The 126934-nt window shown below is 34.6% G+C and overlaps 3 protein-coding genes and 1 non-coding gene across 6 annotated transcripts; 3 read left to right on the forward strand and 1 right to left on the reverse strand.

The window, feature by feature from the left end:
- Positions 1 to 16140: 16140 nt before the first annotated feature.
- Positions 16141 to 69660, forward strand: LOC138305466 (aminopeptidase N-like). The gene is made up of 22 exons (XM_069245701.1): positions 16141 to 16962; positions 22851 to 25335; positions 49838 to 49947; positions 50237 to 50406; positions 54581 to 54701; positions 56487 to 56641; positions 57860 to 57973; positions 58354 to 58491; positions 58975 to 59040; positions 59762 to 59827; positions 60343 to 60506; positions 60906 to 60994; positions 61313 to 61437; positions 61899 to 61954; positions 62580 to 62727; positions 63274 to 63347; positions 63826 to 63930; positions 64198 to 64365; positions 64837 to 64977; positions 66248 to 66329; positions 67005 to 67078; positions 67661 to 69660. The coding sequence occupies exons 2-22, from the start codon at positions 24500 to 24502 to the stop codon at positions 67737 to 67739; spliced, it is 3081 nt and encodes a 1026-aa protein (XP_069101802.1). The 5' UTR covers positions 16141 to 16962; positions 22851 to 24499; the 3' UTR covers positions 67740 to 69660.
- A 4594-nt stretch (positions 69661 to 74254) lies between these two features.
- LOC138305582 (golgin subfamily A member 6-like protein 22) lies at positions 74255 to 76423 on the forward strand (the record flags this gene model as incomplete). Its single annotated transcript, XM_069245887.1, is given in 12 exon segments — positions 74255 to 74302; positions 74361 to 74483; positions 74516 to 74793; positions 74864 to 74883; positions 74930 to 75060; positions 75093 to 75402; positions 75457 to 75524; positions 75585 to 75645; positions 75726 to 75884; positions 75937 to 76102; positions 76134 to 76245; positions 76295 to 76423. Coding segments are annotated over 12 exon segments (1605 nt in total), but the record flags the coding sequence as incomplete, so codon positions are not given.
- Positions 76424 to 108842: 32419 nt separating this feature from the next.
- Positions 108843 to 108915, reverse strand: Trnav-aac (transfer RNA valine (anticodon AAC)). The gene has a single exon. It is a non-coding gene; the product is annotated as a tRNA-Val (tRNA).
- Positions 108916 to 109429: 514 nt separating this feature from the next.
- On the forward strand, positions 109430 to 121952 carry LOC138305543 (uncharacterized). 3 transcript variants are annotated; one of them, XM_069245816.1, is made up of 11 exons: positions 109430 to 109921; positions 110658 to 110764; positions 111568 to 111636; positions 112279 to 112351; positions 113090 to 113196; positions 114003 to 114071; positions 114742 to 114783; positions 118847 to 118905; positions 119213 to 119308; positions 119552 to 119819; positions 120293 to 121952. In XM_069245816.1, the coding sequence occupies exons 1-11, from the start codon at positions 109686 to 109688 to the stop codon at positions 120934 to 120936; spliced, it is 1770 nt and encodes a 589-aa protein (XP_069101917.1). In that variant the 5' UTR covers positions 109430 to 109685; the 3' UTR covers positions 120937 to 121952. The 3 variants fall into 3 exon arrangements, with proteins under 3 accessions (XP_069101917.1, XP_069101918.1, XP_069101916.1); XM_069245817.1 differs by lacking the exons at positions 110658 to 110764; positions 111568 to 111636; positions 112279 to 112351; XM_069245815.1 differs by lacking the exons at positions 109430 to 109921; positions 110658 to 110764; positions 111568 to 111636; ... (3 more) ...; positions 114742 to 114783; positions 118847 to 118905 and adding exons at positions 114817 to 116378; positions 117014 to 118779.
- The last annotated feature ends 4982 nt before the right edge of the window (positions 121953 to 126934 follow it).

Genomic DNA, 126934 nt, shown 5'->3' on the forward strand with positions numbered 1-126934 from the left:
GAAATAAAGTCGTAAGGCATGAGAACGCGAAATTATGTCATCCGGAAATAAAGTCGTAAGGCATGAGAACGCGAAATTATGTCGTCCGGATATAAAGTCGTAAGGCATGAGAACGCGAAATTATGTAGTCCGGAAATGAAGTCGTAAGGAATGAGAACGCGTGAGAACGCGAAATTATGTCGTCTGGAAATAAAGTCGTAAGGCATGAGAACGCGAAATTATGTCATCCGGAAATAAAGTCGTAAGGCACGAGAACGCGAAATTATGTCGCTTTGAAATAAAGTCGTGAAGCATGAGGACGCGGAATTTAGTCGCCACGAAATAAGTCTGTTTACAGTAACCTAACAAAGTATGATATTAGGCAGTCTGGATTCCACGGTATACAACACTATACATTGTCCACTTAAATTGATGTATCGACCCTCAGGGACCATCCATTCCTCACATCGTGACGGATTAGTGGACATATCAATGATTATTTATGATATATAAAATATTTATATATCACTAATCACTATTTGTCTACATCTCCATGCATCACCGTCTATGAAGAAAAAAATAACTGGTTAATGTTCGTTATAGTCCACCATCAGATAAATCATCGTTTGCTATAAACTTGTTTGTAAACATACTTATTTCGTCGCATATTTTCTAAATATTAGTGCAATGACGATTCTATTATTTTGCAAAATCGTCTACGCTACACTGAATAGCATGATTTCTGTTCCGACACAAGTTTGAGGAGTTCCACTCTCATGGACCGAAGCAAATTTTTGCTGAAAGTTGAATAAAATTACCAAACAATAACAGTTTCGTTATTATCTATTCAGGAATATTTCAAATTGAAAAACGAGGTCTTTAACTCTCAAATTGCTTAAAAACATCCGTATTATATTGTGGTATGCTAACGGTGTATTTACAGTTAACCTGGAATCAACATTACTTTATATATCTGATTGTAGTTCACCTTTATCAAAGTTCAATCTCATCCTATCCTATAACATCTACAGACATTGTAATTACTCAATATGCCAGACGTAATAAGGTTCTTTTGTACATATATTTGTTTTCTCACAAGCAAATATAACGCTGAAAGAAGGTACATGTATGACTACGTATACATACGTTTTTCAATACCATGAAAAAAAAACCTTCAATTTCCTATTTTGAACTACAATGTATATTACATATTCTGCATGCAAACTGTAAGATATACTTTTGTTGCTTCTAAGAAAGTTTCCTGGAGATTACAGAATCAATATACAAACAAATATAAGGAAATACACTCATCGATATGTGCATTTTTTTTTATCCAGAACAATTTGCAACAAACCTATTTCATCATTTCGCGAAGATGTCGGGACGATTGCGTGACAAAGAAGACATTTTATTTTTCTCTATATTATATAAATCAGCGTTGCGTGTGCGTCACTTAAACAATATTGATTTTCACAAGTCACAGATTGAGGGGCGTGTATTGTTCACATTCATCAGCTTTAACCCTGACGAATATTTATTGTTCTGTAATTTTCTGGGGAAATTTGGAATGCATGAGGTTTTTCCCAGCAGGCCATGCGGTTTACTGTGCCTTGGACGCACGACACCTGTTGTTGTCGGACTAAATGACAAACGGTCCGACACGTGGCGTCAAGCAGGGAGTCACGTAATTCAACTTTCTGGACAATAGACCGTATGCGATTGATTTTGAGTTATTGGTGCATCTTTACAACCAGCGGAAGTACGATGATGTCACCTGGCATTCAAAAAATCGTCTCACTGTACCATACAGATAAAGTCACGGATCAGCACATCTCACTGTACCATACAGATAAAGTCACGGATCAGCACATCTCACTGTACCATACAGATAAAGTCACGGATCAGCACATCTCACTGTATCATACAGATGAAGTCATGGATCAGCACAAAAAGGAAACATAACTTCTAACTTTATAAATCCTAGATCGTGAACGGCGAATAAATCTGGGGTCTAACTTGTTTTTATTTTTTCTTCTAATTGACCTCCTTCTTTCCTTTTATTTTTCGTCATGTCAATTAATACCGCCTCACGTTTGGCCTTGGGTTGAACGCTCAACCCTGTGCAGAAGGTTCTGGGTTCTGGCCCCTAGCCGAGACACGCTATTTTCTATCAATTGGTAGTTTCTGCTCCTGCTTTGCTCTAAGCATAAATGAAGTGTGACGACTGGTTTGCACTTTGTCATCGTCGTATCGGGTGGCGTGTGATTGTTTAGTATCTTTGGGATACAGGGATAAGTTCCAAGGAGACACAACATGATCATACTGCAGCCTCGAAAAACGTATGTACATCCACAAACGCAACATTGTGTACAGGGGAGACCGTCTTTAATTGGCCATAGCTGTTAATTGGACGATAAAAATAATAAACTAAAGTCACAAAAACCAAACCAAATTCTATTCATTTTTTCAGCACTTTCTTTTGTTGATTTCCTACTTGATATTTTACATATAGTTAATTCCCTATATGGTTCAACCATTTTCGAGACAATTGCTGTTTTCATCAATGTCAAGACAAGAAGTTGCTGACTAATTTAAAACTAAAAATCACCAACCTCAATGATCGATGAAGAAGGTAGGAAATGATTTTTTGTCAAAATATTTATTCTTACTGGCAAATATGATCACCGAAGTATGATGTCATCCGACTACTTTAAGATAACAACCAATGAATATGACTTCCGGCTCCGTCCTGTGCATATGATATGCTTATATCGTGCATAGAAAATTGGTGAAGAGGAGAGGAATTCAAAATTGTTTCCGAGACGGAATGTCCTCACTTAGTCGGCCTCTGTCACGCTACACTTTTTCCATCACACACGAGAATTCTCGGAGAGTTATGTTTCGTGATTCGAAGCAAGTAAACTGAATTTGACGAATATTGCATGTGGCATACCCATTATTGGGGATATAATTATGGCGGAGTCAGCGAAATATGCCCTGCACAATCTCGATATGTCTTCACCTGAAAATGGACTACAATTCTTCATGTGGCTTCCATTATCTATCCCATCAGCCTTTGCGAGCACTGCCAGGCCACTGTGTAGAACTATGTCATGGTGACATGGTAACATATACCAATACTTCATCACCTTCGTTATACATTCCATCGGCTTAGCCACCTTGATTTTCCATACGGAATAGATGCCTACAAAAATTCATAATCAGTAAAATAAAAGTACATAATCATACAGCGTTATTATTTACATTAGAAAAGGCAAATGAAAACGATTTGAAATTATTATACTAACTTGACGTTTGCTAATTTCATGTTTCAGTAAATAACAGAAATAATCACACACACTAAAATATAGCGGAATATGTTCATATTTAAGGTATTCAGTGAGCCATACGGCACTTAAACATTTTCAAAAATGTATAATTTGTTTATTCTCGCTTTTAACCGTTGTATATTGTCTCTTATTTTAATTCTTTTGGCCATATTTTGTTATTAAAATACGCTGCTATGCTTAAATACCGTTATGTATGTTGCTGTACTGATGATTGATTCCGGCTTTGATGTATGTATACATTGTAAAGTACATATATAAGATATAAGACTGAGTTGGGCCACCTCTTGACTGACCGCGTCGCCAGGCGTGATCATACCTCGTTTATAACATAGATATCAAAACAATAATGTAACAAATAGACGGACAATGCACAGACGGAGGGTCAACAACCTCTCGCATCATTTTAAAAAATACAGTACTGGTTTTACTCAATCAACAGCCTCTCCCTTTCTTTTCTAGGAAATACAGTACAGAGTTACTATCAACAGCCTCTCTCTTTCTTCTAAGAAATACAGTACAGGGTTACTATCAACAACCTCTTCCTTTATCATAAGAAATATAGTACAGGGTTACTGTCAAAAACCTCTCCTTTTATTCTAGGAAATACAGTACAGAGTTACTATCAACAACCTCTCCCTTTCTTCTAGGAAATACAGTACAGGGTTACTATCAACAACCTCTCCCTTTCTTCTAAGAAATACAGTACATGGTTACTATCAACAACCTCTCTCTTTCTTCTAGGAAATACAGTACAGGGTTACTATCAACAACCTCTCCATTTCTTCTTAGAAATACAGTACAGGGTTACTATCAACAACTTCCTCTTTCTTCTAGGAAATACAGTACAGGTTACTTCAACAACTCTTTCTTCTAGGAAATACAGTACAGGGTTACTATCAACAACTCTCTCTTTCTTCTAGGAAATACAGTACAGGGTTACTATCAACAACCTCTCTCTTTCTTCTAGGAAATACAGTACAGGGTTACTATCAACAACCTCTCTCTTTCTTCTAGGAAATACAGTACAGGGTTACTATCAACAACTTCTCTCTTTCTTCTAGGAAATACAGTACAGGGTTACTATCAACAACTTCTCCTTTCTTCTTCTAGAAATACAGTACAGGGTTACTATCAACAACCTCTCCTCTTTCTTCTAGAAATACAGTACAGGGTTACTATCAACAACTTCTCTCCTTTCTTCTAGAAATACAGTACAGGGTTACTATCAACAACCTCTCCTTTCTTCTAAGAAATACAGTACAGGGTTACTATCAACAACCTTCCTCTTTCTTCTAGAAATACAGTACAGGGTTACTATCAACAACCTCTCCTTTTCATAAGAAATACAGTACAGGGTTACTATCAACAACCTCTCCTTTTTATCTTAGAAATACAGTACAGGGTTACTATCAACAACCTCTCCATTTCTTCTAGAAATACAGTACAGGGTTACTATCAACAACCTCTCCCTTTCTTCTAAGAAATACAGTACAGGGTTACTATCAACAACCTCTCCCTTTCTTCTAGGAAATACAGTACAGGGTTACTATCAACAACCTCTCTCTTTCTTCTAGGAAATACAGTACAGGGTTACTATCAACAACCTCTCTCTCTTTCTTCTAGGAAATACAGTACAGGGTTACTATCAACAACCTCTCCTTTCTTCTAGGAAATACAGTACAGGGTTACTATCAACAACCTCCCTTTATCTAAGAAATACAGTACAGGGTTACTATCAAAAACCTCTCCTTTTATTCTAGGAAATACAGTACAGAGTTACTATCAACAACCTCTCCCTTTCTTCTAGGAAATACAGTACAGGGTTACTATCAACAACCTCTCTCTTTCTTCTAGGAAATACAGTACAGGGTTACTATCAACAACTTCTCTCTTTCTTCTAGGAAATACAGTACAGGGTTACTATCAACAACCTCTCTCTTTCTTCTAGGAAATACAGTACAGGGTTACTATCAACAACCTCTCTCTTTCTTCTAGGAAATACAGTACAGGGTTACTATCAACAACCTCTCCCTTTATTCTAAGAAATACAGTACAGGTTTACTATCAACAACCTCTCCCTTTCTTCTAGGAAATACAGTACAGGATTACTATCAACAACCTCTCTCTTTCTTCTAGGAAATACAGTATAGAGTTACTATCAACAACCTCTCCATTTCTTCTAAGAAATACAGTACAGGGTTACTATCAACAACCTCTCCATTTCTTCTAAGAAATACAGTATAGAGTTACTATCAACAACCTCTCCCTTTCTTCTAAGAAATACAGTACAGGGTTACTATCAACAACTTCTCTCTTTCTTCTAAGAAATACAGTACAGGATTACTATCAACAACCTCTCCCTTTATTCTAGGAAATACAGTACAGGTTTACTATCAACAACCTCTCCCTTTCTTCTAGGAAATACAGTACAGGGTTACTACCAACAACCTCTCGCTTTATTCTAAGAAATACAGTACAGGGTTACTATCAACAACCTCTCCCTTTCTTCTAGGAAATACAGTACAGGATTACTATCAACAACCTCTCTCTTTCTTCTAGGAAATACAGTACAGGGTTACTATCAACAACCTCTCCCTTTATTCTAAGAAATACAGTACAGAGTTACTATCAACAACCTCTTCCTTTATCATAAGAAATATAGTACAGGGTTACTGTCAACAACTTCTCCCTTTCTTCTAGGAAATACAGTACAGGGTTACTATCAACAACCTCTCCCTTTATTCTAGGAAATACAGTACAGGATTACTATCAACAACCTGTCCCTCTATTCTAGATAATACAATACAGGATTACTATCAACAACCTGTCCCTCTATTCTAAGAAATACAAGTCGATAGATTAACCCTATGTTGGAGTATCTCTTGTTTAACTCTTTGTTACTACGATCAAATTTATTCTAAACGACGAATAAGGAACATGACGTTTACTTTATTTTCATATTTCTTCTTTATTCATCTATTTAGTTGATTTATTTATTTAGTTTTTTTAAGTTAAATAATAGCGTTGGTCATTAAAGTATTTTATCTTCTGTATAGTGTAAACACGGTACAAACGTTACGTTTTGCTTATTTCATCGCAGTGTCATATATCACCAAACTCTGCAGACTCTGGATTTTGTTTTTTTTATTATCTTTTTGACTGAAGAAGGCCCTATAGTGGCTTAATATATATTCCATAGAAAAAAAGATTTTACTTTGAATTTATTTTGGCCTTTTATTTCGGATTATTAATATACTAGCTTTATACCGTTTTTACCTCATTATGAAATGGATACTCAAAGAAATAATCTACATAAGGCTAAATTTTGTTTTATTTGTTAGGAATTACCGGTAACTGGTCAATATTATTAAACTACCAATAGAATTTGAACATACAGACTCTGTGGGTTTGGATATTTGTGCAGAATCAGCAGAATGTAAATGGAGATGTTTCCATTATCCACTTTGTCACTACGTCCCAGGACACAGGGGGTCGGAAACTCTCGGTAATTGCCATAAGAACAAAGCCGGGATCGGAACATCTATCATATGTGGACAACATGACCAGACATTACGGCATTCAGAGATCGTATTTCCACAGAAACCCATCTGTACAACGTCATCGCTACATACTCCCCTCCGAGAAATTCTTTAAGTGAATAAAACATAAGATTTCGTTCCGCCATTTTCTCATATTGATCAATAACATGAGCGGCTGATATTGCTTAGGAGTCCTAATCTTGATTGCGTTTGACACAAGCGTCGCTGTGTGCCTATTTAGCGTATTAGTGCGCCATCTAACGTACAAACGCTTTGATAGGCTATGACGTAGGTACTTCCTTATATGGAATTGGAAGGACAATGTCGTCTGCTCAACATTTCATATCAACTGGGCGATAAAAGGATGCCATTTTCTGTCCGTTTGATATCAAACGTTATCCAATGATCCACTTCACCAAATTTAAATTCCCCTTTTATGAATGCATCTGCTACAATTTATCTAAAATAGCATTACTCGATTAGAGAATGTATCATTAGGAAATAATGGCATTATCAAACTTTATTTCTGGGATCAGAAAATATCTAGGTACTGTCTCCAGTTCGTAATGTTCGAAATGTTACCATCCATTACAATCATTGATAAACAAACAGGTCAAATGGATAAAACAATTACAAGGAAAGGGATTTTAAGCTCGCGATATCGAGGTCGATATAATTCAATATTTTCCGTAACGAGCATTTCCATTGGACTAAAATTAAAGAAACATAAAAGACGTTGCCGTTTGTGACGTCTCTTCTGATTGGATAATCTAACAATGTACTTATTTCATATATTATAAAAGACCCTCAATCACTTAGGATTTTTGAGGAGATTATTACAGGAAATTGAGCTGTGAGATTTAGGTTCAATAGCTTAATTACATTATAGAGTTATAATAGATAAGTAGGTGTACTTTCATCATAAACCACTTTTACCGCTACTTAGTGGTTTGTATAGAGTCCACTCAGTTTGGGGCATACACGTCACATTTTTGTTTGTCATATTGTATCTCACTAGATGTCCAGTTTGCCGTACCTTGAATCAAAATCTGACGTTCGCTCATTTCGTCATGCAAAATGTCAACAATAAAAGCAATAGAGGGTTATAAATTCATTTAGATTTGTTAAAACTTGCTGTTATTTAGCGCTATTTTTACTAAGTTTGTAAATTAGGTATAGGAGTCATTTTTGTTTACTATCAATAGAAACAATCTGTATTCATGCATTCAAATCTTAAGAGCATAAAAGGAAAAATATATACTCTTTTTGATATCTATTTAAGTAAAAGCAATGTCTTTCTAAAATAGGATATAAAAATTAATATTTATTAGTTTGTCGAAACGAAAGCCATGAAAACCCTTATTTGAGCAATATTGGCAGAGCAGCATAATACATCCATCATTTTGAAAAGTAACATGATCATAATTTATTTTTGTTATATCCGACTGTTATTGTAATTTTGCATTACTTAACACAATCGTGTTGTTAAAAAATATACCCTAGGTTTGAGAAAGCCACCTTGCCTTTTTTCCATTATGGTCAATAGTATTTCCTAGAATTTTTCTTATAATTTGTGAATTAGTTTCCATTATTGTCAAGTTCAAGCAACTATGCATAAGAATTATTCTAAAAATACGTTTTAAATATCAAAACAAATAAAATGGTCCTTTAGAGAATTTGATTATCAGCATTTAGGCAAGGTAACCATCATCATCATAAGTATTAAAATAAGTTAATTACACAGTTTGTAGAAATGGAATGTTTAAAGCTTTTGCTGCTTTTTTCGTTAGAACAGACGAGCAAGAAATACGATTTTCGACAAAAATAAATGTCGAAACAGCTCCAAATCAGGTCATTGGTCAACATTGATGTTTGCGTGTGACTTTATTTGCTTACTTTGGTTCGAAAGATACATCAGATTGTATATTTTTTTGGATTATTAGATTATATTTTGGATATCTAATAAGTAATACATGTACATGTATTTTTCATCATATCGATAATGAGTTGTGATCATTTTCAGAAGTCTACATTATTTCATTACAATATCCAAATATGTTTTTGTGAATGTCAATTATACATAGGCAAATTATAAAATTATGTTATTCTTTTCTGAATTAAATTTGTCTTTGATTACTTATTTTAGTTTAGTCAAATTGTCAATTCATTTGATTTACTAGGACCAAACTATGCAATAGATATATTTTCCATTGGTAAATTTTGGGCGAGTTTTGTTTTTTTATTATCATTATTATTTTATTGTATCGTTATTCAAATAATAAGGGTATAATGATTGGTACAATTTTGTTCCGGCTAAGCCAATAGTTGGAATATTTTGACTGGGCACACTGTACTTCGTTACATCTATTCAAATCAACATCATTTTTTGTAATTAATTGATTTTCTGCCACACAACCCCTTTTGACTTGAGTGCATACTTTCTGTGCGAGTTACCTCCCTTTCGAAAACGTTAGGTATACGTTTTGAATTACATATATGCAAATGAGCCGTATCACAATCATGCAACACATTTTGTTTTGTATAACAACCAACACATAATTGGTTGGGAGGGTGGGATGTCAATCACGTAGAATTCTAATCTGGGAACATTACTCTCTGGCTATCACAAAGGACTCTTGCTGACACAGTTCAATCCACACATAATCCCCTTTCATGGTCAATCAGGATTACAAGACTATGGAAAGGATCGGACATGTTCAGCACATTACACGACTACTTGTAAATAAATCAAGGTTTTCCTCTATAACATATTAGTATATTGCTTTTCATTATCTGGTTACGGTGTTTCAACAATCATTTTTATTCGCCAAAGGTATTAAATGCTACAGTTGAAGTCGCACTGTATTCTTAATAACTTTTATAGAGGATAAATATCAATCATTTCCTCACATCAAATACTCAATATTATGTTTTTACAATTTTTTTCTTGGTGATATTTGCATATTATACAGAACTCACTTTCTTTGTTTCCAACACTTTTACCATTTTTAGGTGTGTTTTTATTTTTTTCAATATTTAAACATATTTTGATTTTTTTTTTTTTTGCGTTCGGTGTGGCGTTTACCACAAATTCCTATTTTTTTTTGTTCTCTAAGACAAGTAATAAAGTCCAAAATAAATATATTGATATGAAGAATAGGCGGTTGTCAACGGCCATGTGATTTTAAACAAATGTTCTCACATTTTCCGAAATAAGAAAACATCGCACTGTATTTTGAACTAAAGTACACCATTAACATACAGATGAATTATGGTCTATAGGTGGCTAAGATATCTATTTTACTCTAAAAAGCAAGTATAAATATACGAGAGGAAAGGTCCATTTCACCATTTTGCACTTGTACAATGCGCATCACTTGCCAGTGACTTGTGACTATGGTACTTCAAACACTGTTACGATCAAGATGTATTCTAAGCGGAAACGGGCCTCGTTCTGACGATGATTACGACTGACAAATGAGGATCAAACTCCACAGCCATACAAAACTTCGAGTGTACAGAACCGACATTGACGGTTGAGAGATGTAGTACAGTATCGAGAATATCCTAACGTTTTCACATTATTCCTATAACTGACTAACAAAGTAGTTTAAAAACATGAGCGGATCAAACTTTAATACAAAGAAAAAACAAAATAAATATATGTAAACATGTGGATTAGATAAAAACAAACACATCCAATCGGAGAGTGGATTTTATTTTTGTAAATTGGTATTTATATATAAACACGCTGCATCATATATGTTCAGTAACTGTGATGCAAAATGGTCCGTTTAAAACAACTCTTTTCTCGAATATATATACATCATGCACATGTACATTCATTTATATTTACACTTGCTAGGCTTGGTCACTATACGCTAATACTAGCCGATTTTGTTTACCATAACTGCATGGTAACATTGAACTTTGAACTTGCGTAAGGAAATGTTCTGTGCAACGTAAAAGGACTACTTTTTTTAAAAAGAAACACATGGCTTTGTTTACATTTTGACGAAACATTACGTGTATATTGTTGTTTTTCATAGAATTTTGGAAAAATGTAAACAATATATACATGTTTTATATTTATATATGATTCAAACAATTTTTAAATTAACAATTGTATAAAGAAACGGAAAAAATATCCCGACCGGGGCGAGGTGCTTTCATTTTTGTTAAAAATGATGGGTGACAAATGTAAACATTACCTCTGTGCCTATGTTCGTCCTACGATCGAGCCTTTGGAGTGGACGGGTGTGAGACCCTCTGATAGAAGTCAGTTATAAACATATCCTCTTGTCTTTGTTCTTTGAGTATTTAATCATGTGTATTATAAAACATGCACCGCTTATAATCCACGTGTTGACAGTTCCGCGTCACAACAAATACATTGTATCCATCGAACACAAGTGAATTTGTTTCATCTATCGATGGCGATATGGATCTAAGCGTAGATTATATAATCACATGGCTCCCAAGGATGTAATATCGTCAAGTCAGACGACATCTCAAACACATTGAGCTACTTGAAAATCGGTGTTTTCACAACTTCGGCTAACTAAAGTGTGTAAGCGTGCGTCAGCTTCGCCTCGCTGCACAATAACGGTCACCGAGTTCACACATGTGACCGTGTACAAATTCTTTATGTTATTACGCTATATATTAACTTTTAGCAAAATTGAATATATATTTAAAGTTCTGATCTGATTAAATAAAATTATCTCTGAAATTTACTTTGTTTGTCATGTTTATTTTACACTAAAATATTGAACTTTTTTGTCGTCGCGGATGAATAATTCTACCTTACGTGAAGCGTCATCATTCGCTGTTCAATTGAGTAAGCTCCTCCCACCTTTGACCGACTTTTATTGAATAATTACGTCACTTTCAAATGACGATTTTATTGCATAAAATATAAATAAAAAGTCGTGTGAGTGTAAATATAGGGATTGGATTTCGTTTTTATGTTAACCATGCTTGTATGGAGCAATTCCTCTAAGAATATATTCAATATGGGGCGCTAACGCGCCCCATAGAATATATTCTTAGAGGAATTGCTCCATACAAGCATGGTTAACATAAAAACGAAATCCAATCCCTATGTATAATGCACATAATGCATTTTACATATACCATTAATATTACCAAAAAATATTACCCGAACACGAGATAGAATACTAATTTGAATAAAATATATGTCAAAAATGATAGTTTAAATCATATTTTATATACTTGAGGTGAAATCCTTCACTTTAATGTTTTATTCAGAAGAGAATAATCATAGACTATTATACTCTGGTCCGACCACTAAGAGAGAAGTTGTCCTGAAAAGGGCCCATGTTCATATTGTGTCATTGCCTATCAATTAGTTACAGTAAATGTCTGTCACGTTATACCACAAAAAACAATCATTGTGGAACAGTCTAGCTTTATACGTTTATTCTATGTATTTTTTTTCAATATTTTAAGCACTCTGTTAAATATAGCTATTGTTTTGGTCCGTATACTTATATACATATGTACATGTTTAAGTGTAAAAATCACGTCACCTGACCATTGTGGGTTTTTTTTCGCCACCTCTGACTTCATATATATAATCCTGTTGCTCAAATTACAAATACCGTGTGGTTATTACGTGGATATGTACCTGGTACGTTTGGGTAATAGAGGTAAATGTCAGCAAGTGTGTTTATGAGTTTTTGTCCGACAACAAATATGTCTGAATAGTTTAGTACGGGTGTATGCGTCAAGGTATCGTCAGGAACATAGATCATTTTAAAAGTATCTGGTAACGTGTACTGAAAATCAGTAGACCATATAAATCTAAACAGGTAAAAACTCACAAAAAAAGTTCAGAAAAAACCCACATTGCACTTGGATGTTTGGCGACATGTTATGCTTAGCTAAACTAGACTATCAATACTATGCATGTACATCTTGCAAATGTATTATAAACGGAAAACTGTATTATACACGTAAGTTATATTTTAGATGTAATAACAATTTACATTCTGTGATCATTACTTGTATATGAATACGCGCTGAACTTGGAAAGTTCGGGATCAGAGTTATAATTGAACATTTTATTAGTATGTATATATCCCTGGGTGCTAATTGTATTTTATTGAATTTCTTATTTTACAAATTGTTCAATTGATTGTAAATGTAAGTGATCGTCAAATGAAAATAAACTTTAACTTTAACCGAACTACAGCTTTGTACACAATTAATCAATCTTCTTTCCTTTCGGATCCCTATCTTACTGTCTTTGATTGGTTATCAATATAGATATTCTGTTTCACTCTATCTATCTATGCCTCCTAAAACAACCACCTCTCACTTGTATGCTGAGTTCGTGCCTTCTTCTCCTCAATCTAAGTTGTAGGTCAATCTTCACACAGCGATATTTTCTTCTGTACGGATTAAAAATTCACCACCATTCCCACCCTTATCCGAAATACAAAGCTAGATCACATTGATATATTGCCTGATTTAGTAACTGAACGTAAACCGATATATTCAACATTATCTATTTATTATTCACCTATATATTGGAAATTCTAACCTTTTGACCTATATACACGGGAAACATGTTTTACAGACCCCCACTCAGCCTAATCTCAGTACACATGACCGATATGCATGTTTACAGCAGTGACAACAAAGGACTTTCTGTGTGCTCTGCAAGGTAATTGGTATCACTGTCCCATATATAATACATATCAATTACGGGTATTCGTCAGGGAGATGTACTATCTCTTTCACTGTCAATAGAGGTACTTCCTACTTCTACGCGAATCATCCGTCCTTATCATGGATATTAAATGTCACTTTTTAAATTACTTTAATCTGCGCCTCATGGAGAACGATAGCTCGTTTATATACAGGGTATGCATTTTATTACTAAGATTTTGCATTGATGGAATGCAACGATGTAAAAGAAAACTTACTTCTATCATATTTGTGGATTTAAGCTTACATGTTTGTTATCATGCATTAGATACATGCCCTTAGATAATTATTTCAGACATCATTTATGTTGCTATATTGTTAAACAATGTTACATAGGACATTACATAATAACACATTATTTTTCAAAGTACATAATCCGTTCAATATAAAATTATTGAGTGAATTTGCAATCCGAATTTTGGTCCTATTCTTGCCGCAAATTTTGCTGAACATGTTTTCATTTTGCATAATGAGAAGATATTTAGTACAAATTTGCAGTAAGAATAAGACCAAAATGCGAGTATCAAATTATATTGTACCATAAGAAATAATGTGTCTAATGTAAGAAATACGCTAAATCAACTTATTTGCGCGTGCGATTAAATCTCGTATATTTCGCGTGTGAATAAGTTCGCGAAAAAACAAATGGCCGCGACAAAAATTCTACCTCAAGTTCAACAGGCGTGTCATTGCCTGTAAATCGTCACAGGTTGTCGTTGGGCATGAAACGCAAAATATAGTTGCCCCGAAAATAGACTGGCTTAGAGTTCCACTGTACATGTACTTAAAATTTGTAACAGGAGGCACTGTGGTTAATGATTTGTATAAAAGAATAAACAACATGTCATGGTATCACTTTTCAATGAAACGGTTTGGATAATAGTTTGTATATATTTCCATTTATTGTAGTGTTGTACGGCATTAGACATATCTGACTGTAACAGACGTTCAAGGATACCAGATTACATTACAAGGGTATGATCTATAGGGCTTACTTACATGTAGAGAAATGAGTAAAAAAATCCGATTTCATAGCAAAACTCCATTATATAGTACCAGATAACATTCGGTTAAAAAAACCCATGATGTCCTGGATTAAAGTAACGCCGAATAAAACGGTAAATATATCCACAGTAGTATCATACTGTCTTGTCTCAAATATTAGTCATAGTATTTTGATTGTCTGTGATTATAAAAATAGGATGTCAATTTGGAAGCTATAGGAAGTGTTACAGAATTGTCTGTCATCATCAACTGATTATGTCGAATGTTTTTGGGTTCGGAGTATTTTTAAACAAGGGTTGAAATTTTGGTTCCAGTCAAATGCATTCTCTTATTAACTTGTAAAAATAACTGAAGGTTTTCTGATAAGACAGCTTTAAATATTTCGAGGGATGATAATGGAGTCTGTCGATTGTTTTGATATTTAATTATATTTATAACTTTCCATGAAAGCTATCGTACTGATAAACGGATGTCTACACCAATCAAAATGTCCCTGTCTTCTTAATGTGCGACAATCAAATTTGCGAATAAACCACGTATTAATTGAATTAACTGTGTTGTGAACGGTCTTTGTGTCTCTATCTGGTCTTTACGCATATAAACGTCCTTAAGTCGTTAATACCTTGTGATATTCCGAACAAGTTTACATACATTTTTTTTTTCAAAAACTAACTGAACAACGGGATGTCTGAATTAAATATTTCTTTTTTGTTTAACTTGTCAAAACCGGAAGTATAAAGAGGTGTAATAACGGTAAATTAATCAAGACTAGACAGGGATCCGGATTGGCAAGCGGCCGGTTTTGACAGGTTACAATATATAGTACTTCGGATGTCTTCAACGAAGTCAGAGACAGTCTCTGATCTGGATAATGTTTGTGTTTTTGTTTTTTTTCCTCTTGGTTTCATTTATCATTTACATAAAGATGTGTATTATTTAAATATCATTGTTCTACGTTCTGTGTTCCTCGTCTTGTAAAACCTTTGAAGTACTAACCAGTATACTATATGGACGCTAAAGTACATCTACTGGTAAAACAAACGACAAGCCTGAAGGTGTTTCTATATCCAGTTTATATCTCAGAACCATCGACAACCGTACATTAGCTGTGAGTGAAAGGTCAAGTTCAAACTTTCCATACATATATCTACATTTCCTTATACAGCACGTGCGAACTGGACAAAGACAAAGTAAGATATATTTCTCCGGAGGGTATACGATACAAAAATACACATACATGTATAGACTACGATATTGTTAAATATCTATATAAAATGCCTCAGACTGAAGTCAATAGCCGCTGTGACTGTCTGACTAAATAATCGACAAAACGACCTTGGTATAAGTAATTCCGGAATGTGCTTTATATTTTGTATAGTCAAATTATAAAAAAGTGTATGGTGATGATTGTGTACACGATAAAAACACCGGTAAGACCGACCGACTGGGTTTTGTATATAATGTGTCACGTTTGTGACCCCTATAGAAATTTCACCGGCGATATTCACACTGCATAATGCTTTGGTTTCCTTACGATCTAGATGGTTTAGTATTGATTACATAGTGACTCCAATTAGAGGCCTATTTTCTTCACAGCTAAACACAGTGTTGGCTAAGACTAGACTTTATAAAGTACATTGCAGTATCTCCCCTTCCCAGGGGAATACTGTGCACGTTCCGGAGGTCTTTATATGTCACAGTTTTAGCTTGGAATAACTGCACGTGTCAATATATGTAATACCTCTTTATAAGTCGTTTAACTATTACGGAGTGCACGCTTGGATTTATTTCGGTTTGTTCCCGTGAGATACGGGAGAGTAGACAGTGGATCTTCATTGCATGGCGGAGCGTCATAAATCATTGTTTATGGAAGTTGTGATTAGGTTAATCAATCAGTATACCGATAATTGGTATTATTCCGCTGATTTGTTCGGGACCGATTTTTATTTTAATTAAACAGTAGCAATGCAATTATCGTTATACCGCCAGTGGTTACCGGGAAAATTAGACAACGAAACAATTTAAACAATTTATAGTGTTAATTAGGCACAATGTGTGCTCGCGGCGAACACACAAATGTCTGACGTACTTGTATAGCGGAGCTCCAAAAGACAAAAGTTTTCTGAGACCATTAGGCAGATGTACAGAAGGGTCTGCTTCACATCGGTGCTTGTAAACTATTTGAGATCTTACGTAAGTTAAGCGTGTGAGTGATGGGATCTATCGAGCCGCTTCCTACTCAGCTGTGATATATGGCCGTACGATCGTTTGTATATCTATCTACATTAAGGAGCTGGTCTCTCTGTGAGAAGATACTCAGCTCTGATTTACTAGCTGTGGATTTGGATTTTATTGTAAGTATTTATTGTTTTATCCACTTATGTTTACACGTACCTTTCGGTGTTCATAATTGTCTTGTCTAAAAAAATCATTTACATAAACTATAAGAACAAACTTTAAATCCCATTTTTCGTGTTTTTTCGACGACCTGAAACACGTGCCTTCACATGGTAATGCCTACATTTGGGTAAGAAAATCAGAAGGCATGGTTAAAATTTATGTCGAAAATAGTAAGTAAAGGAAAGTTTTCAATAATTTTATCAATTGTTGGCTGATTGCTTGATGGTATATTTAATGACGACGTCCAGTGAATGCGTATTTTGGGAGACTGCGGTATGTCCCTACCGATTCTCTTAGAGTATAATGCAGGAGAGACCAGGTACAGGACAATATCTCCGAACTAAACAGCAGAAAAAAATATGATAAATCAAAGAGTTAAGGTTTGATTAGACACCAACCAAAAACTTCTCTATTTTAAAGAGCATTGTGTTCTTATTTTTATTTATTTAGGCACATTGCAAGTTGCTAACATTTTGCCATATTGCCACCCAACATTCGCTAAAGTTTAGAATGTATCATTGGTCTAAATAGTAGAATATTTGATATAAAACGTTAAACCATTATATACTAGTATACTATACTAGCATACGATATTAATCTGGATACAGCCATAACCAATCAAAAGAAATCAGCGCCAAGGCCAAGGTCGGACGAAATTGTTCATTACTCACGTAAGGCTTCTTCTGTGATGACTTCCGTTTCTAACGCTACTAACTCGGGAACATCTACCGAGAAACCTCACAGAGTAGGGGAGGACAATTAGGGCCTTGTACATGTAGTGATGGAGATAGTTAGCACTGTTACTGTATATGATTGTGTGACGAAGATACGACATTGTATAAAATTAACCTATAAATCCATATCCTATGCGGGTTTAGTACAATTAACCTTAATTTACAGATCCCCGTATTTTGTTTTTTTATTGTTATCACTCAAATGTCATCTCTTTATCTCTCTTTCTCTCTCTATTCAGCTAATTAACATCCATCTAGCCGAATGGTAACAGAAGCATTTTCAAAGTCCCTATATCAAATTATATAAGGAGTTTAACTAATTTTTGTCATAAGCATTTGTTTGCGATTCACGCAGGGGGTTTGCATTTCACCTGCTGACACCATTGCAGGCGACTAAATTTGGGATCATATCTTTTCTATTCTTTCATAAACCGCAGCCTCCCAAACTATATAGGCTTTCAAACACGTAACGCAATACTACAGGGGACACCGTCCTCAATCTTAAATGACCTTAGCTGTTGCTCGGACGTTATGTAGTCACACAACCAACAGGCCACTTTCTACACACATTTCTACCAAAATCATTATACAATACTCAAGCACAAGGTTCCCCCTTCCTACGCGTTCTGGCCCCTATCACCCCGCTACTCGCCAGGTTTGATGGTTCTCCTTAACGTCTCCCCTAACACTGCTTCACTTTTGGCTTTGAGAGTTTGCCTCGGTGAGGATGATTGTGAATTTTCTTTCTCATTTTCCTGATATACGCTATGTTTTACTCATTGCTATCGCTATATAAGAGGGATATATATTTGTATCTGATGTGTATGTTGGTATGCTTTAGTGAGATAACACTATAGAATACCACAACATTCAACTATTATAAAAAAAACTCAAAACTCAAACTTACCGCAGTCTCCCAAATCAAAGACGGAAGGACCCTCACTGCATGCAATGCAGTGCTTAGCAGAGGGTATGTAACAAATTGAAATCAATAGCTTTTCATGTGATGTTAATCATAATTAATTTTTAAACACATCGCACAGTCTCCCTGTTACCAAACAAATCACCCAGCTCGATTTTCCAGTTAATTGATAAGTTGAAGCTACAACCTTCTGTACACTTATTTAACTATAAATACATTGGATGCATAAATATATACAGTCTGGCACTGAATCCGTCTAAACTAGCGTCTAGGTCACGTGGCTAATGAAACAAGAGTAACCTGAGTAATTAGACGTAATGACTGCGCGTGAGAGGTCAGCATGCAGCACGTGCAGGATTTCAAAAGAAGGAAGATTTTTGTGATGGTATACGTTAGCCTTTTAGACTGATTCTCGCTATCAAACCACTCTGTTTTATGTATGCAGTTGATAAAACTATTGTACATTTGTTAATCAAATTTGATATTTTAGATGCCTTCAGACATGTCAATGGATGTTATCGTCTTATTTTGCCTTTTCAACACAGACCAATTAACGACGTACGCGTGCGTTTTAGGGGAACTGTTGGATAGCACAGTAGTGTATCGTTCTACAGTATACCGACTGCTATTGTGTAGTTTTGATATGAACACATTGGTAAGAGAAGTACAATGCACTTATGATATCGGGAAACTGAACGTAGCGTCCAATAACTCACCAATGATAATTATGATCTATCTAGAAAACGTTTAAACAGTTGATGTGTCTACGATGAAAGTCGGTATATAAAGGTGCATGTGTTACCCCGTAGATTGTATATACAATAGTGTTATGGGTTACCAGATAATAGCGTAGTATCTCAAGCACTCCATTTACTATAACTTTCCACACAGTTTAAACCGATTTCCCAATTTGCCTTTTTATCATGCTTGCAGTGCATTCATTTGTAGTTTCTTCTTTTTTTTCCAATAAAATGGAAGAAATGCATCTGGTTCTCTTTGTTTTTATACGCGAAAGATGACAGATACATACATGCAATTATTTATTTATTGAACTCCAATACATGTTTATTATACAAATTACTCATAAGAATTTGTGTCAGATTTTAATAACTGTTGATCTTTATTACATTCCTTCCGTTTTGCTAGTTAGACACACAGTGCCATGTGTTACCATATTGAAATATCGCCGGGAAAGAAAACTTACAACACGCGTTTCTAGTGCCATAGCATTCTGAACCCATTGAACAAATCAAATCTCTAGTCCTGATAGAGAGTCCCAAATTTATCTTTTTACGGGTTAAATAACAACACCAAAGCCATAAAACATGGAGATATAATGGCGGTTACTATGGTAACAAGTGTTCTACGTCACGGTTTTCTGACACCTTATGTTGTGACGTGTCGGGCCACTTAGGCCGGTGACGATAAGACCAGCGCTGGTGATGTCTGAAACATAAGAGTGTGTTAGGATTGCAGTTTGTTTCCAGTTCAATGTAGCACAGTGTCGTAAAACCACGACATTTATATTACAGTAGCACGCATGCGTACATACAAGATTGAAACTACTCGTATATAAAAATCAGACATTACACAACATATATATTTCTCAGTACCCGCATTAATATATCATTGTTTTCACCATTTAACCCCTTCTGTTCAACACAATACCGATTTTTTCGACTATTTTATTGATAATCTATCAAATTTCATGTTATCTATTCTGTATTTTATTTTTCTTGTTCTGTTAACATCAATGTCGGGTAGCTTCCCGTTTTCCATTATAGATAGCTAGGGAATTTACCATTTTGCATTCGACGGTCATTGACCTTAACTACCAACATTTCCCATGTCTTTTATATCTTGACCTACTTTAATTAACGTTGTGTCAGATTTGAAATTGATATTTTGTTTGCTTTAGCTTACTTTTTTTATTGTAATTTGATTTGTAAATGATTATCTTATTGATGTACATGATACTTCAACAAATAAATAATAATCACATGATTAGTGAAATTTTACTTTCTCATTTACTGCCAAATTTGTGATTATATCTTCACTGAACTCAGCAAGTAAGTAAATAATAAATGTATTTCTTAAGATTCTTACAAAAATAAAATTCGTATGACCACAAAATATTTTATCTTTATTTGGAAATTGCCGTTAAACTGTTATTAGCCTAATCACATTTTAAACAAATGGGCAAAGATGTTATCTTGAAGTAACAGTTGTAAAGCCAGTCAGTTCAATAAATATCGATGGAAACGGCCGAGAGTCCTGGTAAATTGTTTAAACCGATTCTAGCGAGTTTGGTTTATTACTTGACATTATCTAAGAAATGTTGGTTATTTGATAACATGTTGATCTGCTTAATAGAATATTTATGATCTTCTAGAAAACACTGCGAGTAGCAATGCATGCAATATTTATTTCTTGGCATTTAACTGCCTCGACGACAAATTGAATATGCTATCACAGTAAATGACGCTTATTATTTGATAAAATCTCATATGAAGATAAACACAGCCGATATCAGATTTTCTGTAAATAATAGAAATATACCATCAGAAAAGCGTTCAGACTAATTGATGGAAAGATTTAATTTCCGCGAGTTTCGCCGATGAAATTTCCGTCACTTGTCGTTTTCAATTCATATCAAGTTATCTGAGAAAGTACAAGCGCACTAAATTTTGCGTCAGACTAAATCTATGTTACGCATGTTTGTTGATGTTTTGAATGAAACCAGAGCCGGTAACTGGAACAAGTAGGACAAGATTTTAAAGATAATGAACAGTGGCGAACAGTGATAAATGCACACAGATCTGGGGCGGATTCCCAGTATAGTGGGTTATCAGAGTAAGGAACACTCACTGATATAGTCCGTACATCTGTTTTAACACCGCGCGTGTATGTCACGTGCTATCTAATTATCAAAGTTTTATTTTGTTAAGTTTAACACTGAGACAACTTTTCCTAATCGTCGTATCATAAGCGTGACATGAAGGCTCACCTCTGTTTTATTTTATGGTCTCACTCCTCTGGCACTTCTGGGACTACTTGATAACGTAAACTTTGATTGACATTCGCATAATAATTGTAAATCGCCCACGTTAATCACCAAAATGAAACAATCACAGTTACAAGAGGCTTAAATGGTTCTGAATTACGGTATTGCATTAGCGTAAGAAGACATTTAACTTAAAAAGAGAGAAATTGAATAGTTGAGAAACACATTAATCAACAGTCCATTGATATGCATGCAGACTTATCATTTGTTTATGTTATTTGTTTCATTAAATCTTGTCGAGTGTGGTTACTGGTATTCTACATCAGATTGAGTGTTAAACACACTAAGCCTCGTTAAATTAAACATGTAAACTTTACTGATGCTTCTCTGCAAGATATTACATTGTGTTTGTTCTCTGTTTAGCTTTATCAAACAATTTTATACATCATGTTTCCGTTAAAACTATTTAAAGATTAAAATATAATATTTTCTCTCAATTGTATACTGATCAATGTCAAACTCCTCTGCTATTATATATTAATTAATGAGCCATGACGCGATTTTCACGATAGAAGACACAAATATACACATTTTAAGTTTGTAGATGTAACAGAAATAAATAGTTATTGAGACTTGATGATAGTGGACCAACACTGCGTTGAATAACCGACATGTTTTTTGTCCGCCCTTCGTTTAATTCTAGTCGTATCGGTAGAACTGAAACATTAAATCCATCACTGTACACGGCATATTTTCACTAGTTTTTTAATAAGGTTGTAATTTATAAGAAAAGTGAAGACTCAAATGGAACAAATGGGAAGAGAAACACTTTAACATTTACTAACAATTATCACTCGAAATCTAACTTGGAAAGGCTTATTTGCTTACGCATTTTTAACTGGTTTTAATGATTTTCTAATGAGTTGTTAAGGTCTTCGTCTCCCTAAAATTAAGGATTTTATAGTTGGTGACACTGTGCCAAAATGACAAAAACCAATTGTAAGCTGATAAAAAAACATTTTCCTGGAAGCCAATAACTTTATTTGAAATTCACAGAAAATACAGTTCAAATCAGGCTTAATGACTGTAGTATCACTGAACTGTATAAAATCAAATGTATACATGTTCATATACAAATTAAAAATCTACTATTATATAACATGATTTTTGTTCTATTTTCAGCGTCGGTGCAATAGTGTTATTTGTCAAGGAATTTGAATGGAGACAAAAATATCGACTCGTGGAATATTTAGGAATATCTTGGGAATTAGACCGAAATCCATTTTCCTCTTCAAAATGTGATTGAAGTAACCTCGGTCGAGAATTTGAAGACGCAGTACTGATTAGAGTTTGAGATGAAATAGGTTTTTTATATACTGAAGATAAAGGAACAGTTTTGGAAACCAATTTAAAAGTGTGGATATCGACACCAGTGTTGTGAAATCAAATACGGGATAAATATTTAAATTATATAATTGGAATATAGTTTATATAGACGGCGTTATGCCTGTAAAGAAGGCAAGCGTTGAGATTTTTGTTCACGATTTTCCGCAATCAACCGGAACGTATCGCATGAACTCCATGACATATATGCTCTATAGTTATCCATTATGCCAAATTATTGTAGAATTTAACAACAAAACAGGGGAGACATTCCTATGCACACTATCCTTATCTGTGTTTAGATTAACTTATTTAGACAAGAAGAATATCCATAATGTAATATAGATATACAGCGTAATGTACAGATTGTCCATGATTTTATTTCGCGTTTCACCTTGGGTTTATACTCGTAAACACTCCCACGTGACAGTGTTAATGTGTTCTGAAACAGCTCGCTAAAGTTCACTGATTCTGACGTGTTTGAGATAGGTGATTGCTGTAGTGTCTTTAACGGCACACTCAGTTTATTTTCTATTATAACTTTGCTGCTCCGCTAATGTGTAGAGCGTGTTACTTATTCGTTATAACATTTTAATTACGATAACATGCATATTTGTTAATATCTTTTTTCCACAATCAATATATTGCTTGGTTTATACGTTATTGTCCAATGGCAAAATGTACTACGTTTTTCTATATTAAGCTTGTCTACTGTCAGCAGAGAGGCGATACACGTATTATAGCAGGGGCTATTGAAATATATAAATGATGATTTAGTTTACTAGAAACGTTATATCAACCATTTACGGCCAAATCAATAATGTTAAGTCCTCAGAAGTTATAGAAAAGATAGTTTCACATTGCAGAAATAAACAAAAAAATTCTGATAACAATGGTTCCCAATAAGTGGGGTATTTAGCGTCAAATTCAAAGGGATCATAAAACGTAATCAGATCTGAATCAGAAGCCGCATTGCACTCTCCTAAAGTATACATTGCAAGTTGTCTTCGATTGTGAACAAGTAACATAGGAAACAAAAGGCTTAATTACAGTCCTATAACCTGACTTCCCTATATAACATTACTAGAAGTTGTCTTACTGTATGACCGTGTTCCCTCTGACGTGAATTGGACGCGCATTTTACCCAGTTATACTACAAATAGTTTGTATCGTAGTCTAATTCTTTGTAACGTTTGAAGAGGTTGCTTGTATTCTCAGTACAAATTGTTATGTAGAGGGCCCGCTCTATCTGTCGGAGTCAATTCTCGCCGGCGGGTTTAGGGCCTCGGTAGTGTGTGCGGCGCGCTGGTCCCGCCAGTTGTAAAGCGCGAGTGGACGGCGCGGGTTGGGGGTAGAAGGACAACTCGTACCGAACCAATTATTGTCAACGACAATGTACTGTCGACCCTAATGAACGTCGAGAGAGAGCTTGCCTAACTCGGCGAGTAATGATGGAGGAGAACGGTAGCTTGACAGGTATAGGGAATGGAACTGTACTTTCGCCCGGTGTGCCTGATGGACAGGTGGCAACAATACCCGTTACCCAGGATACAATGGTGACGTTACGTCAGAACCGGAAGGGATGCTATTTCACGCGCGTGCAGGTCGCCATTTTTACTGTGGCGTTTGCTCTTTCAATAATTCTTGTGGTTTTACTTTTGACGTTTGTGAGAAAGGAGCAGATTATTCATGTCTCGTCTTCAGGAGCCCTACAGGATTGCAATCCGAAATTTAAATACAATACATCTGGGATATCAGTGGAATCGGATAGTGTGCAAAATGAAACCAGGTCTATTTCCGCTGAAAATTTAACTCATATTGAAAATTCGACGGATAATACGACAATCCTGGAAACAGTTAATTCCACAGAAATTATAGTTCCGGAAAAAGTTTATCGGCCTTGGAATAATATTAGATTACCCCGTGATATACTTCCGGAAAAGTACGATTTGTTTCTAAGGATTGATATAGGGAATCGGTCATTTAAAGGGAGCGTTAATATTACAGTTAAAACATCAGCTCCTAAAAAAGTCCTATTACTACATATAAATATCCTATGGATTGTGAAAGATTCCGTCAAAGTGAGAACTATTGACGGAAGTAAGGTGTTCGCCATAAAAGAACAATTTCAGGTTTGGACAACACAATTTTGGGTGATAATTCTGGAGGAAGAGATCAGTGGTAGTGGATATTACGTGATCGAGATTGGAACCTTCAGAGGAACTATGTACACGGATTTACGAGGACTATATCTCAGCTCGTATGAGTCTTCATCTGGAACAAGGTGAGCTGAATTCTAAATCTTATTTTCTTATCTATTACTCGAACAATTTTATGATCCTCTCTTGCTCGACATTTATTTCCCATATGTTCATATTCCTTCCATCACATCAAAAGAAAAGCCGATCCCATTTCTCTTTCGAATTATTTTGTCAATTTTATTTTATATATATATTTCCCTTGCGAAACAGTTTGCCAGTGGTGTATATATTTATACCCACCAGCTCACCCCATGTATTTTAGTAAATAAGCTTTTATTGATATGTTATAACCGATTCTGGGCGATGAAGAAATTGTCTTGGGAGAGTTTACGTTAATTAACCGGGCAATGGTTGAAGGAACTGTTAAAATGTCTGGAAATTAGTTTTTAATATACCGTTTTGAAGTAGTATAAAATAAAATGTTTTACCATAGACATAAATCATGCATGGGTGTATTGATACTTAAATGAATGATACATTTATAGTGTCCTATTCATTTTATGATAAGTAATACCTTTCATATTGAATGATATGCAACATATGGAACCAACTAACAGCATATTTGTTTACAAATACTATAGATTTAACTTATTAATTACTTTCATTAATGTATGTGGCATTTTTTGTCTTTTGTCATATCTTATATTCAAATAAAAAAAATATCCTTCTTGATGCACACATATACACTATTTTATATTCCTTTTTGATGATCATTAAACTAGATTTTGAGTCATTAAAATCTGCGTATATGTCCCTTGATTATGTGTGCATCTGTAAGGAATTAGTTAGCTAAACTCTCAGTATATTTTGTAGCAGATTTAAACAATCAATGGACACGTTACGAGAGTCCCTCGTGGCGTTACCGATCTGGCGTTACGTAATTTATTACATATCATAAAAAAGATGTAAGTGGATAAGTATCAATAAATCTGCTTTGTTAATATGTTACATGCCAATTAGCATTATATTACTGTCAAGTAAGATAACCAGTATACACAACACATGGGAGATCTTAGCGATTATCTTTAACATATCTCAACGTAATTGTTTTATGTGCTTTCACGGCAGTCATAAAACTATTATAAACCTCTTCTGGCTTTTCCCGTATTGTAATAATTTAACGCATTAAAACTGATGCTTAACCATAGAAATGTCTCAAGGAATTCATGTTTTGAGCTCTTTATGCGTTTAACTGCGCAGTGTGTCTACTTGTGCATTAAGGATCTTAGGCAATTCTTAGCCACGTGCGTTCATGTAAATATAGTAGCCTCGACTTATAATAACATTCATTTATTTTCTGTAGTGAGATCCTCATAACATTAGTGATGAAATAGTGGCTGCAAAGTGCATACAACATTTGTTTTGCCCTTTATGTAAAATGCATATAGACATTTCACTTCACGTTCAAAATGCCATTCCATTTTGCGTATTGTGCAACCATATATAGTCAAAATACATAATTCTTGTAAACGAAAATCGATTGTTAATTCGTCTACCCGAGTTTCAAATTCAGAATGATGGTCGATGTGACATGGTTATATTTTCAGTTTATCATGTAACATACATTATGTATGTTATCACGCGCACGCGCACGTCGTTAACACATACATGTAGAAACACGTTGTAACTTAAAAACTTATCTAAAACCATAAACATTTTAAGAACTTTTCATTTCATCCCTAGTTAAGTTGATAAAACTTAATGTAGCGAGTTATTTCTGTCTGTGTAACCTAATAAAGCTGTTCTTATCTCCCCTTAATCGGAACTCTTTAATGTTTTCCACGGGGTCAGCGTGTGCTGCAGGCCCTGTAGATAGCTGTGCAGCGGGCTCGGTGCAATATCCCCTTGAACATTATATCGTGATGTTCAGATATAACACTTTAAACATCCCCAACAACCTTGGATATATTATAAAGGAACTACATGTATACTTCAATTCCTGATACCCCAAGTGTTTGATAATAAACATGTTAGGCATATAAATTAACCGCAATTCGTTATGTATCTTTACACAGATAGAACTAAATTGTGAACGCGTTTTCAAAAAAATTTAATTCCCTTGGAATCGGCTTTCAGGAATATATATCACAACAATAAAGTATGAACAAGATTATAATTAACATTCTGAACCCAATATTATATATTCAGCTTATTTAACAATGCTATGGTTATTTCAGATATCATAATCTGCATGTGAAGAAAGGTGAATGGGCGAAAACGCGTATTCAAATATAATAAGCATTGATTTGAATAAATCATAGTTCAGAAGGTTATAATCAATTACGCATCAAAAACAAACAGTACCTGAACAAGGAAATACATGTCGAACAAGGACAGATATCTGTAGTTGTTGAATAAAGGAATTTTTGAAACCCTTGCCAAGTGTAGCAGTTTGCTGATGCAGCATTTAAGCCAAAGGCTTAACTCTAAACAGCAATAGGCTTTTAGAGAAGGTAGCACACTACCAATGTGTAGATTTGATTCAGATATCAATGCCGTGATTTCCAAATAATTATAGCAAAGCAGTTGTGTAGATAATTATCGCTAAATATTCCTTATTCACGAAACAGTGCATAAAAACATATAAAATACGGAAAAATCAGGAGACATGTCGCTTATGCAGGGTCAATTGTAAGTTACATTAAAAAAAAAAAAAAAAAATATATAAAATTCATAGTACTGAAATAATACAATGTTTAAATATAATGCATTTATAACATTTCAAATATATTCTTGTATTTTCTTGAGACGCGATACAAAAATGACCAAAAAAGTATTTATGCATATTGGCTAACGTACAAACTTTATAAAATAATGTACATATTTTAGATACAATAAAAAATAGGAAAATGCTCACCTGTAAAATATGAGGAGGACAGCCCGATTAAGTTTACTGTGGTCTTTATTCTGTCCCAGAGAGAAGTGATGAATTAGGGCACTAAGACACTTTAAATGACTGTCCGCGGAAAAGACGAGAATTTTGATTGGATAATAAAATTTAACTCAAGAAACAAATATACCATTGACAAACTTTGATTGGTTCAAAACGTAAGCTGGGGTTTTAACGCCCAAATATTTCAAACATCATAATCGAATCATAATTTAAATTTTCATTTGAATCGGGTAAGTAGTTAGAATTTGTGTGGTAAGATAATAATCCAATGCAGCAGATGCACATCAACGTACATGCACCGATCATTATGAAGGTCCGACCGATCATAAAGCCGGTCTTGACACGACTGTGCAAGCTAAAAAAATGAATAAACACTTTCAACATAAAATACTCCTCCGTTGAAAGCATCCATGTGAATCATGCACAAATCGATTTCATCTTATCAGCTAGCGAATACTGAATTTCAAATTAATTCAGGATAATTCGTCTTAGCCGGATGCCATCGGGTTCGGCATATTTGGCCGGTATATCCAGGTTTTCTGATTATATAGGTTTTAATGTTAATCAATTACACATAAATACATAGGGATCTAGATTAGACATGGGCCTGTTTTGAAAAGTTATACTGTGCTTTTTCGATAGAAAAAAACAATCAATATTTTGAACACATTTTGTAAATGAAATGGATTAATATAATCTTACATGGGTCTGTCAAGTGGACATATATAGGGGATATGTCAACTCGAGTGAAAGATTTTGACTCATCAACCCCAGGCTTGCCGAGGGTTGATGGTTGATATCTTTCACGAGGGTTGAGATGTCCTTTTCTCTTACCCCAGACAGGGATATCCACAGTTTAACCAGTGTGAGGTTTTTCTCACCCTAGGGTAAAGACAAGCTACACGAAATCTTTGCACGTGCTCAATAGTTGTATGACGACAGTATCATGACGTCGCGGTAATATTATTATCACATCACGACAACAATGAAATGACGTCACAAAGACGACATTTCCCCTAGCAATCGCGGGATAACCCTGTCTAGTATGGGAGAAAACGATGTCTTAAATGATTCACTAACGTATAGGCTTAACGAACATATTTCATAATTTGAAGAAAGAATAAAACACATGATTGAATGGAATACCTAGTAGCGGTACATAACCTCACCACACACGGGGTAATTTGACATTTCTGTCACTAGAAGTGTTAGATCTCGGTCATGTCAGAGAACAGTTGTATACTTTCTCCAAAGTGAGATCATGGAAGCGACACAGAAGCCATATTTATTACAACTGCGTCGTTACCGTCGAAATCTCCATAAGTTTGTTCTATATAACTCATTACATTCCCGAACATCCCACTCCACCCTGAGATCATCGATCTTTATAATGAAGATTAGCTTGCTACTGTAGCATCTGTGAAGATAGTAAAGTAGACGGGCTACTAAAAAATCAGACTACTAAAAATTAGAATAGGAACGAACAGTTTCTCCTTTTATTTGCTTTAACTTTTTATTACGTTTATTTGCAAGTCGACGTGTCTATTCATTCCTATAGCAATTAACTATGAACTCATATCACCAAGCTTATGTTTCCAACTAAATCTCATTGCTTGTGTTCATTCTAACGAAACGTATTTTGTTTTTTAAATAATGTTTTGTATTCAATGTGTATTCATGTCTTCAATAGTATTACCATAATGATATGTAAACACAGTATAAAGATAGTATATTAATAATCCGAAAAAGGCCCAAATAGATTCAAAGTAAAATAAAAAATCAGTTCTTTGGAATACCACTATATGGCCTTCTCTAGTCGAAAATAACGTGTTAGTCTACATGTTCATTTACATCTATTGTGCGCAGGTATGAAAATCAACAAAAGTATTACGGTATGAGTCAACATATGATTGTAGTACATATACAATAAACCAGTGCAACATTCATGAGTGTAAAATAGTTGAACTAATATCACGAACATTCCTTATATTTAAGGAATCTTGTAACTTAAAATTCTCCATAGGAAAGCATAACATATTTTAAGGAAGGCTACTGAACTTAAAAGTGTTTTCTTAACTTCTTTAATGCTTTGCCATTATGAATTTTCAGTTGAGAGATTCCTCAAATTTAAGGAATGTTCGTGAAACTAGGTCATGCAATATGAAACTAATAGAATAATCCAATGTAAATACTTCGTTTAAGTAAATCATCACTGCTGTAAATCATGTTATACATAAAACTATATACTACTCAATATAACCAAAGCTTTATCAAACTGGAAAGGGTTTTATTTTAATGCTACCAAAAGCTAACGACAAGCTAAAGTTTTAAGCCATACGTGTATGATAACACTGACTGTGTACTAGGGCGCTATTTTATCAGAACGGTTGATACATTATACCGTATTCTATTAAAGTGGTAATTTCTTCTCCTGCTTATCGCTCGGCATACAGGAAGTGGGATGACTGGTTTGTCTGTTGCCGGTATCTTTGGCAACGTGCTTCAGTGAGATAGCACTATACCATGAACAAAGGTTGCAAGCCTACACACAACACAAAGCACACAGGGGAAGCCGTTCTTACACGACCTTAGCTGTTAATGGGACGTTATGGTAAATCAACCAGCCAGCACTCGTCTATCTTGTAAAGCATTTAACGCTCAATATCAGTTGAACGCATTATTCTTTTACAAAATACAGCTTGCATACAAGATAATACACTAACACTTGTTATATAAAGCCGTGATGAAGGTGGTGATGCTGCTCTCTATCAGCCAGGCGATGATAAATGGATCCCGCTGTCGACGATAGTTATCCGACCGAGTTGATATCAGAACTATTATTAGTTCTACTATCAGACAGTAACCTCAACATTACATATCCTACAGAAAGGTGTCATTTGATAAAACACTATTTATATTGATACTGGGCTGCTTCAGATACACTTAATGTTTCATATCCATTTCATTACGTTATATGTTTTCAATTACTATTTTTTCATTCTTTTGCACGTAATACTTTTATAAATACTTCGTGCATAATAAGATATTTTCATGAATTTCTACTGTACCCAACATGACAGATCCACGCTCAACATTCTATTTATTATACGTTATATAAGTTAGAAAACTGATTTAATACATGCATATCAAATAATATTTAGAGTCTTATAATTTTTTGTATTCTAAATAATAGCATTTTGACTTTATTATACGCAATTGCATTATATTTTAAGGAAAGATTAGAAAATATTCACATACATTGAAGGTTTAAATACCTCGTTTTAAAATAGGGTTTGGCCTAGATTTTTGAGACCGATGCCATTTTTTAGCATTTCCGTGTTTCATATTTCTACTAGTGATGCCACTACTGTAATAGGATATCTAGAAACAGGATCGCTGTAAGTCCCCTGATATTTAATTTTATTTGTTTATTTACATGTAATTAACGTTCTATTAACAGCCAGGGTTCTGTAAGGACGGACGCTCATGCATGCGATGTGAAGCGTGTGTGAGGTGCGAGGTGCGTGTTTTGAGAGCCTGCGGTATATTCGTGTTGTGTCTTCCTGTAAAGTGGAACTCTTGCCAATTCTATAGTGCTATATCACTGAAGCATGCAACCGAAAACAGCAAGCAACACACCCAACCCGATCACTTTATACTGACAACGGGCCACTGATGTTGAAAAGGAGACCTCAGCCTTAACTTGAATCTTGAAGTGCCTATCATTTAGATAACTGACATTAATCAAACATCCGGAGGTTACCTCATAGGTGGTATGTCGTGACGGAAATCAACATCATACTGTCAAGATATTGGATAATGGTTGATTTGATAAACGATTGCTTTAATCTTTTATCGACTGTTCCCTTTATAGTCTCCCAACAAAATTGAAATTGATGAAGATTTGTTAATGTGGGGATATATTTCTCGAAAATTTAACTTTCCGATCTTTTATACCATTTTTATACCTTTCAATCAAATGAGTACAGGGGCATTACGTGTTATTTTTATAGTGTCCCTCTCTCCTGTCTCCTCCGCCCCTGCCCTAACCTGACCGTTTCACCTTAATACATAACAAGTAATTATATCTCAAATGCATTTCGTGTATCAAGTAGCCCTTCTTTTCTGTATGCTTATGGTTTATTTTGTTATATTTTTCTCTCGAGGAATATAAGGCTATCAATTAATTAGGTTTCTTATTTTTTTTACGGCTGCCATTGCAACATGATGTGAAACTACGAATAATGTATTGAACACCATATATTTATTAATTATTTATTGTGAGTTTTACGAAACATATTTATTCATAATGATTGCTACCATCCCAGGATGGTACTTGGATGGTAGCAATATAATCGGTCGATTTGCCTGCCATATTGTTGGGATTTCACATGGTTATAGATAGTCTTTTCACTTTGATTGGCTGGCCAAAACGATTTACGTGTGTTGATTGGTTACTTGTTGTTGAAGTTTTCATGTGTGTAATGGGTACTAGTGGGGAAATTATTGCAAACAAATCATCATTTGATAAACCCAGAGAAGTCCAAATGCTTTTTCTGGTTGTCGGACATTATTCTCAGACATCACGCAAGGCAGCGCTACACGTAATGAATAGATTTCGGAAAAAATGACGGAAATTACCCTGTGATGTCGCGATTTCATAGGTTTGGTGATTTGCCGAGTTTTGTTTCCGTTGTCGGGAGCGCGTGGAGCATCTATATATAGCCTAACTAGTACTGTTGGCTAGATGATCATGACCTACTTGTAAATGTCCGTACATGCTGAAACAAAGTTAGGACTGTCTGCACTTAAGTAAATACAGTTCTAACCGAAATGTTATGCTTGTTTCTATGCGTATATATTTCTTTCATACCTACGAGTGCAATACTGGCTGATCCAGGGCATTACACTCATGTCTCCTGTGGCTGTATTGCATGGCTACCCATGCAATAAAGCCTCGTGACGTCACGGCGTCAACAAAGACTCTATTTCCCCGGTAAAATTTTAAACATTTTTTTCACAAATATGACTAGTTTTACTATAAAGGGTGCAAACAACGGAATTTGGTATGAAAATATCACGTAATTTTTCATGTATGGAAAATTGACTTCCAGTCGTCGATTTCATCGAATTTATTTCAAAATGGCGGAATATTATATCTGTAAAAATGCAATAAAACATCGAGGTATGGAAGAAAAATACTCTTTCATAAGTGGATATGAAGGATAGGGATATTCTACCCTTGGGATCACAAAATGTTGCAAAACCCTCGGCAAGCCTCGGGTTTTACTACATTTTTGTGACCCTCGGGAATAACATCCCTAATCTTCATATCCAATTATGATATGACTATATTATAGTATTACTCCAACTTGTCCAAGTACATGTACATGTATATAAGTACAGTGTATATTAGACGAAAAACTTGTTAGCATTAGGAAAAGGCCCACTGCACCTTCTGAACCACTTTATCAAAATAAACAAAATTACGTTCATTTTCATAACGCATGTCGTATTATGTTTCCCGACGTCGTCATAAGTATAACGCGTTTGTTGACTATTTCTGCGCCAGATGGCAAATCTTCAACTTGTTTGGTATTGTAACCTCATCTTTGGCCATATTATGTTATAATTGTTTAAAAGAAACTTTTATGTTTTTTTTTTGTTTCGGAAAGGTAGCATAGTGGCCCTTTCATGAATATCATGAAGCTGAATATCTTTTACATTGAATGCGAAAGCATTTAAATTTTCATTCTTCAAAAATGAATCGTCATAAGAACTAAGGCAGCTAACTTTGAACAGAACAATGCGACAAGCTTTCCTATAATTGTTTCCTAATAAATAATGCTGTATGGTAGCCTTCTTAACTTTTGGGGAAGTTAATACTTGTGGTAATAATAATAAATGGTACCTGTAGTTGTTAAAGAATCTCAATGGGGCCATTAAAGATGCTCCACCGCCGACACAGCATAAACGATACTCATCATTTGGACAATAATTGGTGTTTAATCGTGTATATACAATGTATATTTTTTTTGCTTTTGTTGCATGTACAATCAGTACTTTTACATTGTGCCATGGTTTTTATCGGCACGTTACTAACTATTTTTCTTTTTTTTTCCATCTTGATGTAAAAATAGAAGCTAAAACTTTTCAATGTTGGTAAGTTTTAACTTTAAATTTTGCAACTAAAGAAAAATATTGATTCGTCACCCCCTGTTTTGATAGAGGAAAAAATACCATATGTCAGCGGTGGAGTCTCTTTAAACAAAGTTCAGTGCTTTATAACGCGCTTTTCGTTTTTAATTAATGATCGATGAATTTGATAGAAAATATTCAATATAATATAAATAACTAGGACCAGATCACGGAAATAACAGTACATTATAATCTATATCGTTACAGGGGTGTAGTTAATTTACAACATTATTCGTACATTTGACTATTTTGTAGTTCCAAGTCAAGAATCTATCCGAAATAAACGCGTTTTACCTTTTAATAGCACTACCTCGAATAAATTGATTTTTTCCAGAACATTAAACTTGCGCAATATAGAGTAAGAAATTATGATTTTACAACGAAGGATTACCTATCTGCATTTACTGGTTTTTCGGAAAACCAAATGCGCAGTATACGAGAAAACAATGTTGGTAAAGATTTTGTATTATTATGTTGTCTTTATCAAAACCAGACAATATAGCTACAGAAACTGTGTATCTTCATGCTTTAATCAATATATAACCTACACACTTTGTTTTGTGTCTTATCTACCAATGGATTACTCCAGCATAACAACGACTAAATGACATATCATGATGTCGCTATACCACAGATATCAGTTCAAACAGATCTGTAGTACATTGTGTATGTCATCGAGTAAATTGGCGTGGTGGGACTTAGTTTATCTACACTGAGACAATTAATTAGTAGACCTTACTACCGTGTTCAAACATATCCATGATCAACTGTGTGTACCGCAGAGTTATAGTATACTATATACTACCAATATTCAAGATAATTTGATACGTTATCAGCATTATTAGCTGTATGAGTAAGTTATATTGGGGACAATTACCCGTCAATAGAGATTAATATATAATATATTAAGACAGACTCTGATTTACGATGTTTGTAGACAACTGCGTATATCCAATATCGATAAGAAATTATATACAATCACTTCTTTTACTTTCTTATACATATATTGTGTTAAATTTTCTCGTTTTCGTTTGTATCTTCCTGCTACATGTAATGTCAATCCGATTGGCAGTACTAATACTTCGTTGAGCGTATCAATTTTGCCCGCTTTGCATTAATAAAAAATGCATTTGAGTATAGTTTCTTTGTCTTATCACCCACACGCATGTCCTCGTTGCGAAATGAGTCATGTTCTTATTTACATCATATGGTCATATACACGTATCCTTTATGTTTCCATTCAAATGGTTTAAGTTGATGCGTTTTCAGTCATGTCTTTTCACTTATATAAATCCCTTAGTCACTTCCTGACTATAGGTACTGTGAAGAAATTTTATTTCGCGGGTTCTTCGCGATTTCCGTTTCCGGTTTATTCGAACTCGCCTAAATTTAATCCTCGAGAAAGTATTCAACATACGTTACCGTTGTTAACGGATCTGTAGTGTATAGTGTCCCTGTTACACAAAGGAACGTATTCAAACAGTCTGCAAAATATTATATAAAATAATGTATTTTAAAGCTGAAAATTAAAGATGCTAATTCTCTGACGAATTTTTTCTCTATCAAAAACAGGAGCATACGAATTAATGGTTTTTTCCTCTCACAAAAGTTACTTACTTTAACCCATTGAGTAGCTTGAGCTTCTTATTTTATATCAAGATAAAAAAAACAATTAATTTCGTAACGAAAAAAAGGCCATATCACTATAGCCTGTATGTAATGAAGTACTGATTGCGCTTCCACCTTAAGCAAAACAACTTATTTTCTATTCCTTTTTGTGTGAATTCGACAAACATTTGCATGAGTGAAGACCAACTATTGTACAAATGTTGAGTATTGTTTATGCTCTGTCGGTGGTAGAACATCTTTAATAAAACAGATTATTTCAACTGACAATTGCTCTGCTTTGATACAAACTTCTGTGGATATGTAGGAAGACGCGGAGTTTCTTAAATTGTCATACTACATATGTACGTATGAAATTAATTACAATGGTGAAATGAACATTGACATATAACACATTTCTATGGTGGCTGCGGGTGTGTACCGTGGCGTAAACTAGACAGTATCAAATCCATTGTCTGAAACATTTATAGAAAACACCAAATTAAATCAATACTTTAACAAACATATTTGCCGTAAGGCTTTTCTAGTTGTCATTGTTCTCTTCAAGGTCGCCACCGCTCCCTTCGCTTTATAAACAGCATATATCGACAATATATATCATTCTAATGCTTATCTGTGATAACGATATTATGTTTAAAAGACGGAAATTGAACGAAATAGAACGCTCGTTTTTTATTTCCTGAAATGTATAAACCTTTAAGAATGATGGTGTAGTTCTAAGAAATCAATATCTAGTATTCTTCAAAATAGGTATTAAGTTACCACGAGTCATTGATTTACTATTATATAATATATCTCTTTTGAATAGATTGAATGTCGGTATATGTCACTTATTAGGTCCATACATACGGAGAATCTTTATCAGCTTTAAGCAGAGAATGAAATTTAAATTTAGAATCTCTTTTCGCTTTTAACAATAATCACCCTTCTATTTTCATCCAATAAAGGGTAGCTCTGCTCTAGCAGTGGTTTGACGGACTGAGAGTTCACAGTCATCATGACGATAAAACAATCAGTAAATAAACATGTGGAGTGGCTACGTCACTGGGAAGCACTAAAACGCTAGTAAACGCTTTCTGTGTCATGGGAAGTCACCGTAAATAAAAAACGTTTATTGGACCCACAAATGGTATTGGATTCCTTTATAGGAAAGATACACACCGGTAGGAAAGCTACAAAGACACTAGTGTTCACAGGATCTTAGTGAGATACGAATAGTAGCAAACAAGTCAGAAGAAATGTGTTCTAAAGGGATTACTCGAGACGAACTTTTACATTTAGAAAGTAAACAAAATTTTCAGAGAGAGAGAGATGATGTTCAATGTTAGTTGTTGGATTTGTTATATTATTGCTTATCAGTTTGATAAGTAGCGACATTCTCTGTATGCTACCAGCGCTTAGTGTCACGATCATTTGTTTACTTTAAAGCTGCTCCACTGCTGGCAAATTACTTTTTTTTATCAAAAACAGGAGTAGAAGCAGTAGTATTTTTTTCAGTTAAAATGGTTACTTACTTTACACCATTAACACCATTGAAACGTTTTAGATTATCATTTATTTTAATATACAAGTATTACAGATAAATAATTGCACCCTAACAAATTTCGTTGCACTATGTCCTATATGGCATGAAGTACTGATTGCGCATGCATCAAAAGCAAAATAAAATATCTTATGTTATTATTTTGTATCGGTTACACATATCTATACACAATTGAACACCAATTATTCATAAATTGGTGAGTATCATTTATGCTCTGTCTTTATAATCTGTAATGATTTTCTATGGATAATTCTAAGTTACGGGATATTTGTGAAACTTAGAATTGTATGTGGTAAGTGTATATCATATTGGGAGGCTGTGGTACTGTTTTGTAAGAAATACACGTGGACAAATTGTAAATAAAATCATAAAAAATTGAATTAGAACTTTGAAACATTTAACCTTAATTGCGTCATGCGTTTTTGACACAAAATTTTTAATCATCCTAAACATTCCTGACCATGAGAGATGTTTCGTGATCCAAAACATGCTCGTGCTTTGCGTTTCCATAAATAAACAAAGGTATTTCCTTTCACTCAATGCATTCATAAAATTAGAATTTGGTTGTCGACAGCAGATGCAGATCTTATTGAGCACAATAAGCCATATCATCCAATGCATTCACTCGGTAGTAAGAACAGTTTGTATTAGAAAAGTCCTTTACGAACACTAATATGATCAAGTGTATTTTATTTCAATAAGGATATTTATAAACAAGTAATCCTATATTGTTTAGGATGACATTTAAATAGTTTGATAGACAACAACCAATGAAGTTAAAAGATGTTCAAGTAATCATTGACAAGGCGGTGTGAATCGATGGGATATTCTATTTTTGTTATCAGAAATGCACACACTAAATGAACACTATTGTCTGTCGTATACACGAACAGTTTTGGGATGCATGCTTTTAAAAGATCTTGATGAAATTCAATTTATATGGTCGTTTTTCACACGATAAGAAATTCCGTTTGGGCTTAATGATGACAAACTGTGTTGGATAAGCAATCTGTATTACTTAAACATCAGTACGTAACGCCGATTTCACTATTATGAAGTCACGATAACGTCGGTTTTTTGTGCCATTATTGGATTTTACCTTCATACAAGTATAAAAAAGCATTGACTAATCAGAAAGCCAGATTTGGTATGAAACCAAAGAATAAAAAAAAAATATGTATCATTGAATTAAACGTCCATTATATTTTTTTAATTCTACAGCAGATATATATCTCCATTTAATCCTTCTTCTAGGGTCTGCGGGTATTTGTTTCACAATTCATTTTATTGATTTAATCCATACCAATGCTTTACTTTTGTAATTAATTCCATGGTACCGGAGATCAATCCTATTCAATCCCATTAGTTTCGCAAAATCCTATAAGTCAACTACTGTCCAAAATAAAATCAAAGACGTTCAAAGAATGTTCAAACAATCAAAACAACAAAATGTTTTGCAGCACTGATTGGATTGGTATATTAAGGATTCCTCTCTAGCACACATCGTACTTGATACACTCCGCTACGGCTATATATAGACGTTAATACTATTAAATTAGTATGTATACCTGTATACCTGTATTGATATTGCTGGTAATCCTTTACATTAGAAACTTGGTAATGATCAAAGAAAGAAAAGTTTTTATTTTGTTATTCCGACCATTTTCGATTCGACGTAAACAAATTATTGCAACGTAGGGAGCATAATGTTCTAAATATAGAAAATATGCATTAACGCTAATCTGAGTGAAATACAGATCATAATAATTAAATATACTTGTCATCGCTCCTTCATAAACGATATGACACAGTAATCCTATATTGCTTTACTCAGTGTAAATAATGTTAAAGTTTTAAATAATCTCGGAAAATTCTTAAAACTTGCATTCCAGAAACGTTCTCAGTCTCTTAATACACCGTAACTATATAGTATATGATGTATAATAATTGTGTGCTAATGTTTGTGTTTTATTGTATACAATCACTCTCCTGTACATGTTTAAATTATTCAATATGTATTAAAATTGTACTTTGTGTCTTATAAGCCGCAAGGCTAACGGAAATAAACAAATTGAATTGAATTGAATTGAATTGAATTGAATTGACACCATAAACTACATTGTGCGCATTGATCAATATGACTCTATATACACGAAAATGATTCCAACAGCTTTTGCAAACTATTTCATCCTTGTCAAGATATCTGGAGATAGTATTTGGATTAGATTGGTCAATCCGAAAGGTAACCAAACCTTGGCCCTTAATGAGATGACATCAGATCCCTTATGATCTGGAGTGGCTATACGGATCCGTATTTTCATCTAATTGGCATTAGAGTGGGATTCAAACTTGAATAAAGAAAACCACCATTCCTCATATTTCCTTTAAGAACAATGACATCTAGAAATATTTATTCCATTCTGCAATAGTTTTTTATAGTATAACATATAATTCCTAAAGGTATAGTGTAAATATCGGTTATGGAACCATAGCTAATTTTTAACATAACAAGTACAATCTTTAATGATTTTCGAAGAAACCATTCGTACTCTTAAGACTTATTATATATTTTAAAAAATGTTTGCAGACTGTGTGAATCCGCATAGTGGATTCTAACAAACGTTTGCAAGGTTTCTATCATAACCCGATACAATTTAAAAAATAGTGACATGAGTGCTTATTATTAATTTTATAATCCATTTGAGAAAATAAGCATGTTTAAATGTACCATTCTTTTTTCAAGGGATTATTTCCCGAATTAATACGCAACCTTAATATCTCTATTGCGACGTCACGATAACGTCGGGGTTTGACGCCATTCACGGATATCTTTTACATAGTGGTCTGCAAAAAAGTATTGGGCAATCAGAAAGCCGAATTAAGTATGAAAACAAAGAAAAAATAGTTATTGAAATTAAAACTTAACTGAAATAAATTTGTTTTCTGTATGTAATGGAAGATACAGCCCGAATGGAAATGACTGCCACTGATAGCCGAATAAGCATTCAGATAAAGCATTGAGTTCATAGTTAAAATGCCAGTGAAGTGAACCTACTAGTTAATTCAAACTAGATTCTATCCAATGTAATACGATATCAGATTCATTATGCTCTGCACGTGATTTGGAATGGAGACTAAAAACCACGTGACCTTTACATCTGGTGATGTACGAGGTTAAGAGAGTGACGTCATCGACATTGCTATAATTGTTTTTAATGAGAATTTAATTTAGAAACAAACTAACCTCAAGAACTATAAGTGTTATTTAGAAATCTTTATGGATTTGGTATGCATTTGGGATGCTTTTTATATCGTTGACTCAAACATTAACTTCTCTAGGACTTCCTAGTTTGCTATTTATTCTCTCTAAAATTGAACACAGTTTGTTATCATAAGTTTATTATCAATATATCCAATATCGTAATTTACTACTTCATATAGTGATCTAAAAGCGACCGGATATTAACTTTAATACAAGCATCGCGCATGCGCGTATTTTATTTACAGATATACACACGTGGTTCAAAATGAGACAATATTCCCACAATAATGAAAGGGAAGAAACGGCACAATGTAAACAAGAGCCCATTTACTGCTGGGATCCAGGCATTTATGGTCTGGCTGGCAACATTGGGTAGTAAATGTCTTCCCATAGGTTGCCACCCAGTATTGACTAAAATATTTATTTATTTCCGTTCCTGTACACACTGGCATTTTAGAACATATGCTAAAGATTAAAATAATATTCTTAATGCAAACTGTTAAGTCATTAACTAATTTTAAAGATAACACAACAATGTGATGTTGTACTATCAGCTCATGTTGAACGTTTAGTATGTATGATAAATATTGGGGTTTTCTGAAACGTCATCAATGCTATATGATTTGGCAGTGTGTGTTGAATCTCTCATTGATGACCTAAACCCTGGTGACAAAATCCTGTATATGGAATGTGATTGGTGGATGTTTCATTTCAATTCACCCCGTGATATGACGTAGTAATACAATGTGTTTGTATTTATTGGATTAATATAATATGGTTATATTATAAGAAAACACATTACCGTGATAATGTGTACTCTGTATTTATTATCACGTAAGAACTCCACATGATGTTAAACAATTCGCAAATTGACATGTTTTTTCATAGGAATAAAACAAATGCAATGTTTTGCATCAGTACATGTGAGAACATCAATTTTGTTCTAATAATTAAGTTTTAAGAAGGAATAAGTCAAATATCTGGAGTTAAGCTCCTTTCAGACTGAAGTAATATTAGCCATCAGTCCTGTTATTTGTAAATAGTATTGTGAACTATGCCAATACGCCATGGCCATTTTCGTCTAACCTGTAAAAATCTTGCATTCAATGTAGTAATTGCGCACTATATTCGACTCACTTGGCGAGGTTAACAGCGAATAGTTGTAAACACAAGTCAACCTGAATCAGTGTCAGACTAATTTAGTTCCGAGATCGTGCTTGTACTTGTTAGCCCCAAAACAACTCACCAGACTGCTTTATAGTACAATGGAAGATTGCGTGATGTAGTCTGTAGAATGCATCTTCTTTTGACTATAAACAATATTATATTAGATTGTTTTTATTAAAAGTTTTCTTATCCCCATTCAGATAATCATTTAATATCTTTCTATCTGATGGCAACACCTAGTCCTCTGTGCAGGACATGCGAAAAATATCAAAATAATGGTTATTCAATGAACGAGGTTTGCTACTCTGTATATTTGTCAATATGTTTCTGTGGGGCAGCACTATAGAGCAAGCAGAATTAATTATCACCGCAGTCTCCTACAATACGTTTGCTAAAATGACCATACGGAAAACTACGTCCTGATTTTTTTCGATCTGATAACCGTATAACAACAAAATTATTATAAATCAAATGTAGATAGTTACCATCTCTCACTTTGATATTTAGGAAATATATACATGTATGTTCGAACAATTCAAAGTACCACGCTCATTTTCAATTTTGTTCCTCAGTCCTGTTCATACGTCCTCAATAAGACGCGTACAGGATATACAGTGTAGTCATACAAGTATCTATGTTTTAAATACACGACGTATAGTAAATTTCATGTAAATCGGTACTCCATATATTTCTATATTGTCATTTGGATATGCTTAAGATCAATACAATTTATTAAAAAAAATAGATTAGCTGCTATGCAGGTAGCTATATTACGCACTTGAATTGAAGTAATTAAAGTTTAATTGCATATATTATAATCCCCAGTAATTATACCCATGTCGATGTACGTCACTGATAATGACTGTATTTAACTAAGCTCTCTCTTCTCCCCTATAACGTGCTTTGTCGAACCTGTATGAAAGGAATGCGTTTTTATAGTAAATTACGTGATATTCTCAGCCAAGTTTTAAATAATTTATCATACGTTAGATTATAACTATTAATGTTGATTTATAATGGATATTATGACTCAACTTTCTATATGGTACATACAACACAGATATAAAAATGTTCTGTAAATGGTAAATTATAATATTGGGACGTTGCAATACGTAACATTTACCTTTAAAAACGTGCTGATTGCACTTGACGTAGGCAAATGAAATATGTGCTCCAAAGAAAAAAAAAGATCAAGACCTAACGAAAAATGAAAGGGTCGACAAAAGAAAAAGAGAAATGTTAGTGAGAAAAGATTAAAAACAATTTAATAGTGATGAGTTTTATTGGATCTAACGGACTCTGGTAACACACCTGTTGACTGAAGAAGATATGCGAGGTGGATCAGACCACCCCTACCGCGATGTTAGGTAACAGGTGGTCTTATCTACACGGGATAAGGTGTGTAATTCCCATAAACTTTATACATACTATTACTTACACACATCAATTCGTGCAGGTATTTCTCTATATGTTTACCTGTATACAATACCTGTATCAGGCAAACAGAATAATTATACTACCTCCAAAATATGAATGTTAAAATGTGACGGATACAGATACAATATACGGAGATGCATGGGCTATATGTTGATGACATAAACGATTGATGCTATCTTTACAGAAGGTTAACATCACCCAAATAAAATACACATGATGTAAACATTTTGTTGCTGTGCAAACGATAACGTTACTCATCAACAATCTCATTCAATTCCTCATCGTTAAAAGGTAGTTATAGAATCTCAAATCAATTGGATTTTATTCGGTTTAATTCGGGAGCAAGTGTTCTGAACATAACTTCTGAAAAGTGCAGCTAAACAAGCAGGTTGACACGAAAAGAATTTCACTAGCATTTTTTAACTTGTTAGAATGTTGTATTTTTGCATTATAATATCAGTGGCAAATAAATGCGTAAAATAATAACGGGAGTTAAACAATGGACAAGATAGATTATTCATGGAATGAAGATCTGTCTCTTTCTATCAATATGAAAGTTTTTAATTATGTATTAAGGCTACACTGAATTAGTTCCTTGCTCTTCTGTAAATGCCGGTCGATCTCTGCTCGGTTTATTGAAAAGTTTACCATCCTTACGTATATGCGATATCTCAAGCAGTCAAGACATATTGTGATACTCAGAAATAGAATCATTATACAGACGCCGTTTTATCTAAACGACAACGACGTACAAAACTGGCGATTCATACATGTATATGATGGACTCTTAAAAAGAGTTTACATAAAAATCATCTATCTCAAATTGGAACCCATCGCGAGGGTAATCAATTGGGATCAGATGATAGTTATAATACGCCAAAAACAAATGAAATCTTTTATCAGAGATATACATTCATAAGGATCATCCGAGTGTTCTGAGCTGATACTACTGTAATGGTTGTCATCCGATCGTAAAATGCAAAACAGACTTGCCTGTTATAAAAAGTAGTAATGGTTTGTGGATATTTAAAAAAGAAAACTTCTGCTTTTTCATTATTTCTATCTCTTTCATTTATTATTGTTTTTCTTTCTACAAAATACATTATGTAGCTGAAAACTGCTACCAACTACTTCAACGAAATATATATATACATATCCCCTTTAAAACAAATTAATGAATAAGACTGTATTAACATATCAAAGAGTGGTAACTTCCATAGCGTCTTATTATAACTATAGGAGCTTGATATAATATCACAAATATCCAAACTTTAAGGAAAATTATCAAGTTAAGAGTTTTTTCTTTAAATCTTCATTTGTTTTCCTATGAGGACTTTTAAGTTAAGGAATTCCTTACTGTTCGTGAGCTATGCCCTGATAGGTTAAACAATATTCCAGTATCACAAAACTGCACAAGTATATTTGCCAAAAACAATTACCAGTATAAATAAAAGGTAACAAGGGATGCAACAATATGCATAATCGACAATCATCCACACACCTAGCACAAGTGAACAATTACATTTAAGTCAAGAAATGAAATATAATCAAAATTGTTAAACTAGGAAGTAGGTCCAGGGAGTAGATATTTGAACAGAAAGGGTACAGGATGCGGTGTTTTTATTTCACAATGTAAAATGAAAGGTTTTGATATTGAGCTTGTAAATGTCCAACAATAAATAATTTTATTAAAGATTCCGATTGAGCATTCTATAAAACAGCGATCCTCTCTTTTTGTAAAAGTAATATTGTGCACAGATTAGTCAATTTTGCGGCACGCGCACAAGAAGCACGCGCTCTGAGGGAGGTATCGTACTACGTAAGCTGAAGCTGATGGTAAATTAAAGTTAGGCACGAATCTGCGTCAGGGAAGTAGCAGTAACGGGGCTCGTTACTCTTCACGTTGGATTTGTCTGTTCTGATTAATGATATCTCCCCAGGGGAACTCTGTGCTTTCTGGAAGACAATGATATTAATTATCTAATCACATGCTAAGACAACCGTTTTAGAGTTTACACGAGCAGGGCTTCAGCGTAAGTGTATCTTATTTCGGGTCGAGAAGCAATTATGCTTTATCTCATCACACGGCCGTTTCCTGTAGTTTGCGTTGGGGAGCCTTCTAAAGTTGTTAGCATAGTGCGATGGGTTCGAGTACATAAACAGTCGAATTTGTCTAGGAAGTAAAATGGTGATAAGGGTGATATTAGATGTACTCTATTGTTAACTCATCTGATCCAAAGGACCAATTGAGCTTATACCATACTGTCTATGGTGTCCGTCGTCCGTGAAAGATCACAATATCAACTTCTTGAAAATCACTGGTAGTAATTTGATCACGTTTGGATGGTGACATCCTTATGGAGGCGGGATTTTAAACTTCTGAAATCAGACGTACTTTATTGAAATTTGATGAATACTAGTGTCAATTTGAATAGCCGGGTAAAATATGCCAATATTTTTATTTAGTTCTAAAGAGAGAATTTAACTTTCCTTTTAAGTGCAGTTGTTTATCATGATTTAAAAAAAATATAGAGAGGTGCAAACTTGTCCGAGTGCTCTATTGCACGCTACATGTAAATAATATTTGAAACGCTGTAGGATATATAAGTGTAAATACTGGTAAAAACAATATAATAAATATCATATTCAATAGAATAAATAAAGTCATCGTATCAATAATATATTTAACTCGGCGTTACTGATTGTTTAGCCACGGACACGGAAATAATCCCATGATTTCGGTCATTTCGGACAAAGGGGCCACGGTGGCCAAGTTGTTAAGATGTCTCGACATATTATGTGGGATAATTGTCCGGTTTCGACCACTGGTCAGTGGTTTTTCTCCATGTACTTCGGCTTTCCTCCACCAACAAACTTTGAACGTCCTCACATGACCCTGCCTGTTAATAGCACGTTAAACTAATAAAATCCGAACCCATTTCGGGCATCATGATTGCAGATTGCGGAATATAGTTCATATACGTATGCACAGCACGTGGGGATCGCTGATTCATCATATTACCTTCAAACCCTCGAGAAATTTAAAATATATTTTAAGATAAAAGTCAGGGCGGGTCTTTGTGATTTACTTTATTTCCATTTGTCGACTTTTGTTAAAAAAATATAAATCGAATTGGTTTTTTTTATAGATAGGGGTACATATATAGTAATCGTATTCTGTTGGGTATGGCTACGTAAAGTGATAAAAGAAATTTTGTTCGTGGATAGACCTATGAAGGCAAATTATCAAAAATCTATACGAAACTTTCCCTGCAGGAAAGACGTATCTGTCTGCAGATCTTATATTAAGGATTAGTAGCCATTTATTGAAGGTCACAGTTTCGTAAACGACATAACGGTAATTGTTTTACAGTTGATAAGCCTCTGTTTCGTAACTACTCTATTTATGTGTTACCGTTTTAGACATAAACATACCGTGTGTAAATCAATAAACGAGACATATAACGGATAAGTAATAAAACAATTCACAGTAGTTGATATAAACATTTGTCTATCAACAGAAGTTTACCGTTTCCGGTACAGTGTTGTGTTGATGCCAGATAGTGCCTTACTATTGTCCTAGATGACGGACAATTTACTGTTAAATACTCGTGTAAACTGTGGTAGTTTGGAACTTTTATATTATTTTTTGGTATAAATATTCGTGGTTATCCGTCTTTGCATATTACAAAGTTAGCTTCCGTGTGGGTAGGTATCGATTGATACGTCATTATTTTGTGAGCGCAATTCATGTCGTTTTTTCCGAAATGTATGACGCTACGCTCGCAAACGCATGAAGTCACAATCAAAACCTACTCGCAAGTACATATACCTTTATAAATATGCAAATTCGGAATAAAGCAATAGTGACAATACTAGATTTAACGTAGTATGACGAACACACTTACAACGGATTTATGGTTATTACGTAGCATGTTTCACTTCCAGTCAAGGTCCTTATACGATATCTGCATTATGGATATAACGAACTAATGTTATAAGCGAGTGATTTTGATGGTCACAAGAGGTTCGTTATGACCGTGTTTTACGTTAAATAAAACATTTCGATGTAGTTATATTTCATTGTCGTTTAACAGCAACAACGGAACAAACCTTGTAGCGGTTTGTCATATGGCAGGACATGGTAGGTTTATTGGTGGAAAGTACCTGGAGGAAAACCACCTAATACATGTAGTTATCAGTATCTGGCAACATGGGATTTCAACTGACGACCCAGAAGTGGAGGGTTTACAGTGATATATAGGGGTATATTAACCACTCGGCCAATGTTTAAATAACACGATTATTTTTAACAAACAAACCAACAAAAATCAGGAAAATAAACTAAGCTACATATTCCTTTATCTCTGTGTTTTATTCCAGATTATGATACTGATATCTTCAGTAAAGAAAGTTTAATGTTGCCGGGTGGGATGTGCTTGCTCGGTGTCTTCGGCGGCATGTTTTAGTGGAATTGTTCTACAAATGGTACATGGATACCTACCATACCACATCACAGGCTACACACATGCATTTTTTCATACACCGCGACACGCAGCCGAAGCCGTTCTTGAATGATCCTGGCGGTTAGTAGGCCGCTAAACCTGATCGACCGAACACAACTAATTCAAAACAGTACCTATTCTATTCTTTTTGATCGACACAATTGTCACAGTTTGACTAGTTGCTTCTTCATACAGTCCCTTGCTATGATAATATATTACAGAGGATATATACATTAGCTATATATCTTCATTTATACACTTCTTATCGATGTACAACACTGTATGAGTTTATCTTATATGAATTAAGAGCAATGCTGACGTTACGACAGTTTGACACTTAGCGATTTATTTTTGAAATAAAATGTTTTAGCTCCAGATTTACACTGTACCAAGATAACGCATTACACATTCGGTGAAGAAAAGTGCGATATAGGATAACGTTTCTTGTACATAACCTATATCCGGATATGCTAACACATATTACACGCAAAACAAGATAAGACAACTCTTCCTCCATCAGAGGGGATTACTGTCTCCCGTTGACAAGGAAAGATAAACCTGATATAACGTAGTTTAAATGTAGCTGCAATGTCATGATTTGCTTGATATATTACTGTTATCCTATCCAAAGTGCTAGATGTAGTTTTCCATTGCTAATACTTTAAGGTCGGTGTCATTGAAATTGCACGATTACGATATAAAAGTAGATGTCGTAAGTGACCTGAATTGAGTACAGGAATGACTTTTTAATGTAGGTTTCCTTCGCAATTGATATGTTTATCTCATAACTATTCGATGTGTTGTTCATATTTGTTCTAGAACGCGGCCTAAATAACAAAACACTGTACCAACATACGATAAGTTCCTTATGTTTCCTGGTTGTCTATGTAAATAAAGTACTTTCCGCTGTTTTCGAATTTTTTTTGCTTAAAACAAAAAACAAATCCCAGAAATTATTGACCGGTTTGATAGTCACACAATACAGAGAAAATCCCCATTCAGTATATTGAGACCAAGCATATGTATACTGTTTATCGGGTTCATCCCAATACCTTGGATTTTGGCTGGTGGCTGATACGGCTAAACCAACAATTGATACGTCTTCATGAAGCTATCAAAATGTTTTACTTCCAATAAACATCTCTATACACCTTTTAAGCTGCTACGCCGCTGACGAATGGTAGGTGTTCTCTATGAGAAACAGGAGAAGACGAACTATTATTTCGCTTCGGTTACAGAAGTTTCTTATTTTACACCATTACCACCATTGAAAAGTTTGAGCTTCTTATTTCACTTTGATATAGAGTATTAACAATGATTACTTGCGTACCGAAAACAACTCAAGGTCACTATGCCCTTTATGGAATGAAATATTTATTACCCACGCACCAAAATTATATTATATGTATTTTTGTGTTTAAACACGATTAATTTGATGTAAACATATTTTATTTGCACGTTATATACAAATGGGATTAGACACAAGTTGTAAACCTATAACACGTCCTCTCCCGTAAAAAAAATAATGATGATATTTACATATGACCGCAAATATTAAACAAAATGATAATTGAATAACGCACAAAACTAGCTTTGAGATAAAATTTACAATGAAGTTCAAGCATGATGGAAATGTCTCTGTACCCTCATGTCTGTATAAGACAAAATTATTGTAAAATACAGAATCATTTTGTAAATAACATCATTAAAGGAATCAAAAGTCAAATAATAGAAATACACCTTTGTTCAAAAGAGTCTTATTTATGCTCTTTCGGAGGTGGACCATCTTTAAATAGATAAGCTTATATCGATAATATTTAATATGTAGATTTTAGTTAAATCCTACGCAAAGGAGTATAACATGTTTATTAATTGACTATTTTCTCTTCGCTAGATACCTAGCCGCTACCCAGCTACAATCCACAGACGCACGAAAAGTATTCCCTTGTTTTGACGAACCGGACATGAAAGCAACATTTAAAGTATCTATACAACATGAGGAAGGTAGATGTTGTTAACATCAATGACAAGTTTTATTTTATTTGTATTTATTTAATCCTTCATTTATTGGCTGTAAGTATATTTTTGATATTTCTTGCTTGCATTCTAACTTTGCAAAGGAGTTTTTCAGTTTTTATTCCACATACAATACTTAATATCAGACTAAAGTTTTACTTCAATTATCCACAAAAAATGTAAAATTAATGAGACGTCATAAGCTATAAGCATTGGTATGCCACTAGCAAAATGTTAGCGCACTTATACTTCACTGTCGCCTTGTTTCGTTACCAAGGTTACACTGCCCTTAGTAACATGCCCGTGGAGTCCGAACAGTACCTGTCTACAGAGCCCGGATGGTTGAGAGTAAACTACCACGAGACCCCGATCATGTCTACGTACCTGCTGGCTATCGTCGTGTCCGACTTCACCTACAACGAGGTTATCCTTCCGGGTGACTACGAGGTAAGGTCAAGGTCATTATATAATATATATAGATATATAACATAAACTCGGTTGTATATAGACAGAAATCAAATTAGACGTGTTTACGTATACTGAAGACAATTGGATATGTCCAAGTTGTTACGTTATGTTTCTGTGTTCTTAACGTCACATTTTTCAAGGAAAATGACGCCCACAAAATGTTGACGTCACGATCGATACGTTTTGGTAAGGACAGATAATTCTGTATTATGCTAATATCCGTACCGTGTGTTTTTAGATACCAGCCACACTGGCCACACGGTGTAACTTCTGTAAACGTACATTTAAGATACCTACACATAGTAGCGCTAATTGAATGTTCTGCGAGACTTTGATATAACGGTTATTCTAAATGCGCGAAATCGTGATCGTTGTAAATTTTTCAAAATGAATTTTGCGCTTCAAATTGACTTCACCAAATGTATGCATTTTGAGGGAATTATTTCTAGGCGGAGGTCAAAACACATTTAGTGTACATATCCCTATTCCAAACTTGCTGATATTGATGTGAGTGTGTATAATCAATCATTTTCACTTGAACTATTCTATATCATATCAATTGGTAAAACGCAGCATTATACATCGGGATGCCATGCTCTACGGTAATCATGCTATCAAATTAGCGTGAATGTATAAATTGACGTCATCAATATATTGAGATGAAGACAAATGTCAATCAAGCTAATAAGAAAATTTCGTAATTGCATTCCTATGGCAATTGGATAATATGTCCAAACTGTCTTTAAAAGTAATTGGTTGGAACCGAATACAAAGACGAATTACAACGTATAACGTTGAGTCGTGTTGTATCGACATGACAGTGAACAGAACACAACATCAAACGAATTTTACATCAACTAAAGACAACCTGATAAGTTAATATTTGTTTTTCCGTTTTCCCTTTGCTATGTAATCTTACCAACTGCAAAATCGTTTACACTTGCGTAAACGCAGTGGTTGCCGCGTAGGAATACTCACACTGGAATACTGACTTTCGCAAGTAGTGTGGATGCACATCCAATTACGCCTATTGTATCTGTATGACAAATCTTCAATATACTGCATGTATGAATGCAATGTGAATTATATATCAGCAAATGAAATATTTTACAAATATTGTATAAATGGGATGAAAAAAGATAAAGTTAATGTGGAACTTTAATTTGTGTACTCTCAGAATTTGACAACGTTTCCCGCAAAATTGAAGACAGTTGTTTCTGGATTTCAGCAATTGACCGGCTGTTCCAACCATCGTATAACATTGAAAAAACAGAGTTTGGTTTTATTTGAACATTAAATTTGAAAATGAAGTGGTCGGTCGAAATGTAAATATAAGGAATGATGGGTATTGTTTGTTGTTTACTGTGTGTAAATTGCATTTTTGTACAGATATTTCAACATGACGCGCTAAAATCATACGTGTTTTCTGCAATTATCATGGTTGAGGAATAAATGTATGACCCAAAACCTTTCAATTTCTATTTTCTTTACATCTAATCCAGACGTTTAAGTATTTACTAAGAACTAAGGGCGTAAAGCGTCATTGTGGCAAATAGTGAATGAATGATAGAGACATTGATATTGAAGTAATAACACTTATTTTAATAATGAATGCAATTTAAAGCAAACGACTTCTCTGAGACAGCTGATCGCCGATAAGCTGACCCAGATTAACGGGGTTACGTCCTTAAAAATCTAAATAACACAATTCCCTTTTAGATGTATATAGTTAAGAATTTTGATGACCATGAATTTTGCAGTGTTAATTAATAGGATTAGAGTTAATCTTAAGCCTCTCTCTTTCCTGGATGCTTGTTTCGCTTTCAGTCCAACTGTATAGTCTATGGCAGTGTAGTTTTTGGTGTAGGTTTCTGTGTGGTCTTCGTTGTTTTGTGTTTAACTCAATTTTATGACATTAGGGTTGTTTGATTTTGTTTAACATAATCTTAACAACCAAAGTAATTAAGGGATGGGCCAGGTTGGAGGTTGATAATAACCGAAAAAACTAGCGGCCAGTACCTGTCAACTACCAGTTTGAATAACTTCACTAGCATTTAGACTTTCTGATTAGTAAAAAAAGTCTGGACATATTTAGTTTTCAAAAACCACGGTTCCAAGCTCTCATGGAAACGCCTTGTTGACATTTAAGATGAAACCTTGAACATTACATAAACCATAAACCTTGTGACTGTTGAAAGATATCGAGAAAGCTTAACAATTTTATTTCACTTCTTGCGTCAACATGATTCGGTTTGCAAGATAAGTGGAAGCAGAACATATGTTTTGATCTAATTCGTTCAATAGGTGCTCCGCAGATATCCCTATCAAGATATATTAGAAAGGAACACATGAGAACATAAACAAATTTTAGTGTCGGTTATGTATCAAGTAGGTCATTGTTTATCTTCAAAGGTTTTGTTTACGCAATAGTTTAAGATTCCTGTCAGATGTGCATGTGTAATGCTGCATTGTATGCTTGTCTGGTTTGAAGAGCACGACCAACAGACCAAGCGTTGTTAGTTTGAAGCAATTAATAAACAAATTGATGATTAGATCATTTTCAAAAATGGAAAGTGTATGCGGCTTCTGGACACCTCATATATGAGACAACAAACGAAATAATTGAACCGATACCTAAACAATAAAATCTACAAATACAGTTTAACGTGTGAGAGCATTTATCTGACCTGGTGTTTGATGACCAATCACTGGAAGCTGGTTTGAAGAAGGTACAAACAGTCTGAAGTACCAAAAGCTGACTTGTTTTAACTGGCCGTTGATAGACACGTGTAGTACAGACATACATCTGCCCTGATGAGTGGTTACAGACCAGAACGAGCCTCCCCCGCATACAGTTATACTTCTCCCTCCCCCGCAATCAGCGGCCATTACACTCTACAGGCAGACAATCTGTGGAGTAGAACAATGGAGAGGATTGTTTCGTCCCGGTATAACGACCACAGACGTTAACGGAGACTGATATTAAACAATATTTCATTGTTTTGATTGCTGGCGATTTATGGAACCGATTTATTAATATCAAGAATACTCCTTTGTTGATCGAATCAATGTCGTTTACGTTGTAACGACAGCATACTGTCGCTAACATAAATTATACGACGCAGAAAATTAATATTCCGGTAGCTGGATCCTAACATAGACTCATGGGTCTCTACTTAGTAGAACCTATCACTTTCTAAATTGACTTCCTTAGATTGTTACATAGCTAAAATTCTGAAAAAAGTCAAAGTCTCTGGAATACGACCCATTGTGCGATATAGTTGATACTATTCATGACGTGTTTAATTTCGTTTATTTCACTGACAATCGCGAAATTTAATTTCGGGGCGAAATTATTCATCAATTACTCGTAAGTTTTAAATAGTTAATCGACTATAATACATTTTCATTGGCTTCAAATTTCCTTTATTAGACAATGGACTCGCATGTTCGTAACGTCGTTTCTGATTGATAGATATACGGGCGTAATGATTTCATAGAAAAAAGAGACGAAATTGTTATTTTGAAAAGGTAACCTGAATTAACTTATTTTCATAATCCAAATAATTGTTTGTGTTCGTGAGCTATAACACAGAACTTTGAGTGTACTATCACTGTGAAGTACTCAGTTTTGTGTGTTATATCTCCATAAGAAAAATATCCAAAGATACCCCAGGTATACGTTGTAGTGTTCCCTTCTGAATGTAGTAGGGAGACTTGTAGTAGTGCCTATGATTCACCACTACAGGTCGTGTTGATTTTCCGGGGAACCCATAGCCTATCCCTAGAAATATTATGACCCATTGAATTTCGCTGTTCGGTATCAGAAAATATTGACAATTTTCTGAAACATATATCTGGCCTTGTATGATGGTATAAAATATATCTTTAACGAATTACAAAGATTAATCTATTTCTCTTGTCTACTATAAATATCACAATGACTAATATTGAATTGTAACTCCAGTAGTCTACCTTTTCTATTGGGATTTTTAGTCTTTCGGTTAAGCACATGTAGGTCATACCCTCAGATTTTTTTACTAATAATTTTTTTTCATTGTTGTAGTTAATGTTCAAAGGCAATGTTGGATAAATACAACAAATACATTCGTTGTATGATTATATAATTATCGTCTTGCTGTTCCGTTTTCAGTTAAGGATCTGGTCACAACCAAACAAGATCAACCAGACTCTATACGCCCTAGACATAGCAGTACAGCTGTATGATTACTTCATCAAATACTTCCAGATATTGGACGTCGTACCTAAAGCCGGTCTGTACCACATAATCACATTTACGAGATTCATTAATTTGCAACGTTATTGCAATTGATTTTCATTTTTAATACATATTTTAACATATTCCAATTTTGGTATTTTTTCCTGGTTTTCAGAGGAACTCAGAGGAACTAATCTGTGATAGTACATGTTAATATATAAGTATATACTATATACCTAAATCACGGTCGTGAAATATATATATTATAAAAAAAACCATATGATCCGCGAGGATTAAATTTCGCAATATTATAAGGTCAATATCCGGGACCAAATTGATACCCTTATGAAATAAGCATAGGAGAAATTCAATTAAAACTTGGGTAAATATTGGTTAACTGCTCTGAAAGAGACTATAAGCCTTGTCACAATATTCTGCTTGTTATCAGATTACAAAAAGTGGGCAAATGTAGATACAGCCCTAACATGTAAATACTCGCAAAGTGGACGAAATGACAACCAAGATTATCTCTCGTGCTTGTGGTTGTTATCCCGCGAATTAAGTGGACGAAATGACAACCAAGATTATCTCTCGTGCTTGTGGTTGTTATTCCGCGAATTAGGTGGACGAAATGACAACCAAGATTATTTCTCGTGCTTGTGGTTGTTATTCCGCGAATTAGGTGGACGAAATGACGACCAACATTATCTCTCGTGCTTGTGGTTGTTATTCCGCGAATTAGGTGGACGAAATGACGACCAACATTATCTCTCGTGCTTGTTATTGTTATCCAGCGAATAAAGTGGACGAAATGACAACCATGATTATCCCTCGTGCTTGTTATTATTATCCCGCGAATTAAGTGGACGAATTGACAACCAAGATTATCTCTCGTGCTTGTTATTATTATCCCGCGAATTAAGTGGACGAAATGACAACCAAGATTATCTCTCGTGCTTGTAATTGTGTTATCCCGCGAATTAAGTGGACGAAATGACAACCAAGATTATCTCTCGTGCTTATAATTGTGTTATCCCGCGAATTAAGTGGACGAAATGACAACCAAGATTATCTCTCGTGCTTGTTATTGTTATTCAGCGAATTAAGTGGACGAAATGACAACCAAGATTATCTCTCGTGCTTATAATTGTGTTATCCCGCGAATTAAGTGGACGAAATGACAACCAAGATTATCTCTCGTGCTTGTTATTGTTATTCAGCGAATTAAGTGGACGAAATGACAACCAAGATTTTGTCTCGTGCTTGTTATTGTTATCTCGCGAATTAAGTGGACGAAATGACAACCAAGATTATCTCTCGTGCTTGTTATTGTTATTCAGCGAATTAAGTGGACGAAATGACAACCAAGATTATCTCTCGTGCTTGTTATTGTTATCTCGCGAATTAAGTTGACGAAATGACAACCAAGATTTTGTCTCGTGCTTGTTATTGTTATCTCGCGAATTAAGTGGACGAAATGACAACCAAGATTTTGTCTCGTGCTTGTTATTGTTATCTCGCGAATTAAGAGGACAAATGACAACCAAGATTATCTCTCATGCTTGCTATTATATCCAGCGAATTATTATCAAATCTATAAATCGAGAATAGAAATGTTATTGCCAAATCACACTACACAGTAGCTGGCACACTACTATAACGAGAAATTTCAAATCATTTTTATTTTATTAAACAACTTATACAGAAATCATGTTACTTCTCTTTATACCATTCTTATGATAAAAACAATATTTGACATTTTACAGACGTACCCAGAAATGATTACGTGACGGTACGTTAAACTCTTTGATTCATCCAATTCACTTCTGATATTTTACAGATCACGTGGCGGTTCCTGATTTTAGTGGCGGTGCCATGGAGAACTGGGGTCTCGTGATTTATCGTGAGACTGCCCTATTGTTCGAGCCGGATGTCTCGTCCAGTGAGAATCAGTTGATGGTCACATTAATCGTTGCACATGAGATAGCACACACGGTAGGTTTAGTGATGTATTGTGTCTTTCGCCCTTCCTTCCCTGGTATAAATCTATCATCGAAGTCGTACGGCGTATTGTCAAGGCCGCTTTATTAGAATAAAACTATTATTACTGAAACATACTCCACCGCTGAGAGATCTTCATCATAATAACAATACTTTGTGTTTAGCTGTGTAAAGGTTTCATTGACTAAAATTACATAAGACAATTTGTTTTGTTTCGGATGCATACGTATGGCGCAAAGTGTCATGGACGTTTTCGGGACGCAGTCAATTAGTTTTTATCATTTTGATTTTGAATGAAAATATTTTGATAAAGGAAATATACAATTCGTCAGCAGAGCGGCGAAGCATCAATAATGTATAACGATTATGTTTCATATTACAAGCCATTTTAACAACATAGTTTCTGTTAGAATTTTTTTCATCATAACCTTAAATGAAAATAACGAATACTAATTTAGAATAAAATCCAAAACAGATCATGTTATTACATATTACATATTGTTATAACAGATATATCAACCAATTTCCAATATGTATCACTCATGATCTGTTCTCTATACTTTAAACAAACAAATGTTTTTTTTTTCATCTGCTTTGAAGCGTTTTTCCTCACAATCACCAGAGAAGCTTTGTTTCTTTAGTTTTGCGGTAACATGGTAATGGTGATTTTAAACCCAGTTTCTTTAGTTCAGAAGTAAATCAATTCTGATGATTATCATATGTTCTGTTTATTTGTCTTCGTATTTATCTGGCTACTATGATCTTGTTCTTTACTCATTCAGTGGTCCGGTGATATGGTGACAATTATTCTTTGTTCCGTTTCTGTATCCATTCAGTGTTTCGGTAAATTAATAAGGGTGCTATAATGCTTTGTGTATATATTTTTTTTTCAATGATTCGGTAACAAGGTGACATTGATACTATGTTCCGTTTCATTATTCCACATGATAACAATGATACACTTTCAGTGGTTTAATAATACGGTAACGATGATAGTATAATCTGTTTCATTATTCTTTCAGTGTTTTGGTAACATGGCAACGATAACATTTTGTTCTGTTTCATTATTCCACATGCTAAAATGATATCATTCTCTGCTTCATCTGACACAAGATAGCAATGATACTATATTCCGTTTCATTATCATTTCAATGGTTCGGTAACATAATATGGTAAAGGTCATATTTATGCTCTGTTCCATAATTCTTTCAGTGGTTCGGTAACATGGTGACGATGAGATGGTGGGATGATTTATGGTTAAATGAAGGATTTGCCAGTTTGCTTATGTACTTCGCTATGGACCATGTGTTTCCTGAGTGGGAAGTGGTAAGTTTAACATTGTTTATAACACTCTTATCAATACTAAACCTGAACATAAATTGGTTTTTACATACACAGTTGATGTAGGCTTCGATATAAAAAGGAAACAAGATCAATTCATGACATATGCACAAAGAAGCTAGTTTATATAATTAAAAATGAACTTTGTCGAGTAAGAATTTCTCAGGTACAATTTTATTGTCTTTGTTGTTTGGAGTTTGGTGATACAACTTACACGATATTTGCATTGTATTTGGTTTTCGGTTGAAGCATTGCGCACTTTCAAAATGATTGTTTGTTTTTCACCAATTTTTAATACCAATTTGATACAAATAATTCTTCATCTTCAACTATGCAGTATCTTACAATTAAACTTTTACGTACAGTTCACTCTCCATGTAGTCGTCAAGGAGGTATTTCCGGTCATGGTGCGAGATGCTTTAACAACGTCACATCCGGTCTCTACACCAATCCTGACTCCGGATGATATCACGCAGTCTTTTGACGCCATATCCTACAGTAAGGTAAAATCGTAATGCCTCATTGTAATAATAAACAAACAGAAACTTTCAGGTTGGACAAGTATGTATCAATAAAGATCCAACATTGTGAAAGTAACAACTGTGACATTAAGAAAATATGTGACGTCAAATAGTTTTTTTATTTCTGTAATTTTATGTCCTGTTAAAATTCATGGTTATTTAAGGATGTGTTAGGTTAAAAGCCGGATTACCAGTAGAAAAAAACGACTAACTAGCGGTGAGTAACTGACCTCACATGAATTTGAGGTGTATGGCCGAAAATTTTATGTCGGAACATCTTAACTACTTGCTTGGTCACCGCGGCCCATTTGTGATGTCAGAATAGTAAGATCGTACAATAAGATAATTATGCTGAAATAGTAATTATCACATACGTTTTAACAATCATTGGTTTATAAATGTTTGATTTAGGATATAAAATGTTTAATTACTCTGTGATAATGCTTTACAACCTTGTCTTTCCAGGGGATGGCCGTATTAAGAATGTTACTCGGGTTTGTCGGATGGGAGGAGTTCAGAACAGGTTTACAGGTATTATGGCATTTATTGTCTTATTATGTTGTCCCTTCATTTAGAAGATACATTTATGAATTCCTTCCGTACAACATGTATATTTAAACATCTCTTCGGAATAAGCAGCATTAACACGTATAGATGTATTACATTATAACTTTGAATATCATACAGAATGATGTTGGTACAGTATAGCGTGTGTAAACCGGATGTCACCGTAAACAGCATATTTGGTTTGTAATGACTGTTTTCTGGAATATTAAGGTTTTAATATGAAAGAAGGACAACGTTATACTGTGATACACGGTGATTCGGATTAGACAAGTTATACTGTACTTCAACTTGATAGGATTTGATTCACAAGAGAAGTATCATATTTTGAATAATGCTGTAACTGGTGTATTCCTCTATACCGACTAGAGAGAATGCTATTGAGAAGTGTTGGAGTATATTCTATTCCATTTATTGCATATAAAAGACCTACCTCCCTTGCCGGTAGGTAGCCATTGTGACGTCATTTTTTGTGAGCGACTTTCACGTCGAATTTTCTGAAAAGTAAGGAATTACGCCCGGACAAACATGACTTCGCAATCAATACCTACTATAAAGGAGAAATAACTCTATAATATGTTTATTCATAATTATTGTGTAAAATTTAGCCGAATCTTCAGAAAAAGCGATATGCTCTGAAACTAGTAAGACTATATCTTTAAGCAATGTGTATTTTTACCTTCTCCAGGTATACGTTACGAGGTACAAATTCAAGAATGCCGTGATGGAGCAGTTATGGCAGACTTTCTCAGAGGTAATGACAATTCACTCTATCATTACACAGGTTCATCTCCGGTGGACTATTAATAGATAAGCAGCGTGTTCCATTTGGCGGAACGTTCCGGTTTATCCCGATAGAAAAGTGTAATTGACGAACAGTTCGTATCATATTATGTAATCCTGTTCGTTTTTTTGTGCTTAATAAAGGGGTAGATCGCCTCGAAAATTTGACATTTTTTGTCCACACGGTTAGATTAACTTCTTTGTCCCATATTTACCATTTAAAGTTAATCGCATCCTACAGACGTCCGTTTGAAGGGATCCCGTGTCATCTCGAAAATCCATTTGATATTACTTCTATGACCCTTGTTTCAGTATTTAGCTAGAAAGCCAAGAAAGTCACGAAATATCCTAACATCCTTAAAATTGTACTAACTCTGGACGCTTATTTTATTTACCGTAGAAGTGTAGCTTTAATTAGAAATCCTGTTATATGGTAATTTAATATGTACAGTAGCTTCATATTGATCAGCTGTATTCGTTCTTCAGGCAGTTGGACATAGATTTGATATAGGAGAGATCATGGACACTTGGACCATACAAATGGGTTACCCCGTGGTGACCCTCACATCAGACGGCGACGATTACATACTAGAACAAGACCGCTTCCTCCTGGACGGTAACTCCAGTATGGGGGATCCGAGCCCTTTCGAGTAAGAACTATTTCATATCTTAAAAGACATTCATATTCAGAATTACTTGCATGGACTACCGGTTATTTGTCTTCCGGTGTTCCAAAACAGTATGTAATTTATTCCTATATCTGATGCAGTTTACCTAATAATTATTTTTGTTTTATATTTTGATAATTTGTATTGTTTACGATTGTAACTTCCAGGTATTATTTGAAAATGTTTTTCAATCAGAATACAAACTTAACAAATATGCAGAGATATATTTTTTACCTGAATAATGATTTTGATAATATCGTGTCATTTTGTTAAAATGTCATATTTATTAGTAATAGATAATGAAGTAAAGAACACTTGAACTAGAAATTCGACCAATTTAATATAATAACAATTGTAATTAGTACATACGTACCATTACAGTTACAAATGGCATATTCCGTTTACGTACATCACCGAAGAGGAGCAAGATATCCACCACCCCAAATTGGTCTGGCTCAACATGGATTCCGGTAAATTTCCTTATCCCTTATGATATTATAATCTTGCTTCGATTGCTACGAGCATTTTCATTGGTTTACAAATATGCTATCCTCTTACGTAAAACAAATGCGTCATTTGTAACGCCGTCTCTGATTGGCTGAAACAGCGGCGTAATCAAAGTCCCTGAAAACATTTGGAATTTGACGTGATTACAATTGACTCACAAGAATTAACTTGATCAATTGCTTATATCACGGAACTTTAACACAAAAAAGTAGAACGTTCACCTTGATCTTAATTAAGACAAGACGAAGAAGTAATAATGATGCTTTGTATTTCAACATCAGCGAAGATTCCGAAAGGTGAGAGCCAGTGGATTCTGGGTAACGTGGATTACATCGGCTTCTATCGTGTTAATTATGAACTGAGTATGTGGCGCTCTCTGGCGGACCAACTTAACACAGATCATACGGTACAGTAGACATCATACTCTTTTTCACACGAACAATTTCTTTATATATTACCTTAAATTATTTTGTTATCATGCAGAAATATAAAAACAGTCTCATAGTGTTAAAATTTTATATATCGAGACATTAGGTATTGGAAAAAACTGTTATAAACCAGTTATGTAATAATAATGGTACGTTTTGTATTTTTCATCAATAAATGGGAGTTGCTCTTGTTGTCTTGGAGCATATTGTGAAAAACAGCAAACTTAAAAGAAATAACAATGCCAAATACTACTTAGTCTAGTAATCGTGAATACATGTCTATTCCTCGGCGTTGACTAGGTATCTTTAAAATTTGGGATTTGATACTCGCATTCTTGCATACTGCTCCGATAATTTTCATTTTCTTACTTCCATGTATGAATGATGCACATGGATGATACAATATATATTTATCGATAATATTTCTATTAACATTTAGGTTTTCCCTGAAGCAAACAGAGCGGGGCTTATAGGCGATGCGTTTAACTTAGCAAGGTAATGTGTCATTTGAATGATCCATAATAATTTTCTTTAATGTGTAACAGTAAACACTGCGTTTTTTCTTAAGAAACATATTTCGCGCACTTAACTGGATGGATGCAGAGAAGTAATGGGAATATGCGAATAATCTAGGGGTATTATCATCTTGAAGATATTTTTAATGTTGTTGTAGAAAAAGACCCATTGACTAATAAAAAAAACTGTGTATTATATTATAGAGATATTTAACTTCATTGTAAAGTGCATAATTCATTCATAAAAACGTTACTGGTTTGGAATAGTGAGATAATAAAACAAAAAACAATACCACAATTACGTTATTAAGAAATTGTGTTATCATAATCATATTTATGGAAAGGCTAACTACAGTGTATATTATGATATTATAAAACATATTACATGATATAAATGTATGTACATGTATTTGTATGATAAACAATGAATCATCATAAATTTGCAGTCTGAACTTCTAAAATCAGTACATTTCTGTGATACAATAATCATATGTATGGAAGAGCTAAACTATATTTAGCAAAATGTTGCGTTTTACATCTAGAATTATCCATACATGTATATAATTAGCGATGAATCGTCATTAATCTGTACGTCTTTCTTTCAGGGCCAAATTACTTGATTATGAAGTTGCGTTTAACATGACCACCTACCTTGATAAGGAGGAGCGTTACGTCCCCTGGGAGGCGCTGCTGGAGTCCATCAGGTTCATCAAGGGCATGCTGTCAAAACAGGGAGCATATATACTACTTAGGGTAAGTATGACATAGCCTAGTAATAGGCACAGTCATGTAGACAGTAAACTAATAAATAACGTACTAATATATATATACAGGCCGTGAAATACAGAATGTATATGGACCTATATTATAATATATCCTGAACAACGCTTTAAATTCACATGGTCAGTATTTCGCTGCTTCCTATAAGAGACATAGTAGTAAAGGGTAAATATCGCAGCTCAACTACCCCAACCACGATAACATTTCGATGGCGTTTTGAATTTGTGGATTTCCGTGATAACGCTCTTATAACGAAAACAATAGTTTTTCCTAAGCATAAAAACTTTTCGTGCCACGGATTTAAGATTAAATAAAATACATGCATTGTTATTGATTTAATATCCTGAATATGTGAAAACAAATACATCAGAAAATAGCATTTGTGTTTGCATTCAAGTAAGTTGTCTACCCTTCGATGTTAACAACTCGTTTATAAATATACCATTTAGCCTGATAAGTGAAGTTCTAAGAAAGAGATTTGTGAGGTTTTAATATGTATTAAATTATTTTTACTTGCAGCAATACCTACATGATCTAGTGGCTCCGGTATTTGACAAGGTCGGTACTTCGACTGGTGGAATCTTACCAGAAAAGTAAGCTTTATTTGTGCCAGAGAAACATATCTCTATCAGCAATTTTAATACCATATCACCAAAATACGGTAACCATGACTTCAACGTAGTTTTTTTTCTTCAAAAGAAATGAAACATTTTGCCTTTAGTTTTAATCGTGTATTTGTAATCCCAGGCGTATTTTTCTTAAACATTATATTGTTCAAACAAAATGGGTTCACTAAAATCTTTTACAGGGAAGTTCATTCTTACATGTTTGCTAAATGACTTTATTTTATACATTTTATAAGATATGTTTTTAATTGAGCTTTTCTTCTCTTAAAGAAAATAAATGTATCACTTTTGAAATGGACGACTGAAATATTGATTCAAACGTTCCCTATGGTGTTTGGAGCTCAAGGATAACACACGAAGCCTTGCTATTTCGGAAATATTTGTTGTGATATGAAGATAAATCTACCTTATATAGGTAACTTATCCCAACATTTCTATGTCATAGATATCTCCGGGAAGTGATACTGACTACGGCCTGTGACGTAGGCGTACCAAAGGCAATTGATTACGCAAAGGAGAAATTCCGGCAATGGAAGGAGGATGGCGTTTTGTAAGTATATCAACGTAAAGTATGTCGTTAAATCTTCATCTCGAGGCGTTTACACTATCTGGTATCTGAAAAACAATATTATTGCTGATCAAAGCCGTTCTTTGATTTCATCTTAATTTGAGAATATATCAAATATTTAATATTAATGTAACGTTGTTAATGCTTTGTTTGCATTTTCCAAATTATTTACTTTCTTCTTGTCAGTTTGTAGTAATCATCCCAATTTCCGTTGTCGCACTCTTCATCTCTTTATTTTGTTCCGTCCAGACCCCCGTCCCACTTTTCCCTGACTATATACTCTGTTGGAGTACGGGAGGGCAGTGTGGAGGAATGGGACCACGTGTGGAACATGTCACTGGCCTCCAATGTGGCGGCCGAGAGACAGATGTTGATGGAGGCTCTGGCACAGACTCAGAAACCGTGGCTGTTATGGAGGTACGGCTACAAGTGTCAAATATTATATGTGTCCGAATTATGGAGGTTCCGCTGTAAATTTGCGTGAATTCTAATTCTGGTTTTTGTATTGTTGCTTTAATTCAGCGGATGGGCTCTATATTCGCAATTGTACTGAAATTCATGAATTCGAAGCATGCTCGGAATATTCAGAAATCTATTGACATTTTAAGAACAATAGTATTGTATAATGTGACGATAAATACGAACGGTGAATTTTAACCTCCGCTAATATGTCCCATATACAAACCCACGAAATGGTTGTTTTTCGTTTATTAACACATTTTACATAATACAATTTTAAAAATATCATTCTTTAGTAAACGTTTTTCATTTTGATGAAATACTCAAACGTATGCATGATATTCAAAACTGACGAGTGTACTTAAAGTTTTCCCTCGTATGTGTTAATTTGTATTATGATTAAAAACCCGTTATAACTTAATGCACCAGATATGCTAATTGGATTTTCGATGAGACAAAAATAAAGAGGCAGGACGTACGATTGGTTGTAAGCTACTTCGCCAAGAATCCATTGGGACGTATGATCGCTCTCCACCTCCTCATGAACAAGTGGGAACAACTCAATGAACAGTGAGCAGTCGTTTCTTAAAAAAACAATAATGTATTATATGTATTGCATAGAAACTTTGCTATAACAATCCAAATGACATGTTTGAATTATTAAAAATGATACAAAAATCGGTATACGTGTATGAACGTCTATATAAGGATTCAAACGACTATGATTTATCAGAATAAGTATGATATATATATTTTATGAGATGTGATTCTATACTGATTTTTCAATCCATATTATTTAATTATTATTTTAAAGCTGACAATGCAAGTTAAAAAAACATGCATTTGAAATAATATAGAATAAAATAAAATATTTGTTTCGAGACATTACCTAGTTATGACAGTGTCGTATTTAAGAAGGTGGCAGTCATTTTTCGTTTTTGCTCTGCTTAGTTACCTTCACTGACCAACCCACATGACTTGACACACGTGCGTCATTCCAAACATATCTTGTCTCGGATACACATGTCCCGATTTTGCAAATAACAATGTCAAACTGTAAATAATCACTGCACTCACCTGACAATGTTTCATTGAAATAATGCATGAATGTTTTGTCAGCTAAATCCCAAAATATATCCAAAACGAGCCAATGAAACACTTCAATTTACACCAGGTTTTACACGTACACCGACACGTGTGTTCCATTGGTTGTTGTCGTTTGTTCGGGACAGGTAGTCACGTGCACATTGCCAGTCAAGTACATCGTTTACGATTATATACATGGAGATATATGGCCGGTTTATCATTTGGATTTCTATTCACGTGTGTGGAAATTTTATTTTGACAAACATGTAAATGACAGCTAAGAGGATTTGACATATTATGTTGCCAAACAAGCCCATTATAACTTTATAGGTAAGTGTTTTGTTTACGTAATAGTAGGTGATACATAGTGGACAATTGCTAAGTGTGTTTGTTCGTGTATCGACTGAGCGCACGTGTGTCGATTCACGCGCCTTATATAGGGGTCGGTGAGAGCACCGGATACAGACAGACAAAAATGGCTGACAGTGATAGGGCATTGTCTTCATAAACGATGCTTGAAATACAAGTGTGCTTATTTATTTTTTTGTTTCAATTTCAATTAAAAACGTTTTAACTTGCATTTTCAGCTTTAAGTTGTGTTTCCGTTCCGCTTAACTTCGATTTATATTGATACATTTGCGAATTCATTTCGGGAAGGTATTGATTGTGAAACCTGCCCACAAGGGAAGTTACTCTGTATGTTCACAACGGGTAATTCATTTAAATACATTTTAATACATCTACATTTTTATAGGTTCGGAGGAGACGGATTTTTACTAAGAGAAACCATAGCGGAAGTGACGCAATTCGTCAACACGGAGTTTGAGTTAGACCAGGTAAATGTCAATCAGTATAACTTACATATATGATTAAGTTTGTACGTACAAGTTAAACATAGTTAAACTTGAGTTGATCTACATCCCATGTGCATTATGTTTAACACTCCATTGTCCTTACTTGACATAACAAAGTATTGTCCTTAATTATACTAAAGGACGAGATATATTTTTGTTCCTGTTGAAAACGTAATGTGGCCGTCCAAAACACCAGTGCCTGGGTTTTCATAATGCTATTTACTTAAAACAACCCTTGTCATCTCATTTCCCATTTGCTGCGATACCCGTGATTATATCTATAAGTTTGCAACCAGGTAAAAATAAGGAATGTTATACAATGTTCTTTGACATTTGATTTACAAGGCATTACTTTATAATGAATAAAACTGTCGTTAAACTGAGAGCCCAGGGTCCAGTTGTTCAACGGATGAAGTGAAATTTTCATTTCTTACTTGCTGCAAAATTTGTGATTATGAATGAAGTGCTGAAGAACCTTAAAAAATTTCGTAAAATTCATTTTACTGGAAATTGTTGTAAAACTGTGATTAGCCTAATCACTGTTTTAACAACTGGACCCAGATGTTAAACTGCCTGTTTATTAATATATTTGTTGTCCATACTAATGTATCAATGTCGGTGTTAGATTTGATTGTATGGTGCTATCCTTTATTTTAGCTTGAGTCGCTGTTTAGTTCCAAGATGCCTACCATAGCGTTTAGAGCGACAAGGAATTCCTTGGAGCTAATAAGGTAATCTGACTAGGGATGTACTTATATCAAGGCATAGTTAAACAGAAACTTCAATCAAGTCATGTTTAATATATCCAATTGATGACGCGGCGAAGCTGTAGTGACTATGCACAATGAAGTAAATTTTGCCTATTACGAACACTTTAATTGGCTCAAAATTATTTTATAAGCCAATAAAGAAACCATGGCGTCAAAGTTTATGAGCGTCGCTTCTGATTGACTGAGATAACGGCGTAATGATTGAATGAATGTTAAATAATGAAGAAATTATCTAAAGTAAAATTAATTGTAAGGATTATTTGAGTCTACTTTTACCATCAACCTCTTCACGTATTGTTTAAGAGTATATTCAGATTTTTGTATTGTATCTCCATAACAGGAAAAAATGTATTCAAATTGATTCTGAATTAATGTGACTAGATGAGTCTTTCTTGGTAACCGAACAAATAGATATGATTCTTAACAGCTTGTCAATCATCAGTCTAAATTAGTGCAGATTAAAAAGGTGTAAACGTAATTTTCCTACTTTTCAAACCTAATTCAAACGCTTAATTACATTTCTGCTGTTATATCTGGTTTCAGGGGAAATATAAAGTGGATGAAAGCGAACTACCAAACGATTTCAGACTGGTTACGAAGTCACGTGGTTGGAATGCTATAAATAGCACATGTGCCATTAAAGAGCAAAACATGTATATTGCACATTTCAATTTATTTTTATCATAGAATGAACATTAGATATTATTGTACATAGAGTTAATGATGTATATTTTGTTGATTAAATATAATTTGTGATATATGTAAATTAAGATGATGTTAATTATAAATATTTGATATATTAAAAAAGATATATGTCGTTTTGTCATATGAAAGTGTTACCATGTAATATTTAACAAAACATATAATTATGATAGTAGATCGAGATTATTAGAAATATTTTCATTCATGATCACTTGATGTTTTGTAACCGTCATTATTTTATGTTAGTTCAAATTTTAATTTGAAGAAAGTAAATGTAACATTTAAATCAATATGTTTGATAACAAATGTGTATATATCTGTATGTAGAGATATCAATCAATAAACTATAAACTATACAATACGTTATATATCTTCTGATAAAGTATAGATATACAATCTAAGAATACACCGATAATCCGAACACTTGCGTCCCAAACCCAAACCGTTGGAATTGTGAATTTCTCGGATATTGTTCACAGAATAATAACTCCGTTTCCAATATTTTCGTCCGATAACTTTTTCTGGACTATAGGCGTCTGTATTTATAATATTGGGTCTATTCTATATCTATGTAGGTTAAGTTCTAAAAGTAATATCCCGTCTTCGTTCTTGACCTGATGTTTAACAAAGAATTAGGATGCATTAGAGCGACAGTGTATCGCAGACCACATTGTTATTCTCTGTATACTGTATGAGTGTTAGATTTCTGGTGCAACTTTTTGCAATTTACAGTTAGGAACGAAATCGCGGATTTTCTAAAAAAAAAAATATATATATATATATATCTTTTTTTTATTTATTTTTGTTTTCAGTTGCTGAAAGTGTCATTTCCGTTATTTTGATGAATTACGGAAAATATTAAATTTCGCGAATTTGGATGAATCAGAGAATTTCGCGAAATTAAAACCACGGTCAATATTGGGAAATATACAGAACATATAAGCCTTTAAAACGTAATTGCACCATTACTCCTCACAATCGAAATAAACATTTTTTGCTGAATTATAGGACAAGACAGTTTTATAGCACATGCCGATTGAGATACTACCATTTCAGCTTCGTTGAATGGGAACTATTTCAGTTTCGCATCGGAAACAAACCAGATTATACATGTACTAATAGTGCTGAATCAGTGAATCCGTGAGTAAATCATCATATTTGTCTTTCTTAAAACGATAACATCAACGTTAGCCAAAGATCAATACTTAATTCTCAGTATTTCAATTTTCATTAGTATTTTTCGTCCTATTTTCCTGAATATAACACAATCGATTGAATACAATATTTTGAAGTGTGATGAAAATAATTGTGAGTTCTTTGATTATTGTTTTTGTTATTATCGAAATAGTGTTTTTAACATACACAGTATTTCAACAATTATCCAAGCTAAGGTTAATTTTTTACATATTACAGAGTTATCTCCCTTGCAGGTAGGTATCCATTGTAACGTCATCGTTTTATGAGCGAAACGTCGTTTCATCTGGAAAGTATGACATTACACTCGCATATGACGTCACAATCGATAACTACCACAAGAGCAGATGACTCTTTGAAATACAAACCAAAAATGTTATGTCCTCTATACATTATGTAAGATTACAATTTATTTTTCATATGATAATAACATTATCCGTGTGCGTTGTCATTGTCTCGATTACGTATAATTATATAATATCATTTGATATTTTCTTTTGTGTTTACAAATTGTAACTTTATATAATAAATGTACAGTGTTGTTAGTTGTATCTTTTGTTTAAATTATGTATATAATATACAACTTTATGTTTTGTACTATGTATCGTATTACATACGTATTCAACATTAAAACAAAACAAAACTAGGTTTTCATGTTGTCATCTTGTCATTTAAAAACAGAGTTGGAGTTCTACTTATCTGAACGCTATAGTCATGCATATCGAAGCAAATGTAGGATTGCACAATTAAACTTTTGACCTGATACGGGGAAGTACTTAAGCTTGTAGTTGTTGACGACACGGGAAAATCGGATATATAAAGTCTACGACAATTACTGAAAGCAATTAATTTTATATACTGTTTTTTAAAACTGTGGGTCCAATTTCTCAAAACAAGTACAAATTTTTTCGGTCGTGGTAAATGATATCAGTGCAGTTTTTCATTTAAGTTTAAAAAACAAATTGATTTTTTTTCGGGAAAGAAATGCTGCAAGTATAATTTGGGGGAAATTGCAATCCGAATGGTATTTGTTGACTGGTTACATTACCGCCACTGGTAACATAACTATATTGTATGACGTAAGCAGGCGACATATTTATATGATTGAAATCGAAATAATCATTTAATAAAAAAGAAGTATTGATGAAAAGCAATAATTGGTGACTTTTCCTTTAAAAAGTGTTTACATTACTAACAACAAGTAAAAACAGTTCCAGGTTCCGACCATCGTCGGAGACCCACGGGTGATCGCACTACACTACGTTACACTTATCATCCCTGGGCAAACTCCAGGTAAAATCGTCGTAGGTAATTTATATGCATGAAGAATTTGATTGGTTCCAGTACATTTTTGCGATGGGATTTCATCCAATCAGAGTAAGGGTTATGTACAGTATACGGCAGCACAACAAAGTTGGCCAACACTTGCACCTGGCAAATGTTTGGTTACACGATACTGTGAGCGCACGAGCGGTGTATACACGTGTGTGTATGTGCCAGTAAACTATGAACAAAAGTGTTGTTAGCTTCGTTCATAGCAGTATAGGACTTTATAAGGTATTTTTGTAATAATATTATGCTTTATTAGGGCAGATATAGCTATTTTCATTCGAGTGTTTTATACTAATGTAACAATTAGGGCATACGTATGTTGTAGCTCAACGTCATGGAGCCAACACCGCCTTGACCTACAAATTGAAACCAAACACAGCTGGTTAACACTCACCGTGGTCAACGGCTCCATTCTACCTTTGGTGTCATACCTCCATACTCACAATATACCGCCATGACCTATGTGGTCATATGAGATCGTTTTGGAAGACAGAGATCTGTATGATTTGTCCTTGATCGTTTTTATACAAAACTCACATGTTATTTATGGGCGCCGCCATTTTTGTTTATCTTCAAGCTAATAAACCAGTCTTATTTCTGAAGAGTTCCGAACTATATATCGAGTATTCTAACTGGTCAATTATTGTGTGTGAATTAGCATATTTTACGAGGATTTTAAGAGGAGTTTGCCCACGGGTGATAAGTGTAGCGTAGTGTAGTGCGATCATCCGTGGGTCTCCGACGATGGGTTCCGACGAGTTTCGAACTCGTCACCTTCTGTGTGTTAAGCAGACGTGTTCACCACTACACCATGGAACCTTATATACACAGTTTAGTATACATAGGCTCTAGTCTTATATGATAAATCAATTTATTATTTTTCTTGGTTTTTCCGCCAATTTCATTGGACGTCGGTATCCCACGTGACCCCCTATAAAACAATGATCGACTGATAAAAGTTGATTGAAAAAAGTTGATTGACCGATCTGTCTATGAATAGATAGGGATTTCCCGATTCAGTGCATCAAAGCGTCGAAGTCATTTAAGCGTTTGATTGCGACATGCATTGTAACGTTGATAAATTAAGCGTTTCTAAGATGCCAATTTTGTTGGCAACACATTTTCGTCAAACATAGCGAATGACATACAGACGGGTTTGCCTCTCTGCCGGTAGTCTTGGTGAGAAACGAAACATTTTAGAAAGCTACAAATACAAATATGTAATTATGATACAGGTTATGTCGGTGCTTTTATTTAGACAGTGATATATATAGCTATACACGTCGTTTATCGGACATTGAGAACTATGATTATGAAAACTAGAATCTACAGTATCATGATGCATTCTCAGGATAAAAAAAGCTCATGCATATTTTATCCGGATCGGCCACCGTGAATATTAATTAGCTGCCGTTCTAGGTGTTTGTCATAATGGGGCTTGTATTGTTTTAACGACGGCACTTTGTATAGATGTGTAGGATGATTTCGAAAGGAAAATTATCGCTCTTTCCAACGGTAGTAACCGTTTTTATGACAATGTACTAGAAATGTGTTTTATAGCCGCTAAAGGTAGGCGGATTAGATATTTGAGTCTAAAATTTTGCCACCCTTCTCGTATATAGTACCATGTAGAGTATGTTTATCGGGTTTTTTATCTAGAGCTCTAAAACGCCTAAAATGGTCTCAGGGCACTCTGATTATGTAATCTGGAACTAATTTTCAGATCCCTGTGGCAAAATGTAGCCTTTACAAAAAATAGATCATTTGAATTTGGTACCTCTCTAAAAACACACTAAAATCGGTTTTGAATCCAATTGGTGCATGTACAATGCTTCAAACCATAAACGTTATCCCAAGGACTTCATGTCAACCATTTGTATTATTTCTGATTTGTTGTTTTTTTCTGATGTAGCATTCTTATCAATACAATTTTAGTCAATGGAGGTTACCCAACAAGTGACCATTACTTATCATGTTTCTCAAATTCGAGTTAGTTAATTTTAAACGTTTTATCGCATAAGTATTGTTGGAGTTATATCATTTGGTTTTATTTGTAACGGATTTTATCAACGGGATAACTAAAACTAAAAGTGTTATTTTATACGATTGGGAGAGTGTTTGACGCATTTAAAGCATACCAAATACAAAGCAAGCATTGACTGTCAATAGCAAAGAAAGCATTACATGAAATTTGTTTTTGACATAATTTATTCCTAATAATGCAAATATAAAGCGATATTATCGATATGATTTTATGACAATAATTTGGTTTCATATATTACACTCATTTTCATTGGTTAGATCTTTGAGTTTATGTTTTCATAGACAGAGAGATTGTCCGTCGAGTATTATGACGTTATATAAAGTGGCACAGTCATTGCCAAAACTGATCTATTTGAAAATATATCAATGCGCTGTAACTGAAATTATTTTATTGTTTAGTAAGTAAAAACACTGAAATCAATGCCTAATTAGTATCGGATTTGTCACCTCTCCATTAAAGTCGGTTTTCATAAACCCAAAATATATTGAGTATAATGCTTTAATAATCTTAAATAATCAAACAACACATATTATAGATAAAACGTAAATACAAAATAACATTTATAGTAAATTCGGTTTTTGTTATGTAATTATTTCCCTTGGTCTGTTCCCGATCATTTAGGTTTTTAGTATATAATCTAGAACGAACCAACTCCAAGGTACAGTATACATGTACTGGTTCCGTAACTTTGTGGTAAGTGTTATTCGTATTTCCGTACTAAAATGTAGAGGATTACATTAGTATCTAGAGGTTGGATTTGTCAAATAAATATAACAATGGTATTGACACATTCAACATTGTCTTTATTTCAGTAACTTTTAAAACTAATTAAACATATCACGCAAAGTAGATTTTATTGTTTCAAAATTAAAATTAATGAATATCATGAAAACATCTTATGTATATCTATGGGAATATATTATTTTGACAGGGGAAGCTTAGGTAAGAAACTGTTTTGTTAGGGCAATGAATATCAACGGAAATCAGTATATGTCTCTTAATATTGATTACATAATAATCCCACTATAATTCCTTGTGGTGACAAAGCTTCTGGCCCACACAATAAACGAGAACCAAGAACAGACGTACACTTTAACTCATGTTCAATGTTTCATCTGTTCTGTATATAGTTTTTAACGTATTTTGTTAACGTATTTCTTATTTCCTGTGGGACATAAATGTTATAGAGTTGCCTTGTAGTGATCTTGAAATAAAACGAACGTTACCATGTCGAAGAAGTTGAATGGCTCGGAGTGGCGACTTCAGTGATAACAGCTTGGGAGGTATTTAGTGATTAATCTCAGAATGGAGGAGGAGGTGTAGGAAGAGAAGGGGGAGGAGAAGGGGGAACATAAAAGCAGAAGGAGGATCAGGATAAGGTGGAAAAAAGAAGAAGGAAGAGGAAGAGAATGTGAAGGTGGAGGAGGAAGAGAAAGTGGAGGAGGAGGAGAAAGAGAAGAGGAGGAGGAGAAGGAGAAGGTGGAGGAGAGGAGAGGTGAGGAGAAGGAGGAGGAGGAAGAGAAGGAGGAGGAGAAGGAGGAGGAGAAGGGAGGAGGAGAAGGAGAAGGTGGAGGAGAAGAGAAGGGGAGGAGAAGAGGTGGAGGAGAGGGAAGGAGGAGGAGAAGGAGGAGGAGGAGAAGGAGGAGGAGGAGGAGAGAAGGAGGAGGAGGAGGAAGAGAAGGAGGAGGAGGAGAAGGAGGAGGAGAGGAGAGAAGGAGGAGGAGGAAGAGAGGGGAGGAGGAGGAGGAGAAGGTGAGGAGGAGGAGGAGGAGGAAGGAAGGAGGAGGAGGAGAAGGGGAAGGAGGAGGAGGAAGAGAAGGAGGAGGAGAAGGAGGAGGAGGAGAAGGAGGAGGAGGAGGAGAGAGAGGAGGAGGAGAAGGGAGGAGGAGGAGAAGGTGGAGGAGGAAGAGAAGGTGGAGGAGGAGGAGAAGGAGGAGGAGGAGAGGAGAGAGAGGAGGAGGAGGAGGAGAGGTGGAGGAGGAGGAGGAGAAGGTGGAGGAGGAGGAGAAGGTGGAGGAGGAGGAGAAGGTGGAGGAGGAAGAGAAGGTGGAGGAGGAGGAGAAGGAGAAGGTGGAGGAGGAAGAGAAGGTGGAGGAGGAGAGAAGGAGGAGGAGGAGGAGGAGGAGGAGAAGGAGGAGGAGGAAGGAGAAGGTGGAGGAGGAGAGAGAGGAGGAGGAGAGAGGTGGAAGGAGAAGGTGGAGGAGGAAGAGAAGGTGGAGGAGGAGGAGAGGAGAAGGTGGAGGAGGAGGAGAAGGTGGAGGAGGAGGAGGAGAGAAGGAGGAGGAGGAGGAGAGAAGGTGGAGGAGGAGAAGGTGGAGGAGGAGGAGAAGGTGGAGGAGGAAGAGAAGGTGAGAGGAGGAGAAGAGAAGGTGGAGGAGGAGGAGAAGGTGGAGGAGGAGAGAAGGTGGAGGAGGAGGAGAAGGTGGAGGAGGAGGAGAAGGTGGAGGAGGAGGAGAGGAGGGGAGGAGGAGGAGGAGGTGGAGGAGGAGAGAAGGTGGGGAGGAGGAGGTGGAGGAGGAGAGGAGAAGGTGGAGGAGGAGAGAAGGTGGAGGAGGAAGAGAAGGTGGAGGAGGAGGAGAAGGTGGAGGAGGAAGAGAAGGTGGAGGAGGAGGAGAAGGTGGAGGAGGAAGAGAAGGTGGAGGAGGAGGAGAAGGTGGAGGAGGAGGAGAAGGTGGAGGAGGAGGAGAAGGTGGAGGAGGAGAGAAGGTGGAGGAGGAGGAGAAGGTGGAGGAGGAAGAGAAGGTGAGGAGGAGGAGGAGAGAGAGAGAAGGTGGAGGAGGAGAGAAGGTGGAGGAGGAAGAGAAGGTGGAGGAGGAGAGAGAGAAGGTGGAGGAGGAGAGAAGGTGGAGGAGGGAAGGAGAAGGTGGAGGAGGAGGAGAAGGTGGAGGAGGAGAAGAGAAGGTGGAGGAGGAGGAGAAGGTGGAGGAGGAGGAGAAGAGGAAGGAGGAGGAGGAAGAGAAGGTGGAGGAGGAGGAGAAGGTGGAGAGGAGGAGGAGAAGGTGGAGGAGGAGGAGTGGAGGAGGAGGAGGAGGAGGAGGAGGAGGAGAAGGAGAAGGTGGAGGAGGAGAGGAGAAGGTGGAGGAGGAAGAGAAGGTGGAGGAGGAGGAGAAGGAGAAGGTGGAGGAGGAAGAGAAGGTGGAGGAGGAAGGAGAAGGAGGAGGAGGAGGAGAAGGAGGAGGAGGGAGAGGAGAGGAGAAGGTGGAGGAGGAGGAGGAGGAGAAGGTGGAGGAGGAGGAGAAGGTGGAGGAGAAGAGAAGTGGAGGAGGAGAAGGTGGAGGAGGAGGAGAAGGTGGAGGAGGAGAGAGAGGTGGAGGAGGAGAGAGGGAGGAGGAGGAGAGAAGGTGGAGGAGGAAGAGAAGGTGGAGGAGGAAGAGAAAGTGGAGGAGGAGGAGAAGGAGAAGGTGGAGAAGAAGGAGAAAGAGAAGGTGGAGGAGAAGGAGAAGGTGGAGGAGGAAGAGAAAGTGGAGGAGAGGAGAGGAGAGGAGGAGGAGAAGAGTGGAGGAGGAGGAGAAGGTGGAGGAGGAAGAGAAGGTGGAGGAGGAGAGAGAGTGGAGGGAGGAGGAGAAGGTGGAGGAGGAGGAGAAAGTGGAGGAGGAGAAGGAGAAGGTGGAGGAGGAGGAGAAGGTGGAGGAGGAGGAGAAGGTGGAGGAGGAGGAGAAGGTGGAGGAGGAGGAGAAGGTGGAGGAGGAAGAGAAGGAGGAGGAGGAGAGAAAGTGGAGGAGGAGGAGAAAGAGAGGAGGAGAGAGGAGAAGTGGTGGAGGAGAGGAGAAGGTGGAGGAGGAAGGAGAAAGTGGAGGAGGAGGAGAAAGAGAAGTGGTGGAGGAGAAGGTGGGAGAAGGTGGAGGAGAAGGAGAAGGTGGAGGAGAAGGAGAAGGTGGAGGAGAAGGAGAAGGTGGAGGGAGAAGGAGAAGGTGGAGGAGGAAGAGAAAGTGGAGGAGGAGTAGAAAGAGAAGGAGGAGGGGAAGGAGAAGGTGGAGGAGAAAGAGAAGGAGGAGAAGAAAGAGAAGGAGGAGGAGACGGTGGATATGGAGTAGGTAGAGGTGGAGTAGGAAGAAGGGGATTTTTCGGACCATACTTCAGAGAATCAAGCATCGGAGGAAACGGAGGAGACGATTAAGACAATGAGGAGGTAGAGCTGAAGGAGGAGGATAGAGACAACAACCGCAAATTTATTTTAAGTGTTTCGATATACAAGTACATCAAAAAATTCCCATGACATCAACAAAAGTCGTTTTTTAGTTCTACCAGTAAAAACGTAATGTACAAAGTCAACTGCGTAGATATTGCTTGTTTTTTATATGGCCTGCTCTATGATTAAAGTGAATAGTCGGGCAAAGGAAACCAGTCTAAATGCGTTCTTTGGCCTTCCAAAAGTCATTGTATACCATAATGATGGTCAAGTTCTGCTTACGGTGTCCAGTTTTGACCATTGAAATTTTGGGGAAGCCCCCGTGTAAATTTAGCACAGTTCTAAATATAAATTCTCCAAACTCTTTGAAAACGAGGCTGCGTGGAAATGTCAACATGGACATGTGTTTCTCAGTCGTGTCGGTTTCGTTTCGTGTGATAAACCACTAATGCGGTATGCAAATTGTTGTTTTGAGATGATACATTTGATGCAAATGAAGTATTCTTACATTAATGACAATGCTTTGTAATCATTTTTCGATAAAAGCATCTTGTACATGGAAATCGACACAAATATTCGGCCGATGCAGAGATGGGGCCCCGGCAAGGGGCAATTATTGCAGCATAGCATTCGTCGTATTTTACATCAACCGAATCATGAAGGTTAAATACAAATAATCGTAACATAATTTCCCATTTAAAACCACACGAAAACGTTCCATAGAACGTCCATGCATGTAGCTGTCAAAGATGTGAAAATAAATTAGCTCATACATAGATATTTTACAAGTACAATATATGTGTTCAATTATTCGTGTAGTTTTTTGCAGAGATTTAATTAAATTATCTATGTCTCTGGTTGGTTTTTTTTTTGTAAACAATATTTGAGTTCTGGAGAGAGATGACATGAATGTCCAGCTGGAAGGAAAGAAACTTTTATGATGTATATGTATCGTACAATGTATATATGTAAACGTACATTCCATGTAGCTGCTATAGAATTACAACTAGGAAATTCTCTCAAACATTGATAATATTTAATTCTTCACATTCATGTAGGCCTATATGCTGTGAGAATTAACACATCATATATATTTCCAGAAAACATATAGGCCTACATGTATGTTACTTTCCTTTTCTGTTGTTTCCTGTTCTTTTTTGTGCTCTGGAGAAAAAGATGATTGAGTTGAAGAAAAGTAATTAATTAAGAGAAATGTGTACCACAGTACTTTGTCTGTAGCCGAGGGGTTCTATACTGTTTTAATAGTCCAGTAATTAATAATTAAATTGAAAATTTCAAAATTAAGATGAAATTGTAAATTCAATTTTTGAATGAAGTGGTTCCCCTCCTTTGAGAGTACACAGTGTGTATACCCTTTTTGGTTTTTAGGAATAATACCTGAATAGGAACCTGAAATAACATGACAATCAATCAGGTATGTGTGTGTTGGGGGGTGGGGGTGGGGGGGGGGCTAAAAGACAGAAGAATCATGAGGTTGGGAAGTTGTAACTTGAGTGGGGGGTTGAAATATAGAAGAAATAGCTACAGATAACTGGAAGTGGAAGGGTGCTTTATCATTGATCTGGTCATTGCATATTTGGGGTTTACATGGCTTTTTTTTGGTTATTTAGTCTCATTGATTTTGGAGCAACTTTGAATCCATATGGTACTGTATGGTACCCTCCGCCCAAGTCACAACTTCCCAATAGATACCACTTTTTTGTTTAGAACTCAAATCAAAGACAGATGTACATAGTACTACATACTACATTTTAGTCTATGTGTTTGTAATCACTGTTACTACAGTATTAATACATAAATGGTCTATGTACAAGTTACACATAGACAATAAATGTGAAATTTGGTTCAGACAAAAAGATTTTTAACATTTCAGATAACTTGCTAGTTTTATGGTTTTATTTATATGTTGAGTCTACTCTCTTGTAAAGTAGAATTTAGAAATCCTAAGACAATGTTATCTATATTGCTTAGCAGCTATATGTAAAAAAAAAAATCCTTATATTTTAAAAGAATTAATTGAAAAGCTATCTCACAAGCCCTGACAAACAAATGGGCAGGCATATGGATGCAAGAATTATGATCACTGGATCTAGAGGACTAATATAAACAAATATTTCTACAAAGTTAAACAATGAAAAAGTATTGCATCATAATTTTATTTAATGATTACAGTTGAAAGGAACATTTAATAAATTAATACTGTTCAAATGTTCTGTTCATGATCTTCTAGGTCCATATTGGAAAAGTTTACTTTCAAGAGCACTCAAATCAACATTCTTCAGTCTTCATATGATGCTAATTGTATGTATATGTATACATAAACTTGTATACAGGTCCAAGGGATGAACTTTCTGTATTCATGTCACTATGCATGCATGGTGCCTGAAAAAAAGAACCAGCAATTTTTTATACTGTTGAATATGACAAAAATTGAAATGATCAATTTCAAATATATATAAATGAATAAATGTAGGTTCATTCTACAGGTTTTTTTTTATTTTAGAGAAAACATTTTATAAGTTGTGAATGTGTCACTGATGCATTTGATAGAATCAAATATTGTTTCAAAAAAGATACAAAATTCATTATCTATAGTTCCAACAAAAATTCAGAATAATTATAAATGATACATGGCTGCAGTACATTTCAACTCTGTAAAGTTTGTCATATACACATGAACCAGGTACAGTTGTAATAAATATACAAACACTATTTATTATTATGACCAGAAATAATATTGTATGTGTCCTCCAAATATATCTAAAGAACAAGCTAAAACCTACATGTACATATGTATATGTGTATATCAGAACCAAGGACGTATAAATCCTTGATTACCCCTAAAGAGGCCCCACTAAAGAACCGCTATTTACCCCAGGGTTACGTTTTACGCGATTGGGGAACAGGTATGAAACATGTGACCATATGTGACCACTCATTTATGAAAAAATACTGCTAGGGACTATTTACATAATGATCAAAATACGAAGACTCACTCACAATCAGCTGAGCAGGGAGTACCGGGTACGTAGTAGGCCTAGGTACGTACAGTAGCGGTCCGGAGCCGCGTGCTCGTTTGAACTGTTCTCTTCACTACAACAAGTTGTATTAACACTCTCCATGCGTCGTAATGTTTACCGAGTCAGTTGTTGGGATTGTCGCTGCTCCATTGCCTTTCCTTTCGCATTTTAGGTGAGTCAGTTGGTTGTTTTGGCGGAAACATTTTGGTTCAAAACTACGGTAGCCATGTTTTGTTTACTACGGAGAGTGGTGGGTGTTGCGCATGCGTTAAGATTGAACTGCACTCTTAGCCGTCCGGGAGGACTTTTAGGATTCCCATAGATATTATTATTTTCTTAGCATGTACAGCGATTTTGACGGAAAGTTTTATTTTTCTAATTCATAAGAAATTATACCGGATATATTAATACCATTTTTACCGATTTTACAGTCACTTGCCCGACTATTCGCTTTAAAGTGAATAGTCGGGCAAAGGAAACCAGTCTAAATGCGTTCTTTGGCCTTCCAAAAGTCATTGTATACCATAATGATGGTCAAGTTCTGCTTACGGTGTCCAGTTTTGACCATTGAAATTTTGGGGAAGCCCCGTGTAAATTTAGCACAGTTCTAAATATAAATTCTCCAAACTCTTTGAAAACGAGGCTGCGTGGAAATGTCAACATGGACATGTGTTTCTCAGTCGTGTCGGTTTCGTTTCGTGTGATAAACCACTAATGCGGTATGCAAATTGTTGTTTTGAGATGATACATTTGATGCAAATGAAGTATTCTTACATTAATGACAATGCTTTGTAATCATTTTTCGATAAAAGCATCTTGTACATGGAAATCGACACAAATATTCGGCCGATGCAGAGATGGGGCCCCGGCAAGGGGCAATTATTGCAGCATAGCATTCGTCGTATTTTACATCAACCGAATCATGAAGGTTAAATACAAATAATCGTAACATAATTTCCCATTTAAAACCACACGAAAACGTTCCATAGAACGTCCATGCATGTAGCTGTCAAAGATGTGAAAATAAATTAGCTCATACATAGATATTTTACAAGTACAATATATGTGTTCAATTATTCGTGTAGTTTTTTGCAGAGATTTAATTAAATTATCTATGTCTCTGGTTGGTTTTTTTTTGTAAACAATATTTGAGTTCTGGAGAGAGATGACATGAATGTCCAGCTGGAAGGAAAGAAACTTTTATGATGTATATGTATCGTACAATGTATATATGTAAACGTACATTCCATGTAGCTGCTATAGAATTACAACTAGGAAAATTCTCTCAAACATTGATAATATTTAATTCTTCACATTCATGTAGGCCTATGCTGTGAGAATTAACACATCATATATATATTTCCAGAAAACATATAGGCCTACATGTATGTTACTTTCCTTTTCTGTTGTTTCCTGTTCTTTTTTGTGCTCTGGAGAAAAAGATGATTGAGTTGAAGAAAAGTAATTAATTAAGAGAAATGTGTACCACAGTACTTTGTCTGTAGCCGAGGGGTTCTATACTGTTTTAATAGTCCAGTAATTAATAATTAAATTGAAAATTTCAAAATTAAGATGAAATTGTAAATTCAATTTTTGAATGAAGTGGTTCCCCTCCTTTGAGAGTACACAGTGTGTATACCCTTTTTGGTTTTTAGGAATAATACCTGAATAGGAACCTGAAATAACATGACAATCAATCAGGTATGTGTGTGTTGGGGGGTGGGGGTGGGGGGGGGGCTAAAAGACAGAAGAATCATGAGGTTGGGAAGTTGTAACTTGAGTGGGGGGTTGAAATATAGAAGAAATAGCTACAGATAACTGGAAGTGGAAGGGTGCTTTATCATTGATCTGGTCATTGCATATTTGGGGTTTACATGGCTTTTTTTTGGTTATTTAGTCTCATTGATTTTGGAGCAACTTTGAATCCATATGGTACTGTATGGTACCCTCCGCCCAAGTCACAACTTCCCAATAGATACCACTTTTTTGTTTAGAACTCAAATCAAAGACAGATGTACATAGTACTACATACTACATTTTAGTCTATGTGTTTGTAATCACTGTTACTACAGTATTAATACATAAATGGTCTATGTACAAGTTACACATAGACAATAAATGTGAAATTTGGTTCAGACAAAAAGATTTTTAACATTTCAGATAACTTGCTAGTTTTATGGTTTTATTTATATGTTGAGTCTACTCTCTTGTAAAGTAGAATTTAGAAATCCTAAGACAATGTTATCTATATTGCTTAGCAGCTATATGTAAAAAAAAATCCTTATATTTTAAAAGTAATTGAAAAGCTATCTCACAAGCCCTGACAAACAAATGGGCAGGCATATGGATGCAAGAATTATGATCACTGGATCTAGAGGACTAATATAAACAAATATTTCTACAAAGTTAAACAATGAAAAAGTATTGCATCATAATTTTATTTAATGATTACAGTTGAAAGGAACATTTAATAAATTAATACTGTTCAAATGTTCTGTTCATGATCTTCTAGGTCCATATTGGAAAAGTTTACTTTCAAGAGCACTCAAATCAACATTCTTCAGTCTTCATATGATGCTAATTGTATGTATATGTATACATAAACTTGTATACAGGTCCAAGGGATGAACTTTCTGTATTCATGTCACTATGCATGCATGGTGCCTGAAAAAAAGAACCAGCAATTTTTTATACTGTTGAATATGACAAAAATTGAAATGATCAATTTCAAATATATATAAATGAATAAATGTAGGTTCATTCTACAGGGTTTTTTTTATTTTAGAGAAAACATTTTATAAGTTGTGAATGTGTCACTGATGCATTTGATAGAATCAAATATTGTTTCAAAAAAGATACAAAATTCATTATCTATAGTTCCAACAAAAATTCAGAATAATTATAAATGATACATGGCTGCAGTACATTTCAACTCTGTAAAGTTTGTCATATACACATGAACCAGGTACAGTTGTAATAAATATACAAACACTATTTATTATTATGACCAGAAATAATATTGTATGTGTCCTCCAAATATATCTAAAGAACAAGCTAAAACCTACATGTACATATGTATATGTGTATATCAGAACCAAGGACGTATAAATCCTTGATTACCCCTAAAGAGGCCCCACTAAAGAACCGCTATTTACCCCAGGGTTACGTTTTACGCGATTGGGGAACAGGTATGAAACATGTGACCATATGTGACCACTCATTTATGAAAAAATACTGCTAGGGACTATTTACATAATGATCAAAATACGAAGACTCACTCACAATCAGCTGAGCAGGGAGTACCGGGTACGTAGTAGGCCTAGGTACGTACAGTAGCGGTCCGGAGCCGCGTGCTCGTTTGAACTGTTCTCTTCACTACAACAAGTTGTATTAACACTCTCCATGCGTCGTAATGTTTACCGAGTCAGTTGTTGGGATTGTCGCTGCTCCATTGCCTTTCCTTTCGCATTTTAGGTGAGTCAGTTGGTTGTTTTGGCGGAAACATTTTGGTTCAAAACTACGGTAGCCATGTTTTGTTTACTACGGAGAGTGGTGGGTGTTGCGCATGCGTTAAGATTGAACTGCACTCTTAGCCGTCCGGGAGGACTTTTAGGATTCCCATAGATATTATTATTTTCTTAGCATGTACAGCGATTTTGACGGAAAGTTTTATTTTTCTAATTCATAAGAAATTATACCGGATATATTAATACCATTTTTACCGATTTTACAGTCACTTGCCCGACTATTCGCTTTAATTAATTATTATTTTTTCTTTGATTTCGTATTAGATATGGTTTCTTTTTGGCTGATTATTTTTTGCATACTTCTTCTTAAAAAATCCGAGAAATGACGATGCCTATTCATTTGAAAAAATGGTCACTTTGAAAATAAATAGAATCGTATCTGTTGACGTATTTCATTTTAATCATAAGCATTCATGTCACTAGTTTTAATTGTAGCGGGTTACCAAGAGATTTTTGTTTGCAAACATTTTTATTCAATATAGAAATATTGATATAGATCAAGTACCTTGGCTATGGTTCATGACTTGCTAAGATACGGGGATACATGAAGTGAGTTTGTGTTTCAGATTCCAATTTTATCTGTCCACAATGATTACCAACACTTATGCGGGAATATCATGAGGACATAACCAGATATTTAATCCAGTAGGTTTATCATCTAATTTTATCAGTCATTCATCACTTTCATTATCATAAACGGATTGACATACATTAGACAGGATTGTGTTCTAAAATTCTAAAAACTATTGTCATCGTTCTTCTTCTTCATTCCTTCTTATCTGCATAAGCATGCATTAGTATGTAAAGTTGCAATTCAGCTGAAACGTGCCTGAAATGATCCTGACATGGTCTATACAATTGTAGTTGTTGTTTTAAAGTCGATCCAAAATCCAAGATGGCCGCCACAGCCACCATCTTTTTATAACATATTTTGAACTTCTTTAATTCTTCTTATGCGATTTGGCAGAAACGTGTCCGAATTGATCCTGACATGGTCCCGACAAAGTGTTGTTATTTTTTGGTTTGATTCGAAATCCAAGATGTCCCCACCACAGCCGCCATTGTGAATCACATTTTGAATTTTTTTCTGAAGATCTACTGGTGCGATTGGCCGGAACTTGTCTGAAATGATCTCGACATGGTATCAACCAAGTACTATTATTTTTTGGGTCGATCCGAAATTCAAGATGGCCGCCACAACTGCCATCTTGAAACGCTTTTTTAATTTTTTCGGAAGAGTTAATCCTGAAATTGTCTCGACAAAGTGTTTCGGGTTGATCCCAAATCCAAGATGGCCACCATGGCACCATAATCAATTCCCTATACGTCTCTTGGAAAGCTAGTCAGATGGCCCTTTGAACTCTTGTTATTTTTTGTAGATTTCTTTGATGAATCAATTTATGTAACAACTTTATGCATTGCAGTTTTGTTTTTGCTTTTTCTGTTTTTTACCTCGATGAACGAGCTGTCTTCATTGTCAGACCCGCCAACCCCAACTTATTCATCACTTTTCTCCCAAAACATTCCTGTAAGACCTCCCTCCCAAGTCGTGATAATCGCTACACAACGGAACCTTGTATACAGCTTGTAACATTCTTAGACTCTAGCCTTATATGCTAGATCAATATATTAGCGACTCTGTTCGGTTACCAACATCTTCTATATTTCAGGTGTTAGCTCCTACTGTTTTTATACAACCCTGAAATTATCGTCGCAAAACTGAAAAATCGGTCTGATTTGCGCCTTCGAAGCAAATATATAAACTCAAATAACAGTACACTGTGGCTGACTGTGTTTTTTGTCTGCTGAACTGCCTTCAGGTTTACTATGAGATAGTCCTGGGGTGGATATAACGACAATGATAGTTACCCCTAGTATTACTAGATACTGATGTGTATGGGTTTGTGAATTACACTATACTTGGTATATTGGGCTTGTGAATAGTGCGACGAGTCTCATACCGGAACAAAGTCATTGTGTCCTTTATTTGGAAATTGGTCCAAGTTTAAGAAAAACACTTGGCTAGACTGTATTCCATACACATGCAAAATATTAAATTTCAAGTCAATTTCAGGTCAAGTTCGGGTGAAGTATTTAAGTATATTCACGAAAATGTATTGCGGATTTATACTTGGCATGTGGGCCATCTACATTGTTAATGAGACGCTTTATTGCATGCAAAAGTCATATCACATATCTATATTCTGATCTTTGACATCAGTTTTGAAACTCTATATAGGCTCTATGAGATACTAAATCTTTGTAATATGAATACGGGATCATATAGGCAAGGCAAATGCAATTTTATTATCAGTCTGTGAAATTGCACAATAACCCTTTCAAAGGCATTACGTGTAGAATGAAAAGTGTATTCTATATCTGTCTTCTAATTTGAACACAAAAGAAATAATTTGAATTTGGCACTTCTCCAAAAACGCACTAAAATTGGTTTTGAAGGTACGTGCACAATTTGTAGCGTCAAACCATAAAAAAATATTCCAATGACATGTCTAAATGCAAACTTGTTGTATTAATACTGCATTTTTCTGATATAGCATACTTATCAATATAAATATAGTCAATAGATGGTCTACAACGAGTCTTTTGATGCAATCTTTTCCCAAATAATGGAAATATGCAATGATGTTATCGATATAATTTCATGACAATAATTTAAAGCAATTGAACAACAAATTCTTTCTTGTAGATGTAAATGTACAACTACTGCTCAAATTAATTATTCCTTGCATTTCTAACAAAGTCTTCATTCATTTCTTTTGTTTAGATTGTAATTAAAAATATGTGTGTTTTCCGTTGGATTTCTTTTTTATTAATTTGTGGTGTTTTGGTTTTGTTTTATATGATAAATACTATCAAATTTTAAAAACCGGTTATTTATCAGGCGTATTTCTAAAGCATTACGATATCCCCCACCCACAAAAAGTGTTCATATCATCAACGATATGTGTACTGTGTAATGGAAAAGTATATTTTATTGAAATACGTTACTACTCCTCCAACAGTTTGTGACTCACCAACCTTTTTATATCAGAGTTTAACTCGCGTTTCAATAAAATGATTATGCTTCCAAGTAGGCAGCTGAACAGTGTTGCAAAACAAACATATTGAAATCATGATATCTGTGAAACTTTTAATCGTGAACACTGAAGACACTTCAGTAACAACTGATGTATAGTGTAAATATATATGCATGCCAGCTGGTGTACCCCGGTACAGTTACTTAACAAAAAGAAACATGCAAAATTGATGTGCAGTGTGTGCACGATACATATATTTCTTTCATACCTATCGATGTTATACTGGCTGGTCTAGGGCAATACACTCATGCCGCCTGAGGAAGCTTCGTGACGTCACAGCGTCAACAAAAATCTTTATTTCCTCGGTAAAATTTTAACATTTTTTTCACAAACTTGACTGGTTTTACTATAAAAGATGCAAACAACAGATTTGTTGTTGAAAATATCACGTAATTTTTCATGTATGAAAAATTGACTTTCTGTCGTGGATTTCTTCGAATTCATTTCAAAATGGCGGGGTATTATAGCTGTAAAAATGCAATAAAACGTAGAGGTATGAAAGAAAAATACTCTTTCATACGTTGATATGAAGGATAGGGATATTTTACCCTCGGGATCACAAAATGTTATAAGACCCTCGGCAAGCCTCGGGTTTTACTCATTTTTTTACCCTCGGGTAGAATATCCATATCCTTCATATCCACATATGAAAGAGTCCTATATTATATATATGCGCTGTGCGATGTCGGCGGTATGTATCGTACGCACAGGATGTGCGATGCAAACGGTTTCTATATGAGATAACGGTCGTGGTTGATAAAAAATGTGATATAAAACATACGGAACGATTTTAGTATATTTTTCAAAGATTGTTCACACTATCTATATGGTAATCACATACTTTCTTGTAGAATAATTGCATTAATCACAAGAAAGGAAACTTATACCGAAATATAATCAAAACAATCATTTACAGTGAGTTTCGGTGATCTTATAATTTGCTTTTACGTCGTAGAAGACATTCAGGTATGGATTTCTGTTGTCGATTTCGATTCATCGAAGATAACTAAATACGTATTTATAAGCTCTCACTCAATGATTTGATGTTAGATCTGAGTGAAAGTTACCCTAATCATCAATAAATGGAATTAGTGTTAAGTTTTCAGAGCCTTACGTGTACGCATTTTTAATGCACATACATTTGTACAACTTTTATGAAATTAAATATATTTGTATGTGTATACATTGTTCGTGTATGTACATCCCTTAAACTATCAAGTTGGGTGTACGCATATTTAAGTTGGGTTTTATTCAAAGGTTGCAACATATCATGTAAACAAACTTGTGTTTGTGCAGTAGAATTATGCATCTGCGTAGACTTTGGCCCCAATTTAAGAAACATACGTCACACAGGCAAAATGTCTGTAAATTGAGATCATTTTAGGTCATGTTCGTGTGAATTGTAGATTTATACTTGGTTTGTGACCCATCTACATTGTAATTGAGACGCTGTATCGCATGCCAAAGACATGCATGTATCACACATCTATATTCTGATCTTTGACATCAATTTAAAAAACAAAACTTGCACATGCTCTTTGAGGCACTATTCTAAACCGGAGGAGTACCCGAAGAAAAATTAACGACCAGCGGTCAGTATCTTGCAACTGCTCCACATGGGATTCGAACTCGCGCCCCAGAGTTAGAGGGCTTGTGATAATATAACCACTCACTCCGAAAAAAATGTTACTCATTAAATCGGCTGACAAACTAGTAAAACACATCTTAAATATCACCGGAACTCAACGATAACGTTTAGTCTATAGTACGTCTAATTGTTCAGGCGAGACATTACACATAGAAAATAACAATAATGATAATTATAGATTTTTATCATGTGATTATCCAATCCGTTGGTCTTTTCCCGATCATATACTGAGCGCATGCTCAAACTTTCATTATATAATCTGGAACGAACCAACTCCACGGTAGTACGAAGACACACTAGACTGGATAGGTGCCTTCAATCCGTGGTATGTTTTAATCTTGTTTAAGTCAAATGTAGAAAATTATAATACATTTACTCTTAAGAGGTAATTGTTATCTAGATATCGATTCTTACAATTCACATGTCAATTAAAAATATTGGACAGACCATTCATTTACACTGTGGTACGTAAAACGTAGAAAATCGTATATCTTATTAGGTAAAACATTTACTTCTCTTAGGTAATTGCTATCTAGATATCGATTCTTACAATTCACATGTCAATTAAAAATATTGAATTTGTCAATTAAACATATTAATGATATTGGGAATTTCAATATTAATTTTCTTTCAGTAACTTTTAAAACTAATTAAACATGTCAGACTAGACATGTTTCATTGTTTCAAAATGTTCCTCTAAATTAAGTTGAATATCATGAAAACATATTCTGGATATCTTTAATATATCTATGATATTGATAGGAGAAACCAATGTTTTATTGCATTGAATATTAACGGAAAGCAATATAAACTTTCACTATAATTCTATGTTCTAACAAAGCTTCCCGCCAACACAAGAAACTTGTATCACTTTTATATATAAGTACATTTTAATTCCTATCTAATGGTTATGCTTCAAAGAATAACATTATCTTTTCGAGAACGAGTCATTCATCTTTTCTGTGTAACAAGGACGTATAATTTGCTAACGTACATGTATACTCCTTTTCTCCTGTAGGACTTACGTAATATAATATAAAGTCACCTGGGAGTGGTCTTAACATAAAATCAAAACAGAGACTGTGTTGATTATTGCCACAATGTCGAAAAAGTTAGTTTTGCTCGGAGTGGCAGCGTTAGTGATGACAGCTTGGGCGTTATCTAGTAATCAAGGAGGAGGAGAAGGAGGAGAGAAAGGAGGAGAAGGAGGAGGAAAAGGAGGGGAAGGAGCAGGAGCAATGACAGGAGCAGGAGGGGGAGGGGCAGGAACAGGAGGAGAAGGGGCAGGGACAGGAGCAGGAGGAGAAGGGGCAGGGACAGGAACAGGAGGGGAAGGGACAGGGACAGGATCAGGAGGGAACGGGGCAAGGACAGGAGGGACAGGGACAGGATCAGGAGGGGAAGGGATAGGGACAGGATCAGGAGGGAACGGGGCAGGGACAGGAGGGGAAGGGGCAGGGACAGGATCAGGAGGGGAAGGGGCAGGGACAGGATCAGGAGGGAACGGGGCAGGGACAGGAGGGGAAGGGGCAGGGACAGGAACAGGAGGGGAAGGGACAGGGACAGGATCAGGAGGGAACGGGGCAGGGACAGGAGGAGAAGGGGCAGGGACAGGAACAGGAGGGGAAGGGACAGGGACAGGATCAGGAGGGAACGGGGCAGGGACAGGAGGGGAAGGGACAGGGACAGGATCAGGAGGGAACGGGGCAGGATTCAAAAGGCTGATACAATATGACGGAGAATTCGGAAAATGAGGGGAAGTAGGTGGAGGAGTAGGAAGAGGTCGATGGGCACAACAATCGCCTACTGAAGGTATTTACTTAACACATATTTCTACATTACAAACGGATTTAACATACTCACAATTTTCCAAAACCTATTACGTTTCTCCGATTGGTATTATGATATACATTTAAGTTGGACGTGACACACAAAATTCTTATAGTAGAAAACCTGTAAATTAACCTATACATTTGTAATCCATTTACTCCATTATCAGTATACCCTCATAACCTCAACAAAATAAAAATATCTTCCTTATATTTACAGTTTTTGCCCATATTTATTTTTCTCCAGTCATCGTCAACGGATTCGATTGAACAGCTGATAGTAATCGAGTCATTCATATGTTCCCATCAAAAGTGATGACCCCACGTTGCCCATCACATTTGTTTTTGACAACAGAAGAAAACCATCATCATTTCATAAAAAATATTTTTAACAAAATATATAATTGCCATAATCAGTTAAATGTAACATTTTTTATGTTTCACGAACTGATTTTTTTATATCGAGTCACCTCCCCTTGATCAATTCTCTTTACAATAGAATCGCCGCACGTGTTGTACTATTATTATACACTGATAATGATAATACTAGAAAGCATTATTAATGACTACATGTCAGTGCAAACTGTAAACATTGTAAAGTAGACACCAGGTAAACAAGTCATTGATGTATGTGTACCATCCACGTTCATTTGTTCTATTTCAATTAATATGTTTTCTCTTACATTATAAAGTACTTTTAACTGCGATCGATTAAGGAACATATACTCGATAATATATGCGATTTTGATTTAATGCATGCTATTACTTTTATTTATTTCAGAGAAGCAAACATTATGCAGGATACGACTGTCAATGAGGAAACAAGATGGCTACATCTAATAAAATCATCTTATATCACGTTTACGATCATTACAGTTCAATACATATTGGACGAGTTCGTGCTACAAAGTTCCTAATATCATTCTTCATTCTTTTTTATCAGTATAAACATGTACGACTATGTAAAAGTACTGAATAATTTCTAACAATAACTACTGTAAATATTTATTAAAATAACTCACTAAACTATACCTACTGATTTGTTTTCTAATATGATATTGTAACTACTAATTGCGTTAACCATTTCATTCTTGTCATTTGTTTACATTGCAATTCTTTTGATCATTTCATTGTAATTGATTTACGGTCTTTGGTTTTTGTTAATGTACTAAATACTCGTCAACTTTCAAAACTTTTGATGAAAATTATTGTTGTTTTTTGGATTATTATTTTTTATTACTATAGAAACACCGTTTTTCACATTAACAGTCATTCAACAATTATCGACGATACAGTTCCTTCTTTGCATATTACGGAGCTACCTCCCTTGCGGGTAGGTATCTATGGTGTATGACGTTATTGTTATGAGTGAAACTGACGTCGTTTCTACCGGAAAGTATAATGTTGCACACGCACATGACGCCACAATTAATACCTACCCCCCCCCCCCCCCCCCCACCTTAAAAAATAAACATTGGAAAACCATGCAAATATAATGAGCTGAACATATAGATGAATTTGGTAAAAATTCGCTAATAAAGAGATCAGAAAAATTCAAAGACAAAATGAAAATAAAACAAATAAGTTTTACATTACAGAAAGACTTTTGACCCGAAACTGTTGATGTAGCATTTAAGTTCATGTACTTATATTAACATACCAAACAACTATTACTTAGGTTATGATGTAGAGTTAAATCCAGGACCTCCTGAATATTAGGTCACTCAGATATAAATTTGATATTAGTTAAGCAGACAGCTCTGACGATAGTCAGTCAGATTCGGATTCCGAAAAGGAAGCCAAAACTCTAGTGACTGAGGAAGACGATACCTCTACCCAAGCAGATCAAAAAGAAGCCCCAACTCTCCAGTAACACTTGATTCGAGCAACAATACTGAACATGTAGACTAAGGGAAAGAAAGACAAGAAAGAGGAAGTCTGGCAATTCCTGCAATGACTTACAAGACATGATACTGTGGATCGCTTTGTAAAAGCAACTCCAGGTAGAGATCAAAGTCCAGTTGTGTAAGTGTAGATGTCAGAAGTCTCCTTTCACCTGCAATGGCAATGGCAGTCCAGAACAAAATAAAACCAAAGAATAATAAACATTTAATCCTTTTGTTAAGAAATCAAAATAGTTGACACATTACATGTTAAAACCCTTAAATGCACAAGGGTTAGGAGATAAACAAAAACATTATAGATTATAAGAATGGTGTTAACAACAAAAAGCAAATGTGGTACTCATACAGGAAACTCATTTTACTAAAGAAAAAATGAAAAAAAATAAATAAATAAAAGCCGAATGGCAAGGAGATGCCTTTCATAACTTTGGAAAAAGCAATAGTAGAGGAGTAACAATACTTATAAAACAAAACACTAGACATGAATTTTTAAACTGACTACAGGACAATGAAAGAAGATATCTTATGATCAATATCAAAGTAAATAATCAGGTATACACCATCATAAATATATATGCACCAAATGACAGAAAGAATAGAAACATGTTTTTTTGAAAAAATAAATAAAAGAATTGAAAGTTTTAACCAAGGACTACTACTAATAGGGGAAGATTGGAATGAAACACAATCTGTACAAGACAGGAAATCAGTAAATAAAATCCTATAGACTGTACAAAGCCTATAAACACTAAAACCAGATAACAACATTATACATGGCGAAGAAAAAGTACAAACAATGAAGCAAGTCGGATTGACTTCTTCTACATCTCTAAAGAAATGTTACAACAAGTAATCAAAACTGATATAAGACCAGCTCTAATAAAGACTACTGACCACCAGGCAGTCTCCATAATAATTAATATCCAATCTACTTAAAGAGGGCCAGGCTATTGGAAACTTAACAACTGCTTGCTAAAAGATCAAGCTTACATACAAATGATAAAATATATCATTAAAAACACTTAGGGGAATGGAAGACAAACAAATCAGACATTAGGAAAATATGGGATCAAAAATGCAATATTACAGAACTGGAAGATAACCTTAAAAGACTTTAAAGTAATGAATCTGACCAAAAAGAAATAGAAGATATTAGAAACTAGATACATGTTATATAAATAAAGCCTTAGGGGCTCAAATAAGGTCACGAATCAAATGGATTGAAGAAGGAGAAAAAACACCAGATCTTTCTTATCCCTTGAGAAGAAAAGACAAATGCTCAAAACAATGGATAAAATAAAAACATAAAAACTGAAAATGGCATGATGGTAACCTCAAAAGAAGAGATTCTTAAAAGACTTCTCCAATACTACCAAAAACTATTTTTACACTGAAACTAAATAAATCACCTGGACAAGATGGTCTCGTTGTGGAATTTTATAGAGATATTTGGTATGAATTAAAGGAACACATTATAACTGTTTTTAACGAATGTTACAACACTGGAATGCCATAATCATCGTCTCAAAGAAAATGCATGCTATTCTTAATATACAAGAAAAATGACCCTTTAGATCTAAACAACTGGAGACCTACCACGCTTCTAAATGTAGACTACAAAACTCTAACCCATTGCCTTGGGGGATTTTTTTTAAAACATTCTACCAAACATAATTAGTACTGATTAAATGGATATATAAAAGGATTATACAAGATGTAATTGATAATATTGGAAAATATAATATCAAGGGAACAACAATATCTTTAGACTTCGCAAAAGCCCTTTAATACCATTGAATGGGACTTCATATTTATCGCCATGGAAAAGCTTAAATTCAAACAGTGTTTTATTCAATGGATTAAAATTCTATACAAAGAGATAAGCCGTCAAATTTGTAATAATGGATATATTTCATAATCTGTAACAATAACTTGAGATATCAGACAAGGATGTCCAATTTCAGCCTTGCTTTTTGTAATAGCAGTAGAAGTTTTGACCATCAAATTAGAGATGATCCCAATATAAATGGGATCACAATAAGTAAATCTCAAAACATGCTTTCAAAATCTCACAACTTGCTATTGATACCACCCTTTTACTGAAGTCTAAACTTCCAATTAAAAAGGCTCTCAATTTAATTGAAATTTTTGGCTTATTTTGAATTGGTTTTAAATCAAAAGGGCTTAAATTGGGAATAACAGTAGAAAATGAATTGAACGAATATCATGGTCAAAACAATTATTAAAGCACTAGGTATTTACTCCGAACAAAACAAAAATGAAACAGAAAGAAATTGGTCAGAAAAAAAACAGAAAAAAAATGAAAAAAAAAACTTCTTCTACATGTTTGGCAAAGTCGAAAACTGACAATAATAGTAAGAATACAAATAGTGAAAGCTCTATTACTACCACAACTTACATTTTCTGTTTCTGTCTTTGAAACAACACTAAAATTCATCACAAAAGCTTAAAAAAACTTTTATATAACTTCGTATGGGAAGAAAAGAGATAAAATGTTAAGCGAAAAACAATGGTAAGGAGCAACATTAAGGGAGGGTTGAAAATGGTTGATATTAACTCATATATGAATGCAAAACTAATAGGGTGGGTAAGGAAAATATATACTAAGAAGGACTGTTAATGAAAGATAATCCCAATAAAACAATTAAACAACTTTGGTCCAAACATGTTTATATGTCACTTCAATATTAATTATATAAATTAAAAGTAATTGAGAAAAGAACTGAGTTATCTCCCTTCTACCATGACATCATGAAAGCATGGTTTGAACATAAAAAACTATAACAACCATCAGCTAAAGTCAGCACAGAAGTACTATCTATCATTTAAATTAAATAACACTTGCACAAAGTAAATCATTTGGATTTGTCACTTTTCCAAAGCACACTAAAGTCGGTTTTGAAGCCACGAGGTACATGTACAATTCGTAGCTTGAAACAATAAGATGTTGTTACTATGATATGTATTAATGTCAACAATGTGTATGATTCTTACATAGAAATGCGTTTTTCTGATATAGCATACTTATCAATATAGAGAGTGTTAATTACTTTATCATACCACATGTTCCATTTGTTTCCGTTGATGTTCTTTTTGCAGTAGGTGTCAGGTACTATCCAGTGCTCGGTGGTTTTCTACAAGTACTCCAGCTTTCCTCTGCTAACAAACCTAACGCATCAATTGATGATCTTGGCTGTTAAATCAATAAAACAAATCCAGACTGTTTGCGTGATTCATGACTGTGTTTTCGAAAATCTAGATATATCGCTGATAATATTTTCACCGAATACTTTAACAACGAAAAAATACCGACTTGATTCGGGAACTTTCAATAAGTTGTTATCAAATCATTCATTATTTATTAAATACCATTGGGTTAGGTAAGGTCTGGCCTGACCCTATTTAATAAATGTCTTCTTTTATACTACTAGTAAACACAAAATCAGAATAGTCTTAAATAGTTTTGTTAAAACGAAGTGACATGGTAAGTTTAAGCATCAGGGCCCGGTTAGCTTAATCACTTGACTAGCAAAATTTTATTTTATCATTTACTGCAAAATTTATGATTATATCATTATCTAAAACAGACACTAAGGTAGACAATGAAATACTTCAGAAATATGTTCAATTTTGTAAAGTTTACTTTACAATATCTTTATATTTTTATCTTGATTTGATTAGCTTAATCAGCGACAAAGTCATATTGTGTCACTATTTCGTCAGATCTGTTAATCAACTGAAATAGCTGCATTTTTCTTAAATTGTATCGTAGGCCTACGAACTCAGTGATATTGTATAATATATTGTACCACTTTTCGCTCTGAGATACATTTACAAGGACGGATCTAGCATGGAACAGAATTCATATCAAGATGTTGTTTTTACAGATATGTTGAAAGTGACTTTTTATTATACAGTAACACACGGTAGTATTAATCCACTTTAACCTTGTTCATCAACATTGAATATCTCTCACATTTCTGTCGATTAACGAGCACAATAATTATAATACGTCCATGTCTGACCCATGCCACCGTAGTCGCTTGATTATAGAAAGATAAAATGTCAGCAACTGCTTAAATTAAAATAGTGATAAGTCATGATTTGTTCTGGTAGTTAGGGCAACATCTTCAGTTCCAGTTCTAGATTTTTAAACGTTTTATCATATTGTTGAAGTTTCGTGTATATCATTTGAATTTATTTGTACCGGATATTATCAACGGGGCAGCTCATTCAAAATAAAAGTGTGATTGCATATTTGTTTCAAAGTGTTTCACAAATTTAATGCATAATAATTACAAAACGATTGTTATTTCGCAATATCAAAATTATCATTACATGAAATTTTATTTTTTTTTTGACATTTTTCTAATAATGAAAATAAATGATGAAACGATATTATCGATAGAATAAAATGACAATAACCTAAATTTATCGACCAACACATATTATATATAAAACGAAAATAGAAAATAGCATTAATGGTTATTCCAGCTTTTTGGTCTATGTCACCATCTTATGAGCATGGCCTACTTAATAATTGAATCCATTGTTCTGCTCCTGATCATGTATTGAGCTCGTGTTCAGGCTGGCACGAGCCAACTGTAAGTTACAGTGTACATGCAGTACACAATCACACTAGGCTGGATAGGTGTCTTCGCTCCTTGGTATGTTTTATTCTTCTTTTTTAAAATGTAGAAAATCTATAACAAAATATGTTTAATCTTCATTAATTGTTATGTAGATATCGATTCTTACAATTAACAGACCATGTAAAAGTGTTGAAGTTGTCAATTAAACATAATGTTGACAACTTCAATATTGTTTCTTCCGTCAGTAATAACTTTAGAACAACACAACACACTTATATTACTTTTACAATATATTATACAAGTGATATTTGGTAAGCGTTTCGTGACTAGAGTACATTTTAATTCCTGTTTAATTCCTATGAGACATTCTACAGACTTTTTTTCAGTTTGGAAATATGACACATATTTTGGGCAATTGCCATAGATCAATATGTCAGAACATTTGAAAACAGGTGTTGCGTTTGGTTACCATGACAAGTTGACAACTTTTTCTTATCAAATCAGTTTGAACCTGTCCTTCTTGTAACGAATAATATTTTTGCCCTAAAATTTTATTTGAATTATATGACACATGTGACTAACTAAAAATGGATTTTCATAAAATAAGTGTTATGTAGCAATACCAATTACATGAATTTTTTTTCGCAAATAGAAGACTTCTGATTATTGTTTGAATCAATTAAGTGGTTCTATTTACATCGAATGATAAGAGTTTTTCTTGTATTCTTGAAATATGCAATTCACATCATGAATATATCATTTCTTCAGTTAAGATTAATTCATATATTATTTCTAATACAAGAAAATGGCCTTTCAGGAAGTTGTATTGTCTTAAATCAATTCCAAATTTCTGTTAAATCATGATGAATAAATACATTTATGTTTAGTCATTATGATATTATAAATCACCACTTACATATATAATGTTTGAATTAGGAAGACATGTGATATCTCACTTTTGCATTTCTTTAATTTTATTTGGCTGAGCATTTTTTCTAACAGAAACAAATTAGAATGAGTGTCAAAGTCAAACTCCTGTTACAAGATATATTTCTCTCATATTGCAACAGATTATACTACTGCAATTAATTGATGATAACTATAAGTATTGCATGACATATCGGCTTACAGCATATCTTAACTTAACGTAAATTCATGAACATTTCTACAGCAATAAGTATGTTCAATCATTGCTTATATTTGTCACTCCTGTTACACCTATACTATCAAAGTCAAGGTCACTACTGTTACCTGATAGATTTCGCGAGCATCATATTTGAAATCGTCTATTCTAATTACTTTCAAGCTTATTTTAATTTAAAGTATATATTTTTGCAATAATTGTTTTCAACTGTATACTATCTGAGTTTGATGTCACTTCCGTTCTAAGATTTAAAGATGTGCAGAATTTGCAGTTATTACATATTTTAATGGCTGTTAGAATGAAAAAAAAGTAAACAAACAAAACAAAACAAATACAATGCTGAACCCAAGACAGTATACTACAAGTACATTGACTTCAGTACTAGTGCATGCCTTCCCGGTATCACTGCTGTCACATAGTCACATAATGGTAATGTACCAGTTCATTACAAGATTGTGAAATTAGAAACATAAGAGGACTTCTATATTATATATACTACTATATTTTAAAACAATTAATTTGCCAGAGGTAAAGGTGTACTTACCTCTTATGTTATAACAATTGTCCATCCTGTTAAAATGGAAGAGATAACAGATGTGACCATAACGGAGGGGAAATTGTATAAGGTGTGTCAGAAATTCAGGAATTACGTTAAGGATATTTAATTTATTTGAAGTGTGTTAATAATGCAATACAAGTAATATATCTCCCAATATATTACTTTTTCTACAAAACATTGATTACAGTAGTGGCATAGCGAAATGTGCACATCCATTTGCACTTACCCATCTTTGATGTTCTTGTTGTTTTAAGACTTTCATTAAAGCTTTTGTTTGCATCAACGTCAGTAATGAATATATTTATTTGGAGCATTATTTGGACAAATATTTGAAATGCCTGCTCCGCTAACGTATATTTCTTTATCTCTTATAGGACAAATGTACTCTAGATTCGACTGGTAGTGGTCTTAAAATAAAAACAACAGAATAGTATCAGACTGTGCTAATTAGCGTAACCATGCTGATAAAGTTTGTTTTGCTCGGAGTGGCAGTGTTAGTGCTGCATATAGCAACTTGGGTGATTCGTAGAAATCAACCACAGCAACAAGGAGGAGGAGGTGGGGGAGGTGGAGGAGGTTTCGGAGGAGGTTTCGGAGGAGGTTTCGGAGGAGGTTTTGGAGGAGGTGGAGGAGGAGGTGGACCAGGAGGAGGTGGACAAGGAGGAGGTGGACAAGGAGGAGGTGGACCAGGAGGAGGTGGACCAATAGGAGTTGGACCAGGAGGAGGTGGACCAGGAGGAGGTGGACAAGGAGGAGGTGGACAAGGAGGAGGTGGACAAGGAGGAGGTGGACAAGGAGGAGGTGGACAAGGAGGAGGTGGACAAGGAGGAGGTGGACAAGGAGGAGGTGGACAAGGAGGAGGTGGACAAGGAGGAGGTGGACAAGGAGGAGGTGGACCAATAGGAGTTGGACAAGGAGGAGGTGGACAAGGAGGAGGTGGACCAGGAGGACCAGGAAGAGGTGGACCAGGAGGAGGAGGAGGAGGAGGAGGTTATGGAGGAGGAGGAAGAAGAGGAGGAGGAGCAAAAGAAGGAGCAGGAGAAGGGTACCAGGTGGAGGAGGAGGAGGTTGAGGAGGTGGCGGAGAGGACGAGGATCACGAGGAGGAGAAGGAGAGTAGCAGCAGGAGGAGGAGGCTACCGGGGACAACAGTCGCCTACGGATGAAGGACATTTCGACTCTCGAAGGTATTTACGTGTGACGAAATATTTCCACAATTATGTTTCTCTCGTATATCATACTATACATTTAAGTTAAACGTCAAGTGAAAAATCACACATGACATTATAATGCATTTACACTACTGATACATGTACGTGTATTTTTAAAACTGTATTGCTATTTTTTAACCCTGGATCGGTCAAATACGTCATTGGAAATATACTTGAGTACTATATAATATTCTTTGTGTTTCTATTCTAGTTTCATTATCGTTTTTTAATAACACAAAGGAACTAATACAGATGTAAATTGTGAAGTGATTTGAAAAGTATCTGGCTCAATGTCAGGATAGTGAACGATAAGCATTTTCCCCATTGTCACAAACATATTTACACGTGTTCGAGAACGGACTCTTTTTGGGGCATTTTTTATTGATGTTATGGTAGAAAACCTGTAAATTAACTCTATTCGAACTTATATGCGGCAATCATCCAAACCAAACGAAATCTAGAAAGTGTTAATACAGCTAGTAATAAAAATGTGTATATAAATCACTTTTGTTTGTAACTAACATTTCCATCGGCTTCAAATTTACTTCATTATCCCATAAAGAAAAAAACATAGCATTGCCATTTTTAACGTCGCCTCACATCTTCCTGCGAATGTTGTATGTATCGATATCGATAGTAGATTAGTAAATTATGAAGGAATGACGATAGAACTCTAAATATACTCCGATACCTTATCACACATCTCATTGTGGTCGCGGATCATTTAGAGTTCACGCAGATTATTGTGTTATATCTACATAACAAACCAACATCTTAATGTAAATCTTAAAGTACTATATCCTGTATTATAATTCGTATTTCATTATATCTTTGTGGCCAGCCCGTCATCGACAGATCAGCGAATGTCACTAATGGATACTCAGAATGAATAGTAAAGACCAATAAGATAGACAAACACAGAAGTCGGCACATAATTAAGGTATGATTAATAAAACAGTTTATCAGTGATATATGGTGTTTACATGTGTCATTGGTATACCCAGTACAACAATTTGTACCTGATTCTTCCAATTTTAGCAATAAATAGTCTTCAATATGTATCAACATGTAATAGGATAACGCAATACCGTGGACTTTCTTCATCTCAAACGAGGACAATACGCGGAATCCATCTAAACCAGTTAATGAAGATACGTTCTAATTTACATTACAACACGAGATACTTAAAAGCAACCATTATATTCATAATTCCCCACTGTAGTTGAGTTCGTAGTTCAGAGATGACTGTACACCTCCGAGGTTTCAGTCTCATTATCAGTATCTACGACAGCATTTTCAGCTAGTTCAAGTTATTTTTTTGTTCTAAATCTTCTGGTTCATTGTTATTGAAAAGTTAAAAATGCTCCACCGCTGACAAATGGTAATTTTTCCTCTATCAATAACAGCAGCAGACATAACAGCAGCAGACGATTGAGTATTTAACTTCCGTTACAAAAGTTACTTACTTTACACCATTTCCACAATTGGAAAGATTGAGTTTCAAATTTTAAGTCAAGAAAAAATATTAAAAATAATTAACTGCATCCCGAAAAAATTCAATGGTCCTTTGTCATATATTAAATGAAGTACTGATTGCGCATGTGCCAAAAGCAAATTAAATTATTTTATATCATTTTTGTGTTAATTAGACATATTTATACAATTGTACACGATTAATCACTAATTATTGTGAGGAGTGTCATTTATGCTCTGTCGGCGGTGGAGCATCTTTAAGTATTAATGTGGAAAATGTAAGATGTTGAATAATAAAAATAACAAAAGCTTAAATGGGGCAAAACATTATGCACATGCATCCCACATCTTTCTGCGTGATTCAGTAAAAGCAAAATATTTTCCATTGATATAAAAATTATTTTTGATAGTTTATAATACCTTAATACCTTAATACCATTTAGATTTTCTATAAAGATTTAAATCTGACATTAACTGCTATAGTTGGTGAATTTTGTAACTCAAAAGTAAGGATAGCAAATTTCTTGGAGGAATATTAGACTTGATGACAGTTGTATAATGACTTCTGGAGGCATTTTTACATATCAAACAACCCATTAGAAAATTGCTTATATATTGTGTATAATAGTTTGTTTGTGATTTTTTAAAAGCAAAGTTAGTATATATATTATGTCATATAAGTATCAGTTAGAATGGTAATAGCTCAAAATACGAACAAGGAAATATGTTTTTTCTTCTTCTATGGTATGAAGTATTTACAAAAGTCTATAAGAGAAAATATTCTAATATGGAACAAATCAGACTTCTCAGAATGGTTGGGTAGGTATATCTATAAGGAAGATTATATAAATGTATGTATTGCTAATGTGACGAAGTATCGTGTTAAGGACATATTTCAAATGTCCCCTACATGGTTTTGGTTCATATCCTTTGTACAATAATTTGATTTAACCCGATCAACCACAAAGTAGTGTACATGTAGGTATTATGATGATGTCAATAACCTATTGTATTGATCTTAACTTCTTTCGCATTGATATCAGCAATACAATGTAATGAAATATACTTAACTTATATTATAAGCTAATAATTACGATGGACATTATCGATATAATGTAAAACAATCCACGACCTGATGTATGATAAACATGGATATCAATGTGAACAATCTAATAAAAGTCCTTCATGTATGTGTACAATCTAAGACTTGATCTATGACAAACATGGATACCAATGTGAACACGTTAACAAAAGTCATTCATGTATGTGTACAATCCACGACCTGATGTATGACAAACATGGATATCAATGTGAACACGTTAACAAAAGTCATTCATGTATGTGTACAATCCACGACCTGATGTATGACAAACATGGATATCAATGTGAACAATCTAATAAAAGTCATTCATGTATGTGTACAATCCACGACCTGATGTATGATAAACATGGATATCAATGTAAACAATCTAATAAAAGTCATTCATGTATGTGTACAATCCACGACCTGATGTATGACAAACATGGATATCAATGTGAACACGTTAACAAAAGTCATTCATGTATGTGTACAATCCAGGACCTGATGTATGACAAACATGGATATCAATGTGAACACGTTAACAAAAGTCATTCATGTATGTGTACAATCCAGGACCTGATGTATGACAAACATGGATACCAATGTGAACACGTTAACAAAAGTCATTCATGTATGTGTACAATCCACGACCTGATGTATGACAAACATGGATATCAATGTGAACACGTTAACAAAAGTCATTCATGTATGTGTACAATCCAGGACCTGATGTATGACAAACATGGATATCAATGTGAACACGTTAACAAAAGTCATTTATGTATGTGTACAATCCACGACCTGATGTATGATAAACATGGATATCAATGTGAACAATCTAATAAAAGTCATTCATGTATGTGTACAATCCACGACCTGATGTATGACAAACATGGATATCAATGTGAACAATCTAATAAAAGTCATTCATGTATGTGTACAATCCAGGACCTGATGTATGAAAAACATGGATATCAATGTGAACATTCTAACAAAAGTCATTCATGTATGTGTACAATCCACGACCTGATGTATGAAAAACATGGATATCAATGTGAACAATCTAATAAAAGTCATTCATGTATGTGTACAATCCAGGACCTGATGTATGAAAAACAGGATATCAATGTGAACAATCTAACAAAAGTCATTCATGTATGTGTACAATCCAGGACCTGATGCATGACAAACATGGATATCAATGTGAACACGTTAACAAAAGTCATTCATGTATGTGTACAATCCACGACCTGATGTATGACAAACATGGATATCAATGTGAACAATCTAACAACAGTCATTCATGTATGTGTACAATCCAGGACCCGATGTGTGACAAACATGGATATCAATGTGAACACGTTAACAAAAGTCATTCATGTATGTGTACAATCCACGACCTGATGTATGACAAACATGGATATCAATGTGAACAATCTAACAAAAGTCATTCATGTATGTTTACAATCCACGACCTGATGTATGACAAACATGGATATCAATGTGAACAATCTAACAAAAGTCATTCATGTATGTGTACAATCCAGGACCTGATATATGACAAACATGGATATCAATGTGAACAATCTAACAAAAGTCATTCATGTATGTGTACAATCCAGGACCTGATATATGACAAACATGGATATCAATGTGAACAATCTAACAAAAGTCATTCATGTATGTGTACAATGCAGGGCCTTATGTATGACAAACATGGATATCAATGTGAACAATCTAACAAAAGTCATTCATGTATGTGTACAATCCAGGGCCTTATGTATTATAAACATGGATATCAATGTGAACAATCTAATAAAAGTCATTCATGTATGTGTACAATCTAAGACTTGATCTATGACAAACATGGATACCGATGTGAACACGTTATCAAAAGTCATTCATGTATGTGTACAATCCACGACCTGATGTATGACAAACATGGATATCAATGTGAACACGTTAAAAAAAGTCATTCATGTATGTGTACAATCCACGACCTGATGTATGACAAACATGGATATCAATGTGAACAATCTAATAAAAGTCATTCATGTATGTGTACAATCCACGACCTGATGTATGATAAACATGGATATCAATGTGAACAATCTAATAAAAGTCATTCATGTATGTGTACAATCTAAGACTTGATCTATGACAAACATGGATATCAATGTGAACACGTTAACAAAAGTCATTCATGTATGTGTACAATCCACGACCTGATGTATGACAAACATGGATATCAATGTGAACAATCTAATTAAAGTCATTTATGTATGTGTACAATCCAGGACCTGATGTATGACAAACATGGATATCAATGTGAACACGTTAACAAAAGTCATTCATGTATGTGTACAATCCAGGACCTGATGTATGAAAAACATGGATATCAATGTGAACAATCTAATAAAAGTCATTCATGTATGTGTACAATCCACGACCTGATGTATGAAAAACATGGATATCAATGTGAACAATCTAATAAAAGTCATTCATGTATGTGTACAATCCACGACCTGATGTATGATAAACATGGATATCAATGTGAACAATCTAATAAAAGTCATTCATGTATGTGTACAATCCACGACCTGATGTATGATAAACATGGATATCAATGTGAACAATCTAATAAAAGTCATTCATGTAGTGTACAATCCACGACCTGATGTATGATAAACATGGATATCAATGTGAACAATCTAATAAAAGTCATTCATGTATGTGTACAATCCACGACCTGATGTATGATAAACATGGATATCAATGTAAACAATCTAATAAAAGTCATTCATGTATGTGTACAATCCACGACCTGATGTATGATAAACATGGATATCAATGTGAACAATCTAATAAAAGTCATTCATGTATGTGTACAATCCACGACCTGATGTATGATAAACATGGATATCAATGTGAACAATCTAATAAAAGTCATTCATGTAGTGTACAATCCACGACCTGATGTATGATAAACATGGATATCAATGTGAACAATCTAATAAAAGTCATTCATGTATGTGTACAATCCACGACCTGATGTATGATAAACATGGATATCAATGTAAACAATCTAATAAAAGTCATTCATGTATGTGTACAATCCAGGACCTGATGTATGACAAACATGGATATCAATGTGAACATGTTAACAAAAGTCATTCATGTATGTGTACAATCTAGGGCCTGATGTATGACAAACATGGATATCAATGTGAACAATCTAATAAAAGTCATTCATGTAGGTGTACAATCCACGACCTGATGTATGATAAACATGGATATCAATGTGAACAATCTAATAAAAGTCATTCATATATGTGTACAATCCACGACCTGATGTATGATAAACATGGATATCAATGTAAACAATCTAATGAAAGTCATTCATGTATGTGTACAATCCACGACCTGATGTATGACAAACATGGATATCAATGTGAACAATCTAATAAAAGTCATTCATGTATGTGTACAATCCAGGACCTGATGTATGAAAAACATGGATATCAATGTGAACAATCTAACAAAAGTCATTCATGTATGTGTACAATCCAGGACCTGATGTATGAAAAACATGGATATCAATGTGAACAATCTAACAAAAGTCATTCATGTATGTGTACAATCCAGAACCTGATGCATGACAAACATGGATATCAATGTGAACACGTTAACAAAAGTCATTCATGTATGTGTACAATCCACGACCTGATGTATGACAAACATGGATATCAATGTGAACAATCTAACAACAGTCATCCATGTATGTGTACAATCCAGGACCCGATGTATGACAAACATGGATATCAATGTGAACACGTTAACAAAAGTCATTCATGTATGTGTACAATCCACGACCTGATGCATGACAAACATGGATATCAATGTGAACAATCTAACAAAAGTCATTCATGTATGTGTACAATCCAGGACCTGATATATGACAAACATGGATATCAATGTGAACAATCTAACAAAAGTCATTCATGTATGTGTACAATCCAGGGCCTTATGTATGACAAACATGGATATCAATGTGAACAATCTAACAAAAGTCATTCATGTATGTGTACAATCTAGGGCCTGATGTATGACAAACATGGATATCAATGTGAACAATCTAACAAAAGTCATTCATGTATGTTTACAATCCAGGGTCTGATGTATTATAAACATGGATATCAATGTGAACAATCTAACAACAGTCATTAATGTATGTATCGCATTCGTGTTCATCCTCTGTTCTATTTAAATTAATGTGTTTTCTCTTACATTATGAAGCACTTTAACTGCGATCGATGAAAGAACATAAACTAAATATTCTACGCAATTTTAATATATTGAATGCGATTACTTTTTTTATTTCAGAGAAATAATCAATATTCTGAAGAAACCAAAGATGGATGAGAAGTCTAGAATGCTACGTCAATTAAAGTTATATAACCTGATACCACGGTTATGATCATGATATGTTGGACAGGTTCGTGCTCCAAAGTTCCCAATGTCACGGTCATCGTTATCCATTCTTTCTGATATGTATAAACATGTATTAGTATGTAAATGTTTGTTTAAATACTGCACAGTTCGATGTTAATTCATGCATTTCTAACAATGATAACTGTTACTGAATATATATATTAAGAAAAACAATAAAGTATACTAGTGATTTTTTTTTCATTTATTGTTTGTATTATTCAAACTATAATTACGTTAACCAATTCATTCATTCCAGTTGTTTATATAGAGGTTACACAATGAGTGGTTGTTGAATATTGAATTTATTCAACACGATTGAGTTATTTTTTAAAAGTTGTGTCTTTTGCAACTTTTAAAAAATAACTTACGAGTGTGGAATAAATTCAATATTCAACAACCACGAGTAGTGTGACCTGTTTCTACCACAATAATATTCGGTTTTAGCCGATAGAAATACGGCAGGGATACGGTAAGGTGTATTTACCGAAACATGCAAATAAGGTGTAGTAATATTTTCATCAGCAAAAAGACTCTAATTAGTATTCAAAAGTTAACGTTTGATATCAAATTATTCTAATTGGGAACATCGTGACGGTCAAATAATACTCATTTAACGTCTTATTGAGATCAAATCTTCAAAATTGCTTCCAGAAAATAAAACTCAATGTCGGACTACATGTATACATGTAAAAGCATTCGCACGACACGGCATCGTCTATTTCCCGCCAGATAATCATCAAGCCATTACCGTCAAGATCAAGTTTGTTTCATACACGTTAAAACTACGAAACTCATCAGTAAAATTCTTGTCCGGCAAGATGTATAATTAGTACTAAAGGTCAATTTAACATGTATGAAAACGTCACGTATTTTGACACAATGACCACGGCGCATACGCTTTCCAACAGCAGTTTTGGACGTCAAGCGGCCATCACAACATAGAATGACGTCATTTGATTATTGATGACGTTGACAATGATGACGTGACACTGGGAAAGAAGTACTTCGGTCAAAGTTCACCGTGTCAGCCAATAAGAATGCTTACAGAGTTTATACCAGGTGTGGTATAGACAAATTGTTAATCAACCGCTGCAGTGTTTATTTAATGTCCTGAGAGTTGAATAACACCCGCTATTGTGGTAGAAATTGTAATTCAAAATATGTTTGTTATCTTGTCATTTTGTTTTCATTGTTGTGTGGTCTTTATAAGATAAATACTTGTCAGGTTTAAAACTTGTCATATCTATATGAATGCACAGTGTAGTATATTTTTTGACATGTTGTTACTAGTAGCGGTATCATAATTTCAAAATGTTTCATTATTAATCGTGGTGTAGCTGATATCTCAAACATTACGATTTCCCCTGCCAACATAAAGTGCTTAAAGTTAAAAGATGCCTCATTGAAAACACCTAATGAATGATAAGTTTACATGTACATTGTAATGGGGAAAAAATAACCAAATGAGATCATACTTGTCTCACCAAACTTGTTATATCATTTTTACATTAAAATTTGGTTTGATTAGTTTAACGTCCTATTAACAGCCAGGGTCATTTAAGGACGTGCCAGTTTTGTTGGTGGAGGAAAGCCGGAGTACCCGGAGAAAAACCACCGACCAGCGGTCAGTACCTGGCAACTGCCCCACATGGGTTTCGAACTCGCGACCCAGAAGTGGAGGGCATGTGGTAATATGTCGGTACATCTTAACCACTCGGCCACCGCGGCCCCTTAAATTAAAATGATAATGTTTGAAAGCATGTAGTTGAACAAATTAATATCAAAATAAGGTTTTCTGTGGAACCTTTAATCGAGAACACAGGCGGTATTTCAGTAACAGCTGCTAAAGGTAAACATATTATAAATTATAGTGTAAATCTAGTAATATGTGTTTATGTCAATAAATCAATACTTCTATGCAGTTGAACAACAGGAACCTGATAAAATGTTATTATGCTTCATAACTATTTTTATGTTCCTCCAACTTAAAAATAACTCGGAATAAACATTGAAATTACATAAAAAATCATAGTCGACATTTATACATTAAAATTTTATTTATCATAAAGAAATTGAAACAATAGTATCAGGTCATTAAAACTGATCGTTTTTCATTAATAAGTTATTTGGGTGGCCGAGTGGTTAAGATGTCCCGACATATTACCACAAGCCCTCCACCTCTGGGATGCGGGTTCGAATCCCATGTGGGGCAGTTGCCAGGTACTGACCGCTGGCCGGTGGTTTTTCTCCGGGTACTCCGGCTTTCCTCCACCAACAAACCTGGCACGTCCTTACATGACCCTGGCTGTTAATAGGACGTAAAACTAAACAAACCAAATGGTAACAACATTACCGAAACTTATTAGTCCTACTCGGGTTGTAAAATCCGCCACCAATGTATCTTTCTGGGATAATCCAATTTATTGAACTGCTTTAAAATATATGCAATATATATATAGTTTTTCTGAAGAAAAAGTGTAGCTCGTAGATGTTATATATTTAATACCATATTAGTATGTTAATTTACAACCTACGATTTGTTTGGAAGATTTTACTTTGTAAAAACGTAAACTTGATGGTCTTTTGGCATTTGAATACATAAAAAAGCATATTTTATATAAAAAAATGCAGTTCTGACTAAAATAATTAATCAATTATTTTATTATAGCGTGTGTTTACATTTGTTACAGCAAGTAAAATAATTCCAGGTTCCGACGAGTTTCGAACTCGTGACCTTCTGCGTGTTAAGCAGACGTGATAACCACTACACCACGGAACCTTACATACACTGTCTTACTTTACGTAGAGTCTATCTCTCTTTACCTCGGTCGATATCTAAACGACGCTGTGTACTCACCAGTACTGTGCTGCCTGTCAAGGTGCATGTGCTAGCTAGGCCTAATAGTGTGCTGTGTTTAGTAGTCATGTAACGAGTTATTGTCGGATATGAAATATAGTCCACACAAGTGAATTCTATGCTGTATATAAGTTACAAAATACATGAGTGAATATAAGTAACAAGGTTATAAAAATATACTGATTTACTTAATGAAAAGCGGAAGTGGACAGTTAGTTTTGGGATGCATGTTTTACGTGTTATTCATAAAGTGAGGTACATACACTGCCCTCCAAAAGTTCTGTTACACGTGTAGTTATACAAATATACAAAAAGTACAGAAATATGTAATTTTTTTTAATACAGACATCGGTATATAGATTATTTATCAACTTATTTATCTTCTCCAAGTCATTAATTGCTTTTTCGAGAGTTTTCTCTGAAGTAAATTATCAGCAATTTTTTACAAATGGAACAGAACTTTTGGAGGGCAGTGTATATTTATATTACTCTAATGATTGTATATATCAGTATCAGTAATTGTAATAACATAAATTGTAGGTATTATCATGACATGAACTAACTCTACAGGAAAACATTCCTAATCTGTACAGTTACTGGCAAAACTAAATGTAAAACACCTGTATCAAAATCCAAGATTTTGTGTTTGTACCGCCAACTTCAGATTGTAAATTGTGTTAGATAATAAACACATGATGAGCATGCGCACTGTTCAGACGCACATAAGTGGATTACATACAAGTACATACATAACGATGAATGTGAAGCTTGTTGGTCTCGGGGTGGGAGTGGTTGCAGCAGTGATAGTAGTAGCATATAGATTCTTTAAAAATAGACCACAGTACGAAGGGGGATATGGAGGCTCCGGACGGGGAGGTTACTCAAGACAACCATGGGCAACACAAGGAGCACCTGTCGAACGCCAAAGGTATTTTATGTTTTAACAATCATTCTCAATATACAAGCAAGTTAAAGTAACATATATCATAACAAATAAATGTTTTGTTTATTGTTGTGTCAATCCTAGTTTTTATTTACTGTTCGGGTTGATAAATATATATAGATAGACATTTAGGACAACATACACTAATGGCTATTGGGATATACCGCCGTCAATATACAGTACTGGTACGTGGCCTGTTTTAAGTGTTATAATTATACCATTATCTCTGAAATAATTAGATTTGTCATACAACAATAAAATATCTGATCACTGATAACGCATTGGAGTACTAACTGCAAGGCCGAATTTACGTCACATTATATGTGTACACATTATACAAATATGTAATTACGTGTGTTCCTTCTATACTCTAGTTTCACTTTCGTTTTAAACAAAACAAATATAATCACTGTCAGTCAATGTTTCTATAAATACGCAACGGGCTGTATTCGTGAGGTTAAAAAGTGCAGATGATACAATAGCCAATTACTATCATTACAATTAAACAATTAATATACACATATCATATATAAAATAAACGTCATGTGCAATGGCTGTTCTAAACGGACACAGGTTTTTTTGTTTCATTTTTTCCTAAGCCTGTTAGTTAACCATTAGAGACATTACAGTGTTGACATTCAAATAAAGCATCTAAACAAGTTTAACCGCGTTATCTCTCTGTTGCTACATTCCTAATTCGTTGATGAATCATTCTGACCAGTCCCCCATCAACAGTACGACGAAGGTCAACAAAGAAACGAGGGGACGAAGAGGAGGAAGAAACAGAAGAAAGGAAATCATTGACGCAAAGATTGACTTCATATCAAGGTATTATTTGTATTTTGACATTTGAAGATTTCCTTTTAATTTCAGCATGTAATTTCCTGTGGTAAATGCACTGGAGTAAATTAACTTGATTTAAAGTGACATGCTTTAATTAGTATAGAGGACCTATTACAGTTCTGACAAACACAGCAAGTACAAGTAACAACAAATAACAAATCAGTAATGAAATGAAAGCAAATGATGTTAATGATTTTATTTAGCATGCAATACACCGTATATGTGTTGTTTGAAATATTTGCATATTAAAGCTTATTTTAATATATGCTACTCTATTGTTTGATTCCAGGTTACAGTTTCATACACAAAGTCAACAATGCTCTTGTAACGAAACATGATTCCGCCACTTAAAACATAAATAATTTAAGTAGAAGGAACTATAGAAAATAAAATATAATGAATGTGAACTAAAATTTATAACCTTATATCTATATTATTAATGTTTATTTATCCTATATCTAAGTAATGTACACACTTTATTTTAGGTTTTCATTTTTATTTAAATTTACTGCTGTGATTTAATTTCACGATTGACTTAGTATACTAATGGTTGCCTACTTCATCTGCATTTGTCAGCGTCTTTGTGACGATTTGTGTTCATGATATCTCATCGCCACGAGAAATGATAAAGTGTAGATATCGTTTGAGTGTATATCCAGCGATATTTATATACATGTATATGTAATTCCTACTTTCACTTTCGATTTACAATATACAATACCCGATCTGAAATATGTTTTATGAAATACTAGCTGTTATTGCTATACTGTGGTCTTACTTCATCTCAGATGACAATACACAGAGGAAACCCACATCAGCCGACTCACATGATGTCGGAGATAGTGGACCGAGAACAGGTACGTTATAATTTGCATAACAATAAGTTGAGCTGTACAAGCCATCACCCAATGTGTATTCTAACCAATTATCATACGTAATGTGAAGTAGGACAGCTGCCTTTACCCCACTGTAGCGGTATAATAATTTATTTAATGTGGTATAATTTCGTATTTAAATCATTGTAACAATTCAAAATAATTTTGAAATTTCCCTCAGGACATATTCTTACTTGTTTAAAGGTAATTCAGTTTAGTGATTTTAACGATCATGTAAAATATAAATGTATATCATTTTATTGTGAAGTGTTTAGCAGCTTAAAAAGGTAACAAAGATTATAGTTATTAAATACACTGCTGAATAGTTATGTGTTATGCTAGCGGTAGTGTTACAAAAAATGACATCAGGCTGTTTTTATACGCTATTTTGCATTCATTCTCTCTATCATACAGTAATGCTGAGATTCAGTAACAATTGTATTCCAGGTATACTATGTTATAAAATGTATAGTAATAATGTTTGAAGAAGATGAGTAAATTACCCATAAAAATTCACATCCGTTGTATTACAATGTAACTTTATGAACACAAGGCTGCTAAATACTAACGTTTACATTGATAACAAGTGAACTATGACCAAGGATTATTTGTTTTCTCCTGTAGATGACAGATTGGTTAATGCCTCTAACTCAAACCAACCACGGGCAACACAGGGAGCACCTGTCGAACGTCAAAGGTATTTTATGGTTTAACAATCATTCCCAATAAACAAGCATATTAAACTAATATATATCATTACACATAAATGTGTTGTTTATTGTGGTGTCAATCCTAGGTTTTATTTACTGTTATGGTTGATACATAGATATAGACAGACATTTAGGACAACAAGCTCTAATGGCTATTGGGATATACAACTGTTAATATACACTACTGATACGTGGCCTGTTTTAAGTGATATTGTTATATCCTTATCAATGAAAGAATGAGGTCTGCTATACAACAATAAAATAACTGATCACTGATAACGCATTGGAGTACTAACTGCAAGGCCGAATTTACGTTACATTTTATGTGTACACATTATACAAATGTGTAATTACGTGTGTTCCTTCTATACTCTAGTTCCACTTTCGTTTTAAACAAAACTAAAATAATCACTGTCAGTCAATGCTTCTATAAATACGCAATGGGCTGTATTCGTGAGGTTAAAAAGTGCAGATGATACAATAGCCAATTACTATCATTACAATTAAACAATTAATATACACATATCATATATAAAATAAACGTCATGTGCAATGACTGTTCTAAACGGACAATAGGATATTTTTGTTTCATATTTTCCTAAGCCTGTTAGTTAACCATTAGAGACATTACAGTGTTAACATTCAAATAAAGCATCTAAACAAGTTTAACCGCGTTATCTCTCTATTGCTACATTCCTAATTTGTTGTTGGATCATTCTGACCAGTCCCCCATCAACAGTACGACGAAGGTCAACAAAGAAACGAAGGAACGATGAGGAGGAAGAAACAGAAGAAAGGAAACCATTGACTCAAAGATTGACTTCATATCAAGGTATTATTTGTATTTTACATTTGAAGATTTTTTTTTATTTCAGCATGTAATTTCCTGTGGTAAATGCACTGGAGTAAATTAACTTGATTTAAAGTGACATGCTTTAATTAGTATAGAGGACCTATTACAGTTCTGACAAACACAGCAAGTACAAGTAACAACAAATAACAAATCAGTAATGAAATGAAAGCAAATGATGTTAATGATTTTATTTAGCATGCAATACACCGTATATGTGTTGTTTGAAATATTTGCATATTAAAGCTTATTTTAATATATGCTACTCTATTGTTTGATTCCAGGTTACAGTTTCATACACAAAGTCAACAATGCTCTTGTAACGAAACATGATTCCGCCACTTAAAACACAAATAATTAAAGTAGAAGGAACTATAGAGAAATAAAATATAATGAATGTGAACTAAAATTTATAACCTTATATCTATATTATTAATGTTTATTTATCCGATATCTAAGTAATGTACGCACTTTATTTTAGATTTTTCATTTTCATCTAAATTAAATGCTGTGATTTAATTTCACGATTGACTTCGTATTCTAATTGTTGCCTACTTCATCTGCATTTGTCAGCGTCTTTGTGACGATTTGTGTTCGTGACATCTTATCGCCACGAGAAATGATGAAGTGTAGATATCGTTTGAGTGTATACCCAGCGATATATAAACATGTACAGTATATGTAATTCCTACTTTCACTTTCGATTTTCAATATGCAATACCCGATCTGAAATATGTTTTATGAAATGCTAGCTGTTATCGCTATACTGTGGTCTTACTTCATCTCAGATGACAATACACAGAGGAAACCCACATCAGCCGACTCACATGATGTCGGAGATAGTGGACCGAGAACAGGTACGTCCTAATTCGCATGACAATAAGTTGAACTGCACGAGACATCACCCAATGTGTATTCTAACCAATTATCACACGTAATGTGAAGTAGGACAGCTGCCTTTACCCCACTGTAGCGGCGTAATCATTTATTTAATGTGGTATGATTTCGTTTATAAATCATTGTGACTATACAAATTAATTTTGAAATTTCCCTCAGGACATATTCTTACTTGTTTAAAGGTGTTTGAGTTTAGTTATTCTAACGATCACGTAAAATACAAATATATATCATTTTATTGTGAGATTTTTAGCAGATTTGAATGATAACAAAGATTATAGTTATTAACTTCACTGCTGAATAGTTATGTACGCGACGTAAACAGTCTCACAAATATAGGCAATGCTAGCGGTAGTGTTACAAAAAATGACATCAGGCTGTATTTATACGCTATTTTTCATCCATTCTCTCTATCATACAGTAATGCTGAGATTCAGTAACAGGTGTATTCCAGGTATACTATGTTATGAATTGTATGTTAATAATGTTTGAAGAAGATGAGTAAAGTACCTATAAAAATCACATCCGCTGTATTACAATGGACCTTGATTAACATATGGCTGATAAATACTAACGTTTACATTGATAACAAGTGAACTATGACCAAGGATTATTTGTTTTCTCCTGTAGATGACAGATTGGTCAATGCTCCTAACATGTCGGCAGAAACTGGTAAGTTCACGACTATAGTTTGTAATATTTAATGTTCTGTTTGTTCCTGAACTTGTATTTTTACTTTATACGAAGCAAAGTCAGTATTTACATATTTTATATTTTGTAAAAATCAAAAGTAGGAACATGTTATTTAAATATTATGCATATCAAACTAATTACTGTATCATCACATACTTTCTAGTTAATAAATCACCTTTTTCCACATTACGGAAGAAGACACATATACCGCCGGATCAAGGTTTAAATTTTTCATTCTGTTTTTTTTAGATGTTCTATCGAAGATATAATAGACACATAATACAATTCTACAATGCGTTTGTCTTTATTTAATTTTTATGCTATTATTTGTAAATACTGCCATGATTAATAATTGATAAATAGACGATAAACTACATCGACTTTCAATGTGTTTGTGTTTTTTGTATTTTCCCTTGTCCTCTTGTTAACATAATCATGCAAACTTAAGTCGGTGAGCGCATCGTATTTGCTATTGTTTTATTATTTTATTATTTTGATGATATATGTTCATAATTTCTTTAATTTGAATTTTCGAGCACGTGAACACCATTAAACGCGTATTCTATTTTTAGTAATTAACGTAGCGATTTACGTGTCTGGAATCAGTTTCATCTAAACCATCAGTAATTATTAACTTTATTGTCCATGAAATATTTGGACTGTGCAGAATAATGGAGTGTGACGGCTTGTTTGCCAAATATATCTACCGCCAAACAATGACAAGTATATTTCTATTACTGATGGGGACATATATAAATTACACATATGTTATGCTACATGTGCATATTTCAATAAATTGCATTACAGTCCTAAACATATATGAAAGATCTTACTATGTACTGCAACATGAATGTATTCTGGTAGTCGTATCAAATAGACCATCACAAGAAATATATATCAATATTACTCACCATAGCTATTTCATCATGTTTGATCCCATGTTTTGATAATCGAAGTACTATAATTAGATAGTTTGTAATAATACAATGTGTGTCCTTCAAAGCGAGCAACAGTTAGGTTTCTGTTCGAAAATTAGGCAGAATAATGTGTGTTTGTTATCAGTTGATAAGATAAAATCGAAACTAATGACTTAATTTTGACATTTAAGGCAGTCTCGATAACTGATATGAATATGTAGAGAGATACATCTATAATAGAAGACATCAGTTATACTAAAAATAATTTCAGAGAAGACAAATGATTTATTGTTATTATATCTATTTCCTATAACAGAAATGAACTTTTAATTATATCAACTAAATTTATAAGCAGTTAGGATACACTGTAGTTATAACGCTACTTATGGTATGAAACAGATATATGTACCGTAACTGATTTCAAAACCGAAAGTAAATAGGTGTTTTCTTGGTACTTTCTCCATGCGTGACACAAGTGTTTACAAATAGCACCAACGACATATGTTGCATAACAATAGGAATAGCGTGGAGTTGTTTACTAAGATCCATATATGCGAAATGAAAATAAAACTAAAATCAACGGGATTCCCAAATGTTTTTATACGCTCAAGGTGAATATATGTATCACTCCAACTACAGAAAGTCGTACTTGTAAAGGTGAGTGTTTTCAGTTATTTCTGTCGATTTTATTCTTAATAAATTTGAGTAATTATGTAATTAGAAAATTATTCAAAACATGTTAACTCAAATATTGTTACAAGTAGTAATCCACGTTTCTAACAAGTATCCAGTAATAACAGTTCAAAACTTTCAATTGCATTATACTGTGAATGACTGTAACATGTTTTAAAGTAACTTTGATGTATACATGTACGATTGTGCCGTATTGAAGTATTGATTTGATTTTGAACTTATTTGCTAAAGAAAACGTTTCAGGCAAGGCAAGTGGGCTTTGTTTTTGAGAAATAAATAACAATTGATGCGAATGAAGAGTTAGCACTTTTTAACAATTTTAATATTCTTTAGATTATACAACACTTTAAATATGTCTTTGAAGATCATGCAATTAGTATTAATAAAGAATTAACTTGAAATTAATTTTATGTTATGGAGATGTAACAAACAAATGATAGTGTGCATAAACGTGCATAGTGTGTGTTTATATCTCATCATAGTTAGGAAAAAAAGAATCAATTACGTTAGTCCGTGTGTTTAAGTTATCTTCGATCATATATTGAAGTTACCTACATTTACCTATGTGAAGTTTTGCAAATGTTCCTGATTTCTTGCAGGTATAACCACCGAACTTATCAGTAAATATATAGGACAATAGGACGACGTACTGAATGTATAAGGAGACAGACATCTAGACACAATTGCCTATATTTTATATATATTATAACCCGAGATTAAACGTGGAAGCAACATGGAAGACGTGGACATTTCAGATTTTGAAGACGAAGAGATTAGTGGTAACCAAGACAACATTTATGTCTTGGATAGCGGGATTCTGCGTAGGTCTAAGTCAGTTCGGCAGTCTCAGAAAAGCATTTCACCATTGTTTAACGGGCTGTGGAAATCACAAGGAATAGCAGACGGTCTTAATAAAGTTGGTAATTATAATGGACTGAAAAAATCGGACGGTATTCCTTCTGGTTTTAACAACATAGACCATGATAAGTCCGATGAAAATACAGAAAAGCCACAGATTTTATCTTCAACAGATACCGTAGATAATGGAGTCGTTGTGCCAGAAAAAGTCTCAGTGAAACAACGTGTTAACTTACATGAAAAGTGTATAATAAAAGAACAACCTGTAGACATGCGGACAGAACTAGAGACAAAACGCGGATACCTGATGAGAACTGTTAACCAGAACCCTGTCGAAACAGAAGCATCAGGTGTGGCGGATTATCAACAACAGAGTACTCTCCGTAGATCAATGTCGTTTTGCGAAACGCGACAACAGAAGACACCCCTTGGTTTTTATTCGAAGACAGCACAATATTTTCCCAAGGAATCTGGGGAAATGAGTTCCCAAAGATATTCCCGACTTGCAGAAGAATTGAAATCTAAACAGACTAAACCAGGAAGATTAATGACGTCAGCTGATCAGCTGACAGGTCAACTTAATACGGGTGATATTAGTAAATATTCAATAGATGCAAGGCTAATCCCTAACGAAAACAACAGCGCCATAGAAAAGCCTATAGAATTGCCGACAGAACCAGACGAAGAACGTGGATACTCGGTCAGACCTGTTTACAATGACCCTGTCGAAAAAGAACCATCAGCTTTGTCGGATTTTCAACGACAGAATACTCTCCGTAGATCTATGTCGTTTCGCGATAAGCGACGACCTAAAAAGTCACAACATATTCACACTGCGGAATCTGGGGAAATAAAATCCCAAAGATATACCCGACCTGTTGAAGAGTTGAAGACTGAACCAAGTAAAATAATTGCATTATCTGATCAGCAGACAGAAGATAACGAAGATAACATTAGATATCCAATTGCCGCAAGGCCAAACGCTATCAAAAACGACGACAAAAGCTCAGATGGATTGAAGTCAGTTAAAACAAGAGAGATGTATTCACCAACCTATTCAACATCTGTAAATTATAGCGAGCAACAGAGACACCATTATAAAATTGAGGAAGAGATGCAAGATTCATTTCGGTCAAGGAAAACCGACAACTATTCACCATCAGTAAAGGGCAACAAACAACATAAACAGAAATCACCTGAACGGATAGAAGGATATGGTTATAGCGCACAGACATCCGGATATCAATGTATTACTTATCCCAGCACCACAGCCTATCCAGTTGTATCCATGTTTAAAACTTCCCAACCAAGGACCAAAACGGAGACGAAGCCGACGCTCGGTGTAGACACTGCACCGTTTGCTCTTATAGAGGTGAAAAGAACAAATAAATCAAAGGGATTGCAAAGATCGAAGACTATGCGTGAAAGATCGGGGGTCCGTGCATATGAGAGGACTATTCCAGGAGCGCCTCGTGGTTTTGGATTTTTACATGGCAGCATGCAGATGGTAGGTAAACTATTTATCTCCCTTGGTTAAACAAACAAACGTTACTAATCCTTTGTTTTTAATTCAGATACCATGCTCCCTGTCGCAAAATCAACGCCCGCAGACTCAAATGTTACTCTAGGACTGGTAAATATTGATATTTTAGTAGTTCTGTGATTCCATGAGGTCGAAGAAACCAAGTCTTTGATAGTAATAATGCACAGTACTCTTGTCATAATACTATATTTTAACTACATTGGATGACTACATGAGCTTGTGTAGTATGAAACATATGTCGTTACTGTGTTGTAAACGGTAATGGAATACTTTTTTAAGATACATGTTAAATGTTAAGCATGCTATTTCTGATTAATATAAATAAATTGTAAGAGCATAAGACAATTTGAAACGAAGCAAGGTAACATAAAAGTAACTTATAAACATTCCCCTACAGAACCCATCGACCAAGAATACACTGATGCAAGTTCCGGAACACAGTATAGGAGTATGGATATTTGGCGAGGACAACTTCTTTACTACCTTACCCAAGGTAACGGTGTTTAAGAAACGCTGTAAGATACCAATATCAGTACACACTTCAATAGAAAATTACGAAATATGTCAATATTTTTTTAATGCAGTACATACCAGAAATTCATATCGTGTAAAGCTACAATTCACTCTTTCGTCGTAGTTGTTCATTCAGAACTCTTAAATTAACTATTTTACTGTATGTAATAGAGCATTTAGAAAGTATATTAATGTCTACGGGAAACTGTGTTTGTCACTTTAGGTATGGACCGTTTCCGATTGTATCAAGCACGTGCGAAACAAAATTGGGAATTTTGGATACGGTGATCTCGACCTCTGGATTAGGAACCGATGCATCATGCTGAACAAGGGGAAGACACTCTCCGACTACCCCGGGCTGAAATCCCTGTACGTTATCAGACGGCCTAGATCTAGAGATCCTCATCCTTTCCATCAAACCCCTCGTTGTGATGATACAGACCCCTTCTCTGACGATACGTGTGTGTTAATGCCTTGTGGACATGCTATTTGTGAGTACAAACACATATCCCGTCTTTGCATATCACATATTTGTCTCCCTTACAAGGAGGCCTGAATTGTGATGGCATGATGCTATGTTGTAAGCGACAGTCGTGTCGTTTGAGGTTCCTGAATAGTATGACGTTCCAATCGCAAAAAAATGTTCCAATCAATACCTACTTATAAGCATACAAAATGATTTTGTAATATGTCAATACGGAATGAAATAAGAATTATTATAACAAAACTTTCATAGTTGAGGGACCTCTTCAATAGAAATTAGCTACAATGATAAGTAATATGATGAAAACACTGATATAAATTACCATTCTTATATAAGAAAATATATCACAAATATTCAAAATGTCAGATAGAATTTATATTCGCATTATATGGCTTGCAATCAACATATTAAATAACACAATTATCTGTATGAAACGATTAATTAAACAGGTGTTTTACGCACTACAATTCACACTTTCAGCTCCAGAAAACTTGTATGAATATGCATGGTCAAAGATACAAAATGGTGGAATTGGGGTCACGTGCCCAGCTGTACCGGACGCCAAACGGCCCAGTGAACAATGCTCAACGATTTGGGATTTCACCTCTGTCAGTAAACTAGCCTGTCTCTCAAACGACGAAAACTGTCTTTTTTGTTGTCAGTTATTTTCGAACTTTGTCGAAGCACAACCCAATATTCACCTATGTCCGGTTTGTAATGAGGCAATATACAGCGATTGTGCAACAGTTTTTAAATGTTTCAATTGTGAGAAAAGTGGTACCTCGTTTTCATTCTGTGTCCACTGTCACCGCCCCATTTACGGACGTGAGTGTGTCAATGATGAGTGCCAGGAAAGCGTACCAAGATTAAAAACATTACTTAAGAACTGTCCAACCAGAACACTTGTTAATGTTCCAAACTGCCCTTCCGTTCGCGCATGCCCAAAATGCAATTGCGTCATTGAGTATGATGAGGAGGATAGTTGTAAACACATGACTTGTCCTCGAAATTCTTGTCAAACTCAATTTTGTTTTATCTGTCTCAAGGTCAAGACGGACAAATACTACTGGCCTTGTGGGGGCGCTTATGAGCCGTGTAGTCCTAGCCCGAGACAGATTATGTAAAGTATATGAGAAGATAGAAGTATTTATTACATGTGATGTTTTCATGTTACTTATTTATGTACAGTGTATGTGTCTTTGGAAAGGATAAATGAGGTCTGAATAGCTCATCATCTGGCCTTAATTCAAGCGATAACGAACAAATATACAACTAGTTAGTTGTGTTTCCCAAAAATCAGTCCATAAAAGACTCTTCAAAGTTGTCTCGGATGACGGTACTTACTGCCCTCTCTTCGCTCTCGACGTACTGAGAAGGTAAAATGGTTAAACACTTAATGTAGGCGTTATCTGTCCGACTGTACTTAAACCACGAATATACATTGTATAATTCCTACATCAGAAAGTTGAGATACTGTATAGGAATATTAAATGTCCGCGATGGATTCTGAACCTACAACTGTACTACTGTAGTAATGTCTTATTAATCATACAGATTTATTATACGATTTGATAATTTCAAATTAAAATATCCATCCTAAATATCTTTTGCCTCTGTCGTGAAGAAATTGCAATTAATTTTCATTTAGTCCTGGGTTATTTTATTATCATTTTTACTACACATAATTTAGAATTATTTTGCTCCGTCAGCAATGTTCAATTACCAAAACAAACTATGATATTTTAACTTCTGTACTAGGAACATATATATAAAACACGATTGAAACATTACATACATATGTACATGGACATTATGCATAGGGAAGCAAACCATTTATTAACCAAGTTGCCCAGTATACCCTCGATTCGACGTGAACATTATATTAAACAACAAATATATTGTATGATTGGCCTTAGTGATACGTTGAGTTGATATCAACAGATAAATAGACATTACCATTACAAAAGAATCCGAACTATTGTAGTAACACATGCTTGCTTGTTTATCGAGCCAATTGACTAACAACAATATGTCAATAACATTTGTTGAAATTAAAAAGAAAATGAATAATGAATTCGTAACCATGGTTTCATAACTTTTCTTATTCAGTTGTCTTATAAATAAAAAGTGGTATATTGAAGTTATGCATTTGTGTTTTTGTTCATTTTCCATTTGAATTAATTGTATGAAATGATTGACCGACCGGCTAAACATAAATTTATAAACTCAGTGATATATTCTAGTGAGAGAAGGGTCGAGATTGACGCTCAATACTTTTCTTAAAAGAAACACACTGACCCATTTTGAGTCTTGTATGTATATGTATTCAAACACAATGGAAACATTTAATATACAAATATAACATTTTGATGAAGTAGTTTACAGATATTACAGCACCGTAACAGTTGATGTTTGTTTATGCTTTATGGACTTTTAGATGAAATCTTATCGCAAAATCATAATTATTGCCTCACTGTAAAAATGTGAAGGAAATGGGAAACAATAATTTAGCTTTTTGGGTTGATCACGTACTCTCATTTTACCGCATTGTAACCGTAAACATCATGATTTTTGGCAGTACTTTTACACAAATAACAGATAAGTACTCAGCAGTTGAACAGTATTAACAGCATAATACTGCTGGGTGTATCGATCTGTGAGGGTGAGTGGTGTGTCCAGTAGATTAAGTTTTTTCGTCAGTTGTGTTTGGGAGTTAGCTATCGTGTAGTTCTACTTGACATCCCACCCTCCCAACCAGCCATGTTAAACCTTTTATACAAAATATAGGTATTGTATGACAGTGGTGCAGCTCATTTGCATATAAGAAATATGTCATTCAACGTATACCTTACGTTTTCAGAAGGGAGGTAACTCGTACAGAGAGTATCATACTCAATCAAGTACTGTAAATTTGTCAATGAAACCTTCACTAGAAGATATATAGCTTAAAAGTTAAGCATGTAATAACCGATACCGCATGCTGTTCTATAATATAAGCCATATATCATTTCGTAGAACCCAAGACGCCGTCGTCGGCTCTTTCCTGGTAATTCACTGTTACAATATTTTCCTGTTTATATGTCCATTTAACAACCATAAATGTGTCAAAATGATTTGTGGAAATTGAAAAAAATGATTCCTTAACAAAACATATTTTCACTATTTATTTTATCACTTGTCTTAGAAATAAAGTTACATAATTAGGTCCTATATTGTGTCCTTGTTTATTTTTCTCTTCAATTAATTATACTGTAATAACATAATGTTCGAGCTATGGACCCTCACCTTTCCGAAACGGTTTTGTATTCTTTTTTAATGTGAACGTAAACTGAGATTGATAAATTGTAGAGTCGCAAAAAGTTATTAGCATACCGCTAATACTTCACTTATCATTCGTTTATGAACAATTTAATCAAAATTAATTAAATGTTAATTTTCATAACGCGGGTCGTCTTATGTTTCTCGCTGTCGTCTTAATTACCACACTGAAATTAACTATCACTGCGCCATACGACATCTGTCAATGAAATAAAGGGAATGATTAAATATGGTATTTCAGAATCAAAGTAGCTCTAATCGATATTACAGCACAACATATGTTTTGCTCAGCTTCATTGCATTACTCATTAAAACAAAGATAAGACATATTTAGTTTATGTTTAAAGTTGGAATGATTAACATAAACTAAATATGTCTGAAACCTAAATTAAATAATTTCTTACGATTAAAAATATCGCTTTATAACGCAAACCAAACAGTTAAACGGTTAAGATGAGAAAATTAAAAAAAAATGGGGTTGGGGGGGGGGGGTCTAAATTCTACACGTAATAAAAGGTAATTTGATTATATTGCTGCCGACATATCGAACCGAAAGTAGATATTGGGAAAGTGAAAGTAAGATTTCCCCATTTTGAAAAAAAGTCGCTGAACTACATTTAAATCTTACGATTCAAAACACAAACCGAAAGTCGAAATCGATTGATAGTGCTAAGTACATACAAAGCGAAAGTAGATGTGACGGAAATCCACTCCTTCACCTGCTGTGGATACATACCGACTTGTGTATGATTGTATCGCATACTAGGGTATCTTTGACACGAAAATCAGACAGAGGTAATATGGGGAGTAAAATTTCGTTAAATAGCTTAACATGTTCACATTTTATACAATTTGTCATGATGTATCAGGTATCACTATGTAATCGTGATGTGTATACAATGTGGAATTATGATATAACAAATAGTACTGTATCGCTGTATAAATACTGACATAATGATAACTGTATTATTAAGAACAGACTTGTTATATTACTTATATATCTACTACACATACCAAAACAGATGGTTTGGGGTCACAGAAATAAATGTACAGATATATATTTAAGAGTAGAGTAATAGTGTTATTACGTGTTTTATGCAGTCTATTCACTTCACCAAAATAGATCAAAGATTTCTTTTACATAATTTGTTTGACTAATCATACATTATTGTAACTCCATGGTGTAGTATAGATCATTGCTTTAGTATAAATTGTAGTAAGCATATAGCCAACATTATCTCATTCATTTGTATATAAACGTACGGCCGGAAATACGTCGTTTTCAGGATGAATGGCCAGGCCGTTTCGTACTGTGTCGTTCCACGCTTTCAATATAAAAAGAATTTGTTTACATCGATTACAAAACAAGTTATATAGCATATACATATCACCTCCTATGGCCGGATACTGTACCAGTGCCTGAAGGAAGGGAACCAGATTTCAGATTAAGCTCTCCTTATTGCTCTCAGACACTAACGTGTGTGGCAAGATATCAAATAAAACATAATTATGTCGTTTTGATATGATGGAACACATTCAACATAACATAAGTATAACGAAGAATATAATACTGTAATCAATCTCATTAAAACAAAATTATTGTCTCTTTTTACAAACTTACTAAGATGCGAAAGAACACGTACATGTAAATCACATAGTGAGGCTAAACCGGAGTACCCGTAGAAAACCTCCACGATCTTTTCCCATCGGGGTCGACCTTCGGTCGGTCAGATGAAAATCGAGTGTCATCATCACGACGTCATATATTTGGGGGAATATAATTTCGTATAGTTCCCGTAGTCAGGTATAGTCTCCTGTAGTCAAAACAAGCATGGCTAAGAGCGACGTTAGTTTCGTTTAAACGGTGTCGAGCAATACAATGTTATACATATATTTATATATTCACTGTATATGTTTTAGCATTTGACACTTAATTTCCCACATTGTGTTTCATATACTCCATTTACAGCTTATGCTAGGTTTACACTATGTTCCCGGCGACCACGGTAGCCCCGTTTGCCCGGAACGTGGTGTGCCGTGGAATTTTGGCTATTTTTGTCTCTGTATTCAAGTTCAGCTAGGTCTTCTGAAGTTTCGCCACGTTTTTTACGGATTACGTGGTGGACCGTGGATATAGGGGAAAGTGCTCTTCCCGGAGGTTACAGGTACACTACGGCTTTAGCACGGTCTATCAAGGATACCACTACGTTCTCTATAGGCCTGTTACGACCTGATGAGGTCTGCTACGTTTTAGACGTTTTGATCAAGCTCCGATACGTTTTTCACGGTCCGCCAAGGCTTACTAGGGATGAAAGTCTGATGCCGGGCTTTTTGAGCAAATGAAACAATATTTATTGCCGAAAATGTCATTTCAAACACGTTTTGATTACAAAATTATAATTATTATATCCAAGTGTTTCTACACAAATATTTTTTTCTGTAATTGTTCTCAGTTAATTTGCCTTTGCAATAATAGCTTTGGTATAATTTGATGGTTTAAATGTGTTTGATAATGACTATTTCTATTTATTAATACAAATAACTCCATGAAGTAGCAAATATGTACCAGGCCAGGCAATGATACTCCATCATTTATTCACAGGTGAGTGAGTGAGTGAGTGAGAAAAAGTGGAAAAAGTGGGAATGAGGGAGAGAGTCAGTCAGTGAGCTATTTATTTTTATTTAATCAATAAATCTGTATGGTTTTGACATGATATTTACGCATATGGCTTGGACTGAACGACTGACTGCAACACTTATATGTTTTGATATATCAATGGGAGTTAATAGATTTTAGTTTTGATATATTCCATTTCCATGTCATCAACAGATGATCTTTTTTTAAGTTTTATCAACAAAAATGTACTGAACAAATTTCATTTCGTGGATACTGTTTTTTAAAGTAACGCTCTTAGTTATATATATATTTCATATTGATGACGAACTTTCAAATTTTATATATCGGTAAGACACAGGATTATCTGGAACAAGTTCGTGTTTCAGACTCTCATTTCTCACTTTACGATAATATTATCTATAGTGAGTTGTGATTTTCATATCCGAGAGAATTATACTTCAATGATTTGTCTTACATCTGATATCACTTTTATTATCATACACGGTTCAATACATATTGGATAAGTTCATGTTTTAAACTTTTCAATATCACAGTCATCGTTCTCCAATCTTTCTTATCTGTATAAACATGTATTTCTGCCATTTGTTTAGATTGTAATTCAAATTCTGTTTGTTATCCGTAGAATTATTTTGTTTTCATTGATGTGTGGTCTTTGGTTTTGGTTTTATGAAATGAATAATTGTCAGATTTCAAAACTTGTCATTTTATTATTTGAACATACAGTATGGGTTTCTCGTAGAACTACCAAACAACTCGAACAGAATAGATATTGGAATGGCTATCATAGGTGACATTTCAATAACTTCAGCAACATCAAAATACATTGTTTGTTTTTTTCCTTTATCCAATAAGTTATTTGGAAGCAACATTACCTAAACTTAATAGCCCTATTGCAAACTGTGTGAATCCGCGTAGAAAGCACTTTTTTTTCGTAAATCGATGAAGTTAAAAATATAGTTACATCAATGCTTATAATTAATTTTTTCAGACTAATCGATAATATCAAAATACGCCTAAACGTACGATTCCATTCATTTTAAAATGGATTATTTTTTCTAAATCAATACATAACGTCGACGTCTCTATTGTGACGTCATGATAACGTCGGGTTTTGGCGCCATTCTCGGATATTTTCTTCAAAGTAAATGTAGAAAAAAAATCTGTCA

This window comes from Argopecten irradians, chromosome 13, assembly GCF_041381155.1.
Source record: "Argopecten irradians isolate NY chromosome 13, Ai_NY, whole genome shotgun sequence".
NCBI lineage: Eukaryota > Metazoa > Mollusca > Bivalvia > Pectinida > Pectinidae > Argopecten > Argopecten irradians.

What these genes read in the sequence shown, in the direction of transcription:
- LOC138305466 (XM_069245701.1), top strand. Translation starts at nt 24,500, where the DNA reads ATGATGGAGGAGAACGGTAGCTTGACAGGTATAGGGAATGGAACTGTA. An exon ending in GAGCATATATACTACTTAGG is followed by an intron (nt 62,728 to 63,273) that starts GTAAGTATGACA and finishes TTTTACTTGCAG; the next exon opens with CAATACCTACATGATCTAGT. An exon ending in TGGGAACAACTCAATGAACA is followed by an intron (nt 64,978 to 66,247) that starts GTGAGCAGTCGT and finishes ACATTTTTATAG; the next exon opens with GTTCGGAGGAGACGGATTTT.
- LOC138305543 (XM_069245815.1), top strand. Translation starts at nt 117,148, where the DNA reads ATGGAAGACGTGGACATTTCAGATTTTGAAGACGAAGAGATTAGTGGT. An exon ending in TCTTTACTACCTTACCCAAG is followed by an intron (nt 119,309 to 119,551) that starts GTAACGGTGTTT and finishes TTGTCACTTTAG; the next exon opens with GTATGGACCGTTTCCGATTG. An exon ending in GCCTTGTGGACATGCTATTT is followed by an intron (nt 119,820 to 120,292) that starts GTGAGTACAAAC and finishes TCACACTTTCAG; the next exon opens with CTCCAGAAAACTTGTATGAA.